The 141,245-nt window shown below is 27.7% G+C and overlaps 20 protein-coding genes across 31 annotated transcripts; 11 read left to right on the top strand and 9 right to left on the bottom strand.

Moving 5' to 3' along the window:
• The first annotated feature begins 36,017 nt into the window (after positions 1 to 36,017).
• On the top strand, positions 36,018 to 41,143 carry LOC129615012 (DNA-directed RNA polymerase I subunit RPA2). Its single transcript, XM_055530051.1, has 5 exons — positions 36,018 to 36,154; positions 36,209 to 38,163; positions 38,215 to 38,622; positions 38,794 to 38,932; positions 38,994 to 41,143. The coding sequence occupies exons 1-5, from the start codon at positions 36,086 to 36,088 to the stop codon at positions 39,786 to 39,788; spliced, it is 3,366 nt and encodes a 1,121-aa protein (XP_055386026.1). The 5' UTR covers positions 36,018 to 36,085; the 3' UTR covers positions 39,789 to 41,143.
• Positions 41,144 to 42,081: 938 nt separating this feature from the next.
• LOC129615013 (AP-2 complex subunit alpha) lies at positions 42,082 to 48,031 on the bottom strand. 2 transcript variants are annotated; one of them, XM_055530053.1, is made up of 12 exons: positions 47,725 to 48,031; positions 46,617 to 46,687; positions 46,110 to 46,370; positions 45,265 to 45,476; positions 45,008 to 45,201; positions 44,284 to 44,947; positions 44,033 to 44,220; positions 43,344 to 43,967; positions 43,024 to 43,285; positions 42,632 to 42,915; positions 42,365 to 42,569; positions 42,082 to 42,307 (listed from the first exon to the last, which is right to left on the bottom strand). In XM_055530053.1, the coding sequence occupies exons 3-12, from the start codon at positions 46,171 to 46,173 to the stop codon at positions 42,230 to 42,232; spliced, it is 2,775 nt and encodes a 924-aa protein (XP_055386028.1). In that variant the 5' UTR covers positions 46,174 to 46,370; positions 46,617 to 46,687; positions 47,725 to 48,031; the 3' UTR covers positions 42,082 to 42,229. The 2 variants fall into 2 exon arrangements, with proteins under 2 accessions (XP_055386028.1, XP_055386027.1); XM_055530052.1 differs by lacking the exon at positions 46,617 to 46,687.
• Positions 48,032 to 50,081: 2,050 nt separating this feature from the next.
• LOC129615089 (F-box-like/WD repeat-containing protein TBL1XR1) lies at positions 50,082 to 52,185 on the top strand. 2 transcript variants are annotated; one of them, XM_055530157.1, is made up of 5 exons: positions 50,122 to 50,180; positions 50,250 to 50,312; positions 50,389 to 51,149; positions 51,200 to 51,544; positions 51,602 to 52,185. In XM_055530157.1, the coding sequence occupies exons 2-5, from the start codon at positions 50,255 to 50,257 to the stop codon at positions 52,100 to 52,102; spliced, it is 1,665 nt and encodes a 554-aa protein (XP_055386132.1). In that variant the 5' UTR covers positions 50,122 to 50,180; positions 50,250 to 50,254; the 3' UTR covers positions 52,103 to 52,185. The 2 variants fall into 2 exon arrangements, with proteins under 2 accessions (XP_055386131.1, XP_055386132.1); XM_055530156.1 differs by having other exon boundaries at positions 50,082 to 50,312.
• A 48-nt stretch (positions 52,186 to 52,233) lies between these two features.
• On the bottom strand, positions 52,234 to 53,730 carry LOC129615391 (ribonuclease H2 subunit A). Its single transcript, XM_055530560.1, has 3 exons — positions 53,588 to 53,730; positions 53,452 to 53,530; positions 52,234 to 53,392 (listed from the first exon to the last, which is right to left on the bottom strand). Exons 1-3 carry the CDS (start codon positions 53,673 to 53,675, stop codon positions 52,612 to 52,614), a joined length of 948 nt encoding a protein of 315 aa, XP_055386535.1. The 5' UTR covers positions 53,676 to 53,730; the 3' UTR covers positions 52,234 to 52,611.
• A 1,694-nt stretch (positions 53,731 to 55,424) lies between these two features.
• On the top strand, positions 55,425 to 56,115 carry LOC129615294 (60S acidic ribosomal protein P1). The gene is made up of 2 exons (XM_055530422.1): positions 55,425 to 55,622; positions 55,764 to 56,115. Exons 1-2 carry the CDS (start codon positions 55,551 to 55,553, stop codon positions 56,034 to 56,036), a joined length of 345 nt encoding a protein of 114 aa, XP_055386397.1. The 5' UTR covers positions 55,425 to 55,550; the 3' UTR covers positions 56,037 to 56,115.
• Positions 56,116 to 56,409: 294 nt separating this feature from the next.
• On the bottom strand, positions 56,410 to 56,972 carry LOC129615440 (uncharacterized). Its single transcript, XM_055530650.1, has one exon. It carries the CDS (start codon positions 56,799 to 56,801, stop codon positions 56,424 to 56,426), a length of 378 nt encoding a protein of 125 aa, XP_055386625.1. The 5' UTR covers positions 56,802 to 56,972; the 3' UTR covers positions 56,410 to 56,423.
• Positions 56,973 to 58,411: 1,439 nt separating this feature from the next.
• Positions 58,412 to 64,318, top strand: LOC129615064 (WD repeat domain-containing protein 83). 3 transcript variants are annotated; one of them, XR_008697431.1, is made up of 6 exons: positions 58,412 to 58,607; positions 58,670 to 58,793; positions 58,863 to 59,461; positions 63,481 to 63,745; positions 63,815 to 64,068; positions 64,124 to 64,317. XR_008697431.1 is itself a non-coding variant. In XM_055530123.1 (4 exons), exons 1-4 carry the CDS (start codon positions 58,514 to 58,516, stop codon positions 63,606 to 63,608), a joined length of 945 nt encoding a protein of 314 aa, XP_055386098.1. In that variant the 5' UTR covers positions 58,412 to 58,513; the 3' UTR covers positions 63,609 to 63,764. The 3 variants fall into 3 exon arrangements, 1 of the variants encoding a protein (XP_055386098.1); XR_008697430.1 differs by having other exon boundaries at positions 63,815 to 64,318; XM_055530123.1 differs by lacking the exons at positions 63,815 to 64,068; positions 64,124 to 64,317 and having other exon boundaries at positions 63,481 to 63,764.
• LOC129615065 (mothers against decapentaplegic homolog 3) lies at positions 60,098 to 62,464 on the bottom strand. Of its 2 annotated transcripts, none has more exons than XM_055530124.1 (2): positions 62,228 to 62,464; positions 60,098 to 61,606 (listed from the first exon to the last, which is right to left on the bottom strand). In XM_055530124.1, exon 2 carries the CDS (start codon positions 61,052 to 61,054, stop codon positions 60,296 to 60,298), a length of 759 nt encoding a protein of 252 aa, XP_055386099.1. In that variant the 5' UTR covers positions 61,055 to 61,606; positions 62,228 to 62,464; the 3' UTR covers positions 60,098 to 60,295. The 2 variants fall into 2 exon arrangements, with proteins under 2 accessions (XP_055386099.1, XP_055386100.1); XM_055530125.1 differs by lacking the exon at positions 62,228 to 62,464 and adding an exon at positions 61,738 to 62,074.
• A 4,149-nt stretch (positions 64,319 to 68,467) lies between the features above and the next one.
• Positions 68,468 to 71,142, bottom strand: LOC129615088 (ATP-dependent RNA helicase DDX54). The gene is made up of 2 exons (XM_055530154.1): positions 69,576 to 71,142; positions 68,468 to 69,506 (listed from the first exon to the last, which is right to left on the bottom strand). Exons 1-2 carry the CDS (start codon positions 71,072 to 71,074, stop codon positions 68,606 to 68,608), a joined length of 2,400 nt encoding a protein of 799 aa, XP_055386129.1. The 5' UTR covers positions 71,075 to 71,142; the 3' UTR covers positions 68,468 to 68,605.
• Positions 71,143 to 81,183: 10,041 nt separating this feature from the next.
• On the top strand, positions 81,184 to 84,828 carry LOC129615106 (claspin-like). 2 transcript variants are annotated; one of them, XM_055530177.1, is made up of 4 exons: positions 81,184 to 81,644; positions 81,713 to 82,761; positions 82,827 to 83,485; positions 83,542 to 84,828. In XM_055530177.1, exons 1-4 carry the CDS (start codon positions 81,322 to 81,324, stop codon positions 84,646 to 84,648), a joined length of 3,138 nt encoding a protein of 1,045 aa, XP_055386152.1. In that variant the 5' UTR covers positions 81,184 to 81,321; the 3' UTR covers positions 84,649 to 84,828. The 2 variants fall into 2 exon arrangements, with proteins under 2 accessions (XP_055386152.1, XP_055386151.1); XM_055530176.1 differs by having other exon boundaries at positions 81,713 to 82,770.
• On the bottom strand, positions 84,729 to 87,883 carry LOC129615107 (threonine--tRNA ligase 1, cytoplasmic). Of its 4 annotated transcripts, none has more exons than XM_055530181.1 (6): positions 87,808 to 87,883; positions 87,139 to 87,208; positions 86,638 to 87,077; positions 85,913 to 86,583; positions 85,403 to 85,861; positions 84,729 to 85,335 (listed from the first exon to the last, which is right to left on the bottom strand). In XM_055530181.1, the coding sequence occupies exons 1-6, from the start codon at positions 87,823 to 87,825 to the stop codon at positions 84,879 to 84,881; spliced, it is 2,115 nt and encodes a 704-aa protein (XP_055386156.1). In that variant the 5' UTR covers positions 87,826 to 87,883; the 3' UTR covers positions 84,729 to 84,878. The 4 variants fall into 4 exon arrangements, with proteins under 4 accessions (XP_055386156.1, XP_055386154.1, XP_055386153.1 ...); XM_055530179.1 differs by lacking the exon at positions 87,808 to 87,883 and adding an exon at positions 87,541 to 87,624; XM_055530178.1 differs by lacking the exon at positions 87,808 to 87,883 and adding an exon at positions 87,356 to 87,613.
• Positions 87,884 to 88,228: 345 nt separating this feature from the next.
• Positions 88,229 to 92,412, top strand: LOC129615084 (putative mediator of RNA polymerase II transcription subunit 26). The gene is made up of 3 exons (XM_055530151.1): positions 88,229 to 88,370; positions 88,997 to 89,931; positions 89,989 to 92,412. The coding sequence occupies exons 2-3, from the start codon at positions 89,025 to 89,027 to the stop codon at positions 91,176 to 91,178; spliced, it is 2,097 nt and encodes a 698-aa protein (XP_055386126.1). The 5' UTR covers positions 88,229 to 88,370; positions 88,997 to 89,024; the 3' UTR covers positions 91,179 to 92,412.
• A 470-nt stretch (positions 92,413 to 92,882) lies between these two features.
• On the top strand, positions 92,883 to 94,778 carry LOC129615146 (radial spoke head 1 homolog). The gene is made up of 5 exons (XM_055530225.1): positions 92,883 to 92,886; positions 93,674 to 93,753; positions 93,814 to 93,859; positions 93,921 to 94,040; positions 94,096 to 94,778. The coding sequence occupies exons 1-5, from the start codon at positions 92,883 to 92,885 to the stop codon at positions 94,776 to 94,778; spliced, it is 933 nt and encodes a 310-aa protein (XP_055386200.1).
• A 3,784-nt stretch (positions 94,779 to 98,562) lies between these two features.
• Positions 98,563 to 101,757, bottom strand: LOC129615096 (menin). Its single transcript, XM_055530162.1, has 2 exons — positions 100,028 to 101,757; positions 98,563 to 99,956 (listed from the first exon to the last, which is right to left on the bottom strand). The coding sequence occupies exons 1-2, from the start codon at positions 101,609 to 101,611 to the stop codon at positions 99,411 to 99,413; spliced, it is 2,130 nt and encodes a 709-aa protein (XP_055386137.1). The 5' UTR covers positions 101,612 to 101,757; the 3' UTR covers positions 98,563 to 99,410.
• An 891-nt stretch (positions 101,758 to 102,648) lies between these two features.
• On the top strand, positions 102,649 to 104,172 carry LOC129615285 (RNA-binding protein 42). The gene is made up of 3 exons (XM_055530411.1): positions 102,649 to 102,786; positions 102,852 to 103,657; positions 103,776 to 104,172. Exons 1-3 carry the CDS (start codon positions 102,746 to 102,748, stop codon positions 103,895 to 103,897), a joined length of 969 nt encoding a protein of 322 aa, XP_055386386.1. The 5' UTR covers positions 102,649 to 102,745; the 3' UTR covers positions 103,898 to 104,172.
• A 10-nt stretch (positions 104,173 to 104,182) lies between these two features.
• On the bottom strand, positions 104,183 to 112,128 carry LOC129615284 (UDP-N-acetylglucosamine--dolichyl-phosphate N-acetylglucosaminephosphotransferase). The gene is made up of 5 exons (XM_055530410.1): positions 111,877 to 112,128; positions 111,701 to 111,821; positions 111,419 to 111,632; positions 111,121 to 111,355; positions 104,183 to 104,872 (listed from the first exon to the last, which is right to left on the bottom strand). The coding sequence occupies exons 1-5, from the start codon at positions 112,020 to 112,022 to the stop codon at positions 104,383 to 104,385; spliced, it is 1,206 nt and encodes a 401-aa protein (XP_055386385.1). The 5' UTR covers positions 112,023 to 112,128; the 3' UTR covers positions 104,183 to 104,382.
• Positions 104,931 to 106,192, bottom strand: LOC129615286 (non-structural maintenance of chromosomes element 1 homolog). The gene is made up of 2 exons (XM_055530412.1): positions 105,621 to 106,192; positions 104,931 to 105,553 (listed from the first exon to the last, which is right to left on the bottom strand). The coding sequence occupies exons 1-2, from the start codon at positions 105,873 to 105,875 to the stop codon at positions 105,107 to 105,109; spliced, it is 702 nt and encodes a 233-aa protein (XP_055386387.1). The 5' UTR covers positions 105,876 to 106,192; the 3' UTR covers positions 104,931 to 105,106.
• On the top strand, positions 107,806 to 110,831 carry LOC129615282 (uncharacterized). The gene is made up of 2 exons (XM_055530409.1): positions 107,806 to 108,649; positions 108,719 to 110,831. Exons 1-2 carry the CDS (start codon positions 108,297 to 108,299, stop codon positions 109,836 to 109,838), a joined length of 1,473 nt encoding a protein of 490 aa, XP_055386384.1. The 5' UTR covers positions 107,806 to 108,296; the 3' UTR covers positions 109,839 to 110,831.
• Positions 112,129 to 113,393: 1,265 nt separating the features above from the next.
• On the top strand, positions 113,394 to 116,626 carry LOC129615141 (transmembrane protein 62-like). Of its 2 annotated transcripts, none has more exons than XM_055530218.1 (8): positions 113,394 to 113,902; positions 113,957 to 114,089; positions 114,152 to 114,268; positions 114,336 to 114,430; positions 114,525 to 114,892; positions 114,944 to 115,289; positions 115,346 to 116,073; positions 116,247 to 116,625. In XM_055530218.1, the coding sequence occupies exons 1-8, from the start codon at positions 113,693 to 113,695 to the stop codon at positions 116,269 to 116,271; spliced, it is 2,022 nt and encodes a 673-aa protein (XP_055386193.1). In that variant the 5' UTR covers positions 113,394 to 113,692; the 3' UTR covers positions 116,272 to 116,625. The 2 variants fall into 2 exon arrangements, with proteins under 2 accessions (XP_055386193.1, XP_055386194.1); XM_055530219.1 differs by lacking the exon at positions 113,394 to 113,902 and adding an exon at positions 113,927 to 113,956 and having other exon boundaries at positions 114,013 to 114,089; positions 116,247 to 116,626.
• A 1,401-nt stretch (positions 116,627 to 118,027) lies between these two features.
• On the top strand, positions 118,028 to 135,678 carry LOC129614977 (probable chitinase 10). Of its 2 annotated transcripts, XM_055529975.1 has the most exons (32): positions 118,028 to 118,161; positions 120,306 to 120,363; positions 125,178 to 125,357; positions 125,421 to 125,736; positions 125,806 to 125,968; positions 126,043 to 126,225; positions 126,312 to 126,580; positions 126,637 to 126,716; positions 126,783 to 126,962; positions 127,029 to 127,314; positions 127,370 to 127,562; positions 127,715 to 127,906; positions 127,974 to 128,236; positions 128,309 to 128,646; positions 128,712 to 129,000; positions 129,060 to 129,249; positions 129,328 to 129,513; positions 129,588 to 129,853; positions 131,028 to 131,188; positions 131,258 to 131,443; positions 131,502 to 131,814; positions 131,895 to 132,087; positions 132,152 to 132,337; positions 132,390 to 132,652; positions 132,738 to 133,090; positions 133,207 to 133,507; positions 133,616 to 133,808; positions 133,882 to 134,067; positions 134,152 to 134,426; positions 134,499 to 134,587; positions 134,648 to 134,873; positions 134,940 to 135,678. In XM_055529975.1, exons 1-32 carry the CDS (start codon positions 118,153 to 118,155, stop codon positions 135,568 to 135,570), a joined length of 7,197 nt encoding a protein of 2,398 aa, XP_055385950.1. In that variant the 5' UTR covers positions 118,028 to 118,152; the 3' UTR covers positions 135,571 to 135,678. The 2 variants fall into 2 exon arrangements, with proteins under 2 accessions (XP_055385950.1, XP_055385952.1); XM_055529977.1 differs by lacking the exons at positions 134,152 to 134,426; positions 134,499 to 134,587; positions 134,648 to 134,873; positions 134,940 to 135,678 and having other exon boundaries at positions 133,857 to 133,988.
• Positions 135,679 to 141,245: the final 5,567 nt, after the last annotated feature.

The following is a 141,245-nucleotide window of genomic DNA, read 5'->3' as shown; positions in this document are numbered from 1 at the left end:
TCATGAATCTGACTTTATTATTTTTCCAAATATTTAAAATTAGCTTCTGGAGTTGTATGGCAGGTACCCGAACCTGTAAAGCAATTCCTCTAAAACTTCAGAAGTATATTTGACCTATAATTGGACACATGACTGCCAAGTTTCATGAATCTGACTTTATTATTTTGCCGAATATAAAAAATTTGCTGTTGGAGTTGTATGGCAGCCACCCGAACCGGTGCAGCTATCCCATTATAATTTTTAGAGCATGTGTAGAATATAATTGGACACATGTGTACAAGGTTTTATATTTACAGCTTTATTAGTTTTTGAAATATTCAAAATAAACTCTTTGAGTTGTATGGCAGCTACCCGAACCCGTTGTCCGAATTAGTCCAATAACAATAGGGCTCGTCCTTGGCACAAAAGAAAAAACTTGTGAAAGTTTGGTGTCGATTGCATTATTCGTTTTTGAGTTATCGTGCGAACGGACGGACGGACGGACAGACGGACATGTCTAAATCGACGCAGAATTTTACGCTGAGCAAGAATATATATATGTCCATACCGCAGATGACTCCTTCAAGTAGTTACAAACTCCATACCAAAGTTAATATACCCTTCACGAAGTGCAGGGTATAACAAGCGGCATGTGAAATTCGGTATGATTACAATATTTCACTTATTGCATACATTGATATCGGTAAAAATAGTCTTTTAAGTAAAATTAAATTTAAAAATTAAATTAAAGACTTCGTTTGCTTATATAATGTTACATAAATAAATTTATATTTAACGTACTCGTACTTACAATATAAACTAATGAAATTTCTTTCATAATTATGAAAACCATTTAATTTTATTGTACCATATAAAATTTTATACATACAATGTATGTTCAAAGTGCAATGTTTCATTCACTATATACATACATAAATCTAAAGATGTACGTCATCTATAACAAGGCAGAAAAAATACTTAGAAGAACGGAATAAGAAGGACGGAGGACATGAGAATAAGAATAAAATGTCAACTGTACATAAAAAAATTACTCATCAATTCAAACGTCTCCATCAAATTTTGTACTTATCATATGTGTCACCTTGTAAAACGATATTTCAAATATTTCATTATTTGAATGATTGAATTACATTTAATAAATTACGACTGCATACATACACACATATTCTGTAATATTAAGTAGAATTAAACTAATATGAAGTTTTGTTATGTCAGAATATTGTATGTACATATTTATGCATGTACCTGTATATATATCAAAAAATTCCTTTTTTTTTTATATTACATCAATTTTTGAAAGCAAATGGATGAATGAATTTATAATAAAAATTACATACTTCATTATCGTAAAAGCATTCAAGGTTTTGAATTTCTAATGCATTATCATAATATAATATTAATTTGTTAATTTGTATTTATTTTGATATTTTTAAATTTGATAATATTGAATAAAAAATTAAATTATATTATTATTTAATTTAACCTAATGAAAAAAAATAAAAATTATTGAGATTAATACATGAAACAATTTTAAAATAACTAAATATGTTATGAACGAGATGTGGAATAATATTTTTTGTACACAAGTTGACTGTAGTCTATGTTAGCCATTTAAAAAGTTCGAATATTTTCAAAATAAATGTGTGTACAATATAAAATAAACAGTATGTAAGTTTCCATCGAAAAATTTTCGAAGTCCAACATATAAGATCCTTTGAGATTTTTCAGAATTCCTCATAAGTTAAAATTAAAAATTATTTGAACTTTTAGTCCGTGTATTAAATGATAAATTTAATGAAGACAGAGATTAACAGCTTTACAGTGAATTCTTTACAGAAACATCAAAATTCCTTGAAAGAGCTGATGGTATTTCTTAAGAAATTTAAAAAAAACATGCGACTTCACATATCATTTTATAATTGTATACAACTGAAAGTTGCACAAGTGTCATGTTTATGTCATTAAATTTTTGCACAAAAATTTAAAAAATTTACTGCCCCCATATATATGCAATGTTATTTTAAACTATTCAAATGTACTTTTAATGCAATTGAAATTAAAAAATCTTAAGAAAAAGACATTTCAAATATTTTTTATTAAAATTTGCGTTAAAGTTAAAATTTTTAAAATTTATAAAAAGATTACATATTTTTATAAATTTTTGTACGTTTATGCATACAAGATATGCGAAACTCGATCATACTTCAAGTAACATTTGCCTTTTTGAAGGAGGAGGGGAGCCCTCTTGACTTATGTCAGCTCAAAACTGGTCTTTTAAATTTCATGACGAATTATTGTTGTCAAAGTAAAAATTTTTAAGAATACTTCCAAAAAGTTTCCTTTCCAAATATTTTCAAAAATTGTACTAGACGATATTTCCGGAAATTCTAGGAATATCCTGCCTATGAGCGAATATTTAAGATAAAAAAATGCTTTTTCTCATGAAATTAATTATTATCCAAGTTATTTTGTTAATTTTGTATATTTTATAACTATAATAATTTATAAAATTACGAAAGATTCGTCACCTAGCTAGTAAACTCAATGACATAAAAAACTGCACAATATTATGCAGCATCCCGTGTGATAACAAAAAATTTATAAAATAGTAGTTAATACAGGAGAATTTTTTTTGTCCTCTTCACATAGAAGCTATACATATAATTGTATACTGTTGGGTTTTTTCAAACATTGAGTTATCAGATATAAGGATATTCAACATAATATCCTCTAATAGTTATCATGAATTAAGACTGACAACTCCAGGACGAAAAAGTCATAAAATTTTTTTTCTTATCTCAACATTTGGAACAGTCAAATCAGAATCTATTAGAAAAATGTTTTCATTTGTTTTTGGGTAACTGCTTTTATTCAGTACACATTATCAAATATAAAATTATAAATATCCCTTTAAAATATTAAATTTTAAATTAATAGCATAACAATTTTGGCAATACAATCTACAAATTTCAAATGAATATTTAATGAATGTTATGAATATAGTGTTTTTTTTTGTTTGCATGGTTTTTGATAATTTACAGTTAATTTAGACATCAATATCAATTTTAATCTGTTTTAATGGATTCTATGAATTTTATTGTATCCTTATTTTATTTTTCACTTAAAATATTATTCTCCTTTACCTTACACTCCTCTAACAAAAAATAATAATAATATTATCATTAAAAGATTTATTTAATTTCATTTATATTTATTTTTATGATCTTCTTCAATTTGTACAGGTTTATTTTAAATGTATAAGAAAACATATCTATATATGAATACTATATATTTACACAAGTATTTTATATTGGCATATATTAGTAATATTGTACATAAATATAAATGCATTACATAAACGCCAGTTAGAAAGAGAGAGAAAATAATAATAAAATAATAAAGTGGTTTTTCACTAAATACATAAATTTACATTTTCAAATTTGATTGAATATCCTTAAAAATAAAAGTTTTTTTTTGTGTTTTCCCCTTCTGACAGGTAAACAATTTTTTCCCACTTTTATTTATTTATTTTTTTTTATGTTCTGTTTAATGTTTTTTAAATTTTGTTTCTCTTCATTTTGGTTATTTTTGAATGAATTATCAACAATGATTTATTCCCAATAATAAAATTATACAGTAATGGAATATAATGGAGAAGAAAAATCATCATGACATCACACATAATATTTGAAACCGAAAGTTAATTAAAATTTACCATATTCTGGCAGTCTTAATTGCATTAAATTTAATTCTCCGTAGAGAAATGTTACACCATTCTGTTATACACGAGGTTATTTTTAAATGCATAGATTTTAGACAATCTCACAAAACTTATCTAAAAGTTATTTATATAGAATTATGAGCTTAGAGTTTTAGATTTCGTAGCACTTGTGAAATTTGTATACATTTAGGTAAAATAAAATGGCATTCAAACTAAACCAGAATTATATATAAATTATAATCCAAATAAAATCTATTCAGTATAACATAAAATCAAAGGAAAATTATTATTTCGAATTCAGTCCTTAAATAAAAATTGTGTTAAATTGTAAAAAAAAATGGTTATTCACACGAAAATTGTAAAAAAGTATTATTTTCCTACTATAGTAATACTTTTTGCATTACATTTGACTATAATTACATTCACCTGTTGAATTAATTCAATAAATAAAAATTGCATTTCCCAATACCCTATAGACCTGATTTTTTTATAAACGTAAATGATATTATAAATAAAGGAGTCTTATTATAGCTAGTAAACACTTATTACCGGAGAAGTAAAACTTGTACTTATAAATGAACACGTTTATAAAAAAAAACTTGAAGACAAAGGATGTAAGCAACGAAAATCGTGAAATTTTGTTACGATATAAGTGAATCCGTGTTTATTATAGTCATTTATATAGCATTACCATAAGAAAATTCGCCGCGTTTCCATTACCTTAACTATTAATAAATCTGCCGAACAATTTCAAAATTTAAAAGTTATGCAATTGAATAGAAGTTTTAATTTGGTTCAAATTCAGCTAGTTCTAGTTACAGTTCGCGCCTTTACAGTTTTTGTGAAAACTCAAAAGAAATTCGGTTTTTTATCTTAAAACATCTCCAATTTTATCTAAAAGCAAAATATATATTAAGCTCTTTTTAAATATGTAAACATGTTTTAGTTACTAATGAAAAACAAAATTATTTTGTCGGATAATTTCTCCCAACTTTGTTGTCATATATTTTATTTCTCTTAATGTACTTCTTTTGCACTTTTGCAAAAAAAAATTGAAAAAAGTACTTATTAGATTTACTATGTCTGGCTGCCGGTCGGCCCGTGGACATTTTTATAAAACTATTCACCTCCATTAACTTTTAAGTTATCGCCTATCGAAATTTGTAAAATTTGAATTTTTGGCACCCTTTATTTTTGAAACTGCAAGCTTTTTTAAATTTCTAAATATGTAGCAAGCTTACGGTAAATTCCATTCCATTCAAACATATAATTATTTTTCTTAATTCACGCATAATTAACCCTTCAATTCGAGCACTATGTTAAGGCCTCTTTCATTTCTTTTTTTATTTCAAAGACAGAATACATTTCTCGCCCTAAAAATATGCAATTTTTGAAATATACTCGTATATGAATGAAAATAATTTTAATAATGGAGTACCCACATGGATTGTTTTTAAAAGCAATATTTTCACTTGTTAAAGGGAAAAACGCTACATTACAAACCATTGGCTTGACCCAACTTTATTTTTATTAAAACAAACGTAATCAAATTCTGAATACACAGAAAGTATTTTTTTTTAAGTAAAAAAGTAAATCACGTCAAACAAAAAAAACAAAACATAGAATGTAGAACAAGATTTAAGTGGATCTGTAGATATTTTATTTGAATATAAATTAAAACGAAGTTTGGATTTAGGAAATTTATACTAAAAGCCCTTCAAATTTTAAATTGTTTAGCGACTTTCAATTGAAATTTATTCTGTTTTATAGTGTAGTTAAAAAAACCGTTTTTGTTTCCCGTTTGTTTGTTTTGTTCTATTTATAGCAGAATTTAATTTCCAGTTGGTTTACTTTTGCAATTTTTTATACATCCTATACAAATGCAAGCATCGCAGAAAAGAGCTTTTAAAACATACATTTAATGATAGTTGTGCAATAATTTTATTTAAAAAAAATGTAGAAAAAAAATCTTGACTAACGAAAAACATTCAACAATAAAAAAAAATAACTTTTTAATCAATATTTAAAAAGTCATACAAAATATTTTTCGACATAACATAATGAAAAGGAAAACTAGAATCAAGGCCCTGATTGAATTATGGTAAGATTTTTTCATAAGGAAAGCCTTATTTTATCATCTAAAACATCTATCGGAGTAAAAATCTGTCGAAAAAAAGCAATGTAAAAAATTAAGTAGATGCGATACAGATGAAAATTATATTGTTAAATTTGCAAACTGCTTTTCAACTGATTTCGTAAAACTGTGCGTGCATACACGGTCTATGTTATACAAAACTAAAATACTTTTGTTTTGTCATACACAAATAATTAAATTGAATTCCCTTTTAATTTACTTAAGAGCGTTGGAGAGAATTACTTTTTAATAAGAGGACTCAAATGTTATATTTCACTTACATATGTTCGAACTTTTGTATTTAACAAAAATTAGCGTGTAATTAACAAATCCGGGAAAAAATTTTGTTATATTACATATTTATTATAAATATTTTTCGATATCTGCAAACTGCTAAAATTTAACACTCATTTAACTTACGGTCCAAGAAAAAAATTATTTTAAGAGTAAGTCTAAAATAGTTTTGAGATAACGATCAATTTTAAATGTCAATTCGATAAACTGTTATCTTACTCATAGTTTTTTTTATGACAAAAATATATTACTTTAAGGAGAAGGCTAAACGAACAAAATATCGCATACAGTACGAAACTACAACGGTTTTTAAAAATTTCTCATATGATTATAAGAAGGAAGAAAACAAAAAGGAAAAACCAAAACATCCCATCCCGAGAGTATAAGAGGCAGGAGATAAACCGCTTACAAAGTTGCTACACCCTTAAAGATAGGAATCTGATATAATAATATAACAGATTTTTAATAGAAATTTGTTTCCGTAAAGAACAATTTTTCCCACCTGCCCCCTCTGAAGTTATTGCCTCTCTGGAAATTTGTAAAATTTGAATTTTTGGCATCTTATATTTCTGAAACTGCAAGCATTTTCAAATTTCTATAAATGTACAAAGCTAATTTAGAATAATAATAATAAATTTAGAAAAAAAGCGATTGGGCATTGTCCTCGAATATAATTTGAAAGTACCGAACCCGTTTCCAATGTATTTTTGTGAATGCATTATACATTACATTTGTTTAAATTTTGGTTTCAATTTCTTTTGTGTTGTTTTTGTAATTAAAATAATAATATTTTATTTTCCCTATACCAGAATAAAATGCAGGAACATTCACTGGACAGGGAACCCGGAAACAATGCAAGGAGCAAAAGATGATGAATTCTAATAAGAAACAGGTAAAGATTTTTGCAAAATAATTGTTCTTATTAAAATTCGAATGCCTTCTAATCTTTCTTATTGTTTTTTTTTTTTTTTTTTTTTTTAGGTTTTTATTGCAGTTTTGGTTTCATACTGGTAAACAGGTGCAAACTTTTTGTATTTAGATGAACTACTGTCAAGACTCGTAAGAATATTTGATCATTATACTCCTTCTCTGCATGCCATTCAACCAAGGAGATCGCTTAAGAGAATCTTTCTTAAAACTATTGCGTCAGGGTTTCCTTTTAAAAAAGAAAACTTACCTCAAAAACAAGAATTTCTTATAAAATAAGCGCACGCTAATGATGCCATTATTTCAATATTTGCCAAATTTGATGTTGGATTAGTTCTACCACCGAGTTGCGAAATCCATATGTTTCAAAAATCTTCTTTCTTTAAGGCATAAAATTCTAATGAAACTTTTCAAATCGCCTAAATTTTTCAAAAATCTGCAAATGATTACATGATTAACAAACACCTTCATATATCCGATGCCATGAAAATATTCACTATTAATAAAAATTAATAAGCATCTTAAAATCGTCTCGTCATTTAACCAAATATTTTCTATTCATAATTATTATAGGTGGTGTTCTTAAACCAATTCTCATAATAAGCATTTCTAAGTTTCAATATTCTAAACAAAAATTATAAGAATCTTTATGTGTTCATGTTCTTCCCAGATTCTCAGTTGCTATTTGATACTTATATAATTAACAACTGTTTTGTAAATTTTCGCACACATATGATCAGACAAAGTATTTAACCTCAAATATTTAATTTAGTTTTATAAAATCCCGAAAAATCAACAAAAATATCAAAAAAAAAAGTTAAAATGGTTTTTTCAATTTTTTTTTTGTTTTTGTTCTTAAATAATACCAAATAACATACTCGTGTATAGAAAAAAGTAGATACGAGTATAATATAAATTTGAAATAAAAATAAAATAAAACAAAGATTCATAACCATTATTTAAATGGATGAATGTTTTAATCACAGGTCATTAAATATAACGAGCATACACATATACAGAAAGTAATAGCAACACATGGGTATCTGCAATACAAAATATGTAGCGTTCTTAAAAAACACTAATTTTTTGAATTCAAATGAGTTAACATAGTTGAATGAAAATGAGCTACCATGATTGATCCATCAACCTACAACTACAATCCTATGTAATCATCATTACTATTTACAAATCAGAGACATTATAAAAACATAACAGAAATTAAGTACTCGTAACATGAAAATAATTTTGTCCTTATTAACACGAAAATAAAAATGAAATAAATTAGCTTGTAAGTTTTTCTCAGCTCGTAAGTCCGTCTGTTTGTGCCCCTGCTTTTAAAACTTTTACAAATTGTAGAAACAGAAAACTGAAATTTTAAGAAATTCTAAAAATTTGTTATTTTATATCGACAATTTTCTTTACCTTACTTTAGCTAAGGATTACAACTTTTTGTTGTTTTTTGGTTTTTGTTACAAATTGCCACGTAATAGAGATCATCTTTTTCTGATTTTTACAATTTTTAAAATATTTTTTGTAATGCATAGCTAATAATTTTATTAAAATTTTTACTAGGTGAGAAATTTCAACCCAATGGGTGAGAAATTTTAATTTTGTTTAACATATTTGTAAAAAATTAAAAAAATCACAAATTTATTTTTATTGTTTTTGTGTCTACTAACTGAGAAAAAAAATTAGAAAAACAAAAGGCATTTTTTTCCAAACACAAAAGAAAGCGACATGGCTTTGCTTTCCGTAAAATACTAAAGATAAAGATTAATCAAACAAGCTGCTTAACGAAATTAATGTTTACCTTTCTCAATTTTAAAATTTTACTATTTTTTAGCACTTTTCCAAAAAAATTTTGAAAAAAAATGCTTATTAGTTTCACTCTGTCTGTGTATCTGTTTACAAAACTTTTACACCCTTGAAGATAGAAAGCTCAATTTTTTTATGAGCAAGACTACGAGCTTTTTCAAATTTCTATAAACGCAGAAAGGTAACGGTAAATTTCGTTGTTTTAATTCACACAATTAACCCTTAAAATCGAGCATTATGTTAACCCCTCTTTAAATTAATATTTGCTTAATTTCAAAAACTGCATAAACCGTTCATCCTAAATATATGCAATCCTAGAAATAGTTTCCTATACGAATAAAAATAATTTTAATAGTGTGATAGGTATACATAGATTGTATTTAAAAGCAGAATTTTCACTTGCTGAAAGGAAAAGTGCTACAATCCAAACCATTGGTTTGACCCAACTTTATTTTCTCTTAGAAAAGCCATATAACTAATCTTATTAAATTCAAAAAATATAAACTTTTGACCGCTTGTTTTTCTAAAATTTCTATTAGTAAATAAAACTAACGCTAATTACTTTCGTATCAAAAAATATAAATTTGTCAAAGTGACGGCTAATTATGCCTCACTCACATTCAAGCATTATAATTTATGCGTTTTGTCCTTATCGTAAACGTATGCAACGAAAAAATTAATAATACGATTAATAAAGAGCAAAATACGCAATTCAATAATTTTCATTAAATAGAAGATTTTTTTTGCAAAATTGCATTTATTCATTCAAATGTGCTACTTTACAAAACTGTATAGGTTTGATCTAAATTTATGATATGTAATTGTGCTCTAAAGTATCCACACATCTTTTCTGCCTACGTATTTCATATTTAACATAGGAAAACATTAAGAGTAAAAAGTGAATTAAACAATAGAGAATGTTGTGGTGGAAAAAAATATACTCATTTTTTTTGCACATTATTGTTTTAAGATAAAAATCTTTTTAGTTACAACAAAAAAATGAAAAAAAAAACTGAATTAAAGACAAAAACAAGTACAATACACACGCACACTGCTGACCTTTCCATGGTCCTTTTTGAAATTTAATGGTCATTTTTGCTTTCATTTTAATTTTTGTTTTTATGTTTTGTTTTTGTTTTTTGTGTTTTTTTTTTGTATTTCTTATATAGAAAACAAATTGGCAGCAAAATATTTATAATTGTTACCAAGTTTAAGCAAAATTTTTCAAGAAAATATTTAAAAGAAATCTGAAATCAGCAAAAACAAGTTTTATCGTGTATATTTCACACTTACTCAAAACAATTAAATTAAAATTGGCAAAGAGAAAGTTATTTAATATAGAAATATCATTTTAATCAAAGATTTAAATTAAAATCTTAAATTATGTAGCGCAACAAGACCTTACGTGACTGAAAAAGTTGAAAAAAAATAATAATACCTGAAGTAATACAAGAACTTAAGAAGAATATCAAATTTATTAAAGTCCGCTGTTTTTCATTTTTAATGAACTTTTTTAATCAAAATTTTTAATTTCGAGCAATTTTTTATTATATTTCAATACTTATGTGCATACTAGGCACATCCTTGACATTAAAATAAATATAGATGATGTTTATATAGCATTGATAATTAGAAGGATTACCAATTCTAACTTTAACTGGAAACTTTCTATTAAATTAAATTGTATTGAATATCTATAAGCTTATACCATTACTATATACAAATAGCTAAATCAGACTGATATAATCCATAATATATTACGGATATAGCTACTTACAGCTAAATTAATCGAAAACTCCTGGTCACACTTAATAAAAACTCATACCTCTTAAAATTATATCTGTACCTTTTAAAGTTTATGAGTAACCCTTTTTTGCTTTTTCCTTATTTGCCTTTATTTCCACTTAAATATTGGGATCAATTCCAAGATCCTTTATTTCTCATTGTTGTTTTTTTCTTTGTTTTTTTAATATTCCCTTCTAATGTTGTATTTTTGTTTTTCTGAATTTTTGGTATGGTTGTTTATTACTTTATAGAAATGTTTTTGTTGTTTTTTTTTCTCATTATTAACTAACATAGGAGGCTGTTATTATTTCTAGCAAAGGCTATATTTGATTGCTTATTTACTTTTTTGTTTTGCATTGTTTTTGTTATTTTTTATGTATTCTTCTTTAACTGAGTACTTACATCAAATGTAGCTATTATCCTTGAAGGCTATCCTCTGAATGTTGATTTACAATAAAACCGCATTGTAATTTTTATTTTTGTTTTTTGTTGTGTTGTTTACGTTGGTGTTCTTTAACTTTTTTTGTTGTTATTGTTGTTTTATGTTGACGTTATTATTTTGTTGCCTTATTGTATACAACATAAGAATAAAGGACCTTTAGTGCTGATAAATACATAAAAGCAAAAGAAATGTAGGAGATGAATAGATGAAAATCTATCTATACAAATTATAATGATAATGGGTGCTACATACATTTATGCATGTATTTTTTTCTAGAGAAAATTCAAACAAAAAATTTTCTTATAAATTTTAGACTATACTAGAAAAAGATTTTACTTGAAAAATAAAATACATATTATATAAATATTCTCTATTATAAGTATATTGTACGTACTGATTTACATTGTATATAACTATAGAAATACATACATGTGTACATATATATTCAATAATATTCTATGGAAATTGTTAAATAATTTATGGGATTTTTGTGGAAAAACATTTTTGATTCAATTTGTTTTTTTTTTCTATTTTTGATACGGTTAGATGGCAATGATGGTGGTTCATTTTGTAAGTACGTACATACATAAAAGAAGCTCACTTACATACATGACATGCAAATATATTTCATTTATAGGTATATGTTTATACATATATATATATATATATATATATATACGTATATGTATATAAAATATACGCAATTACTCTAAATTTACATTTTATACGGGGTTATAAGAATTTCTTTTTCTTACTATTTGTTTTGTTTTTTGTTTTTGGGTATTTTTTTTTTTTTGTTTGTTTTTTGTGTACTTACATATACATTTATTTTCTTAAATAACAGTGAAATGCCTTTAAGGAGGTTTTTTCATTAAAATAAAAAATAAAGAAAATTTTATTTGCGTAAAAAGGTAGGTACATCAGTATGTTTTCCATTTATGTAGGTATTGTTTTTTTTTCTACATTTTTTTATTCCCTCAATTTTTGTTTTTTATTTTATTTAATGCGCCCTCAAATTGGTTGAAGGGTATAAAAATTTGAATTCGTCGAACACGAGTTTAAACAAAAAAAAAACAAAAATATAAAAATGGAGAAAAATTTGAAACAAATAAGCTGTAAGCAGGGATTTATACAAATTACAAAACAGCATTTTGCGTAAAAATGCAAAAGACACTTGTTAATTACTTTTAAATTAATTTTATTTTAATATTGAAATGCACCCATATTTTATAAATTATGTGTAATTCATTTTATAAATTCAATATTTTTAATTTGTTCAGCTCATATTTTTTTTTGCTCACCACGTGAAAAGAAAGTGAGCAAGTTTCTTTTGGAAGGTAACTGTTTTATTTCTTATTACACATAATTTTCAACATGACTTATTGCGAAAAAGTTAAAAACTGCAATTGAAAAATTAATTCAAACTAAATCGAGATAGCAGCGCATTTTATCTTGAGCAAAACGACATAATTATTTTTAACAATTCCTATGTCTTGGGTGCACCATTACATAATTATTTTATGCGAAAAAATAATTACTGCATACATTTGGGATGAAAATACAAATTAATATCAAATTCCACCTTAAACTAGAGGAGTTAATATGATTATTAACTATGCTTTTTGTTTGTAAGATTCGGAATTCGGATTTTGTTTCGGAATTCGGAGGAGGTTATAATTTCCAAAAAATATTTCATTTAATAAATTTAATTAAAAAATATTTTAACTAATTTTTACATATTATTAAAATGTTCAACAAACCGTTTCAAGGAATAATACTGTTAAAAATTAAAAAAAAAGCGGGTTTAGAAAAACGATTAACTTCGATTAAGTTTTATCAAGAGAGGGACGGGCGGACGGGCGAAAAAATGAAACCAGTAATTTTTTCCAAATTTTGTTCGACATGTGTTAAAAATAAAAATCCTAATTTGAAAAAGAGTACAGAAAGTAAATGAAAAAAGTAAACGCAGTCTGATACCACAAAGAGAGCAATTACAAAAAGATACTTTTATTCCTCTCTTTGCAAATGACAATGAATTTTGTTATAGTAAACTTAATTTACAGTTAAATGAATTTGCTAATTTCCTGTTAATTTAACTCTTTATACTATCATTCAGAATTTAAAAAAATTTCTAAAGCAAAGAATCTAAAAAATTTTCATCTTTACCTAAACTATACTGCGAAAAATTTCATCTGAATTAAATATTTTTTTAAACAAAATAGACACAACTAACATCTAAATTCCCTTTTCCTATCCCTTTATTTTTATTTTCAATACAATTAAAAACTTTCATAAGTATACTGTTTTTAAATTTTTAACACTTTTGAACCGTTTATGAAAATAAATTACACATCTAGTTACAATAAAAAAATTTCTGAATAGGCTACAATAATTTTGTATAAATTTTGTGGCCAAATACAAAACATTTTTCGAAGAATTGAGTAATGTTTATAGTACATCACAAATAAATGCTTTCTCATTTAGAAATGTTTTTATTTGAATACCAATACGAACTTGTGTCCATCAAAAAATTTTTTATTAAGCTACATTTTATTTTGAAAAACAGAAAAGGACTATTGCCAATGAACTATTTATATACTTTTGTTACAACAATCATGTATTATAATTGGATTATAATATATAAAAATTTCGTAGTTAATCCAATTTTAGTTTTATTTTACGAGTATCTATATATATTTTTTGAGCAAAATATATACTTGTATATTTTATTTACAAAGCAGAAATATGATCTTCGAAATAATTTGTGACAACTTTAGATAAGCATTTTTCTCTTCAATGTAAACACAACTCAAGGACATGGCTCAAATAAATTAAATGATGCAATATTGAAAGATTTTCTAGAATCTGACGCTATTTTAGAATTTTTAACATTGATTTTTTTGTATCAATTTAACATATCGTAAAAAAAATTTTGTTCTATAAATACAACAACAGAATTTGTCGATTTAATGGTTTTTCAACAAAATGCTGTTTTGTAAAAATTAACGTACGCATTTCAATGCTTATTTTTCCGTAACTAATTTTGTTTTCCAAATTCTTTTATTATTTAAGGCAAAATTAAAGAAATTTTTTTTTTTAAATTTCAAATGAATAAGTTAAAAAATTTTGCTGAAAATATTCAAAAAAGAATTTTTTTTATTTATTTTTTTCTTAAACTTGTTTTTTAATAAATATTTTATTTAAATATTAATTTTATGTTAAATAAATCAATATATCGTATGCAAATAGAAAGTTCTAAAAAATTAAATTTTAATAAATATTATTAAAAGTAAATTAACTTAAAAAATTATTCACCTGTTGTTTTGAATTATCAAGGTAACCCATCAATTATAAAAAAATTATCTGATTAAAAAAGCAAAATAATTTCTTATACATTATATGCCTATAAACTTTTATATTGGTAAACAATAATAATTAATTTTTTCAAATTCAGCAGATTTCTTTCAAATTAATTTAAAAACTAATATACAGTTAAACTATATAAGTAAATTTATAATTTAACAAATTAAAATGATACTATTTCAAGTGTCTAAAACTTACTATGAAATATAATTAATTTTGTATCACGAAATATTGATAAATAATTAACACTAAGATTACCAAATGATTATTTTGACCATTAAAATTAATTTTGTATTTGGCAGGACTGTTCACTTGACACTTAGATCCACTTTTTCTGTTCGTCCGGCAGTGCACAAGTTAACATTACTTCCACATTCTTGAAGATAGACAGCTGGCTAGCTTCTTCTACCGCGGCATACCATATTTGAACTTTACAAAAGCAAAGTGGATATTAAGATTAACCGTTATCTAAAATCCGTTTTTCTAGAATCCAAATTTTTGATATCGTTTTTCATCTAGACATTAAGTTGTAGGAGCCTGAAATTTTAGATCTCTTTAATAAAAATAATTTGTTTCGTTAGAGGAAAACCTTTTTCCACCTCCAATCCCTCTTAAGTTATCACCTCTAAAAATTTGAAAAATTTGAGTTTTTGACAATCTATATTTCCGAAACTGCAAGCTTTCATGTAATCAAGCAATGTATGCAATCTTTGAATTAAAACAAAAAAAAAAACAAGTAAAAACGTTTCAGTCGGTATAAAACGATTCAATTATACCCTGCACCTTTTATTGTTGCACAGCAATTACTCGAACCTGTGAAAACATTCTAAAGAAACTTCAAGGATACGTCTCACCTATAATTAGACAAACGACTGCCAAATTTCATGAATGTAATTTGATCATTTTTCGAAATATTTAAAATTAGCTTTTGGAGTTATATGGTGGCTACCCGAAGCTGCCACGTAATTCCACCAACCTATAATTGGACACACGACTACCCAGTTTTGTGAATCTGTCTTTATTATTTTTCCGAATTTATAAAATTTGCTTTTGGAATTATATGGCAGCCACTCGAACCGATGCACCCATCCCATTAACATTTTTAGAGCATATGTAGAATGTAATTGAACACACATGTACAAAATTTCATATTTATACCTTTATTAGTTTTTGAAATATTTAAAACAAACTCTTTATGTATGGCTAAAAAGAAATGTTAGCATAATGCTCGATTTCAAGAGTTAATCGCGTCAGTTAAGGAAGTTATATTTTTTTGTTGGCACGGCATTTTCTGTTAATTTTCTGCATTTATACAAATTTGGAAAACTTTGAAGTTCCAAGAATTTGAATTTTACTACCTTCGAGAGGCGATAACTTAAAAGTTGTTGAAGGTGGGAAAAAAATTTTCTTCTAACAAAATGAAAGCTGCTAAAATATCAGACTTCTACAGCTCGCGGCCTAAAAGAAAAATTATATCAATCATTTGGCAAAAACGGATTTCAGACAACAGTAAATTTTAACAGCCATTTTATTTTTCTAAAGTTCAAGTTTGGTATATCGCGGTAGAGGAAGCAAGCCGCTACTTTTGTGCGTTAGTAGAATTTGAAAAATTTGTTTTTTGGTTTTATAACAATAATTAATAAATAAAAATAATGTAATTTTTTGGGTTTTGAGGAGTAATAACTTTTAAAGGTGAGGAAATATGTAAAAATTTTCTTCTACGGAAATAAATTTTTAGAAGATCTATGTACATATGGAATTTTAGGTTTTATCTCCAAGGGTGTAGTAGTTTTATAAACGGGACCACAGACGGCTGGACGATCGGTAAAACTAATAAGGACTTTTTTTTCAAATTTTTTTTTTTGACTTTTTTTCAAAAGTGCTAAAAACAAATTCAAACTACCTTAATTCTTATTACTTTTTCCTTAAATTTGTACGTCATATAATCGAAATATCTAAATTTCCCATCGATAACACTTTAAATTATACCATATAACGTTAAAATTATTTCTATACCCGTACGAACGTATGTTCGAAAGGTATACTAAATTTGCCTTATCGTTCGTAACGCTAAGAAATAACGGTTTTAGATATAGACTCAAGTATATGTTTTTGATCAGCGTCAAATTCTGAATTGATTTAGCTTTGTATGTCCGTCCGTCCGTCCGTCCGTCCCAACGATAACTCAAAAACTAATTGAGCTAAGTTCACCAAATTCTCACAAATGATTTATTGTACTAAGTGCCAGAACCCTATTTAAATTGGACATAATCGGGGTACCGGTTGGGGTAGCTGCCATACAACTTAAAAATTTATTTGGCTATATCTCAGAAACTATAAAAGTTGTGGTATTGAAATTTCACACAAACGAATATATTAGTAGGGCCAATGTGTTTGAAAAAAGTCGCTGAAATTTCTTGGCTCCTTCTGGTAGCTGTCGTACAACTTCAAAAGTTATTTTGCTATATCTCAGAAGCTATAAAAGCTGTGGTATTGAAATTTCACACAAGCAAATAGATTAGTAGGGCTGATGTGCTTAATAAAATTTGTTAAAATTTCTTGACTCTTTCTGGTAGCTGCCATACAACTTCAATAGTAGTTTGGCACACAGAGTATTTTGAAAAACACATAGTACTGAAATTTTGCATAAATTAATATAGTAATACGGCAACTTAAAGTCATAGTCTGCCCCATAGTTAGTTATGACACATTAGTTATTCGTACATAGGATAACGAATTCGTACGGGTATCACAGAGTTGACAAGGTCAACTCTATTTTTTTTTCTTGTTTTAACTTATTCTAAATAGTTTATGAAAACACAAAATTTTCCTATGCATATTGTTATTTAATAATGTATTACGTATTACACATAATAAAAAAAATTTGATGTGGTTAGCATATAACCGACCGCAATGTACATTGCCTAGCTTAGGAAAGTGTTACAGAAGATTATAAAAATGAATTTTGACAACTTCCCTTCAATTTAAAGAAAGTTAGCGAGCTTTTAGTTAACATACCTAGAAAAGTGCAAATTTGGCTCTTAGTAGAATTTCAGTTTTTCCCACCCGTATTCCTTCAAAAGTTCACCAGTTAGTTTCGGTAACAACCAGAACTCAAGTGTAGGTATGTTAAAAAATGTAAAATCGGCCTCAAATTTAGTTTTCGAGCCATTATCTTTCGAAAAAATTTATAGGTTCATTGTTTTAACACCCCAAATTTAAATATTAAATTTCAAAGAAATTGGTTGATGTAAGAGAGATACTCTTTATATATGCAAAAATGTAAAATTGGCACGCAAAACGTCCAGTTCCCGAGGTCTGATATATTCCAAAAGTTGATCATCCGAACTTGAGATACACGCGTGCACACACAGACCGACAATCTCTCTAAAAAAAAATTTATTTACTCTTCCCTACTATTGTTAAAGAAGTGTGTTCCCACCGAAAAATCGACATCCAAAATTTAGTGTTTTCACATCACCTACCTTATTAAACTATTAAAAGTTTTGGAAGGGGAAACAATTTTATTTTGTTAACATAATAATGCAACACTAAATAAATATGACAGAGATGTCCAAAATATAATCAACGGAACACTGAAGCCCGCATATTGTTTTACTAGAAAAACACATTCCATGTGATGTGAGAATAATAAAACTATTGAATTTCTAAACATTTTCTGTAATTTTTTACCATACAGAACTTTAATACATACAATATTTTTGCATCGCACTTTTCATAAACAAGAAAAATTTAAAATCATAGCTTTTTCAACTCCATCAAATAGTCGTTTTGATTATTGTAATTAATTTTGGTCTTGAATTTGAAATAAAATATATAAATATGGTTACTATAAATTGCAATAAGTATTCACATAATGCTTGTATTCCATTTAAAGACCACTTTCATAGTTCTATTTGAGAATAATTATTAATTTGAACGCTGTTTTTCATGAAATTTTGTTATATAAGATTAAAGAAAATCTGGAAAATATTAAATATTCAAAATTTGGCGTTTTTTGCTTATATGTGCACAGGAACAAGTGTTCGCAGCCATATACATACTTCCCTTAACTGCTCTGTACATAGAATGATATTGTTTCAAATGTTATACACCTGAATGTTTCACTTTTAAGGTATTATACATATAGCTTTAAATGGAATTCAAAATATATACACAAATATACACAAATTCTAATATATTTTTCTTGCGAAATTAGAAAACAAATTTTATTATATTTATTTCTTCTTGTAGTCCTATTTTTGAACCTTTGTGTATATATTAGAATAGCTTCAAATTTGCTGAAGTAATGCTAAAAAAAGTAAAATAAAGTTACTTTAGCAAATTTGAAAAAGGCCATGAAATTATCAACTAAAAATGTATATATATAAAACTACTTTAAAAATGTATATATACAGACCTACTCTGAAGAGATTCATATATAATAAAATAATGTGTTAAATTTATGACCTTTAAAATAAAAAAAAGTGGGAGCCAAAACTAAAAGAAAAGTACAAAAAAGACCTCTTTTGACTTTCTTTTAACATTTAGATTTTAGATATGTAGAACTTTATTTTTAATTTTTATGTCTTTCTTTGCTATAAACATTATAATATACACACACCTAATAACAATTATGTATTTCGGCAGAGATAAGTTTTTCTCATTTTAAAAATTATCACTATATTCTTTATGGGTGCCCAAGCTTAATATAAAAAAGGTTTTAAAAAAACATAATACCAATAAAATAAATGTATGTAAACTATAAATAAATAAATTCAGATGAAAGCAATGGTTAGTAAAGTAGCACTTTTCCTTAGAACAAAGGAGACTTTCCTACTGTTTTTAAAACAATCACTTTCATTAATACACAAAATTATATCAAATTATTACATACTTCTAGGATGAGCAAAAAAAAAGCAATTTGACCAAGAGTAAATCAGTTAAGATAAATGAATTGCATGGCAATTAAAAGTGTAATTATTTATCTTGTAGACTTTTAGCTTTATAAAAATCTTGCAAAACTTGTAGCTATGGATATAACGCATGGAAAAATTCAAATACAAATTTTGAGAGGCGGCAACTTGAAGAAGATATAAAGTAGGAAAAAGTTTTCTTCTCACAAAATAAATTATTTATTAGTGTCTAAAAACCGCTTTATTTCAAAGTTCTGCAACTTACCTAGAAAAAAATTTTGGAAAAAGTTTTGGAATATATCTAGAAGAAAAACAATTTTAAAAAATGATAATAACGGAAAATTTTAATATTCCTTTTGTTATTATAATGTTTGACTATGCTATTTTCTCAATAGAAGAATCCCATAGCTACTTTTCTGTTGTTGTAGAGTTTGAAAAATATTTTTGGTTTTCCTACAACAAGAAATCAAAATATAGCATTTTTATGACTTTGAAGCGCTGCAATTTTTAAAGCGAAGTAGCTAAAAATTTTCTCTACACAAATTAGTTTCAATAAATGGATATTTCTTTGTGCAAACAACTGCAGTTTTTTATCTTAAAGGATGTAAAAATATTGCAAAGGGACACGCGGACGGACGGGCAGAGTGAAACTATTAAGCTTTTTTTTTAAATTTTTTTTTTTTGAGAAACTTTTAAAAAATAGGGGAAAAAGCCTTCTTAAGTTATTTTAAAAATTTGCTTTTTGTATCCTGCCTAAATTACTTACATCTTATACGGTGAACTGAACTTGATAAGATTTTCTATATTTTTTATGTTAAACAGTGCTTCTAAAACAACTGTTTAAAAAAGTTTACATATACATACGTTATATGAGTACAATATACAATAATATAAAATTTATGGCAGTATTAGCTTCAGATATATTCCGATATGTATAAAAATGCAAAATCTAAATTTAAATTTTTGAAATGCAACTTTCAAACCAGCTATTTCTTAAAAATACTTTTAGATTGTTGATAACTTATTTTGAAATTAAGAAATCTAAAACGAAAATGTTAAAGCTATTATAGCTAATTCTATCTCAAGAAAAATGGAACTTTATCCCTAAGACAACACTTAAATAGACAGAAAAAATTCTTCAAAAATAAAATTTTATATTCATTTAAAAACGCCTAAGTGAAGCTTCATATAGATCAAGTCAAGGTCAAATGTGAAGCGGAGAAATAGCCTTTGACAATTATTACGTATTTACGAAAAGTATAATTACAATATAGGTTTTTGTTTTTGAAAGACATAGTATTAAAAAAGGACTTTCTTTCTGGTTCTGAAGGATAGCCTCATTTTTCACCTTTAATAAGGCAATACGTGCACTATATAATCCTATAAAAATGATTTAGTTTTCACCTCGAGATAACTACAAAAGATTCCACAAAAAATTATGAACAGATTTTTTTAAAAATTATATTAACTTTTATTTTTGAAAAGAATGATAGTGTATTTGTGTACAGGTAAAAAAATTTGCAACACAACGAATTCCTTAAACCTTCTCCAATTTAATATAAGAGCAAGACACAGTATCGAAAAAAGTAGTATCATTGTCCTTTTAAGTTCATATTGCATCCTTATCATAATGATTATTTACATAAGTAAAAAAATTGTTATTAAAAAACAAGAAATTTATAGGTCTTTTAATTCCCTTTTTTACTATTTTCACAGTTTTTATTTTTTTTTCAGTAGCCATTTAAAATCATAAGAATTATTTTTTCAAATTTTGCATTTAAAATGTTTGGAAATATTACTATTTATTATGAAGCCGCATTTAATAGCATACAAATGTGTTAAAATTATGATCAAATGTGTATCCATAAGCAAAACTATATATTTGGTTTTGACATAATATTATGTAAATATATACATAGTATATATATGCATATGCCTGTGTATACATATAATCAAAAAGGACATAGAATATCTACTTTATTAACAAAATTATCTTACATTATGATATTCGAAATGCGTTAATTTTTAATAGTTTGATTAAATATCTTTCTAATAAAGTTTAACCATATGTTCTTTACCTGAAAATTCCTTTGCAAATATCTAATACGGGTATTATCAAATTTCGTATGGTTCAAAAATCATTGAACAATTCCATTCCATATTCGGGAGAGTCACATTCAAAAAAGTCGAAGAACCGCTTATAGAAAACTTTAGTTTATAGAAACTAGAATTCAGTACACGAAGCTATTTTACTAAAAATAGATTAATAATATTTTATAGACCGGTACTCAATCTAACAAACAAGAGAAAATGAAGTTGATCATGCCATAGTCATAGTCTGTCGCCTAATTGACTATCTGTCGCATAACTGCCGCATAACTGCCGCATAACTGCCGCATAACTGATTACGCTGATTTTGTATTATAAACGGTCACAAACGGAGTGGCGAATTTATAACACTTTACATACGTTTGCACGAAAATAATAGTTGCTGTATTAATTACATAATTATAAACATTTTTTGTAACAATATATTGTATGGTGTTTTGAAATAAAACGGATACATATTTTTATGTTTATACATAGAAATTTTTTCATGGAAAGAGGCCATCCCAGAATTGCCTTGAGGCATTACTTATATGTTCATTCAATGCTTCGTTTTCTTTAATTCATATCATTGTATACATATTAATTAGAAAAATTAAATTTCAGTACAAATATTTAAAGCGATTAACATTGCATAATAAATTGACAGTGTTGCTATCAGATTAGGGTGGAAATCAAAAATATTAGAATATTGTACACACACGATATTCTTATTTTTGATATATTTCAAATAAATATTTGAAAAAAAATATCAAAGCTTCTACAAAAAAATACGACCATAGTGAAAACATGGCTCTGCAAGGTCGTGAAAATGCAAGTACATATTTAATAAAGCGCCATATTCAAACGGAGAGCCGTTTGTTTGGAAAAGTGTATCCTCATGCTTTACCTAAATTAATCAGCAATCTACCATTTTGAATGTAAGTTGAACTTTTATGAAAATTACTAACTTTAAATTCATCCAAAATTTACACAAAAATATCTGACCATAAGAGAATTATTTCAATATGTACACCATTATTCTAATTTGTTAAAATACTTACTGGAAAACCAGTTATTTTACAAAATAAAAGTTTTATCGATTTTAATTTTTTACATCACACATACTTACAGATATTTATATTTGCGGGCCTAATGTGTTACTGTTTTCCTATTTAATTTTCAAAAATTAAGAATATCTTTGACATTTTAAGATATTTTAATTTTGTAAAATTTTTCACAAACAAAAAAATTGTTTTCTTGTGTTATTCAATAATTTTATTTTATGGCAAAAGATACTAAAAAATATTCTTATTTTATATGTAAGAGAACAAAACTAGCAAACATTTAGCAAAATTCCAAACGAAAAATACCCCAACTATTAAAAGAAATCAACTTTATTTCTTTTTCCCTTTTTACCGACCGCATTGTGTATACAATAAGGTATGTTATGTGAGGGCAATAAATTTTGCTTATCGAGTTTTCGGTGGGAAGGCACTTCTCCGTGGTAGGGAAATGTAAATAAACTATTTTTAGCAACCTGTCGGTCTGTCTGTCTGTCGGACTATTTGTCTGTTTGTGCACACGTGTATCTCAAGTTCGGCCGAACTGATTTTCATGAAATTTTATATGTGAGTTTGTTTTGACTACGTCACGAACTGATCAACTAACGCCCTAAAAGTTAGAAAGAAGTATTTAACAGGCATTTTTATGTAAAAACTTTCACTAACTGTAAAACTTTCACTTAAGACAATACACAATGAGATGTGCTGACCACATCACAACTTAAATATCCAATTCAGTAAAAAACATAATATATTTATATATATCCATGTAGTAGAAATAAATATTAAGACAATTCTTATATCATCATTTCCTTATATTTTTTTACATTATTTTATAAAAGGACACAAAACTGTTATTACCACAATATTTATACAATGCATATATGTATACACATCATCATTTCTTTACTTTAATACACAATGAAAATGAGTAAGAAAACCAAAAATAAATTAAATTAAAATATTTTTTAGGTTGCTGTTTTTATCTTTAAATACATATGTACATACAAAGCGTTTGATAGCCAATTTTTATGGCACCACTTTCATTTTTAGCATTTTAACCTGTTAGTTCTTATGATCTTTGATATTTTCATGTCTTTTTCCTTAATCTTTTTGATGATATTAATATCACATATGTATGATGCTTTAATTTTCGTTTTATAAATTTTATTTTTACATGTAGTAATTCATCTTAAAAGTTTTCCAAATTTATAATAAAGAATATGTTAGGTTAAGAATTGTGTCAATTATCTTTCAAATTGGCATATTAAAAATCGAATATAGATATGTTCAGCAGAAAGATGTGCAGGTATCTTTTAAGCGTTGTGTAGAAACCTTAACTTAAATTTTTCCTACTCATTTATAAAAATAAATTCAAAAATAAATTGACTGTGAAATTTTTCCATCTAGTTAGAGTTACCGCATTGAGATTCATCTCCCGTTCGTTATATTAGATTTTTATATAAGACAAATAGCAATTCTATTTTCGTTCTAGGTCTTTAGCATAGTAACACTGCTGGTAATTAAAATTTTCCAAAAAACTTAAAAAAGAAAAGGTTTTGTGACTAATCATTTAGAAGTTGGCATTACAAAAAGTTCCACCAAAAAAACGAAACCCTTAATATATGAAAAGATACTTCCTGCCACAAAAAAAAAAACTTAATGTGCATAATATATGTGTATGTAAACTGAAACTGAATAGAATCTTGAATTCTTAAATTTGTTATTTTTTATAAAAAAGTTTTATTAAATGTAATTTTAGAAAAACTGCAAGCTCTATACTGCATTATAACATAACAATTTCAATTAGAGAAAAAACCGGCTGTAACCGGTTAACTCGATTTTGAAACTTTTCAAGGCTACATTTTCCAGCCTAGCACCCAAGTGGTCTATATATTTGTATTTGCATATTTAAAAAAATCAAAACAAAAATTACGTTAATTATATTTTAAAATTCGAATTTTATTTTTAAGTGACATAAAACATGAAATATTTTTATACCCTGCACTTCGTGAAGTATGGACATTAATATATACGAGTATTCCTGCTCAGAAAATTCTGCATTGATTTAGAAATGTCCGTCCGTCCGTCCGATAGCACAATAACTTAAAAACGAATATTGCAATCGACACAAAACTTTAACAAGTTTTTCCTTTTGTGCCAACGACTGCCAGCTATTGTAATTGGACAAATTCTGAGAATGGGTTTGGGTAGCTGCTATACAATTTAAAGAGTTTTTTTAAATATTTCAAAAACTAATAGATGTATTAATATCAAATTTTGTAAAGGTGTCCAATTCAATTATGTTCTACATATATTCTGAAAATTTTAATGGAGCAGCTCTACTGGTTCAAATATTTAGAAAAAGTTAATTTCAAATATTTGGAAAAATATTATAGCTAGATACATAAACTGCTGAAGGTTCTCTGCAAGTCAGTAAAATGAGAGGTTCTACTGAATCTTCCTTGTGGTTCGAAACTAAATGTCCCTTGCCATATAAAAACCCAAGAAAAACGAATTGGGTTAAATTTAGAGCAGCGTGAGGGACAAGCTCACGGCCATGCCTAATATGGTAAACAATATTCACAAACTCGAGGAATTGGAGGCCGAAGTCAACGGGTTTGAGAAGGTCATGGATGTGGCCGTCAGGGCCTTCTGGTCTGTTAAATATTCTAAGAAGATTTATCCGCTGCAATGGAACGAAGATTTAAGAAATCTCAGGAAGATTGCCAGAGATGATTTTGCTGCAGGACGAGGTCACGACAACCCTACGAGGAGTACCTGTAGCAATATAAAAGGGCTCTCCGCTCCGCAACAAGGCAGTATTGGAGGACTTTTGTGGAAGTGTGGAGTGTAGTTTACAAGGGAATCTGCCATATTTGGCAGATTACTATATCAGAAACATTCTAATCCCTCTTTTCTGAAGAGTTTCGAGGACACGTGTACCGACACGTCGAGGCAAACCCTAAACCTATTGGTGGACACCCACTTCCCAGTCGATTACGAATCGGCTCCACGAACTACCTAGTTCGGTCAGAAGATGACGGGCACGACACCGCGGGAAGACCTAGAATCTCTTGGCTTCGACGTTTAAGGCTGTGGACAACTTCTAAACGTATGCGGGGCTGGAATAAGAGGAAGGTCCATGTGTATTTATTCGCTCAATAATGGTCTGGTGATCACGGGGTAGTGGCAGCAAAACTTTGCGTACGGTGGACCTGTTGTACCTGCTACGTCAACCAACCATAATTCCAAGATATCTGTATTGTATATCTAGTTTGCTATTACTGTATTCCGTTTGTTATTGAAAACACTATATGAATTTATTTATTATGAAGTACCTAACTCAAACAACAAAAGATATTTCAAATTGGGAAAATTAATTGTTTAGGTAGATTTTAAAAATATTAATAGCGAATGTACAAGACGACGTTTATATCAATGTTGAACATTGGGTTTCACTCTCCCGTGTCATCAAACTAATGTTGTGGAGATTTTTTAAAGCACATCTTTAACAGAAATTATTTTTAGCAAAATTTTTTTTTTTAACGTTACAATTTCAGATGGCATTTTGTAATAAAGTAAGTTAAAGAAAATATTATTTACATATATTTTATTCAAAAATTAAATTAATTTTTTGTTTTTCTCTTAGACGCTCTTTTAAAATTAGGAATGAATCGTACTTTCATATTTTTTCTTTTACCGTCATGCTATATTCCAATTTTGTAAATTAATTTTATATTTCTTCAAATTTAAAATGGAAATGTGAATCAAAAAAATTACCGTACACCATTAATTTTTTAATAAAACTTCTAAAAATTTAAATTTTTTTGTATTCAAAAAAAAAGTAGGAGGCGAATTATTTGTAGAATTTCCTTAAAAATTCATATACTTGGAGTTTTGAAATATAAAAATTAGGGATTCCCTGAATAAAATATTTTCTAATGTCATTAATTTGTATCAAAATAATTTCCGTACAGTCTTAATTCTAACGTATTGTAAGAAAAATTAAATGACTTGTTTTTTAAGCTTTACATTTGAGTAATCGATACGTTCTTTCAAGAACGAACGTTTGAGACTAAATTAAAACTGTATTTAGAAAAAAAGTCATGGCGAGAAATCGGCTCTATAGTTGCGAGAACTCATTTCAATGTTCAATATATAATAAAAAACTTTGGAGAACGAGGATCACTGGAAAGAAAACCCTAATCTGGTCGCCCACGAATATTTACGCAGCAAGAAGGACGAATTATCGTGAATAAAACTAGGAAAAATCCTAAAACTTTTTCAGTTAGTATTAATGAGGAGATACAAGAATCTTCCGAAAAAGAGTGAGCCATCAAACTGTTAGAAATCTTCTTTATAAAGGGTGGCGTTCATTGGCGCTCTATTCGAAAAAAGCCTTTATTGAGAGAATTAAATTGTATCAAAACGCTTAGTTTCGCAAATCAGTACCTCAATAAATCGAATTTTTGAAAAGTTTTGTATTTAGTGACGAGTCTAAATTTAATATCTTTGGATCAGATGACCACGCGAAAGTTTGGCGCAAACCTAATTTAGAATTTGATAAAGAAACTTTGTCTCCTACCATAAAACGCCGTGGTGGAATTTGTATGGTTTGGAGCTGCATGTCAGCTTTTGGAATAGTTAATTTGGTGTTCATCGATACTATGGACAAATTTGGTTATCTGAAAATTTTGCAAGAAACTTGGTAACCAGGGCTAAAAAAATGGGGTTAAATAAAGAAAAAGATTATTTTCCAACAAGACAATGACCAAAGACATTGCTCAAAAATTCTACAAGAATGGATGTTGTAGAGTGTTCCAAAGCAACTAGACTCACCTCCACAGTCACCAGACCTTAACCCCATTGAACATTTGTGAGATTAGTTAAATAGACAGATTTGAAAGCACCAAATTAGCTCCAAAACACAATTAGTTGTTATATTAGATGTTATTTTACAGATGCAGATTGTTATGTTTTTTTTATACAGTTTAATAACTGTACGGAAAATTTTTCGATGTAATTTCAAAAAATATTTTTTGTTTTTGCTATTTTGTTTTATATTTAAAATTATTGAATTAATTTTTTTGTTAAGGGTACCTAAATGAAATTAGAAAATGAAAATAAATTTAAAAATTAATCTTGTTTGAATACTTTATGTTTAAAATACATTTCCTTGAAATTTTTTTTAAACACTCTATATTTGAACTGAAAATAATATAAGTACTATTAATTAAATAATAATATATTTATTAAGAACAAGCGAAATAATATAAAACGTCACATAAACTAAAAATTATTCCAACAACTTCAATGCTATCGTATAGTCTGGCCTTAAGCACCCTCTTACTTATATTCTTACAAAAAACAGATGAATATTCTTAATTCGAACATGTTAATTTCGCGTAACATACGTTTATGCATCACTAAGTTCGTTGTTTACGTGTAATATTGAAAAGCTCGACGACCTCAAGTTACTGGGATAATAATATCGAGACACCTACCGTAAGTTTATGAATGAAAATTATATCAGAAACCACCCTACGACATCGAAGCGAGCTTAATTCCAAGAGAATAGATCAAAACCTAGCTCTCCTCAAGAGGAAACAAGACCTGGCTTGCATCACCGGCAAGTCAGGTTTGGCTCCGATAGTTTTGAAAATTTGTGTCCCCGTCTCCTCCTTTTGCATTTTGTCTCCGATTTTGTTTTTTCTTGAAAATTTATTTTGACTATTCTTGAAAAAATTTTTCACTTGAAAAAATTTTTCACTTGAAAAATATAATTTCTGAATAAAACAAAAACTTTTTTTGCAATACGAGTATTTAAAAATTCGTTGACAATAACTTCAGTCAGTAAAAGTTTCAAATAATCAAACTTAGGAAAATTCGTTGACGTCAGCAGGTGAAATATCTTTGTATAGAATTTTTTCACTAGATGAGAATGTTGCTGTTTTGACATTTTAATTGAAGTCGATCGAGTATATTGTTGAAAACTTGAAAAATTTATTCAAAGCTCCCTCAGTTTAGCGAATTGTAGTGCGGTAGCTGAAAGGGTATGTCTTCTGTTAATTTGATTAAAACTAAATTGAAAAACTCCTTTCATCTTGAAATGGTAAGCAACATTTTAAATTCAAAACAATTATTAAAAAATGAGAGCTAGGTAACAAGTTGTGATCTTATTTAAACTTGTAGTAAGAAAATTTGAAGTACGCATTTTTTTTATTTGAAGTACGCTTTTTCAACACCATTTTAATCTACATATAAGGAAATGAATAGGGTAGTAAACATATGATTAGAAAAAAAACGTCATAAACATTAGTATGAGGTTTTTGTTAATATTTCAATATATTTTCTGACCATCATAAGGAGAGCCTTACTCCGGCGGGTAGGGGAATAGAAAAACAGTAAGGTATGCTTGTGGTACAAGTCCACTAAAATCCATAGAGTAACAACCTCTTAAAAAAAACCTTAGTTTGGCTGGCCGAACTAATAGTACCAAAATAGGGCTCCTGACGAGGGTACACGTGAAGAAAAACTAATGCAATGGGAAAAACAAAGGATTTAAGTGCCCCAGGTGGTAAGCCAGATCCTCTGGCAAATCCACTCTCTAGTACGGAGATCGGTCTCATGGATTCCGGGGAAACCAACGGTTGCAGTGTAGTCGACAAATTACTGGTGAATCATCAGGAATCGGGTTTGTCAAAAGCGGCAAAACAAAAAGAACGCCACTAAACGCCAAAAATGTGGAAAATAAAAATATGTTGCGTAGCAAACTAGAAAATTTAGAGCTTACAGTAAAAAAGCTTCAGGAGGAAATAAATGTACTTAGGAAAGAAAATAAGACGAGGAGAAACTTTAAGCTCAAGCAGCTCAGAGCTAACTGGGTTTGAAACTGAAAATAACTCCAATTGAATCATGTTAACAAGGCATTCTAAAAAAAGGAAAACTAAATACTCACCCGAAATAAGTAAAGAAGTTTGTGACAATAATAATAACGTTCCACTAGCAGCAGAAAAACCTAAACATAGCACAGTTGAACTGAAAGAAAAAAACCCCCAAGCAAAAATTTCATAAAAACTCACCGAAAAGAAACCACCCCCAATTAATATTACTGGAGAAGACAGCTATAAGAAAATAAAAATCCTGTTGTCATCTGTTATAAACTTATAAAATACATTCACTTAGAAATAACATATGGAAAGTTAACGCGGAAAAGGTAGAAGACTACCGAAAGCTAGTTAATAAATTCGAAAATGAAAAACTACAATGGTTCACATGTGAAAACAAAGAAGAAAGGTCGATAAGAGTAATGGCGCGAGGTTTACATTGGACCTGTGACAAAGAGAAAATCATTGAGAATCTCAAAAGCAAAGGTTTCAAAAAAAAAGATGCATGCAATATAATCAAAAAAGAAATTTTTATAGATAAGAATCTAAATAGAAATGAACAGATTCCACTATTTATGTTAAGCTTCGATAATAATAAAAACCTTGATAAGATCTACAATATAAAAGAAATCCTTAAATTTATCATTAAGATTGAACCGCTAAAAAAAATAATAGAATCCTGCAGTGTAAAAGGAGTCAATCTTTTTACCATACAAAGGGTTTCTGCAATAACAACCCAAAATTTGTAAAGCGTGGCAATAACCACCATTCTAGTGACTACGAATTAGCAAAAGAAGATCAGGTTAAATATGCTAACTGTGGTGGGGATCATCCGGCCAGTTATACAGTCTGCGAATTAGCCAAAGAGCTACGAATTAGCAAAAAAATGGCAACAGATCAATATAAAATAAAATAATCAATGAGGTCCAAACTCCAAACAATCGACATATTGCCTTTCAAGATAATTGTAAATTAGCAACAAAAAACAATACACCTTCATCTACAAGCTTATGGCTGGGATAAGTAGTAAACCTGTGATATCTAATACTATTAAATCTAGAAATCTAAGAAACAACACTCCACTCAGCAGCCATAAAAATATGATCAACCAAAATAAAACATTTGGTACTCGTAATAAAAGCACGTATGCCCAACTAATAAATAGTCCAGAGAAACTTTCAATGGAAGAAACATTAGAATTTTTGTTGGAATATATGGCGGAGCAAAGATAAGCTGAAAGAAAATTACATTATAGATTAGAAGAGGTAGAAAAAAAACTAAGCATTATTGCACAAAAAAATGGGTTATAACTTAAGAATTATGACATAGAATTCGAATGGAATAAATAATAATTTACAAGAATTAGATTTATTCCTACACTGTAATAACATCGATATTTGTCAACAACAGTCAATCGTATAGCAAAATTAAAAGTTATTTAACATTCCCAGCGATTCATCCTAGCAATAAATCAAAAGGAGGTTCGGCAGTAATTATTAGAGAAAGTATAAGAGTTGGTGAAGTCATACCAGTAGAAAAAGCATGCAAATTTCATCTGTTATAGTAAAATCAAAAAACAAATTGTTCAAAATAGCATCAATGTATTGTCCACCTAGACACAACCTGAAATATGAAGACTATATAGAAATGTTTAAAGAATTAGGAGATAATTTCATCACTGGGGGTGATTTTAATTCAAAAAATACATATTGGGGATCTAGATTATGCAAGTCGAAATTTGAGGTACTGTATCGGGCTGGAACGGACATCAACTGTAGATTTCACTCTTCTGGAAAGCGAACGTACTGATCAGTAAAAAGATGTCAGATAATTACATAAATTTAAAAGAAAACTTCGCCCTGAATTCGGATTATTCTCCATTGATAATGACTATTAGTGAAACAATAATATATAAAACCATTTCAAATAATTTGATTAATAACTCAACTAATTGGTTGGTCTTATCAACTAAAGCTTGGTCAAATTCTACTGAAAAGGGTCCAAACGCGATCAAACAATTATATTGTCCACTCGAAATGAGGAAACTACTAAAAGAAAAAAGCTCGAAAGACTTGGAAAATGACTAGGACATCACAAGATAAGAACAAATTGAACACTTTAAGCAACAGGTTAAAAAAACTACTTAAAGACATCAAAAATGAAAGTTTAGCGGAAAAACTAAGTAATTTATCGCCTATAAAACAAAGTAATTACAGGCTATGGAAAACGATGAAAGGTATTAATAAACCAAAAATTTCTGCTCCACCTATTAGGAAGGTTGACAATACTTGACCAAAAAGTGATTTTAAAAAAACTTAGGTGTTTGCGAAATACCTAGAAAAAGTTTTCGAAACCCCACAACACTCATCGCAAATTTTTAATTCGAATTCACGCCAAGCAATTCCAGATACTATGAGAATAAACAATTTTGCAATGTACGAATTAAAAAGAGAAATTAAAGTCTAAAAAACAATAAAGCTCCAGGATACGACCTCGTAACTGCAAAAATATTGAAAGAATTTCCAAGTAATAGCACTGAGAAATCTGCTCTATCTCCTCAACGCGAGTTTGAGGCTAAATCACATACCTCTACAATGGAATGTTGCCGAAGTTATAATGGTCTTAAAACCTGGTAAAGAGTCAAATGACTCAACATCATACAGACCTATATCGTTGCTATCAATAATGTCTAAATTATTTGAAACATTGCTGCTGCTAAAAATAAATCCAGTTCTAGAGAAAAAGAATACCCGTACCCGTACACCAATTTGGTTTTGGAGAAAATCAGTCCACTGCAGACCAGATACTTAAGATTACCAATATTATAGAAGATGCTCTAGAAAGAAAACAAATATGTTCAGTAGTATTTTTAGATATAGCCAAGGAATTTGACAAGGTCTGGTACGAGGGACTCATGTATAAAACAAAGCGAGATTTATCAAATCCAATCTGCGAAATATTAATATTCTTCTTACAAAACCGAAGCTTTCGTGTAAAACTCAACGATGAATATTCTAAATTTAGAGAAATTATGGCAGGCGTTCCGCAGAGCAGTGTTCTGGGGCCTATTTTATATCTTTTATGTATAAATGATATGCCAATGGATGAAGACAGAAAAATAGACACATTTGCTCACGACACTGCTATATTGACAGTTAGTAATACCTTTGTAGACAGTATATCGAAGTTACAAGGGAGTATTCAATTCTATATATCAATTCTACCAATGGACAAGGCTATGGAGAATTCAAATAAATGAAGCCAAATCCGCACATGTTGACTTTACAAATAAAGGAAAACAAATAATATAAAAATTCAAATAAATGGAATCAACGTCCAATACTCAAATCAAGCTAAGTATCTAGGTATTACACTTGATTGTAAGTTGGAGTGGAAAGAACATATTAAAAAAGAAAGAAGAGATAAAAATTAAAACCAGAGAACTATTTTGGATTTTTATTAGTAAGGAAATAACTATAAGTAATAAAATATTAATATATAAGCAGGTAATAAAACCTATATGGTTATATGTCATCCTGTTATGGGGATATGCTAAAAGAACGAATATACATAGATATAATCCAAAGAGTTTAAAATAGAATATTAAGGAAAATTATAGATGCTCCGTAGTATGTAAAAAACAGCGTCATTATCGAAACCTAAACATACCACAGTAACCGAGAAAATACTGTCTCACATAGCAAAGTTGAGAAACAGAACTTCAATTCACAAGAATAGTGAAATTTCTACAATCATGCAAAACCATTTCTATGCATATAGAAGGCTAAAAAGAAGAAGACCATTGGATCTGAATATTCATAGAAGATTATAACATCATTTCATTGCGAGAACTTATCATTGGGTAACGACTCCGTACGACTTCTAAATGATTTTTACTATTTTTGTACCTAAAATAAATTCTGTAATATTCCTTTTTTATCTTTTAAAATTAAAAGCCTACTAATTAGTGAAAATTTCTGATACAAGTATAATAAACAAAGATTGAAAAAAAATCAAACAATTAGAATCCATAATTAATTTTTGTGACCTTGAAAACTTTTTTATAGAATTTTGCCTACCCATTTAAGCTTTAATTTAAGTTTTCATTGACAAATTTTTTATGGTACAGAAGATATAGCACGAAAACCACAAATATTGTGAGCCAAAAATTTAATTAAAATCAAAGCAGATGTTGATAAAATTAAATTCAATTTAATATTCCTTTATCAAAAAATTTGGAAAAATACGAATTCCATATCCAAAAATTTTACAAATTTCTCAAAACGAGCACCAAATTTTCCTATGAAATTCACCTAATTCGGAAAAAATTAATGTTTTTCTTCTTTCAAATCTATTTCTATTCCATCGCATATTTTAAATCAACACTTCTTTAGTTGCATCAACCATGCACCAATTTTAGTTTTTGTAGAATTTTGTTTCAAATTTATTAATCCCATTAAATTATTTATTAATTATTTATTAGCTTCATAATGTTAATAACATATCATTTACAAACTCCATTTTGTGTACAAAATTAAATTTTTCTATTAAAAATTTTTTTTAAATCAAATAAATGTCAAAATGCATATAGCATGAAACTTCGTTTCAGCTGGATAATTTTCATAACGTCAGGTGCCAAATGGTGTCTAGATTTCGAAAATATTTTTTTCAAATTTTTAAATTACATCCAATGTGAGAAAAATGCATTTAAAAATTTCAAATCATATACTAGGTATTGGTAAATTTGGTAAATTCTTAAAAGTCATTTTACAAAATCTGAGTTGTCTGAGTTTACGAATACTCTACCCCGTTTTTACTTTCAATCAAAGCTTAAATTCTTAAACGTTTAAAAAAAGTCAATTAAGCGTCAAAATTGTAGATTTTTTTTTTTACATGCAGACAGTCTGACGTAGTAATTCAGTAAATAAATTTGATGTATTGAGTGACTATCATTACGTTAAAAATAATATAAAAAATATTTTTTTTGTTAATTTTTAATATGTAAGTATAAAATTATTTTAAATCTAAAAAAAATTTTTTTTTTGTTTTGACGTTTACGGATAATCAAGATTCAAAGTCAATTACGGGTAAAAAGCAATACATTTCTGTCTGTAAAAGTTTTATACGTTAGACGGTTTGCAGACTGAAAACAAAATTTTGACGTTAAAGAATTTGCGGCTGTTTCGAAAAAAATTTTTTAATTACTAGATTTTTAAATTTCAAATTTTTTCAAATCAATTTTTGTTTTTCAAATTAAAAGTTTTCAAAACTCTAAACATCCAAAACAACACTCTCCTCTTCCAAAATTAATGATAGTTGATAATTACAGCGCTTAGTAATAAGCAATAGTGAAAGATAAGACCTTTAAAATCTTGACATAGAAATGGTTTTTGTGCTATATCTTCCGTACCATAATAATTTTTTTAATGTTTGAGGACTTAAATTAAAGCGTAAGCGGCTACATAAACTCTATAAAATAAATTTCTTAAAAAATAAAACAAGGAAGAAATTTGATTTTCCCTAAAGTTCGAATGCTCATAAAATACAGAATCACACAATATGTTTATTTTAAGTACTTTAGTAGGCCTTTTAGAAACTGTTCGTTTGTCTATCTTTTATATTATATTGTTTTTTAGATATAATCCAAAAAACTTGGATAAGTAAAACTTTCGTGAAAATCCGGTAAAATCCCTGGAACTCGGAAACCCTTAAGTTTTGGCACCCAGTCCCAAAAAAAAATTTTGTCCATTTTCGACAGTCTAACCGATGTTGTTGTGTACATTTCTGAATCACCAAATTTTGTATTCAAGTAATAACAAAATTTAAAAGAAACTTATTTTAATAAATCTAGTAAATCCGACCTTATTTTTTGTTAAGGTACAAAATAGTTTCCGCAGCAGTAAAATCAAAACTGAGTTGTGCGTATATTTTAAAAATTTCAGCATACAGTTATCGTTATAAAACAAACTGCAAAAAATAATACGGCATTATCAAAATCAAACACATTTTTTTGACAGCACGCGCAGTACAGTATGTTTGACAGTACTTTATTGTCAAACATAGGATACAAATGTAGTACTAAGTTAGAACTATTACGCGTTTTCTTATGACTTTTACGCTGATATTACGCGTTTTTTTATGACTTTTTAAATCTGTATAATTGTCTCCGATTTATACTTTTTAAAATGAAACTAAACGTTAATTCAAACATGAGTATATAAATGAGAGTTAACTGTTATATTTTACATTTACATTGTCAGGTTTGCTACATGGTTTATAGATCATTATTTGAAATGTTTGTTTCTAGTTCAATTTTCATTAAAAAATATTATTTATTTCTGTTTTAAAATGTGTATATATAGTATAATATTCATTATGCTAATTTGCTTTGGCAGTTGCACCACAAATTTTTCGAAATCTGTAGGTCCAAATATCTTAAAACAAAAATTTAAAGACTGACCCTACTGTCAGTCTATTAACCTAGTGCATCTATGGTTTGTCTACAATATTGAAATTTAACAATTCACTTGTGGAACATGAAATGTCAAAATTATTTTTATTTTCCTTTATGCAAAACACGTGCGACAGTTTTGACAGCGCAATATTTATTTTTATAATTTCAAATATATTAAGCATTTAAAAAAGTATCATGCACGATTTTCCAAGTTTATCTAACTTAAAACCTATTTACCGGGAAAGTAAAAAGTGTTTCAATCCTGTAAGTTTTTATCCTTGGTTTTATATTAATTTTTAATATATAATATGTACTTAGTATTTATTAAAACTTGGAGCCCCCCATATTGAGGCTTTTGATAGTTTTTTATCTCATGGACTGAAATCATTGGCTGAAAATATAGATCCTGTTCAATTTCAAACTTCTAGTGGTGAGAAAATCACGTTGCAAATCGAGGAAATAAATATATCTAAACCTGAAATTCCGCAAGATGTTATAGACGTAAGAAATAGAAATATTTATCCAACTGAATGCCGTCAGCGTCGAATGACATATGCCGGTAAATGTACTGCTCGTGTGAAATGTATAATAGACGGCTATGAATGTAAAACTGTAGATTTTAATTTAGGAAATATCCCAATAATGCTTAAAAGTAGCAAATGCAATTTGAAAGGCTTAAACCCAGAAGACCTAATAGACAGAGGCGAACATGAAACTGAATGGGGTGGGTACTTTATATGTAAAGGAAACGAAAAAATTCTCCGGATGCTTTTGATGACAAGAAGGAATTATCCTATTGTTATGAAAAGAAGCACTTGGAAAGACAGAGGAAAAATGTTTACAGATGTCGGTGTAATGATTAGAACCGTCCGATCAGATGAACAATCTTTTAATAACGTACTTCACTTTTTAAGTAATGGAACTGCAAAATTTATGTTCTCCCAAAGTAAGATTCTGTCATATCTGCCGGTTTGCTTATTGCTAAAATGTTTAGTAGATTATACAGATAAAAAAATTTTTGAAGAACTAATACATGGTTACGAATCAGACCAATATTACATATCGGCTATTCAAACCATGCTACGCGAAGTGCACGATGAGGGCTTGCATTCACATACCCAATGCAAAGATTATTTGGGGGGAATATTTAGAGCAAGATTTCCCGAATTGCCTGATTGGTATTCTAATTTTGATATCACAGACTATATTTTAAATGAAAGAATTTTAGTCCACCTAAATAAATATGAGGACAAATTTAATCTCATAATTTATATGGTTAAAAAATTATTTCAATGTGCACAAGAGAAGTATAAACTTGAAAATATTGACAGTGTCATGATGCAAGAAGTTTTAACAAGTGGAACTTTATATCAAAAATTTTTAAGAGAACGTTTGGAAATATGGCTTAGTTATGTCAAGAGATATATGTTAAAAAAATGTGAGAATCATGTTTTAGTTACACAAACAATTTTCGAATCGTCTGGAAGAAGTGCTGGCGGAATAGGACGTGCTATGGAAACATTTTTAGCAACAGGAAATGCACCATCAAGATCCGGAATGGGTTTAATGCAACAAACTGGTCTTTCTATTATGGCAGAAAATATTAATAGGATGCGATATATGTCACATTTTCGCTCTATACATCGTGGTTCATATTTTACAACAATGAGAACTACTGAAGCCCGTCAATTACTACCAGATGCTTGGGGGTTTATATGTCCGGTTCATACTCCAGATGGTGCACCTTGTGGTTTATTAAATCATTTGACTGTTAATTGCTGCATATCTACTTTACCTAAGGAAAGCCAAGTTAAGGAAATTCCAAAAATTTTAACAGATTTAGGAATGATTCCAGTAAGCTCACATTTATCGGAATTAGATTTGAAGACATATACTGTTATGTTAGAAGGCAAAATATTGGGTTATATAAGCCAAACACATAGCTCAAAAATAATAGATAACTTAAGATACTTAAAAGTTGAAAATGTACTACCAAATATGATGGAGATAGTATTAGTTCCTTTCAAAAATAAAGGCCAATTTCCTGGGTTATACTTATTCGTTGGTCCATCACGTATGATGAGACCAGTAAAAAACATATCACTGGGCAAAATTGAATACATTGGTTCATTTGAGCAGGTATACATGGATATAGCTATAGATGATGATGAAATTTATGAAGGTTACACTAGCCACATGGAACTTTCAAAACTGGATTTTCTGAGTAACTTAGCTCTCTTAATTCCAATGCCAGATTATAATCAATCTCCAAGGTAATCGAAAAAAAATATTTCATTTTAATTTTTAAATGAATTTTTATGCAGAAATATGTATCAGTGTCAGATGGGTAAACAAACTATGGGCACTCCCTGTCACAACTGGCAATTGCAAAATGGTTCAAAATTGTATAGATTACAAACACCAGGAACTCCGCTGTTTAGACCGATTCATTATGATAAAATAGAATTAGATGATTACCCAATGGGAACAAATGCTATTGTAGCTGTACTATCTTATACTGGATATGACATGGAAGACGCTATGATTATTAATAAAGCTGCCCATGACCGAGGTTTTGCATATGGTAGCATTTACAAAACACATGTTGTTGAACTAAAGGGTTCCTCTTACTTTGCAAGAGATCCACACAATCAAAATTTAGGAAATTTTTTAGATAATGATGGGTTACCTCATCCGGGAATGAAAATCCACTACAAATCAATTTTGTACTGGTAAGTATCATATTGCATATGATTTCATGGAATTGTCAAATTTTTTTCATACATTACATATACATACATACATATGCTTGTATTCTATTGTCAATAAGAATCTCTAGCCTTTTACGCTAGTAAAAGGCTAAATGCGCTACTGATTATTATTGAAACGAAAATTTTTGTTAGCTATTACGATACTGATGAGTCAATCTACAAAGTTGTGAAAAATGAAGAAAAAGAGGAAGCTATTGTTGACACAGTAAAATATTTAGGACATTTCAATATAGGATCGCCCAAATGTGTGAGCATATGTTTAAGAATTCCTGTAAGTTAAGAGTAATTTTTTTTTTGCAATAATTACACGCACTTTTTATATACTTTTATAGCGTCCAGCAAACATTGGAGACAAATTTGCTTCTAGAGCTGGCCAAAAAGGTATCTGTTCACAAAAATACCCTGCAGAAGATTTACCATTCACAGAAACTGGACTTATACCCGATATAGTATTTAATCCACATGGATTTCCATCACGAATGACCATAGCAATGATGATTGAAACAATGGCAGGAAAAAGTGCAGCACTACATGGCCTTGTTCACGATGCCACACCATTCAGATTTAGTGAAAAATATACAGCAATCGATTATTTTGGCCAACTTCTTGAAAAAGGAGGCTATAATTATTACGGTACCGAACGTTTGTATAGTGGAGTTGATGGTAGAGAAATGGTAGCAGATATATTTTTTGGAATCGTTCATTATCAACGTTTGCGCCACATGGTATTTGATAAATTCCAAGTACGTTCAACTGGCCCTGTAGACGTGTTAACACAACAGCCAATTAAAGGCAGGAAAAGAGGTGGTGGTGTACGTTTTGGTGAAATGGAACGTGATAGTCTGATATCACATGGAGCATCATTTTTACTTCAAGATAGATTATTTCATTGTTCGGATAAAACAACAACTTTAGTATGTAAAAATTGTGGTAGTATGCTGTTTCCTCTTCAAAGAATTACAAAACGTACAAAGGAAGGTATGATTTCCTCCACTCCAGCAAATTGTCGAAAATGTAAAAATAAATCGGACATAGGTTATTTAGAAATACCTTGTGCTTACAAATATCTTATAACAGAATTGAGTTCAGTTAATATTAACGTTCAATTTAAATTTTCAGAAATTTAAAAAAAGCATTTTCATTTTAATAAAAAAAATTTTTTGGGAAAATTATTAACACTGACTTTCATTTTCATAAATAACAAAGAAATTTTTTTTTTAGTAATCGTCTATTCTACTACTAATGAACTTGATATTATGCGCTTATGTTAAGTACCATAAAACATTAAAAAATTCTCTGTTATATTATCAAACATAAACCATTAAAAAATTGTTTTATTTTGTCTTACACATATTATCCAAAGTTGCACCTTGGAATAAGTAAACAAACGCAAGATGTTTTCGTCTGCCTATATTGCTTACTTTATGTTAATTAAGAAGCTCGTCCGTGTTAGTTCGACAAAAAGAAAACCAATTTGATATTTTAATAATTTTTTAATGTATTTGTTTTAATTTTTTATATTAAATTTCATATTTATTGTATTTTGGTTATGATCGTAATAACGTACTTATATTTTTTTTTGTGTATTATACATGTTTTCAAATGTTTATGTAAATATTTATTTAAAATTAAGAGTGTATCAATAAAAATTTTTCTAAATGAATTTTTGTTCACTTTTTATTCTTGCAGGGATTATTTTGATTTTTATTATTTTCTTACTTTTATCTCTCTTGCGTTTAAGTGCCAATATCAAGGTAATCATTTTATTATCATTGAAATTCTAAATTTAGAAATATTTCATATTTTAATTTTATATTTTCAAAGAAAAGAATGAAAAATAAAGTATAATAATATATTATGATTATACTATTTTATTATATCTATGCATACATATATGAATATATATATATATATATATATATATATATATATATATATGTACAAACTTGCATATTGAAATCATTTAATGAGATAATACTTAATTTGAATTTTATTTTGTCTAGCTTGGAACACAAAATTCAAAGACAAAAAAAAGATTATATTATGTACTTTTTTGGAAAGAAACTCTTTTTTATATTATAATATTATGTATAGAGTGAATGTATATGTAATATGTATTTTATGCATATATAAATTTATTATCATATCAATTTTATATATTTTTTTTCTCTTAAAGTTACAATAATAAAAAAAAAATTATATTAAAACGTAAACAGTTTGAAATTCACCTTGAAAGAATTCATACATATAAATATATATATATATATAAATGATCTTTATCTTACAGTTAAAAATATCAATCTTTATTTAAATAACTTTTTTTATCAACAATTTTAATACCTAATCGTAAAATGAGATTTTCACTTTATTTTTCTTGAACATTTTAACTTTATAATACAACAAATTATATATTAATATTTTTATGCAATATTTTAATATATATTTAAATTTACATTATTTTATATTAAATGCAAAGTCGAAAGAAATTTATTGATTACATATTTTCAAAAACCGAATAAAATTAATTTATGAATGTATCCATATTTAAAGTGTGAAGATATTATCAAGAAGACAAACATTTTTATAGTTTATACTTGTATGATAATATTAAAAATTAACTAAATTTGCAATTCAATTAAAATAATTAAAAACGAATATTTATTTCATACAAAATTGAAAATGAAATAATTAATTTTCGGTAAAATAGTTAATTAATAATTACATAGGGATTAACAATCACTAATTGAGAAGTAATTGAGTAATGAGAATATCATTAAATATGTATACCTATATTATATATGAATATAATTTTAAAAAAATGTATTTGTTTAATTTTTCAACATTTTTTTTTATAAAAGTGAAATTATTCACACTTATTGGTCTGAAAACAAACTCACTCAAAAATATATAATAAGTATTTAAAAACTTAACTGTTTATAATTCTGTTGTCGCACAATAATTTCAAGTACAATAAAAGCTAAATTTAATAAAAAATAATGTAAACCATAACATCTATTTCTACAACGGGAATATGTTTTAATTATAGTATTAATAATTTTCTTTTTTCATATTAATTTATATCAATGTACTTTTTAACTTATTTCTAATACTTCCTAATAATCAGTTGATTTTGCTGTAGTGATATTTCTCTTACTTTCATACTTTGCTTTAGTTATTAAAATATTTTAAATGTAGCAGAGAAAATATGATTTGTTTTAAACATGAAAGCTTTAATTTTATTATAAGTTTATTAAAAAATAAAGCTAATCAACTATGAATGTCCTGAATTGAATTGATAGTTATTAGGAGAATCAAAATAATTTTGAAAAAAAGATCTTTTAATTATATTCACCCAATTGAAATCGATTTTTTTATTTCATTTATTTTTCGCCTATAAGCGATTAAAATTTACTTTCGTTCCTAATATTCAATTTTTGTTCATATTTAATTTTAATTACAAGAAAAAATAATATACATACAGGAAATATATAATTATTATATATTTATATACTTATAAATTTTTTTTTGAAATATTAATTCATTTTCAAAATTATTAAAATTTTGTTTTTTAAAATTGGTCAACAAGCAAGTCACAAATTTCTCGTGTTACTGTTTCTTTACTAGCACGAATTGTTAAACGGAACATCTTAAATTAAAGAAAATAAACCAATTATTTGTTTAGAAGAATTAAAAATCTGCATACCTGTGCCTGTTTGTTTGGTTCCAATCTTAGCAAACACCCAATCTGTTGTGTCTGTGTATGAATAATACCAGCACATACCATATTATCGGGATTAGGATCTACATTTTCCAACAATTGCATACCGAATCCCGCCAGTTTAATACGAGCGCCAGATAAATCAAGGGGACTTTGTGCTTTAAAAACTTTTTGCGCTCGTTGTTGTTCCCTGTTTTATAAATTAAAAAAAACTTCGTATTTAAATATCGTTTTGGAAAAATATTAGCTTACCCTCCCAAATTTTTCCATCTTGCAAAAAACGACTCAGCATTCATTTCAGTAGGCTCAAAAAATTTATTTAAAGTTAGTGGTAATTTAACATTCAGTTTTTGTTGAGCTCCATTATATCTAAATGTAATATCTAATGAAGGTGAATCCGCATAGTCTTCTATACATTCAGCAGTCATTAACTGCTGTATTTGTGCACCAGCCTCTAATGTTGGTTCAACTGGTTTAATTTGTACATTTAATTTGAGAGCATTTTCCGTTGACCATTGTAATTCAGGTGTAAAATTCTACGTAAGAATATAACAGCATTATAACATTCAATATAAGCATTATATTTATAACATTCAGTTCATGTAGCATTATTATATAGAAATTAAAATAGTATGTAAAATTACCGATAATGGAATTTGAGTTTTATTGCCGTAAAATAAACCCAATCGCCCTAAATTTTGACGAAACTCTGATTTTACTCCTATTTGAATCAATTCATTTTCAAAAAGCACACCATTATTTTTAAATAGGAATTTTTTAGCATTATGCTGAACTGCGTTGTTATAAATGTCCCCAAGAACATCAATCAAAGCGCCTCCTGCTGACGTGTTATTTGAAGGTGGTGTACTGAGTCCTAATAAGTCAGCGTTTGCATTACTGTTTACTCTAAAAAATTCTTATGTTAATAAAAATAACCAATTTTTTAAAATTTTAAAATATTTACTTGTGATTAACTGCTACATTATTTTGAGTAGCACTTGGTGCTGGACTCTTCGACTCTCTTATTTCATTCTCCGGTACTCTTCCTGGTTTCTTTTTCTTCAATACTGCAAGTATTGAGCTCTCCCTTTCAGGAAATGATGGCATCTCTTCAAGCACAGTAGCCAGAACATCGGTGGACGCAACTATGCTCAATTGTAAGTATTCACTAGCTCTTTGCTGTAATTCGGCATCTGCTGATCTCAAATTACTATGCTGTTTGAACACTTCTTGGATATTCGTGCGAATTTCCGGGAACAAATTTATAAACTTAATGTAAGTTGAAAGAAGCAAAGCACGTGTCATTGGTGAGCATAAGTGATATTTTGAATGAAGAAGCTTAAATTGGACTATTGGTGCAGAACGGGAATCACCAGCAATTAAATTCCCAAATTCACCTAGAATATACCCTCCTACTTTCACCATGTTTTCATGACACGCTGGAGCTTGTAGTGCTTCAAAAACAGTCTTTGCAGCGTAACCTTGAACTTCTTCTCGATTTATTACAATTTGAATTACGCGATACCAAACTTCCTCCGAAACATAATCCCCTGCAATTCTTATGAGATTCAAAATTACATCAACATACCTGCGAAGCATTATATGTCAAATTTCTTTTTATAATTTATTTTGAATAATCAATATAGAACTGACCAAGTGAAATCTGTTGCATATTTTTCTGCTAAAATAGCAACTTTTAGTACCATTTCCTCTCGAATAGAATAATCAGCAGTTTCCAAGTAATTTAGCATTTCTTGAACTATTTCTTCAGCATTACTCCTGTCACACATTGCATATAAAAGATCAACTGCCTGCTGTCTTACAGAAACGTCTTTTTCCATCTGTAATAACGTAAATTTTAATTAATTCAACTGTTCAGTACTTTATGATAAAGTATCCTTTACTTTCATTGAAAGAATTACAACTTCTTGATGTTTCTTTACTTCTTCGTGTGAAAATTCGGATGTGGCTAAGTGACACATGGACTCTAAAGCCAAATATCGTAAATTAGTTTCTCTATTGCTTAAAAATTGTCCAAGTTGATTACATGCGCGAACTAAAAGATTGGGCTCACTATCACTATGTATTATTAAATTTATTGCTTCAAAAAGAACAGCATTTTTTGCATTTGAATGTTGAACCTTCTTGCTTTTAGGTGGTTCCTGTGCCTTATTTAGAATAGTTTCTAGTGTTTCATTCAATCTAGCCCGAACACCTGGTTCTTCTGTAACTGGATTATAATTTTGTAGCAAACGAAGCAATTTTACGGACAGCCATGGAGCTGGGACAAAATAGTACGTGTAATCTTGTAAATCAGTATAACTGGCTGTAACAATACGAGAAAGCCTTGAAACAGCTAAATTTACACATCCTTTATATTCATCGGGATTTTTCTTAACCAGAGCATCAATTAACGATGTTGCTGCCGTTACTACACCCATATGTTGATCATTTAACAAATGAATAATTCTACTTGTCCATTCTCCGCCGGGTATCACTTCCGGGCTAGTACGAAATAAGCGAAGCAAACAAAGAGCAGCCGATTGTTTAACAACATCCATTGTGTCCCTAAAAAGTAACCAACGATCAATTCAATACAAAACTATCTACATGTATTATACTACTTGCCCTGAAACTAATAGCTTCGGAATTTCATTTGTAAATGAATCTGCCATATCTCTACTTCCAATATTAGCAATGCATTGTAAAGCTAAATTAACGTGCACCGGATTTCTTGATTGTAAATCGTTTTTGATTGATTGTATGATCAATTGAATTAAATCACTTTTTGTATTAACTAAAACTGATATAAATAAATATCCCTGAAAAAATAATATGTTAACCAATATATATATATAAATCAAAAAATATTGTTCATAACATACGATTTGTTTTTCTGAATATTTATTAGAAGAAAGCAAATTAACAGCTTCCATATGCCCAAAATCTATATCGTGGCCAAGCAGAAATATAAATAGCAATTTGCATACATATTTTTTCTTTTGATATCCATCCAAAGTCTTATCTCCTTTAAATTTACTTCTTATATTTGCAAGTTCCTTATTTATTCGTTTAATTTCAGCTTCTTTACTTTTACCTTGCAGACAAAGAAACAGTTGAATAAGTAAGGTAATATGAGTAAATAAAAAAATCTTCTAATGTTAGAAATTTGATGAAAGCAAATAACGTTTTAAACCAAAAATATTTTTGTTTTTAATTTTTTAAAAACAAATAAATTTTTACTTTCAATATTTTGTTACACAGAAGCTCAGTTTTATCAGCGTTATAAAAAAATATTTTTTATATATTATCATATTAATTATTAAATAATAGTAAATAAAGCATGTTGTTGTTTGATTGTTAATTTTGTAATTAACTATTAACTTTTGCAAAAACGCCCCTTTTTTGATGAATTTAAAAATAATTCATTAATTTTATTTTCCCACATATATATATATATATACATATATATACATATATATATATATTTATATAATATAAATATATATATGTATTTATTATACATAGCCCTCTCTGGCAATGTGCCAATATTTTAGACGAAGTCCCAATATTAAGAAACGTTTATTGAAAAAAACATTATATTTACGGCACAAACTTTATGTTAAAATCTTTTATAGATATGTATGTATGTAGCACAATATTAATATAACACTCTAATTGAACTATAAATTAAATATAAATATAGTACCAACAAACTCAATTTACTTACAATTCCTTATATCCGATATGAAAACAGCAAGCCCCCTCATGCCATCGCCCCTTACAGGTGCCATAGTGGGTTTTTTGATATTAATTTTGACGGCTAGTTATTTAACTTCCACAAACGAAAAACCTTTCTTTTAGTTATTTTAAATTTTACAAAATATTTAATCCAGTTGATTACTTAATCACCTGAACAATAATACTTTTGTTCTAGAATTATATTTATATTTCCTGCTCAATTCCTAGTGTGATTGATTGTTAAAATTTTCTGAAATGATAATTTTAATTTTCAATTAGTTTTGTTAAACAAAATGTCAACTTGATAAGTAAATTGAATTTGTTTATAATTTTCATGTCATTTTACTCTTACTTACCACTTAAAAAAATTGCACTAAAGTTATTTACACTTAAATGTGGATTAAATTAATATTATGAGACGAATTATGAGATGAAGGAAACAATTGTGGCTCGAAATATGAAATAAAATAAAATTAAAAAATCTAATTCAACTTACAGCTTGACATACACATGTAAAGTGCATACTTAGTATACATACTTAGTTACCAGCAAAAAATATAAAATTATCTGAATAACAAAAGAAAAAAATAAAAAAATCATAGATTTATGAACTTTCGGAAATGAAAAGAAAAATTGTTATCAATAGGCAAGCCGTTTTTATTCATTAAATTAATTATAAAAGACTATATAAGAAGCAATTTGGGTGTATTAACTTTTATTTTAATTTAGGCTTTTAAAAATAATATAATATTTACGCACAAAGATTCTTATTACTACCAAGTGTTTTGGTTTTAAAAAAGTGCTTTTCTTTTTATTTTATTGTAAAAAATAATTGAACACAGTGAAAGTCTTCACCGTTTATTTTTGTCTTCCGTGTAAAAATAGGACAAAAAAATATGATTTAAAAATGATGAAAACATAAAGTACTTGGTAAGTACCTAGGTACATACATCCGAGCATTTTCAGGAGAAAAGTTTATTATCAACCTATATTTTTATATGCAAATGCTCTTTTTAAGAACATAGACATATCACTATTTCATATTAGTCAAATATCATGCCTTTTTTTAATTTTTAACTGTAAATTTCCCTAAATGTAATTCAAAAATATTCACTTTAATATTCAGTTATGGAAGCATCTCAACAGTAGAATACACATAATTTTACAAACCAAGAAAATATAAACTTAAACGATACATACAGAAATGAATCATTATTTTTGACCATAAGCATATTATTTAAACATTTATACTAATATATGTACATACATATTTATGATAAAAATTATGCTGTTTATTTCATTATGCTTAGTTAAATATTTAAAAATTAATTGGATTAAATATTTTGATAAGAATTTTTTAAAAAATAGCCAACTCCCATACTTTTACTGAAATTGAAAAAGGTCAAAGTTTGTAAAAAAAAATTGTTTCAACCGAATTTTTGTTGACAGTTCATTTCATTACACTTATCCATGGAATATTTCAGTAAAAACCTTTACAGAATTACTTTTTCTTGATGCCTTTTAACATTAGCAAAATCTTTTTAAAAAAAAAAAATAATTTGACTACAATTAATACGAACGTAATTTTTATTACGTATACTTACATAAAAAGAAAAAGTTTCTAGTAGTGAAATAATCTTTTTATAATCACTGATCTACTTTTCCGGACCTATTGATTTTTTTCAGCTACTTTAATTTTCAGTTGTACAATCCAATATAAATTTTAAATAATCTTTTCTAAAAATTGTGTTGCATGCACGAATAGTTAATATTTAACAAATTTAAAACTTTTAGTATTTTATTAATATATTTATTTTTCTATTTACAAAATTAACTTCGAAATGATTTTATTTGTTCTGCAAAAAATATACATATAACTTGCTCTGTCGCTATTCGCGCATTATAATTGGATGATTTTAGATTTGACAACTAAAATATTCACTTATCTAATAAGAATGTACAACAAAGATAGCATATTTTACTGCTTTAAAGTTTTACTTTGTTACACTGTTACCGTGTTTAAAATTTTATGATTTAAGTCTGCTATGTTCTGCTATGTTTTGATTCAAGATGCTGCAGTTTTGACGGCTTTTATTGTTAGCTAAGTTTTATATCATAGAGCTATAACAGGAAGACAACATATATTCTGATTTCAATTGTGGTATGAAAAACCTGTATTAGTAGAAAATAGTACTGAAATATTTTGAGAGTATGGAAGTAATACATATATATAAAGAGCGGTTGACAAAATGTTTGATTTTATTATATAATTGTTGTTGTTTTATTCCTTTACCAACTTATTTACACAATCTTAATTTCCTTCAAGTACATCTATGAAAACCACTGATAAGAAATTTAATGTTTTATGATTTTGAAAATTGTCCATTTGGGCCTTCATATTTCAAATATTTACTAGAATGTAAAAGATTTTTTTTAAATAATTTGTAACTCTCCTAATTTTTTCCTATTTTTAAGTTTTTGTATCTATATAATTTAAAAATACGCCAGTTATTATATTCCTTATACTCCATTTACGATACAGACTCATTTAGATTTTAATTTCTGGCAATAAGCTGATTTTTTATTCCAAAAATATAATATGTAAACAGTACCTTACCCAGCATTTACACGTACAAGTTACTTGCAAGAAAGTTGCAATACATACAAAAATTTTACTAACACATTGAAATATTTCTACTTGTTTGTTTACTTGCAGTTCAACTTGCAAGAAAATTTTGCTGCCAGTAATTTGACATATTGAGAAATTCACAAAAAAAAATTTGTTTTGATTTTTTTTTTTTTTTTAATTTAAAATTCTTGAATTTTGTTTTGAAAAAATTAAACTTAGCAAACCCTTTTTACCCTTTTTTAAATATTTTATGCATAATTAATATAAGACATATGGTATCCTAGTTAAATGATTCCTTTTATTCATACAGGTAGCTTTCAATTGGAATCAACTAGTCCAATCTTTCAATTTTCTTATTTAGGTAGATTTTTAATTTGGTCACTTTTATTTGTATTACATTTATATTAGACAATAGGTACGTGAATCGGTAAATTTTAGTTGCATTTGTATTGCATTTTATTTATATTTGATTAATTCTCTTTCTTTTTTGTTTGTATTGCATATTTTAGTACATTTAGTACATACTAAAGTGAACGATTCATTTTTGAAGAAGTGAACTAATCAGCTAAGTTCAGTGAAGTGAATCGTTCTTTAAGATTAGTTGGTTCGCGAATGACACATGAATAGTATAAAGCCTTTTTCTATCTACCAATTTCTACAAAAAATTTTATAATTTTTATTTAAATCGTAATTTATTTGCGGAACTATAATTTAAGAGATTTCATAGGTTCATTATTTTTTCAAAAAAAACCCCTTTTAGAAAGAGAAATAAGTTGATATACGTATATGTACATGTACATACTTATATATATTTTTAGCTAGCTTTTATTTATTTATCGGTAATATTCTGTTGCTTTTGTGTACCCAGATATTAGGTGTTTCTGGTATAAAACTTTAAAAAACTTTAAATATAGAAAAAATTACGTAACTTCTCGGTCCTAAAAATTATCATAATCAAAAAAATTCTGATTTAAAAAAATAAATCAGATGAAAAAGTGCTAAAAACTTTTTAAAACTTTATAAAACACGTAATAAACGCCAAATTTCAAAATATTTATCAAACATAACAGTATATACGTAAAGAAAAACATATTATGTTTTGACAGCTAAAAGTTTTTAAAACACTAAATTTTACTTTACAAAACTTGAAAAAGCTTAAAACATTGAGAAAACTGTAACATCATCAAATTCTCTAATTTTTACTCAAAAAATATTAACCAAATTTTTATAATTTTTAAAAACTATCCCATAAAAGAGAGAACCTACATGTTTTTAACTAAAAATTTATAGATACAATATTTTGTATCTTGGCAACACTACAACTGTCATGTGAACTATTTTTTGACGCTGGCCTATGTTGAATCAATTTGTTTAATCCAAAATAAAAATTTGTGAGATAATTATTTTAATTGCTAGTTAAATTTTTACGAAGTAACGCTAATTAATGAAATAGAAGAGTAAGGTCATCTTTAAATATATATTATATATTCCAAATTGCAGAAAAAATGAGTTTTTCTAGTGATGAAGTGAATTTCTTAGTATATCGTTATTTGCAAGAATCAGGTAAGTGAATCAATTTTTGTAACTCAGATTCTTTCAAGATTATTTAGATTCATGCTTTTATCCTGTATTTATTAAGGCTTCCAACATTCAGCTTTCACATTTGGTATTGAATCACATATATCACAGAGTAATATCAATGGGGCTTTAGTGCCCCCAGCAGCTTTGTTAACAATCATACAAAAAGGTCTTTTGTATACAGAAGTTGAATTGAGTGTAGGGGAGGATGGCGATACAAGGCCCGTTGAAAGTTTAAGTTTAATTGATGCTGTTATGCCAGAAATCAAATCGCAAAAAATAGTGAAGGGGGAAAGTTTAAAAAATGAAAACTGTGCTGCCATAAAGACTGATGCAATAAAGTCAGAACCAGCTACAGAAGCCAATGGCAATGATGACAATACAATGAATAATACCCCAACAGCCACTACATCATCAACAACTTCAAATACAAACACAAACCCAAATATAACAAATAATCATAACTCAAATACAACTGGCACATCTACCGTTACTACAGCTATTCCTCCTCAAAATACACACCCAACTCCTTCTAATACAACTACAACCATCGTCAAAAATGAAGCAATGGAAGTTGACCAAAACATTGAAATACCGGCATCAAAAGCAACAGTTTTGCGTGGACATGAAAGTGAAGTATTCATATGTGCTTGGAATCCTAGCACCGATCTTTTGGCTAGTGGATCCGGGGACAGTACAGCGCGAATATGGGATATGTCCGATAATACAACTAGCCCCAATCAGTTAGTTTTAAGGCATTGTATCCAAAAAGGTGGTGCCGAGGTACCAAGCAATAAAGATGTGACGTCATTAGATTGGAACGTGAGTTATTTATACAGCGGCGTATGCATAAATTAAAAATTATTTTTTAGTGTGATGGTACATTATTAGCAACGGGTAGTTATGATGGTTACGCTCGCATTTGGATGACGAATGGACAATTGGCCTCTACTTTAGGTCAACATAAAGGACCAATTTTCGCCTTAAAATGGAATAAACGCGGAAATTATATCCTTTCTGCTGGAGTAGACAAAACAACTATAATTTGGGACGCTTCTACTGGTCAATGCACACAACAATTTTCTTTTCATAATGCTCCCGCTTTAGATGTAGATTGGCAGACAAATATTTCTTTTGCTTCATGTAGTACTGATCAGAGAATTCATGTTTGTAAATTAGGAGTTGATAAGCCAATCAAATCTTTTCAAGGACACACAGTTGATTACATTTCTTATATCAAGTTGAATCCAAATCAATATTGTTTTATTTTTTAGAATGAAGTAAATGCAATTAAATGGGATCCCCAAGGGCAACTTTTGGCTTCTTGCTCAGATGATATGACCTTGAAAATTTGGTCTATGAAACAAGACACTTGCGTTCACGACCTTCAGGCACATTCAAAAGAAATATACACAATTAAATGGTCTCCAACTGGACCAGGAACTCAAAATCCGAACACAAATTTAATATTAGCAAGTGCATCTTTTGATTCTACTGTGAGACTTTGGGATGTTGAACGAGGAGTTTGCATTCACACACTTACAAAGCATACAGAACCAGTATATTCAGTTGCTTTTAGTCCAGATGGCAAACATTTAGCATCAGGTAGTTTTGATAAATGCGTACATATATGGAGTACACAGACTGGACAGTTAGTTCACAGTTACAGAGGAACAGGTGGAATATTTGAAGTATGTTGGAATTCAAAAGGCACAAAAGTCGGAGCAAGTGCTTCGGATGGCAGCGTGTTTGTACTTGATTTAAGAAAATTTTGAATTAAATGTAAGTAATGGAATATACATACATATACAAAATATTATAAAAAAGTTTTTAAATAAAAGGTTATTTAATAATTAAAATCGGGAAAATTTTCATCGAGCAAAGTTTGTTATTAAAAATTTTAATATCACAGCTTTAAAATATGTGTGAAGAAAAGTTACCCTCGAAGCAGTTTTTATTCAAATACCGTGAAATACGTTTGTTATGAAAATTTTTTATTTAAACATCAATATTTTTTATAATTATGTTTGGTTACAATACCATACAATTCCTACATGCTACTGCTACATAAATACATACTTTTTTTATAATCTTAAGTTTATTTTAACCAAATAAGGGAAACAATAAATGCATTCATACATATTATATTTATATAGATTAAAGCACAATTTCGATGTTTCTCAATATTTAAGAATATAAAGAAATTTAAATTTATTTCGTTTATTAATCTATAGAAAATTAAACTACTTTTCGAAAGTGTAGAAGTAATATAAATTTGATATTGTCACAATTCTGTAACATCATTTAAAAACCTGTCTTTAAAAAAGTAGTGTGGTTCCCTAATAACATTTCCATCTTTATCTTGTCCCTTGAAAAATTTCTTCAAATCGCACTTTTTATTCACAGATTTATCATCTGATTCATCGAAAAATACATCAAAAACTTTTCCGTGTAAAGCTTTTTCAGCAGTAGACCAGCTAAAACGTACTAGTCGAGGAAAACCAAATACTAAGTCCATGTTTTCCATCAAAAAATTTTTAGTAACAGGATCCCCTGGGTACCCACTTCCAAATTGTTTATAAGTAATATCTATACCTTCTTTGAATTTCCAAACTTTTAAGGAATTATCTCTTACTACCTTCGCGCAAATACTTGCTGCTGATACTATGGGATATGTAGAATCAGCTTTCTTTGCTACAGTAATGTTAAAATAAGGGAAAATACTTTTTAACTTTTCTTGATATTTTTCCGGTGGTCCTACAGTGTCTACGTAAATTTCATCAATATTTACCCCAGCTTCTACAAGTTGGTGAATCAAACCGATTGCAGAATCCATTGATATTTCATTAAGAGAATGTTTAGTTTTCCGGTTCATGCTTTCGCTAATAGTACATGGAGATATTATTTCAACGCCCCAGCCAATACAAGAATTTGCGAACTCTTTTTGCTGAATATCATCAAAAATTAATTCTCGTTTTTCTTCGGTCAAAGATTTTGAATCAGCACAGCCTAAATCAACTAAAACATCAGTTTTGCTTTTCGGGCAAAAAGCTACTCCATAGACCCTTTAAATATAGAACTTCTTTATAAATAGATATTTACAAATGCATTTAAATCAACTTACATTGGTCCCAAAACCGGTCCTCTACCAGCCTCGTCAACCCCTACAACACACGCCTGAGTCTTACATATTTCAGGAACCCCTTATAATTTGAGCAATTAGTAAATTAAGTACATTCTCTTTAAGCATTTATAGTTACCTTGTATGTATATAATATTTTTTGAATTATCCGTATTGGAAATATAGGGACCAAGATCCCCTAATGAGTTAATCTTCTTTTCAGTCATTTATTAAATTTTATATTAAAATTTCAGAATAAAAAACAAAAACACCGGGTGCGCGCCATATAGCTATGTAAATCATTGCCAGATATATTTGGTAACAGTTTTAGTCAACTGTTAGTTGCTTTTATATTTTCATAAAATAATTCCATTCGAATTCCCATGCGTGTATTTCCAAAATGTGAAGCGACATTAAAGCTGCGAATTTAACCGCCGGCGGTAAAATAGCCTAAATTCCTATTTTATCGCCGGAGGTTTTCTTTTACATTTCTGTTTCCATGTTTGTCTGACACTATATGCAAAATACTGTACAGTTGACAGCGTTAACAGCGAAAAATGTCCGCTTTTTCCGTTCAACGCTTTAGTTATGTTTTTACAGTTAAGTACCTCGTAGTTCGTAGTTATGTTTAAGTGGAAGTAGAGTAAAGGTGCAATTTTCTTTCAATTTCTGGATGTTCGATTCGGAAAATATTTATAATCAATCAAAATGTTTCATTTTACTAAATATCGTAAAAATGAAATGGCTTAGCAATTCGTTCATCCCCTTTTTTCAGTTAAAAAAATTTAACTTTTGACTGCAGGCTATTGAAACCAAAACGCATACGTTGTTGAGTTGTGTTATATTTATTATCGAATTCAAATATCAGATCTAAGAATTATAGAGGAAATCGAAAATTTTTCTCGAATTTAAATTGCGTCAATTTAAATTGCGTGCACTAACTAAAAATTGCAATCAGTACATGCAAACATTTTGCATGTCATCCTACAGTTGCATGTATGCAGGCTTGAATATAAACCAATGGGATACGAATAAGCAATAAAACAGTTGCAAAACTAGAAATTGCATGTCCGCATGTGCACTTAAAGCACTCAAACAAAGTTTTCATTGGGCTCATGATTAGTGTTAAAGTAAAGCAAGTGGGTTTATGATTGAGCTAATATCTTAAACGCTTAAAAAAGCATTTTTATCATTTGCACATCAACGACTACCCGAATTAACTTAGTTAATTGATATTAAATACAAGTAGTTAAGAGAAAAATATTGTACATAGATTTTAAAAGATTCTTAGTATTTTGTCCTTACATTGAACTACTTATATCCTTTAATTATTAAGCAAAAAGGACTTTAATTCCAATAACATTTAAGGGTTTCCATCTGCGATCTGAAAAAAGATCCTGCTTATGTTATAGACACATATAAGCAGGAAATTTTTAAAGCAATGGTTATTGATTTTACGTAACTAATTTTGTAAAGTGATGAGGCGAAAAGTCAGAAAAAGCTCCCACTCCTTAAAACTTGCTACAGCATTACAATGCTCAATGCATTGCACAAACCCATCATAAAATTAGTTTGTTGATAAGAGGAAGTGAAACGTCTGTCAACCATTAATTTAACTGCCGTCTTGTCAAATCAAATCTAAGTGATCAAAGAACATGAAAACAGGTGGTATTGAAAATAACAAAATAGCAATAAAAAATTAAAAGAAATAAAATATTTCACATCCGATATATGCAAGAAGGAATTCTACAGAAAAACTATTCGTAAAAAAAGCTCGTTTTCAATAGAATATTTATGCACAGCCTGTAACTCAAAATCATCGATATAAAAGCACTTCAGTGATGAGTCAATTATATTTTAGTTATTAGAAAAATTATGCCAATTGGCACAATTTTGTTGAGAGTACCGGCAACATGTTTTATATGGCAAAACTGTACCTATGCAACACGTCAAGTCAGTAAAAATAATGTTATTCTTTCTTTCCGCTTTAAATTTTGACGAGATAGGAGTGCTTGTTCTCGATCGAGCTAAGGCCGTATTAAATTTTTGGGCGACTTGCACCATTTTTAAATCAGAAAATCAAAATATCAAAATAATTAACAATGACTACAAAAGCTGAACTTGCATGCGTTTATTCTGCCCTTATTTTGGTTGATGACGACATTGCTGTCACTGTGAGTATCGGAATTTATATACCGTAATTTCCAGAAAGTTGAATCCGTTTAATTTCGGAAAATCTTGGAAATGCTAATTAATCCTAATAATTTTTTAATTATTAAATAGCTAAAAAAATGCAAACGTTGTTTTATTTTTAGGGTGAGAAAATTTCCACTATTTTAAAAGCTGCAAATGTAGATGTGGAACCATATTGGCCAGGTTTGTTTGCTAAGGCTTTAGAAGGCGTTAATGTTAGAGATTTAATTACAAATATTGGATCTGGTGTTGGTGCCGCTCCCGCAGGTGGAGCACCAGCAGCAGCCGCTGGTGGTGGTGCTGCTCCAGAAGCTGAAGCAAAAAAAGAAGAGAAAAAGAAGGAAGAGGAGCCCGAGGAATCTGATGACGATATGGGTTTCGGGCTTTTCGATTGAAATTTATACAAATTTTGTACACGTTTTAAGGTACAAATAAAGTTCAAAATTTAATAAAAAAAAACTATTTATTGAGAGACGTATAGGATTTGAGATAATTCAAACATACATACTTTAAATTGTAAGTTAAATCTTAAAAATTTGTTTTGTATTACAAAAAATCTGCAAAAACTTTTACAAATTTTACATCTTACATTTTCAAATTATATACCACGTATATAAAAAAAAATTCTAAAAATATTTGACCATGCTACAATTTTCAAACGTGTTTTTGTAGTAAATATTCAAGATCTAAGTTAGAAGTGATTTTCAGAAATCCCCATACTTATTAATTATTTTAAGAGGTACTTCAAAATGTAAATGAAACTCAATATTATGTTAAAGTTTTTATTGAAGCAAATATTTATCCACAACCACAGCTATTTCCTTCAAAATTGGTCCATTTATGGTTTTTAAACCAATGTTGACTAAAATTTCCTTATCGTAGCTGCATAATTTTGTTTTATTAACTAAAAACTCAATAGCGCTACGCACTTCAATTGAATCTGTTCCAAAATTGTGTATAATTGATATAGGTGTTGTCGAAATGCCTCCCATAGCTAAAGGATTTTTTTCATCGTATTTTACAGTATACAAATTGCATATATTGGTATACTCAGTCACTATAATGAACAATTTATTCTCAAATTCCTTACAAACAAATTCTACGGATTTCCCATTTATTTGTGTTTTAAACTGCGCATCAAATCCTTCAATCTTACACATTTTTAATTGTTTATAAAAAAATATGCACTTTCAAAGTAGAAACCTAAAAAAAGATAGTTATTAAGTTATAAGGTTTCTACATCTTTATAAAAAAAAAGGAAAAAAAAATTGGCTTTTGTTTAAAAAGTATATGCTTATGTTGTTATTTAATAACTAGGTTAAATACAAAGAAATGCCAGCCAACGTTTTGACGTTTTCATAAATTTAACATAAACCAATAAACCTTATTTCTCATAAAATTTTGCGACTTAGCAAAAAAACGACGGAGTTGACTGAATTTGAGTGCTGCTGCAATTAACTCGTTTTAAAATGTAATAAAATTTAAGACGTTTTTTTTTTAAAAATCCAAAATAAAGCCAGTAATACGAATAGAGAAGAATTTTTATTCATTTAATTATAACAATGGTTGATAGTTAATTAAAATAACAATAGAATATAGTTATGACTTCAACTCTGATCATTCTGCTGTCATTTTAAACCATAACATCACATACCCTAAAGAAATAGAAGAATTAATTAGTGAAAGGAAAGAGCTATAAAAAGATGGCAGTTGACGATAAAAATGACCCCGCAGATAAAAATATATTAAATAGAAAGACACAAGAGATGAAAAGAAAAATACTAAATTTTAAAAATCAAAACATGGAAAATTACATCAATAACTTAACACCAAATAAAAAAACTGATTATTGGCTGTGAAAGATTACAAAAAAAACTCAAGAAACCCATTCCACCAAGTGCACATTCCACCTATAAAAACAAAATTCATATATCTACATATATATTTTTCATGCGTATTATATATTAATCAACGAATTAGAAATACCACGGCAGACAGAAATTTTTTATAATGTCAAGAGAAATACTAAAGGAAGGAGCAGTTTTATTTCTATCTCACTTACTAAAATTAAAAAATTGTATCTTGACAAGTAACACTCCTTAAAAAATTGAAAAATCTTGAAAAAAAAACATAGTGAAGCCAAACTAATTATGTATGAGTCATATCATACATAATTAGCAAATTTGTTAATACGAAATGTACATTTTCTCAAATTTGAAACAAATACACAAAAATCAAATCAATAATTCGAAAAAAAAATTTGCGCAATTGTTTTTTACTTGTAGTATAGCATTAATTGAAATCTTAAAAAGATTAAGAGACCCTGGAAGGCTTTTTTAGATTTCTAATTAAAAATTTGAAAAAACTTGATCTTGTGGGAGACTTATGATGTTTTAAAACTGTATAGCTTCCATTAGAATACGTTTAAATTCGTCAACTGTGAACTGTAACTTTCTGTTAGAGTCCAAGCCTGTATTTTTGTCAGCCGTGTCAACTCCTACAATATATAAAGATGTCTGTAGTTGAGGTCTTGATTTTTGTAATGTCAAGATTTGAACGATCAAAGCATTACATGTAACCAAACATTCAAAATTATTTGCAATTTGACATTTACCATTGGACTCCAAGTTCAATTTAGATAAGTTGATGAACATGTTGATTATTTTTGTTTAAAGAAAACCATGTTTTTACATAATAACAACAATAGTGACTATAATGACATTTTTAAGAAATTAAGAACGCTCCTTTTTACTAAACTTCAATAGTTCTATATTAATGTAAATAAACTTTAAATTTTCAAAATAACAAATTTAAGTTACACATTATTTTAAAACCTATAAGAATTAAATTTTTCTAGTTTGTTGTTACTAAAATGAGTTTTGCTCTAAATGAAGGATATTTGAATCTAATTTGCTATAAAACTATAGATTGTGTTCAAGGTTCTGTTAGAGCCGTTCGATACAATGGTAACTTATGTTGTTAACAATGTTTTGATAAACAAATAATATACCTAATTTTTTTGAATCAGTTGATGGAATCTACTGTTTAACTTGTGGTTCAGACAGAAAAATTAAACTTTGGAACCCTAAAACAGCTTTATTACTGAAAACTTATGGAGGACATGCAAGTGAAGTCACAGATGCAATGGGCAGGTAACATAAAAATAAAGAATTTTTAAAAAAGTTCTCTGATTTTAGCTTTTGTTTTTTAAATAAAATAAGCTGTGATAGCTGTCATATTGTATCTGCCAGTTTAGATAAATCTATAATATATTGGGATGTAACTACAGGACAGCCCATACGTCGATGCCGTGTCCATGCTGGTGGTGTAAATTGTGTCCGTTTCAATGAAGATTCCTCAATTGCCGTATCTGGATCAAAAGATAATTCAGTAATGTGTTGGGATATTCGTACTCGAAAAATTGAGCCCATACAAACTATGAAAGACGCTAAAGATTGTGTTACATCACTCATCGTAAATGAATCACAAATTATAACAGCTTCCTTAGATGGTTGCATTCGTCGTTATGATATAAGAATGGGTGAAATAGTTTGTGATGATATTGGGATTCCTATTACTTATATTGTCGAAACTAAGGATGGACAATGCATTATTGCTGGTTGTTTAGATGGAAGAGTTCGTTTGGTGGATAACGAAACTGGTAATGTAATTCAAGAATACGTAGGAAGAAAAAATGACGATTATCATATTGAGTGTGAAAAGATGTCAAATGATAAACATGTAATTTCTGGTTCATCTGAAGGTTTAATTTACGTATGGGATTTACTTAGTGGGAAAATTTTGCAACATTTAAAAGCCAGTAAGTAATATTTCAATAATATTTTGATAATTAAAATAAGTAACTACTGAATCTTTATAACTACTTTCTAAAATATATAAGAACTTAAAGGAAAGGTTCTTATATATTTTAGAAAGTTAATTAAAATTACGTTAGTGGTGATAGATACCAAAATTATTTGAATTTTTAACATTTTTTCTAATGTTCTTGTGTTTAGACACTTTATTTTAATTTTAAAATCTAATTTATATACTTAAACGGAGTATAAATATATACATGTATAATTGAATATTATTTTAGAATCACTGGAGGGTAAACAATTTACATTTAATTTCTCATTTTTGCGATTAGATAAATACAATACGAATTTTAACAAACATTAATTACATTTTAAAAGTACAAATGCTTCTTTCCAAATTCCGAAAGAAGAAATTAAACTTAATGATAACGTTGAATTTCAAAATGTTAATAAATAAAATGAAAGTCTTTTAAGACGCTTTGCTGGGCTTTATATTTATCTTAAAATCAGTTTACGTTTTGTAATTATCAACTATAAAGGCTAGAAATGAAATGTAAACGCAAGTAATATGTACATACTTAGGTACATAGATAAAATGGATTTCTCTTTTTTTTTTATAAAAACAACACAAATTTCTTGTTATAATATATATAATTTCTACTTCTTTATCTCATAATTATCCTCTTTTTCAAAAAGAATATATTATTTTCTTTTCCTTAATTACAATAATCCTAATCATCAATTCTTGTTTTTTGTATTGTGAAATACAATAAAAATTAAAATCAAAACAAAAAGTTATTACATAAAACATTTTTTATGTTATTTTAAATATAAGTTTATGACATAGAGCTGCATGGAAGTCGTGGAGATCCCATTTGAGTTAAGACTCGATCCAACCATTGCAATGGACCATTTAAATGCAATTCTATCCAACAGGGTGTTGATGTAACTGTTTGTCTTCTATATTCAGCTCCCCATCCTTTAACAAATGACATTCTTATCGTACACATACGTGTTAATTGATATACTGCTTCAAATCCTTGAGATACGGATTGCGATAATAACGCCGCAAATTCCTGATTATTGAATATCTTCAAATTACATCCAGGTGGTATCTTACAAACAGTCGCTGGGTGCCATCCATATCTTTGGTTACAATTTGGACTTTGAACAAATATACTAGAATCACTTAAACATTCCGCAAAAACTTCACCACCTATGTAATATAAACGTACTCCTTTACCAATATGGCGTCGAGTTTGTTCAACAACTTCATTTCGATTAACGTTTGACAAAAGTCCCAAACAAAATCTTTCGGAATTTGATGGATCTGTAAAACCATCTACTGTAATTGAAGGTTGTGAAGCATGGAATGTTTCTCCAACTCTTATATTGAGTTCATAATAACTTATTGAACACCAAAATGCCGGTTCGCGATATAAAACTGGTTGAGCATCAGACTGTGGACTAGGTGTTAATCTGGATGAATTAAGATTATCATTTTGATCAATTGGATCTCCATCTTCCGACATGTAGCCTGGAGGTGGGGTATCAGTATTTGGAATGTTTCCAATAGATAATCCATTAACATCCATTCTTTTGTTTTAAAAATCAATATGTTTTTTTTCCAATTAATAATTTTAAAAATTTTAGCAAATTTTTAAAATTAAATTTAATATCTTGTTTTTGGCTTGTTATGGTATTAAAATAATGTTCCTTATTTAAAATAATTTTTCAAATATTTAAAATAAATCTCTTAAGTTGGTAATAACACAGAATTATAACAGATTTGTGATCGATATTCGCAAATAAATTTTGTTTAGTAAGTTTTGTTCATGCGACTTTCATATATTTTTGATCGAATTTTTAACTTTTTTTTGAAATAAAGATTCCTTCTTAAAATGGTCCTCTCAATATATTTTTTAACATCAGGTAAAGGGGTCAGAGCTTGGCTCCTAACAATTTATCCAAAATTTGTTTTTACACAATGTAGGTGCTTGAAAAAGTTAATGCTTTATTGGCAGTTGTTTTTCGCAATCTGATTTTATTTCTTTAAATTCTCTTTTTTATTGAAATATATGAATGCTGTCCAATCGTTGTTTAGAAATATGCCTGGTATAAGGCAAAAAATTAATTTCATATTTAATCTGAAATTAAAAGGGTAGGTTTTAATTAACTTTATATAAAATTATTTAACAAAAAAAAAACAATTTAGATTCGTAATACTTCTTTATTTTGGGGTTATATTTCAATATAATGTAGTTTAGCAACTACTTACATATCTATATATAAAAATATAAATGTACAGATGCATGTACATAATTATAATTTTGTTTAAAAGCAATGTTCATGACCTGCGCTCACATTTTACATTTAATAAATTTTCGATAATTTGTTAGTTTTATTAAGTTTACTAATGGTGTTTGCATTTTTAATGATTTAATTAAGCTCAGCAAAAAAGTATAGGTAACTAAACTTATAATTGAAATAAAGAAACTTTCCAAATTTTTGCATTGATCCTAATAAAATATAATTAAGTATGTAGGTACTTTTCGTCGGCTTACTGTAGGTCAGTTTTGCAAAAATATACGTGTTAAAAAAGTATGATATTATTGCAGGTATGCAAAATAAATTTTATATAATAATTCTCTCCTTTTTCAATTTTCTATCAATAAAATTTAATATACATATTTATTTACATTCTTAAAATTTTATGAAGAGCAAATATTTAAAAACAGAAAAAAATTAAGTTCACCCCCTCAACTTACCGAAATGGTTTGAGGTATATACGTTAATTTAGTTATTTAATTAGTATCTTATATCACTAAAATTTGCCCACATTATATTATTTGTAACATGCAAAACTATTTCAATTATTAAAAATAACTTTAAGATTTAACTTTTGTATGTTTATTTAGATTTTTCACGACTAGAGAAGAGAGTCCATACTTTTTCTTTTTTGACATATATCACTTAAACTTTTGTTTCACATTCCCATGCGTTCTTCAACAAAAATTGGAGCGTCAATTAAAAACTTACAGATGTCAAAAATTTTAAGTGCATTAAAAAAAACAGGTTGCTGTAGTGGATTTGTTATGCGTTAGGTCCAATTTGAATAGGTACATGCATATATCGTAAATTCAAAATTGTTAATTGAATAATAGCTAGGTACTGTAAAAATTTCCATTTTATGTCAATGATGTTAATTTCATGCTCAAAAACAAGAAAAAAAATTTGACATTAAGAGTTTTAGGGTTCCACACAACGAACATAAATTTTAAAAAAAATTTTTGGTTCTTTGCTATAATATTCTTTCTCTCAACCGAAAAACGTTTCTATCTTTAAAAATGACAACAAAAGTGTAACGGATATCCACGACATCCAAAAGGCAGTATTGATGTAACTACCATCTGTACTGTATCTGTGAACTATGTTACAGAAAAATTTATATAATGTAGCTAGATCTAAATTGCTTTTGGTTAAATGGGTTTAAAATACGCATTAAGAAAGGAAACAGAAAAAATTTAAACTACGGTATTAATACTGCAGTTAAGTGTTAATAAAACTTTGTCCAAAATGAAAGTTTCGATGTGTGGATCTACTCATCCTACCTCACCAAATAACGTCTTTACAAAAATATTTAGTGCGCTAGAAAGGGACTCGTTGGAAAGGAATTGGTGGTGACTTCAATTTTAGTGGGAGTGGGCACTGCAACTATTTTTAAGAGTTTATTTTTTAATTATCACATCAAAAATGAATGGTAGGTTCACAAATGTGTGAATGATAAAAAAATGGTAGGCCCCTTTGTTTCATCCCATTTGAAGAAGCTACGAAAATATAACAATAACAGTGAAATTAACTTTTTATCATCATGTTATAGTAATTTATGTATGCATGTCTTTCGACACTGCATAAATTTAATTTTATCTACATATAATAATCAACTAAACAATATTAATACATACATGTACATAAGTAACATTAAAGAGCTACAATTATTGTCAATTTTATTGTATTTTAGATAACAATACTACTAATTCTGTTATTCATTCATTGACTACGCATCCCTTGTTGAATGAAGTAATATTTGCAAAAGGCCGTGAAATACATATATGTGGTTCATCAGAGGAACAATCATTTTTAGAATAACTGTTAATAATTTTTATTTAACTTAAACTACTTAATGGTTGCATTAAAAAATCTACGTTTATGCATACAATGTACACACATAATATGTAAAAATAAATTCTAGTTTCAGTATTTTCTAGTGTTAGTTTAACAGAATTGTAAGTAAACCTAAATTATAATAACTACTAAATATACCTACTAATTTGTACATTTTGTTTTTGAAATAGGTATCTACCATGCAAAGAAAATAAATATGTATATGTATATCACATTTCTCGAGAAACCTAGTCGTTTAAAACAACCAAAATTTTAATATAAGTATGCAAATTGCAACTAAATAACAAAAATCAAAAACTGAAACATTTCGTATACATAAATAAATAAATAAATAAATATTTATGTATGTATATGGAAAAACGTAATAGCAAAAATTTAAACATAAATTTTCTAATCTTTATTTATGATAAGTAATCATCTTTATGTATGTGATATGAGGCAAGGCCAAATTAAAATAATTTTGAAGAGATTTTTTTCAGGGCCTGGACCCTTGGGGAACCTATGTTTAAAAAATTTTCGAAGCCATTTCAACGGCATATGATCATTTTTGTGGAATTTTTTTGAAGGTAACCTCATACGGGATGTATCTATTTCGATGAGCCAATAGCCAAATCAGTCAATTTGAAATACCTGTTATAAATAAAATGAACGCCAAATACCAACGGTTGCCATAGGGATTCTGAAAAAATTTTAGAAAATTTTCAGAAAAAAATTTATAAATTCCATAAAATATATAAAAACAAGTAAAAAATTGGAAAAGACTAATAAAGTTTCTAAAATTAAAATCCGTATCTTAGAAACCGTTGATTTAAAATAAATGATTTTTAAATATTTTTGAACTACAAAAGAAAAACCATGATTGTCAAGTTTTTACAACTTTACATCAAAAATTTCTCTTTCGTTCGTTCACTACTTACAGGAAAATTGTTTTTTTTTCCCTATTCTAATATATCAATGAGCGAAAACCGCTATTGTATATAATAATATGCAGATGTGTAGGCGGGTATAAAAATTAAAACTAGAAAAATGTGAGAATATAATATCATGTGCTATGTATTATCTTCCAAAAACATTAAAAATCAAATATTCATAAAATTATAAAACTATGAGGTATATATTCTGTACTATAGATATTCACCAGTTATACGAGTCAACTAAAATCCGGACAAAATCCAGGTACGTCTGATACAGAATTGACGGCTTCTTGGTCTGCGTCTGATCCAAATCAATGTCGTTTTTTTTTAACGACAGTTAAAAAAAACCTGACTGGATTAAAGGCCTTATACCTTACAATGAGATATGAAATGTGCATTATCAGCGTGTGCTTGGCTGAATGTTCAAGACATTCAGCCAAGAACAAGAAGTCGCCAGTGGAGAAAAATGATCCTCTAGCGAAATGTATGAACCCGTTTGGCAAGAGCTTAAGTTTATAAAGAAAGAAAATTTGAAGAAGACAACCAAAGTAAAACCTCTGGAAAGTTGATCAATAATCGATAAGCGATTTGGGAAACCTGTGTAAGGAGCTGAGGGTAGAGATCTGCAAACTTAAGCCAGAAAATCTAAAATTATTGTGACAGCTAAATACAGTTTCAAATGGCACCGAGAAAGGCAAAATAGATGTGACAGTGTACGATACAGATGAGAAAGAGGTGGATAAAGAAACCGATGGGATTCTTAAAACCAAAAGAAACTCAAGGAAGAAAAAAGAACTGGCACTAGAAATTAATAGCACTAAAGTAAAGAAATCTAAACCAAGGAAAAATGAACAACTTAAAACACATAAACCTCCGCCTATGATAGTGGGTAACAAAATTAATTACATGCAGTTAACAAGGATCCTTAAAGACAAAAGTATTGACGTGAAGATCAACATGATGAACAATGATCAACTAAAAATAAATGTTGAAAATGAATGTAAATAATTAACTAAAGCTGTTAATAAAGCAAAATTATAATGGCGCACCTATGAAAATAAATTGACGAGGCCAAATAAAGTAACGGTCAGAAATTCATCATGTGAATCGCAAGATATTAAGTCGAACTTGTGAAACTTATGAACTTATTCAAAGGGGATTCAAATGCATAGATGTCCTAAATAAAATTAAAAAAGTTAAAGAAAATGCCGTGAATACTATTAAAGAATTGCTCTTTTCCATGTTGTTCTTTGACTACGCCGAAGACAGAGATGCCAAAGGTTTGGACATACACAAAGATTTTGTCAAAGAGGAGCTAAATGGACTGGTAATCATATGGCGACATAAATGTAATAAAAACGATAATTTTTAGGCCAGGTGTGTAGCTAAGAAATACAAAAACGGAGAATGAAAAGGAATCGGCTTAAACGCGTTCGGGTAATCATGAAGATATCCCAAAAACGTTTAATACTTTTACACAAAGTAAAAAACAGTGTTACATAGTCACTAAAACTTAAAAATTTGCAGAAGATTATGTAAGTAGACCTAAGAAAGAATGAACACTAAGCAAAAAGAAATTGAAAGTAGCATAATGCAAATGATGCAATACATGCTACAAAGAATTGACGAAATCTCAATGAGATTAGCTAACGTATTTCTAGAAACCCTAAAGCGATTTCTGAAAAATATTAGTAATTGAAATAGGAAACACAAGATTCTAGACTTTTTTAAACATTCAAAATGAATATAGAAAATTTTAAAATAGTATCATACAACAATTATATATCGGACTTATCGGGAATTAAAGAAACGAATTATTCCTTGTGAAAAGAAACGAAAAATAATGGGAGACCGATAAAACGAATTCCCCCACCAAAAAAAAAATAGATGATCAAAATTTTATACAAAAATTTGCCACGCAATAAGTCAGTTAAGTCAAATAGTGCACCAAGTTTTGGTCTTATTACTGCTACGATTTTAAGAGACTTGTCGAGAAAGGTATTGACATTTTTGAAAAATGTGATAAATGCAGCAGTGACACCAATGTATGTTCCTAGTGAAGTAGCAGAAGTTATTATGATAAGAAAACCAGGGAAACTCAACTGAAACAGAGTCATGTAGTCCTATTTTTCTGCTACCAATGATATCAAAATTTTTCAAAAAATTGTTTGCCGATAATAGAAAATAAGAAAATTATTCAAAACCGTTAGTTTGGTTTTATAACAAAGCATGCAACAATCGACTAAGTACACAGAATAGCAAATATTGTGTGAAAAGGCGTTATAAGAAAAGTAAATATGTTCGACAATATTTCTGGACATCGCCTAGGCATTCTTTAAGAAATTGATATGTACCTTTGCAATTTTAGTTACTTGTATCATACTTATCTGACAGGCTTTTTCGAATCAAACAGGACGGGGACTATTCCACGTTTAAAGAAATTGGGATTGGTGTGCCTTAAGGCAGTATTCTGGTTCCTATATTATACGTGCTTTATATAAACTATTTTCTAGAGTTAAAGGGCGCAGCTGTGGCTACATTTACCGACGATACAGCTCTATTAGAAATAGGATCTAATGTTGAAGGATGGACAAAAAAATTACAGGAAGCAGGTAACAATAAGTAAATGGACAAATGCATGGAAAATAAAATTAAATGAAAGAAACTCTGTACATGTAAATTTCGCAAGCAAAAATTTAAGTAAGTAAGGAAATTAGAAACTGGGCGCGTTAAGAAGAGCATGTCAATGTCGAGGTCTCTCGACTTATAGCGAAAAGGATTCGGATAACAAGACGAACGAGAGCTCTCAGCCTTATTTTTAACACCTGTATTAAAAAACAAAAATATGTAGATCCATATATGTATGTACATATGTATATACATAATTTGCAGTAACTTGTAAAGAATTCTAGTAACAAGCGTGAATTCTTATTGAACTGTCAAAATTATTAGTATTCATTGCGCATATCTTGTGTACATAAAAATTGAATTTACTTGAATATAGACAAAATTAAGAGAATTAGAGGCAGCTGTTATTTTTGAATAAAAGAACTACAATTTGAGTACAAGTCCACCAGAGATAACATGTAAGAACAGACTTGGAAAAATATATAATTTTTTCTTAAAAGTCTGCATGAAAATATTTTCCCTTCACTATTAATTTAACTGTTATAATATTTCTGAATCTTTGTTGTTTTGAAAGAATAAATTATGATTTTACTATTTCATGTTTGCTATCATATTAATATTAAAAACAAATTTTTAAATTTAAACTTTAACTCTCAATTTCAAGCAAAGTTTTGATTAAGATGGTTATGGTGAAATCTCTTGGAAATTTAAAATTTCCGCTCAATTTTCGAATCAGTATGCTTGGACCTATTTTATATATCCTTTTCATCAGGGATATACCAACAAACGGTAGATACACAATAGCTACTGCGGTCTTCTCCACGAATAAAACTGTGGATGAAGCTATAAAGGGGTTGCAAGATGTAGTGATCAAATTAGCCAGTGGACTAAAAGATGGAGAATAAAATTAAACGAAGAAAAGTCAGTTCTTATTAATTTTACGTATAAAAACCACATTTATAAACTCCAATCTCATCCCATACGCTAATACACCAAAATGCTGTGGTATGACGTTAGATGCCATATTAAAATGGAAAGAACACGCAAAAAAGAAAAAAAAAATCGTAAACTCGATTGACTAATTGACTAGTGTTCTTAACTTAATACGCATAACAAACTGTTGTATAACCAGATAAACCTATGTATATGGAAATAATGTCATCCAACTTTGGAGTTGCACGAAAAAAAGAAGTATGGTGCTAAGAAATATCACAGTAGATCCATGGTATCAAATTGTTGAATAAACGATCGAAAGTCATAATTATAGTAAAAGCCAAAACATAATATTAAAATGAATATTAAAAAATATTTTAGATGAAAATTTATAAGGAAATTAATTAACACTCAAAAAATCTAAGAAAATTCAAATATTTGAATAAAATTTCGTGGATATGTTCGCAGTTCTATCCTTACGGCTTACTATTTTTTTTTCGATCTCATTTTTTGTGCATGCTTCTTACGATTTGATTCCTTTTTTAATTTATTAATTTTTTCTCTATTTTTAGCTATTTCAATTCTAATTCTTTCTTTTACAATCTGATCAGGATTTTTAAGTTCTTTGTCAATATTTCCTCCAGAAAGCTTTTTACTTTCGACTTTGGCATTATGTCTTGCATGTCTGCTGACCGGATACCGATTTTTGTGCATTAAATGAGCACTATCTCCTTCTTCTCTACACACTTGTTCTTCAATTTTTGTTTTTTCTTTCCATTCAGTATATTTACCAGTTTTGAAGCTAGAAGGTATCCAAATACCTGATTCAGTTCTAATTTTTCCACCCCTAGGATCTTGCACCGGAACCATTTTCTTTTTTACACGATCCCACTGTTTTTTACCAGGCTTGAATTTACTTTCACTTTCTTTCTTGTCAAATATACTAAATTCGGCATCAGCGGCTTGTCTTCCGAAAGAATTGATCGCAAGTCCATCTTCTGTAATTTTATCTGGAGCTTGGTAAGAAATGTAATTTTCTTCATCTTTTAAAAAGTTTTGTTTTAATTTTTTGGGTTTGTAAAGATCATTTAGATTTTTTCGTTTTTTCGATTTGACAACTTTATGGAAATGACTTTCTAATTCATTCTCATCATATGAGTTTATTTCATCGTGGGTTTTTCTTAGTTGTTTTTCTTCTTCTTCTTGATCCAATTTTTCAAGTTTATTTCGAAACTTAGCGATTATATCTGAATGCTTCAATCGCTTTTCTTTCATAATTTCATAGGGAATTGATTTTTTTGTACAATTCAATTCAAAAATTGTACCTGGTGGTCTAAATTTCTTCATATTTACTAAAAATTCGTTTCTTTGTTCCTCGAGCTCAGGTCTTAAAATTTTTGTAAAAAATATTAATTAATAAATTAAATAAGGATTCTTGTTACTATATATTACATACCTATCAATAATTTTATGTTTTAAAACTAAGTCACTCAATGAACTTTCTGTGGTGCTACCTTTCATTAATGAAAGATTTTTAAAATCTTGTAAAACTTTTAAATTATAGAATTTCATTAATTTCACCCTTTTGTTGGAATCAGCAGAAGCTACTGGCCTAGTGCTTATGTATTTTTTATAAGCATTTTCACTAGTTTTGTAAATGCTTGCAGCATGATGCGTTTTCAAAAAATTAAATATACTTAAATGTTCTTCTTCTAATATGTCTTGAGGAATCAAACCTATTGTGTTGGCATCTGTTAAGTCAAGTTGCCTATTTAAAAACAAATGTAAATCAACCAAATGTGCTTCGTCATCCGTAGAAAATATTGAAAAGGCAGTTCCCTGTCTACCTGCTCTTGCGCATCTACCGACGCGATGTATAAATAATTTGGGTTTCCCAGGAAAATGTAAGTTAACAACAAAATCTAAATTGGGTATGTCAATTCCTCTTGCTGCTATATCGGTCACGATTAACACTGACACTTTTTTATGAACAAATTTTGCTGTATTAATTTTACGTGCCGCTGGATCTAAACTTGAATATACTGAAGTATTCGATATCTTTGCTTGATCTAAAATTAATGATATCAACTCTACATGATGTTGAGTACCGACAAAAACGACCGTTTGAGCATCTGCTGGAATGATATACTTCAATAACGCCACCAAAATGGTGTACCGTTCATTAGGTCTACAAAATAAAAATTTTAAAACTAAACCTTCTGGTAGTTTCGTGTCAACATCTAATCTTATTAAAACAGGATCAGTTAAGCCAGCTTTAGCAAAATCTATAAGAAGCTTTGGTAAAGTAGCACTAAACATAACCATTTGTTTTGATTCAGGTAATCTATTCAAAATCTCATTAAGTTGTTCTCCAAAACCTTTTTCAAATAAATGGTCACCTTCATCAAACACTACGTACTCTATTGAATTTAATTTTAAATCCATTTCGACACAAAGATGGAGAAAACGTCCAGGAGTTCCCACTATAATATCCGGACAAGTATGTATAGCGGAAAATTGAGAATCCATAGAATCGCCACCTAACACCAATATTGTTTTTAAGTCCATAAACTTTCCTAATTCTTTTATAAACTTGTATGTTTGTATCGCTAATTCACGAGTTGGAGTTAAAATAAGAGCTCTGGCTCCTTTTGTAGGATCTCTTCGTTTTAGTTTTTCAAAAAGTGGTATTAAAAAACAAGCAGTTTTTCCGGACCCAGTCTTAGCCATAGCAACAACATCCCTTCCTTCAAGTATTAAGGGAATAGTTTTCCTTTGCACTGGTGTGGGTAATTTGTAGCCTCTTTTCACAATTCCTTTTAGAAGATCTTTGCTCAAACCCATACATTGAAAGCCACCGCTTTTTTTGTTTTTATTTTTAGCAATCTTTATATCAACATTGTTACTACTTTGTTTGGAAAGTGAAGGAAAACCGGGTATCTCATCTGGCACCATATTTTATATGATTATTCCTCCTTCGATCATTCAGTTTGTTATTTGGAAAATTTGGGCTCGCACGTGTTGTAAAATACAAATTACAATGATGTGAATATATCTATTAATTTGTTTATTAATATATGTCAAATCGCTGGTTACGAAAGAATTGCAATGTGTCGTATATTATTTCTTTGTAGTAAACACACTATGCAGAAATAGATCTCTATGAATAATAATATGTACTTCAATATTATAACATGAATGCCTGTGAAGTGAAGTACATAAATCTCAATAAAAAATAACTCATAACTCAATTATAGCACATTAAATCTGTTTGGTATAAAACTTGAAAAATTTTAAAAAGAGAAAACAGTATCGCCACTTCTCGCAATAACTTTTAAAAACTTTGAAAACGTCAAATTTCAAAATATATTTCAAACATAGACAATACAAATATATACATAAAGAAAAGCATAAGTTTGAAAACCTAAAAGTTTTTAAAACACTAAATTTTACTTTACAAAACTGAAAAAAATATTGAGAAAACGAAACGTCATCATTTTCTCCCATTTTATCTCAAAAAATATTACACCACACGTTTTATACATTAAAACTTTATAAAGTTTTTTTAAGTTTTTAAAAACTTTTTAACATCAGATATTGAGAATATAAAAAACTTGCGCCGGATCTTACGTTTCCAGGAGTATCACAAGTATAATCAAAAAGTGTAATGAAACTAAAAATTGGAGGAAAAATACATAAAATATCTAAGTTTTTTTGGCTTTGGCAAAAATTAAATACATTTCAACGTTACTTAGTTATAGAGTCTTGAACGGTTTGTAATCTTATTACACTAGCACTCAACACTACCACTTTCCCAATGAATAATATCTTTCTTTCGCTCTATATTTTCCAAACCAAAGTTTATGACTTTTAACAAAATTTGAAAGAAAAAATTTATCTTCTACAAATGCAATTCAATTTATAGAAATATGCAAGTAATTCCTAAACCGAAATTGAAGCTTGTACTCCTGTATGTTGGCATGAAAACGATCTCACTTTCACAGAAATTAAAAACACAGTTGTCAAAAGAATATAAAAGTAAAGATACATTCATCAATAATCATTTTGAGAAGTATTACTAGATGTATGTGGTGGAATATTTGTGTCATAAAAAATATTTAAACAAAATCTATATTACTCATAATTTTTATTATATTAAAACTAAGTTTGATATCTTATTGAATATACTCAATTATTAACGTACAGCTCCCATCCCATCCAAGCAAACAATTTGAATATTAAAAATACTGGAACGACAGTAGCACTGATGTATAATAAGAATTCAAAAGATTCTATGAGATCCTCCGTTTTCATATTTATGCCCCAATTTATTATGCAATTAAATTAATTCTATTTGTGTGAGATATTTAGTTTTAAAACCTAAATAGTACATATATTTAAAAGAAATTCAAAAATTGTTAAAAAACTTTACTCAAGTTGCAGTTCCGTTCCTTTTATATATATATTTAAATAACTGTTTACTTATTTAATTTATATATTTTAATAACTGAGCTACTTTTGCAGTGGATGGGAATTGTTTGCTGATGAGATTTCTTTAATTGCATGCTTTAAGTTTGTATAATCGTAAGCTATAAAGAAATATGTATCTTAGTTCACTGTATAAAATGAAAAATGACATTTAAATTTTTAGACTTTTGTATTAATGGTTGACATAAATACCTGTGTTTACACGATGACTTTTTCATAGTGTTTTATTCCCCTTACCTAAAAATCTGCAAATAATGGTAAATTAATTTGTTCTCATCTACAAATAATTTTTTTGCGAAAATTTCCAGCACCGATCGGCAGATTTTTATTTTGGTTTATCGTAGATTTTATCTTATTGTACGATATCATTACAATATCGCATATTTTTAGCTGAGTTTATACCTTGAATTCAGCATCGCCAAACCATGAAAAAATTAAAGAACCAAATTTTCAAAAAAATGGGAAAAAAATATAAGCAAAAAAGGATAAAATTGATAACATGTTTAGTTTTAGAAATTAAACCATGGTTGAAAAATACAAGTTTTCTTATGTCAAAAACTAAACACTTATATATTTATACTCTAATGTAAATTTTAGTAAAAATTTCAACTTTTTACATAAATTTTGAAGTTCTGAAATTTACTTAATTTTCCATTTCCTATACCACTCTTTTGTTTCCCCATCAACGCAACAAAAAACCAAAAATCTATTAACATACGTTAATATGCAAGTTACAACAAGAATGACAACATTGCAACTATTTTTTCGGTATTTTACCAATGATAATACTTTCTTAATAAAACTGTTCACTGTCAATATTGAACAATGTCAATGATGATTTAATTTGTCGATGCTACTTTTTCCTAATCAAATTTATTTTTTTTTTTTGTTTTTAAAACGTTGTTTATTGCAACTAAGTTCTACTTGAACTTAACGAGCAATTATTTTTTAACTTGTTTGTTGAGTGGGGAAAAAACTATCCATTGATGGTACCCCAAAGATCTGTATACTCTCTTATTTCTTTAGATTAGGTCGGTAGGCCTCCTTCTTCTTATGCGTCGAGTTTCATTATTACTTGATATTTCAAGCATTTCACGATTCTGATGATGTTGAATTCTATTTTTATGATTTGTTGAGTGTTTTTTAATTTCTTCTTCTACGGTGTTCATGTTTAGATCCCTGTGAATAGTACTATTTCTCACATACCATGGGGCCCTAACTATGTTGCGTAAGACCCTATTCTGGATTTAAACATTAATTTCTGAATATCTACCCAGTAGCCAGTTTAGTTTTTTAATTGTAATGTTTAGCTGGTCTTTTTTCTTTTTGATATGCTCTTTCCAACGGAATTTTGCATCCAGGGTCATGCCTAAATATTTCGCTTCATTGGCATACGGTAGAGGCCTGTTGTTGAGCACTATTGGGATGTTATTGATTGATCGATTCGTAAAATTGACATGGGTTGATTTGTCTTCATTCACCAAAATTCTCCATTTTTGCATCCATAATATTATTTCACTTAATGACTCCTGAACTTTCGCTGTACTTTCCTGCACTATACTACCCTGAGCAAAGATTGCCGTATCATCTGCAAATGTAGCTATAGTAGACATTAGTGGCTGAGGAATGTCCCGAGTGTATAACAAGAAAATAACAGGGCCCAGTACGCTACCCTGAGGTACACCTGCTTCAATAGCCTTTAGATCCGAATATTCATCTTTTTGCTTAACTCTGAACGTTCTATTTTTAAGTAGGATTCCAATATTGCACATATCCTACTTGGTAGGACTTGTAATTTATAGATAAGGCCCACACCTTATCAAACGCCTGGGCAACATCCAAGAACACACCCGAGCAAAGTTGTTTATTTTCCAGCGAATTTTCAATAATATTTGTGATCCTATGTACTTGGTCTATTGTTGAGTGACTGCTTCTAAACTCGAACTGGTGACTAGGAATTAGATGCTTCTCTTCGATAGTGGGCATGATACGAGTTAGCAACAATCTTTCTAGAACCTTAGATATAATAGAAAGGAGTGATATAGGTCTATAGGATTTCATTTGGTTTATAGGTTTTCCTGGTTTTGGTACCATCATCACCTCAGCAACTTTCCATATTTCAGGAAAGTATTGAATTCTTATTACTGTGTTAAACAAATATAATAACATTTTCAGTGCAATAAGTGGCAGTTCTTTTATTACAGTGCCAGTTATGAGATCGAAACCCGGAGCCTTTTTGCCATCTATTCTAGCAATTTCATTTTTTAATTCTTTTATTATTTTCCTAACAGGTGTTACGTCTTGGATTGTACGTTCACAAGAATCTTCATCGGTAGTCTGCTGCGGGAGAGGTTTAAATGTATTTTCCAAATAATTCGCAAATGAGTAGGCTTTTTCCAGATCTGTGATAGCCCATGTATTATCTTCTTTCCTTAAGGGAGGTATTTGAAGTCTGGGGTTTTTTATATTTTTGGTGATTTTCCACAATGAATAACCGGAATCTTTCTCCGCTGTTAAATTACTCAACCTGTTTTTGATGGATTCGTTTTTGGCCTCACGCAGAAGTTTCTTAAGCTTATTACCCAATTGGTTCATTCTGGTTTTGTCCGGAGGATAACGAGACACTTGCCACCTTTTGCGAGCTTTTCTTTTTTCTTTAATTAATTTTCTAATTTCCATAGGATATAAATTACGGTAAGTGTTTGGTTTATATCTTGACGTGTTATTCCACACTGCGTTTTGTACATTTATAATAAAATTATTGGCTTCTTCTTCTAATTGCTTTGCTGTTCTTAAGGAAGTGTTCAAGTTAATACTGTGACATAGTTCATCTCGGAATCCACACCAGTTCGTGGTTTTATTTGATAGCTGCAATGACTCGTTTTTTAGTATAATTGTTTCACTTACAGTCAGGATGGTAGGAGAGTGATCTGATGTTAAATCAAAGTTTTCATCAACATGGGTGTATCCACTAGCAACGCCCCTCGTAATGAAAAAATCTATGAGATCAGGAGTACGGAGTGGATCTAATATGTGGGTTTTCCAGATGATACAAATTTACATTTCAATTGATTTGCAGCTTCCAACAGGGCCCTGCCCTTGGGTGTGGTTACGTTCGAACCCCAAAAGGTGTTCTTAGCATTAAAATCTCCACCCACAATGAAATTGTTACCCAAGCTCTCAAGTAAAGTTCTATATTCTATTTTGAGGTTGTGTCTAGGCGGACAATAGATAGCCGAGATTTTAAACTCCTTGTTGTTTAATTCTATTCTAACTGATGTAACTTGCATAATGTTTATTTCTATTTTTGGCTCCACACAGTGTTTAATGTTATTTTTAATAATAATAGATGCACCCCCTCTAGCTTTATTTTCAGGATGTACGGAGTGGTAATCTTTTGTACAAATATAGCCTTTTATATTTATAAAATTTTCATTAGTAAAGTAAGTTTCAAATATTAAAGCAATATCAATGTTTTCATTGTATAAGAAAGCTTCTAGTTCTAAAGCATGTTTTAATAATCCATTCGCATTCCAATTTAAAATTCTAATTGTATCCATCATCTTCTATTTTTCCGCAGGTTGAGATTGTTTTCAATCTTGTCAATTCTATCACAGATATGTTTTTCAGCAATTTTTTGCTCGTCAAGTTTTTTAATAATTGTACCTAATATTTTTTCTATAATATTTAGATTAAAGTCCTTATTACCTACAACACTGGGAAAACCCCCACGAACAGCTACAGAATATGTTATTCCACCTATTGTACTCTTAGATTTTTGACTAGATTGATTTATTGCACTTTTTTGTTTTTGACTAGATTGATCTATTGGACTGTTATTATAAGAAGCCTACACAGGAGCTAGACTTTTAATAGCGGAGCGAGTCTGTGTCTTGGCTGTCAGGTCCCTTCTCTTCTGTAATTCTTTGGCGATTGCACACCCTCGATAGTTTGCTGGGTGATCTCCGCCACATTTAGCGCATCTAGGAGCAATATTTCTTGCAATCGTGCAGTTTATTGCAAGGTGATTTTCACCACATTTGACACATTTAGGTTTTCTTTTGCAGAATCGTTTCGTGTGATTGAAGTCCTGACATCTCTTGCATTACGGGATCACGTTCCCCGTTTTTCGTGGAGGTTCTATTTTCACTATCAGGTTTAATATTTGCCTAAGCTTGTAGATTTTATCAATACTCTCGCTTGTATTTATTTTTCCTTCACTTTTTAGGATGTTTACTGCATCTACGATGTTGAGGCCCTGACTTTTGACGTTATCCAGAATATCCTTTTTATCGCATGTCCAGTGAAGGTCCCTGGCCATTACTTTAATATGCCTATCGTTTTTGTTTTCGTAGGTAAACCATTCTATTTTATCACTGTCGAGTTTTTTCGCTATAGCACGATAATCGTCTATTTGTTCAGTGTTGATTTTCCAAACATTGTTATTAAGTGCTACTATTTTATATGTTTTCGTTACAGCTTCAACTACTAATGTCACTTTGTTGTAGGTATCAATTCCAACAACATTGATGGGCGGAGGTTTTCTCTCTATAGTGGCAGTTTGTTCGTTATCACCCGCTTTACTGGCATTAATGTTAGAGTGGCTTAATACGTTTGTAATAATATTGTTTAGTGTGGGTGTATTAATTGTGGATGTATTGATTGTGGGTGTATCGTTAGCGACAATGGCTTCAGGAGAGCTCTTTGCCTTTAGCTCTTCCCTGTTCGTTTAGGTGCTTTCGTGCAGGGCATACAATCTAATTCAAAGCCCATAAGTTCACTACTGTCACAATCGGAAGACAAGTACTTCCCACATTGTTTTCCCTTAGTTTTTTCTTCGTTTAGGGTTAGAGCTGCCTTCTAGGTCGAGTTTTCTTCTCTCAGTTCCTTTAGTTTCAACTGAAGCTTTTGAACGAACACCTAAATGTTGGAAAGTTTGTTGCGAAGTAGCTCATTTTCTTTTTCAGCCTGGTGGAGGCTTTCCATGGGTGGCAGAAATGGTGATGATGATTTTCCTGCCCGAAGATTTTGGTTATGTTGCAATAGTTGCCCCCCCCCCCCCCCCAGAATCCATGGGGCCGACCTCCTTAGAGGATGGATTTACCAACTTAATTGGCGTACCACCTGGGTAATAATTCCTGTTGTTTTATCTATTGCATAAGGTTTATATATTTGTGTTGTTGATTGCACATTTTTATAGCGAGCCGCTTGCTCCAAGTCAGACGCCCGCTCGTAGCCGCCAATTCTTGGTCAGACTCGTTTGTTTGCCGACCTAATCTACGCCACCTGGGTTGGTACCAGATCTTTCGAAGGGGTTACTCAGCGTAACACGGGAGACCTCGTGAAGGTTAGTTTCGGCGTTGGATAACAGAGACTAGAGGATGTTACTGCTACCCATCCTTGTAATCGCATGCTACCCGTTCCCCCCCCCCCCCCCAAAGCAAATTTATAAGAAAAACTTTTGAAAAAGTGGCCCATATCAACAAAACAATTTTAAGAGAAAAATGGGTCTATTTGGGCTAAAGTGGCAACACTAACCTTGACATAATAAAAATGTCTAAAGCCATGGTTCATTTTATTTTGCGATATTGTTAAATTGTCGGCATTTAACATCTACACACACGATTTTTGTACCATTTTTGTGCAATATTAGTCCAATGTTATTTATAATATTTATAATATTATTTGCAAATGCAAATTCTATATTATAAATAACATTAAAGGAGCTGCTAAAGCAGCACTGCCTACATAAACTTTGGTGCCAAAAAGTTTGATTTATATTATCTACTAATTGAAATTACGGCTACAAAAGCAGAAAAAAATTTGATGTTGATTTGACAGCAGATCTTTTGTAGTTTTACTAACAAAAACGGAATGCTTTTGCAGCAAACTACAAAACGTGCTGTCATACCAGATCCTTTTTAAAACTGCAAACCAGCGCTGTAGAACGTACTACTATAGTAGAATTGTACAACTACTTCGCCAAGCGTACTACTGTACTACTTTTACTAAAATTTTACTACTATTGTTTTTTTTTTTATTTATTTATGAATTGAATTTAGTTATTCGTGTAAAAAACTTTTTTGATAATTTCGTATTAGCTCAAAAAATTTTGCTGAAATTATAAAACTTAGTACTAAAATGGTATAATCAAAACGGATTACTGGCATTGCAGCAAGCCTTATTTTTATATTGATTTTTTTTTAATTTAAAAATAATATAATGTATTATTATCTATAAATGATGTTTCTCAGGAATTGCCATTTATTATTTTTTTTTTGGTATTAACTAATTATTACTTTTTGCTTTTGCTATTAATGATAGAAATAAAATATGTATTTCAAAATGAATGAATGCATAAAACCATTTGTTGCTTTATATGTTTTTAATGAAAAAAAAATTGATTTTTAGAATATGATAGCTACATTTTTGATAAAAAAAGTTATCAATGCAGAAAAAACGAGTATTTCACTATTTTAAAAAAGATTTTTAAATTAATAGAGTTCCAATCGTGTTTTACTTAAAATTCCAGAAATGTACTCGTATTTATAAAGATAGAAAAACCTACAAACTAACAAAGTGTACCGAAAAAAAAATAATTTAAAATTGTACTACTCTCAGACTGAAAATACTACCCAAGGTTTAGAAAAATACTACACATAAAAAGTTTGAAAACTTGCTTCAAATGCGAACTTAACCGAAATCGTTGAATACACGAAGTCAAACAGTTTTAAAGTAAAACAGTTTGAAAATAAAACATACCCAGAATGAAAGAGCAGATATTTCAAATTAAAGTAATTCAAATACTTACTTTGAAAAAAAAATTAGAAAATGCTGCCAGCTTAATTGGTTTGCGTTGCAATTTTGTTAAATAGCACCAAACCACTTACGAAACATATATCAAGTAATGCAGATTGGCGAATTTTGCATTTTTATACAGTGAACCACCTGCATTTTCAAAAACATCCCTCATTAAATGTAGAGTTTTTTAAGCTTTACTAGCAAAAACCGCATTTTCAAAAACACCCCTACTGCCAAACAAAATAGTTCGTTAAATGGAGATTGCGTTATATAGAGGTTCCTCCGTTTGCATTGCAAAATACCTTTGCATTGCAAAAAAAAACTGCTTAAGCTTTGATACATTTTGGAAAACAATTTTTACAATATTAATATATACTTTAACGTTTGTTTGAAAATTTCAATTCAAAGTTCCGTGCAAATGTTAATTTTTGCCAAACATTACATCATTAACAACATATCATTTTTATGCTGCATTGGAAAAATATTTAATAACTAGTACTTTATTGCTGAAAATATAGGCTAGTTTATTTAATTCTTATTTTATCTAGTAACATTTATGAATGAATGAGAAAAGCGTGCGTGATTTTTTCGATACCCGGTTTACTTTTATTTTTCGTATCCACTACTTATAGAACGCATTTAGGAAAAGTGTACAATGTCAAGAGCTTTTACTATATAACCTATTTATATTTCTTTGAAAAAGAATAATTTATTTAACTTATCCTCGACTGAATGCTTAAAAGTTCCTGTTACAGGAGTTCCCTTTGACTGAATTTGTTATAAGATATATTGTAAACGTATATAAAAAAGATATATTGTATACGTAGCAGAATAATTTAATTTTACCGCAAATTACGGATACAAATTTATAAAATAATTTAAAAAAATATTACTGAGTTAACACAATTGATAATTATTTATTTAAACCGCATTAGAAAATATGTAAATGTTTCGAGCATAAAAAACAATTATGCTTGTTAAAATATTTACAACATACATACATACATACATAAGTATATAAATTTTGGGTTTTATCTCATCTTTAGTTAATTTTAAACTTACCATTGTAAGCACAGTGCTTTTCTTTCATTTAAAGCATTTTACTTATGCTATTCAAGTAAAATCCAAGTAAATTTTCATAAATATCAAAGTTATCCTAACCTCAATATCGAATTTTGTCTTCGATGAAGAATAAACAATATTAAAACTACGAATTTAAATATGAAAGTTTGTAATTTCTGTTTCGAGTTGCGAAATCATTGAAAAAGTTTCTCATTGCGCAACATATTTTTCATTTTTATTCAATAAAGAAATTTACCAAAATATTCTATAAAAAAATATTGGGAGTAATTCACCCAAGTTTAAAAGAGTTTAAAATACTGCATCATTCCTCTTGCCAAGAGAATTTCGCGTCTTGCCAACGGAAATGAATCGTATGTTAATCATTAATTGAAAGTTCTCGTGTAAACACAAGTAAAGTGTGACTCTTTTTATAAATACTTTAAGGAAAAAACCTGTTAACAATTGTGTTTTTGCATATTATGTATATATATTTGATTTGACAGTTGATATAACAAATATATCAATGTTTTAATAATATAAAACTTAAAAAATGTAAGCACTAGTAAAATATAAAAAGAATAAGTTTTGACTTTTTCTAATTAAAAATTTGAAAAAAGTTGATATTGTGAGAGATATATGATGTTAAAAAGGAAGCTCAGCTTCCATAAGAATATGTGTAAATTCGTCAGTTGCGAATTGTCAATCTCTCTTGAGGTTTAGGCCTGTTGTTCTGTCAGCCGTCATATTTGAATATACGAAACAGAAACAAGTACCTACGTAAAGTCAGAAAAATAGCGCGATAACGACCTTTTTTGTCGTTTTGATGTCTTTTTTATATAAATTTAAATACAATGGTTGAAAATAAAAATGATGCATTGTTACAAATTTCCGTCCCACTAAATTGTGTTGAAGATTCAGAATTATCAAAATTTGAAAGTAAAAATGGGAATGAGGACTTAAACACAAACCGTTTCAGAGTGACCTGCCTAGAAAATCCGCCTAGAAAAAAGAGCGACGAGTTCTTAAATAAAAATATAATTGAGGAAGGTTTAGCATTTTCAGATTCAGATAATGAAGCAAAAATATTGTTAGTTCAAGATGAATGTGACGATGACAACCAAATAGAAGCTAAACATGAAAATTCTAAAAACGAAAGTGTGGCGTCAATATTAAGGTAAATATGTACTTACATACATAAGTACGTGATTTAGAATTAATATTTTACACATCCATCCCTCTTAGGTCAGTGGTGTCCGATGAAGAACAAAGTTGTTCATTAAATATGTTTAGTGAGCCTGTAGTACAACCTAGAAAATATGCGATCGTTGACACAGAATCTGAAAATGAAACTAAACCCGACAATGGAGTTTATGATTTCCATTGTTCAAGCGATGAAGAAACTAAAAACACAACGAAAAAAAAGAATAAAGCGAGTTTAAGTCCAAATAAAAAGGCAATGAGAAAATCGGCAAAGATTGCAATGGAAACAATAAATTCTATAAAAAGCGAAACACAAAGATTACATAGGGAGAATAATGTCAATGTGCCCTATCACGAACCTAAAAAATGTAGTTTAAAAGAATTTATGTCTAGAAAAACTGTACTTAAACCCAATACAGAAGCAAAATTTTGCCATGATTTTTCCTTAAAAATGGATAAAGAACAATTAGAACGTTATTCACAATATTTAAAAAAACGTGAAGAGGAAGCAGAGAAACTTTTCAATGATACTTCATGTAAAGAAATTGTAGAATCTTTTGAAGTAAATTCAAAAGGCAAAAGTATGGATCAGAAAACTTCTAAGGATATATATAGTAAAGATTGTGATGATATAAATATTTCGAATGAAAATAATAAAGTTCTAACTGAAAATCTCTTGGGGCATGAAAATTTAGCTGTTGATAATTCTATTCCATCGAAAAATTTATTAGCTTCATCGCCAGAAGGATATGAAGAAAATTTTAGTTATCAAAATTCAAGTCTTGAAAATATTGGAGATAAACAGATTGAAAAACCAAAAATTCAGATTATATCCAATGTTCAAATTTCACCAGCAGTTGCAATAACGCCCAGAGAAGTTGTGAAGCAATTAAAGCAACTTGTTACTAAAGAAGCGATAAGTTCAAATATATGCCCAAAGTTAACTGGAAGTCCTTCTTCTATAATTGATTTGGAAAGTGGAAAAATATCAGTTCCTGAAAAAAGATTGAGTTGTGTCGATAAGCTATTCCAAAATTACCCAGACTCGAATTATAAAAAAAAACTTTTAAAAAGTCATAACGAAAGTGAGGGTGTGTTAAGTATTTTAACTTTATATTTATATAAAATAAGATTGAGATATAAGTTTTATAACTAGGTTTCAGTGAATTTAAAACAGATAATGGGCCAGGATCTAACTACTTGAAATTGAAAAACAATTTAATGCGACAAATAAGGGAACGAAGAAAAATTGATATTGACAAGAAAATAAAACATTATAGGGAGGAAGAGGAGATAACGCATAAAATTTTTGAGGAAGAAGTTGATGACGTGGAATGCACTAATTCGCCAGAAAATGATTTAGACGAACATAAATACAGTTTTCTGGATGATAATGTCACTGAAGATGAAGCTGATGATGAAAGTGACGGAAATGACAATGTTGAAAAGCGACAAAAACGACGGGAGAACAAAAGAAAAATTGCAAAGTTCGCTGAAACCAGCTCAGAAGACGACGAAAATAATGAAAATATTAATTTTTCCCTTAAATATCCCTTAGAAGAAACAGAAGTTGAAAATCCTGAACTAGCCAAATTTAAAATGCCTCAAAACAAAGTTGCAGAAGAATTATTCGATATGGAAAATGATCAGCTCGATAATGATGAGGAACTTCTAGAATTATGTTCTGGTAGCTTCGGAAAAACACAGATTAAAACACAAGTTCGAAGTTTGAATGACTTAGACCCTCATAAAAATAAAATTAAATTTACTGAACAAAAAGCCGTGTCAATAAAAAATAAAGAAGTGCTCTCTCAGGTAGAAGAAATTATAAATTCCTGAAATACATATATAGATTACCTTTTTTTTTTTAGAATATTGATTTTAGTGACTCGTCAGAAGAAGAAGTTTTATCTACAAGAAATCTTATGAACAATAAAAAGAAAAATACAATATCATATTCGGACGAAGAAGATATTCAAAATACTAAAGCACAACAGGTATGTTATCCAAATCTGGATGAAGATGAGTCGATCGCTACATTTATAGATTATGATTCGGAAGAAAATGAAATTAGAGTTGAAATGACTAAAAGAGATATAGATAAAAAGGCTAATGAATTTTTCGAAAATGAAGCCGAACTTTCAGAATCTGACTGGGGCTCAGCCGATGAAGATGAAAGAAATCTTGACATGTATGATGCTGAATTGGGAGACGAAGATGAATTTGATGAAGAAAAATTAAAAGATGAAGTGGGACGAATACATATGCGAAAAATTTTAGATGAGGATGCTCGTCAAGTTAAAAAAATGCAGGAATTTTTTTTTGAAGATGAAGAAAATGACGGTATAGGAAGGCAAAGACAGTTCCGTTGGAAAAAAGCAGAGACTACTTTTAATATTGATGATGCCAAACAAGAAATTCTTGCGGAAACCGGTGCCATAGATAGCTGTGAAGAAGATGATGAAGAAGTGTGGAGGAAAATGAAACATGAAAGGGAAGTACTTTTAAAAGATAGGCTAGAATCTATTACTTCGCCGTCTTTTAAAACTGATGACAAAAATAATTTCGAAGATTTCGCAGAAAAAACTGTCGTATTAACTAAACCCTCAGCTACACTAATCGCAAAAACAAATTTTAAAAGTGAATCAGAAAACAAAAATGATTCAGCGTTTTTGATATCCAAATCTTCAACTCACTGTATAAGAGGTTCTTTTTTAAAAAGAGGGGGAGACATGCTTACAAAAATGGCCAGTATAACTTCGCATGTCTCAGAATTTGATGGAATTTCGAATGTACAAAGTCATACTGGGAAGAATAAAAATTTTATTTTTTCTATTTTAACTGAAAAAAACAATGAAAATATGAAAAGGAAATCAGTTTTGAACATAGATTCCGGCAAAGCAAAAAAACTTAAACTGCAATCTGGAAGTGCCCATAAAACTAAGAAAAGCTTAATTGATCATTTGGACGAGAGTTAAATTTAATATTGTTTTTAATTAATGCCTTATAATACATAAATGTAACTTATTATTATAAATTATATGAAAATGTTCAAATTTTTACAATTGCATATTATATTTTATAATAACAATGTTAGATTTGTGTAGTTTTTAAGTTTAAGCCAATTAAAATTCTAATAACTTAGTATCAATTTTAAATATTTTTAATTTAATGGAAAATTTTAATTTTTTATACTGTTCTCGAAATTTTAAAAATTTTCTTCACCGATTATATATTCATCTCGGATGTTATTTAATTTTGTAACTAAATTGTCAAGTGATATTTCTCCATGTACTTTGTTATCACGAGTACGAACATTGACAGTATTTGATGAGCGTTCTTTTTCGCCAACTACTAAAATAAAGTTGAATTGAGCCAACTGTGCGTTCCGAATTTTTTTGTTCATGGTATCGCCCGCATCGAGATCAGCCTCTGCCATAAATCCGGCATCATGTATACGTTTTCTAACGGTTTCAGCATATTCATCAAATTGTGGACCTACTGGAACGACCATCACTTGACGTGGAGAAAGCCAAAAAGGCCATTTCCCTGCGTAGCTTTCGGTTAATATCGCTATCATACGTTCAACAGAACCTAGTATAGCTCGATGAATGATAACAGGTCGTTTTTTTTCTCCAGATTCAGACACATATGACAAATTGAATCTACGTAATTAATTGATTAAATTTGTTTTGCTATGAGTTTATAAATTGTTGTAAAATTTAATCTTACCTTATAGGTAATTGAAAGTCTAATTGAATTGTTGCACATTGAAATGCTCTCTTTAATGCGTCTAAAATAGTGATATCTATTTTTGGACCATAAAACGCACCATCCCCAGGGTTTTCCTTCCATGGTAAACCGAACTCATCCAAAGATTCGGCTAAAGCTTTTTCAGCAGTATTCCACTGGTCAATTTCTCCTAAAAATTTATCAGGCCGCGTGGAAAGCACCAAATTAAAAGAAAATCCAAAAACATTGTAAACGTATCTCAAGAAATCTAAAGCTCCGGTTATTTCTTGCTTAATTTGTTCAGGAGCGCAGAAAATATGTGCGTCATCTTGTTGAAACCTTCGTACTCTGGTTAATCCAGTTAGGGCACCTGACAATTCGTTTCTGTGCAGAACGCCAAAGTCTGCCATACGGAGAGGCAATTCTCTCCAAGATCGGTTGCGGTTATCGAATATTAAACTAAAAGAGCGATTAATAAGAAATTTCAAAAAAAAGGAAAAATAAAGTTACCAATGTCCAGGACAATTCATTGGTTTTAACGCAAAAATTTCTTTTTCAACATCAAATTGGAACATGTTATCAGCATAATGTTGCCAATGCCCAGAAGTTTGCCACAACTTAGAATTATAAACATTTGGTGAAACAACTTCTTGAAAGCCACGTTTTCTGTACTCCTTTCTTATAAAGCTTACTAAAGTGTTGTAAATATGAGCTCCACGTGGTTGAAAAAAGCATGAACCTGGAGAAAGTTCATGGAAGAAAAATAATTCTTGTTCACGGCCAATTTTACGATGATCTCTTTTGGCAGCTTCCTCTTGAATTTTTTCCCATTCTTTTAGCTGCTTTGCATCTGGAAAAGATATTCCGTAAACACGTTGCAAAGTTTCTGCTTCAGCTTTGCCTTCCCAATAAGTTGAAGAATTTTTGGTGATTTTTAACGCTTTAACTTTTCCCGTGTGACGTACATGTGGACCTCTACAGAGATCAATCAAAGGACCACATTTATACACAGTAGTAGTAGGGGTTGTCACCTTTTCATTTAAAATACGACACTTGAATTCATTATATTTGAACATTTCAAGTAAATCATCTTTTTTCATTTCTAATCGTTCAAACGGTTGCTTTTCCTTTACAATTTGCTTAATCAAGTTTTCCATAACGGGATAATCATTTGTAGATATCTGAAAGTGAACTATATTTGTTGAATTTGGATAAAATTTTTGACTTATACTTACACCTTCCCCTTCCAGAAACATATCGTAATAAAACCCACTTTCAATTGGTGGACCATAGCACAAATGACCTCCATAAATTCTTTCCATTGCTTCTCCCATAATATGTGCCGAACTATGCCAAAAAACAGCTTGCGCATCAGGATCATCGAATTTCAAAAGTTGAAGGCTGCAGTCAGATTCAAGCACACGATCTAAATCCCATACTTCCCCATTGACTTTAGAGATTATAGTGTTATCAGCCAAACCTTGACTAATTCCCTTTGCTATGTCGAAGGGAGTAGTTTCCCATGATGTTCCATCTATTTGTTTACCGTCAGGCAATGTAATTTTAATTTCTTTCCTAGGCTTTGTGGCAAGCTCTGCAAAGTATTCTTCTTTGCATTTTTCCCACAATTTATTTCTTTCTTCTATATATGCCGGCCATGGCTTCAATTCTTTAACTTAAATATAAACCAAATTATTAAATCAATTTAATCAACTTATACATAAATTTTTTCTTACCATTTTTTCCACCGTCACCAGGAGTCTGAGCATTCTGATTCTTTTGCTTCTCCTTTTTCATTTTTGTGGCCTGAAATTAATAATTTTATTAACAAATTTTCGCTGCAGGAGGCAATCATCACACAACAATAATTATATTAAATAAAACTATGGAGTTAATAAATTCAATAAAAAAATGATGCAATTTTATTTAAAAATTACTGGCGAAATTAGATACCAAAGTTGAATAGTCGTATCTAAAAAAGTTGTGTGGATATGATATGCCCCCCGATAGAAATCTGCCAACAGTTTTTTCACCGAATAAAAAATTGTTATACACTTTTATTATTCTTAAATATTTATTCATTACTTATAATATTTTTCAATTAAAATTCTATTGTAAAGTAAATTATTATTTCATGCCTGTTTTTCTTCGATTTGCAAATTATTTAATTCCGGCACCACGTTGTCAACCATTTTTCTTACAATACAATATTAAAGTAAAATAAATATCAAATGTTTAATAAGCATAAATATACATATTTGTCAATTTTTGGTGTCACTTTAATTTTATAATAAAAAAATCTTTGCATAAATTTAGGAGAGAATATATTCAATAAAAAAAAAAAACGTAAAAATTCATATAAATTGTTTAAAATTAAGAAAAAGGTAGAAAAATTTATTACATACCTTATTTTTTTGCGGCATTCTTAATAATGAAATATTAATATGTATTGCAAAACAATTAGTTACGTACTGAAACCTAAATAAGGAAAGAATACTTGAACTTGTCAAAACGCAAATTATTCCTAATAGTATATAAGAAATTATATTCGCATATACATACTATTAAAGTTCCACGCTATTGTTTATTTTCATTATGTAATAAGGATTATAAAAACATTTGTAATTAATCTTAGTTTTTATTATCAATTGTTATTTTTTATTTAACTAGCTATTGTAGAAAATTGATAAAGTGGAAATTTGAAATCGATCAGAATGAAAAAGGTGATGTTTAATGTTTCTGCATAAATAAGTCCCATCCCTAGTGTCTTGAACTTCAATTTGGCATAATAATGACGTACAAGTTCAAATTACAAATAGAGCCGTCAATAACGTTGTTGCTGTTTTTGCATCGTTGTTTTATTTTCTCCGTATTTTTTTTCTAATTTTCTTCAAGAAAATTAAGAATAAAATTTTTACTTTTTTTCTATAAAAATATTTTATAATCTACAGATTTTAATACATTGAAGGTAAGAATAAAAAATACAACATATTTTCTAAAATTATGTATAATATTTATTCTATACTAGTCATAATTAAAAAAGATATAGGTACCCATGTACATGCATACCTACGTACATGTAGAGATGATATGTATTCAAACACGAATGTACATGTATATTAAAGTGAAATTTCAAAAAGTAGGACGATTTATCTAAATTAATGTAGAGAAAGGTAAGCTCTACATTTTTTATATAATGACAATAAATATACACATAGGAAAAAAAAATTTACGTGTCACTTTAAATTTTTTTAACTTCTAGCTAAATTGAATTTTTGAGAAAATATTAACTAAGTATGTATTTATAAATGCATGTCCCCAGTAGGCGTGCTTTGAATTATAATAGGTTTACAAGAGATACATGTATGCATATATCCTACATACATATATATATATATATATCTCACCATAGGTACATACGTGAGGGTTTCGCAAATTTCATTTCAATTTAAAATAAATTTTTAGAATGGAATTCACTTCAAACTTATTATAGATAAATAAATGAAAAAAAATAATGGAAAACGATTTTATCATACTATTCACCTCCAAGCAATTTTAAATAACTTATTTATGGAATTATTCAAATAATTTTAGATACTAAAAAGAAATTTAATTCGTAACAATGTCTATAGCCAAGGAGAATTTAGATGAGCGAATCGAAAGAATTAAAAGACAAACTGAAGAAATAGAAAAAAAGCATCGTGAAGCAGAAGAAGATCGTTTAATGGCTTTAAAAATGAATGCTTTAGTAACCAAATCTACATTGGATGATGAAAATTGGCCAAAGGCACATAAGTATGACGAATTAGATTTTACTTACGATGTTGACCCTGAAAAGTTGGAAGAATCTAACAAAGCTAAAGAAGAAGAAAAGCTTAAACCTAAACGGGATTATAAGAAATTTGCTGAAGGTGAAGGTCCACCTCCAGATCCGAAATACAATTTTTTAGCTGATAATGAACGTGACGGCAATATTAATCAGCAAATTTTTCATAAAAATGATAAATCTAAGCAAACTTCAAACAGCAGCTACAGTAATAAAAGCAAAGACCAGTTTAGCAAACGTGGTGGTAGTCAAAATAACAGTTTTCGGGGTGGGCGCGGGAATAATTTTGGTAGTAGTAGCAAAAATTCTTTACAACCGCAGTCGGCACCGTATAATCAATTGCAAAATCACAAGTTGCAAAATAAAACCTCACAATTAGAACAGTGGCGTAATAATAATGATAAAACTGTTGGGGAAGACATTAAAGCTGGAAGTAATCGCAATCAAAATCTAAAAATTAATGAAAAGTGGAAAAAAGATTGGGATACAGACAAAACAGATAAAACAAATTTTCTTCATGAATCGTATAATAGTAATAGAAGTCCAAAACACACTGCCATAAAAAATATCCCCAATCATCCAAATCAACAAACAAATGTTCAGCAATCGAATAACGTTTACAGTCAAGCTGAATATATGATAGAGAAAAGAGGAAATATTACCGTATCTGTTTCTCAAACGGGGGAAGTAAAGAGCGTTAAATGTGAGTTAACATTTTTTTGCCTTATTTTGAGTTTTGTTAATTTTATAATTTTTTCAGTGTCATCGGCACCAGCAATAGGCACTGGCCGAGTCGGTCCTAGGCAGTTGTCTAAAACAAGTTTCCAGGTACAAACAAAAATTTCACCTGAAAATGAAAATTTTCAAACGCAATATAAACAAAATGTAAACATAAAAACAAGCAATGTTGATAATCCGGAGCTTAATAATAACAACACATGCCAAAATTTTTGTGGTTCTAGTAATTTTGAAAATAAAAATGGATCTCAATCTATAAATTCTGAACTGCAAAACATGGAAATGCAAAATTTGCTACATCAGCAAAAACGAATAAAGCAACAGCAACTAATATTACAGCAGCAGCAATTACCACAACAACTCTTAACTCAGCATCAGCAAAATACACAAATCAAATATGGATCAAATAACACAGAGGTGCCAAAACTTTCACAAAATCATTTACTTAAGCAAAGTAAACAAGAATTACTTATTCAAAAACAACGAGAACAATTGCAACAACAACAACAGTTGCAGCAGGCTGAACAACAACAGTTAATTTTGCAACGAAAAAAGGATCAGCAACTACAACTTTCATTACTTGAACAGCAAAATCAACAACAAGATCAATTAAAACAACAACTATTAGTTCAGCAATTGCATCAACAACAACAAAAAGAGCTAATGCAGCAACGGCAAAGTCTATTAAAGCAACAGAAACATCAGCAACAGCAACAACAACAACAACAACATCAACAACAACAACAGCAACTAAAGCAACATCATAATCAACAATCTCAATCTTTAGGAACCTCGATATGTGAAAGCAATAAACAAACAAATGAATTTGAAATGTCCAATGCAAAGACACTAATTACTAAAAGTCCTAAAAAGGAAAAAAAGAATTTTAAAAATAATTTCACTCAAAAAACTGAAATGCCATCAAAAATTATGAATTCTACTGTTGGTATTTTGCAAATACCGGAGGTTAATAATTCTCAAAATATCGGTGCTGCAATAATAGATCCTAAAGTTTTAGATACAGTAGCAAAAGAATTATCTACAAAACCAGAATTCGCTAAAAAAAGTGTTCAAGACAGACTTTTACGAATTCGCCAAAATTCAAATGTCGAAAACTCAGATGGAACAACTGGTGGCAGTGATTTAAGTTCCAAAATGAATTTAAATTCTGCACCTGAATTAACAGAATCTGAGACCGTTTCTTGCAAATGAGAATAATTATATTAAAGAAATTATTAATTTTAATTAACAAAGAATTTATAATATTGTTTCTTTATTGTAATAAGTTCGTGATTTCTTTTAATATACAATTGTATATCTTTAATATTTCGTTGAAAATTTAAAAATTTAATTTAAATAAATAGATAAAAAAATTATAAAACAAGTAAAATAGTTAAAAGAAACTAACAAAATTTAATTATTTATCCAAAATTTAAAATTCGTATTTCGGAAGAATTGTTATTTCGAAAAAAAAAAACATAAAACATTCAATATTAAAAAAGCACGGCTTAAATTTTTTTTATTAGCACTTATTACTTTTACTTTGATATTTAGTCTGTAAAATATTTAATTACAAAAATTTTACATATATTTAGAAAATTTTCAAACTAAATTTGAATTATATTGGGAAAAGCAAAAAACAACACCAATTAAGATATCAGAATTGTTTCTACAATTTGTAATTATTTGTATTATATGAAATAGACAAAAAAGTTTAATATTTTGAGGTAGATTGAAAATAAAAAGAAAAAATAAAGTAATTGGAATCGTATAAACAATTCAGAATTCTTTAAAATTTTCCTAATATAACTAATTGTAAAATATAATTTAAAAAATAAAATATATTACATTAATGCTAAATGAAATTATGAATTTCTTTAAAATTCCAACCTCGAATTTTCTCAAGCATTATTTTGACAAATTTATTAAGAAATGATTTTTTCTAGTATTAAATAAATACCAATACATATTTAACTTTCTACCATTATTTTTTAACTATTTGTTTTTTAAGTTAAGTATTTTATTCAGTCGTATTTAATAATCAAATGTATAATTTTGTTTTTTTATAAGCTATTTATTTTACTTCAAACTGTTTTTATTCAACTTTTGTTAACTAAAAGATTAAAAGTTGATGGTTAATTACTGTAATGTTATATTATTTTTATATTTTGTATTAAAAAATGTTGTGAATCAATGTGTCAACAATTCAGCAATTTACATGCTATTCAAGCAAATAAAATAAATAAATTGTGATTATAAATGAAACACATTTTCAAAAGATAGTAAAACTAAATTGTCTCAAGGATGTAATAAAATTTTATTTTTATTTTTTATTTTTAAGAAAATATGTATTTTTATTGTTCATATTTTTTGGATTTTTTTATTTTCCGAATTCAAAAATTCAGAATATTTATTATGATTACTTAAAATTATATTGAAATAAATTTCGATTAATCTGACACTAAAATTGGAATTACATAAAAAAGATTCTAAAAATAACAATAAAAGTTTTTTATTTTAACACTTAGAGGAAACAAGTCCTACATTTATTGTATATCCACGGTAAAATGTAATAATATAATAAAATGATAAAGATTTTATAGATCTGTAAACGCAGTACTGCAAAACAATAATTCCAAAACGTAATGCTGCAAAAAACAGCTTGATGGATATGCAATATATTTTTGACTATAATGCTGATAATCTACAAATTTTTTATTTAAAAACTAAATTACCAACATGAAGATGAATACAGCTAAAAAATACGTTATTTTATATACTACCGTTGAGTCAGAATACTCGTCAGATACCTATTTCTTTACTCGTAAATTTATGTTTATACGAGTATGTAGATAAATATACAGGCTGCTTCAGAAAGATATTCAACAACATATACCATTGGTTAGAGGGTCGAAAATGGGTAAAACTTTTGTTCCGGACTAGGTTCGAAATCTCAAGTGTTTTCGAGATACAAGGAAATTTCGAGATAAGCGTTTTTGATTATAACTTCCGTTCCGAAAAAGATAGGGCTTTAAACAAACAGTGTCTGAAAAATCTAGTAAGGGGCTTAAAATAAACACCTTACTTGATTATGTATTTTGTGTACTTTCGGAATATCAATCATTCGAACTTTAGGAAAAATCAAATTTTTCCCTTTTTGATTTTTTCAGTTTTTTCTAGCCAGGTAATTTCGTTCGCAATTTTTTGAAACTTTGAATTTTTTATGGATGAAAAAGCTAAAGGGACCAGTCAAGACAGAAATCTGGAAATTTTTTTTCCCAGTACTGGATTCGAGTCAATAAATATAAATCAGATATAAAATTAATAAATATAAGAAGATTGAACATACCCACAAGTATATATAATTATATATCTATATACACAAAGTTTTACAAGATTTTTCTTAAAAATTAATATTTACTCATATTAATATATATTAAAACTCATATTAATATATATTAAAACTCATATTAATATATATTAAAACTCATATTAATATATATTAAAACTCATATTAATATATATAAAAAATTTATATTAATATGAGTTTAACAATTAATTTTAATTCTTAAATTATTATTATAAATAATAAATGAATTTTAGAAATCATAGTAGGACTTTGATTTTCCGTGAAAAATTGTATTTTTATATGTATGTAGATTAAGTACCTACGTCATATACGTATTAAATAAAATTAAAATAAATAGGTTTGGATGCTGAAATGATGTCTAGCAATGAAATTCATAGTTTTGAGGGTGAAGCGGAAAATGATAAAGATTTTATGGGAGTAAAAATAATTTTCTTACTACCTCAAATTTGACCCTGTAGTAATTATTTTTTTTATTAGATATATATTGGCGGCAGGAATAATATAAAACAACGTCATGGTAAAGGTAACTATTTAAGCGAATCAAAGTTTATTGAATGAAAAAATAATTTCATCTCTAATATTAGGTTGGGCGATTTTTCCAAATGGGGATCAATATGATGGTGATTATGTAAATGGACAACGACACGGTATAGGTTTATATGTATTTCAAAATGGAGCCCGTTATTTAGGTCAATACCGCCGTGGTAATATAGTTATTGAAAAAAAAATTGTGTATTTAATCAAAGAATGTTTCTGAAGGGCAAAAATCTGGCAAAGGCATATTTTTTTATCCGGATGGAAGCATATACGATGGAAATTGGCAAAAAAATTTGCGTCATGGTTCTGGTATATATACTTATGCAAATGAGGATATATATGATGGTAATTGGCACAAAGGATTACGGCACGGTTTAGGATGTTATATATTCAAAAACGAAACCGCAGTTTTTCGCGGAACTTGGATTCAAGGTATACCGGTAGGATCGATGGAAATAGATTTTCAAATTTACAAATATCATGGAAATTATGATTATCAATATCCACAAGGACCAGGAATTTTTTCATTCATGTCTAAATATATGTTAAGTGGATATTATAAATCTGAAAGTATTAATTTACTAAAAGAAGAAATAATTGAAGGAAATGATATCGAAAATATATCTGAAAAATTTCAAAATAATAAGCACCCGAAATTGTTGGAAAATGTTCTTTCACCTCCTTTATGGTATTCTCAAACTGTATCAAAATATGATTTTTCAAAGTTACCTCAAAAATCGATGCTTTGGGATTTGTCTGATTCAGAGTATTCAACTTGTGATTTTTCTTTTAATGAAAGTGAAATAAATGAATTTACAATGAAAGAACCAGAACCATTTGAACAAGAAGAATGTGAAACTGAATGTGAACCGAACGCATCTAAATCTATAGTCAGTACTGAGTAATAATCAGTATATGTATATAGAAACAACGTGAAATAAATGAATAATAATTCGAAACTAGAACTAATAAATAAAACACTTTCGTATTAGTTTTTGAAGAGTAACATTTATTTAGTAATTTCTATTGATTTTTTCTATATTCACGGTAATTTAGAGATTGATTATAAAGGAATTTAAACAGTTAAAACTATTCGTTTGATTTTAAATTATGTTATTGCTTACAGAAAAAAGTAAGAACTGCAAGGATTTGCATGTGTACATATTATGTATTAATATATTTTTTTAAATTTTGTTTTCTAAAACGATTTAAGAATTTTCTTTTACAATTACTTATTTAGCGGAGTTTGAAATTTAAAAAATAATAACCATAGTTTTCTTTTATGCCGTGCATACCAATACAATCTGAGTGCGTATATACCAATACAATCTGATTTTTAAAAAGAAATATTGAAGTTAATTAGTTTATATTTATAGAGCTTATTTATTTTTCGCACTTATTCTTAGATATTTTAAATAGTTTTAATATTTCCAAGAGATAAATGTAGATTGTCCCTGTATCATTTATTTTTGGAAAAGTTATCGGCAAGAAAGGTACACAGATATATTTTTTTAAACTGATACAAGTGATAAAAAATTATGACGAATGAAAATATTTTTTAGAACATTATAGAAATGTTTTCTTACACCTTGCTAGACTCTTACTGATTTCCTATGATTTGAGTTCTTTTTTTATACTTTTTTTAAATATTTTCTTCTATTCATTTAAGAATTATTTGTATTAACAATAGTTTTATTATTTATTCAGCTTCAGTAAAAAAATATAACATTTTTTTTTTTAATTTTGAATAATTTTGTGTTTAATTTTGTAAAAATATGTTCCAAAACTTTTTCTTTTTTGAGTTTTAAAATTTGTTTACATTTTTAATTAAATAATTTGTTTTTGTTTTCTTTTTAAATAATTTTTTGTCAAATTTTGTATACATTGGTATTTTATACTTTTTGTTTCACAAACTTTATTATCATTGTTACTAAAGCCTTAATTTTTGATAAAAGATATATTTTATAAATATAAATTTATTAAGGGCAAAAAACAGACCTAAATAAAAAAGTTGGTAATAAGTTGGTAATAATTATATGTAATTAATTAAAGCAAAACAAATACATACATATATTTTAAATATGAAGAAAAATTTTTAAATTTTTAATCTTAATACAATATTTTTAATACAGTTTGTATAATTTTTTTATTTGATTTTGTTTTTATTACTATAATAATATTATACCACATTTAATTGAATTGCATCACAGTTAATTAAAAACTAACGTATTATGTATGATGTACGGAAATTTCTAATTCATAACTTTACTATTCAATAAGGTAAGTGTTTTTCAAAAAATTAGGGAGAAATATGATTTCATCTCTAAAATTTACCTTATTGTTAAGTTAATATACGGAAAAATATCCATTTTTTATGATTTCGAACATAGACTCATATTTAAGCATTTTCATTTACCTTTTTCTAAAAAGTAGCTAATCGCTTTGGTATCATCACTTATCCCAGTTTTCTTTTTGTGAAAAACCGATTTTAGCTTGAAAACGCTTTTTTCACTTTTTTATCACTATCGGATTAGTCAAACTGTAATTTTTATCAATAAAAATGTTTTTGACATTTTTTCACAATCCAATCATCAATTTGATTAGTTCAATTTAGACTGCTTGGAGTTCAACTTTAATTGAAATGGATATATAAAAAGGAGATATTTAAATATATTTTTTAAATATTTTAACAATTTACTCTTACTATTAAATTTTATGTCTCTATTTCCCCCCAATTCTGCAAAGCTAAATAAAACAGAGACACAAAACTTTCTACAAACTTAATAAATATAAAAAGTAAATCAGTTACAAAAAGCTGTAAATTATTAAGACAAAATAAAAATTTGTCATAAACAGGCGTGCTCATATTTAATAAATAATAGTTCAAATGGCAATATCTTAGGTTTCAACGATATCGAAAAAATTTATCGCGATAGTTAGTTTTTTATAAATTAAATTTACCTGTAGAGCCCAAATTAATTACTTTTTTTTTTGAAATAGGAGCTAGAATATTGAGGGTTTTAAATCACTGTTTCCTGCAATCAGAGTTACTGATTAGAATTCCACCAATCAGTATCATTGATCAGCATTTCAAAGTATTATTGAACGGGTAAGACGGGTTTCGTTAAAAAGCCTATACGAAAAAAACATTTTATTTAAGCTTAAAATTCAAAAACTTAATGTTTTATGCTTATTACCGACGAACGAGTTTAAGACTGCATTTGTTGATTATTCCGATAAGATTTCCTTCATTAAAATCACATTCCAGGGATTATCAAATTTTTAGAAAGTTTTAGGCGCGATTGTATTTCATCGGGCTTTCGATTTCCTATTGCATTATGGAATAACAACAAAAAAAGGATGGTTATCTTAAAGAAGATAATTTTTAAAATCGAAATTACATTTAAGGAATTAATTTCAAGTTAAAAAAAAATTAGGGAAAGTGATGATACTCGTATATCGTTATAATAGAATTTCTAAACATTCACTTTTCAAAAAAAAAAAGATGTATTCTTTTAGAGCTTTGTAAGAGTAATTTAAATTAAGACATTCAAATATCACATAAAATTTATGGATATAATCGTCGCTTGCGAAATTTTTTTTTAATTCAACTTTGAAACCATCCCATAAAAATAATTTATGTGATATTTATAAAAATATAATTTTCATAATTTCAAATGTGGAAAATGAAAAATTGAAAATTATATTAAAACTACTCAAAATTACGTATAGGGGAAAGTTTTCAAGTTGAATAGAAAAAAAATTTCGAACAAGTAATGATGTACCGTACATTTGCATATTTTTTGCCTATTTCATAAATTAACATATTTCAAAGTTTCCGTATATCAGAAGCCTTTTTTGGTTTTTCATATTCGCATACATAATTAAACCTTGTTACTTAATTATTTTTTATTATAACTAACTTTACATTGTAATACTGTGTTGCTTATTTTATTCAAACCATTTTATATTTAAGTAAATAAAATTGTAACTTTTTTTATTTTTTTTTCAGCACAAATATTTTATCATATTATTAAAATTGTAAATGTCATATTAGTTTGTAATATTTAGTTTGTGTTATAAATTCCTTTTTGTAAAAGGAAACCATTTGCAAACCAATATTTTATTTGTATTGCATGTTATGTTTTTATAGGTAACTTCACCATTGAAAAAAAAATACTAATGAAATTTTGTAATCAGGTAGAATTTAAAAAAAAAATGTGATACATTTCAAATGAAAACTTTTGAAACTTTCTGAATGAGATGATTTTTCTTTTCCATGATAATACTAATGTTTAAATTCTAAATTATTACAAAATTACACTGCAGAATTATAAGTGAGATTAAAAAATATTAGTATTCTTCACGTTTAATTTTTTTTATTTTAAGCTGAAATACAAAGTATTTGTGCAGAAAGATATTGAAATGTAATATAAAATAGAATAAATATATTTATATAAGCTTTTTCGTTTCTTATTTTATTTAACTTTATTTCTTTTAATTTTGTTTCTCATGAGATGTACATACTGATCAAAATAATTACTATTTTTGTTGCTTGTACTATTAATCTTATTATTTATAAATTTATATTAATAAATTTTAATAAATCTTTAAATTTTTCATAACTTTAAACACTTAAATTGAATGCAATTCTATTAGATACATACATGTAAATAGTATGTGTATATGCATAATATATTTTTTATTATTTTTAATGTGTATAATTATAAGAATTAAATGCTTTGAAAATAAATTAGCGCTTATAATTAATATAGCAGAAAAAAAAATTTTTTTTACAATTGTACTTTAAGTTAAAATCTCCTATACTAAGAAAATTTGTAAAAATAAAACTAATATTAAAGTATTCTAAATATGGACAAAGTTAATATAATATTAAATTATAATATAAAGCTATAAAATAAAAATAAAAATTTGCTGTTCAACAACAATAAATTGGTGATGCAAAAGGATATGAATTATTAATGGAAGATTGTTTAAAACAATTTTCTTTTTGCTGGAATATTAGAAATTTCTTTAAAAAGTTTGACAAAAATAACTTACAAATGCTACCAGGCATTTAACTAATAACTACAAAAGCGGCATTTTGTTTCCTAATGATAGTGTTTATTCCTTTAAATTATTAAACTATTTTCTTTGAGCTTAACAGAATTTAAAAAATTAAAATTACTTTTTGTTGATATAATACTGGCTTGGAAATAACTTCGCGTTATTTGTTAATAATTTATAATTAAATATAAATTTTGTAATAAATAAAATATAATTTTTTTTAAAAACATATTGAATAACTTTAAAATGATAAGGGAACTTTAGTTTGATTACAAAGAATACTTTTACTTTATCAAAAAAAAATTCAGAAAAAAATGTGTACTTACTTGATTGTGCAGGTCAATTTTTTTTTTTTTTTGAATGCTTTATGTACAAATATTTACTACGGTAGCTCATAAATAATTATGGAAAATAATTATTTCAAATATTATAATTTCCGACATTATTTATTCCCCCCTTAGTTGAATCTTTCATTCTCTGCGATTTCTTTTAGGTCTAGTTCCACTTTCTGCTAGATCAGAATTAGATGCGTTTTGATATGAATGCATTTTATCAGTGTTGCTATTATTATTCACAGTTGTAAATCCAGATTGTCCAGATTGGTTTGAAATATTGGTGGAACGAACTTTCTTTCCAGCTACCTGTGATTGAGCGGTTACTTGCAATGAAATTGCATGTGTGTTTAATTTTTCAGCAGTTAGTAGATCCTTCAATCCTTTCATTTTATAACTATATAAAGTTATTATTGGATGTTTTTGCTGAAAAATAAAACCGCTTTCATTATCGACTTTATTTTGTGACAATTCGGACTCAAATTCCCTGCTTTTTTTCATATCCGCTTGCACCGTGTTTTTTTTTTCAATTCGAGATTCTTCTTTTGAATTCCGCTTATTTTTAAATTGCTTTTGTTCAGCAAAAAGCTTTCCACCTCCTTGTAGTAAAAAATCTGGATTCAATATTTTTTCACCACATGCTGCGGTTATATCTTCTATAGTCGGAATATCTGTTTTTTTAGGCTGAAAAAAAATTTTATTAATTAAGTATTTTTTGATTTTATTAATTAAGTATATTTTGATTTGATTATTACTTCATCTTTTTTAAATTTATTTCCATCTAGTAATTGCGAAGTCGATGCGATTTCTTTACCCTTTTCAACTTCTGATCTTATATATTTTCTATTAGCTTCATTTGACTTTGTACTGACATTTTGAAAATATTCCTCTTCCTCCTTTGCACAATAAATTATTACCTGCGATCTAATTTCAAAATCAAATTTTGAAATAGTATTGACTAGTGGTTTAGCCCAACCTATGTGTAAAATTGGAGTTAAACTTCCTTCTTCCCACTGGCAAATTCCGTCGTAGAATCTTAGTAAATTTGCAAAACATTCCGAATCTCTGAGAATACTTCGTGCAGAGTGTCCAGAACTTTCTGTTTTCATTATATAAGGTATCATTTCATTCGCTATGTCTAAAAATTCCTTGTAAATCTCTTCATCATCTTTTGAATACGTGTACAATCGTATTACATCACTTGCATTAGCCCAAGAAGCAAAGGCCTGCCTATAATTCATCTGGCGATAGTAATAGTTTCCTTGGTATGTATACGGGTATACATGATGATTTTCATAATATTTTCTAGCTGACTTTATAGCTTCCTTGTAAATTTCTTCACAATTTGGACGTTTGTATGTTGCTGAAACTTCTTCCAATTCCCCTAAATTTCCAAGACTCATAGGATACTTTTCTAAATGTTTTAAGTCATATAAGAGCCACAAAAGGGCCTGTTGCAATTCTGCCAGTTCCAAGCAATCACTATTTGGTGTTAAAGCAATATTAATAGATGACACGATAGCGGCCACTTCCATGTATCGATCGCATATAACAGAATGTCCGTTCAAATAAAGCCATACGTGAGATTCTACTGCGGCACTTACATCCTGACCCCTTTTATCTTCATTTCCTTTGCCATGCCATGTTACTTCTATTGTTTCATATACTGCTGGTGTTCTAGTTCTATTTTTACCACTTCCACTTGATGTACCTGGGTTAAAAACTACCCATGCGTGATCCTCAGAAATAGCCAAATGCACATCTCTATACCCTAATATTTGCATACCAGCCACAACACCAAGGGCTACACCAAAGCAATCCAATTTGTGACTTGACAAATAACTGTATAAATTTTGCAAATGCGCTCTATCTTTTAAAGTACTTCGAATAAGGGAATAGTATATTATATCCGAGACCTTTTTAATTATAGCTTTACTTGCAAATCCTCCAGAAATAGCCCCAGAAGCATTATGACGAATTTTTGGTTTTTCAATAACACTCAGCTTGACTTGAAATTTTTTATACAAATCTTCAACAACTTCTAGTGTTAAAATAGGAAACGAATTTAAGCATGCATCAATTTCTTGACTATTCGAATAGTAATGTGCTCCTGCTGCTGGAGAACTACCTGATGTTAAGTTTATTTCAATATACCCGGTAATCACGGAAAGAAGAGTTAGATCCGGCTCTGAGTTTTTTTGAAGTTCATATTGAAATATTTTTACCACATCTGCTGTACTTTTAAGTGGAAAAAATGATTTTAGATATGGATCCATTAAGCCGCTTGCATTTTGAGGATTAGATTGTGAAGACGAGGAAACTGATGCAGACGTCGCCATTTCATTGTTTTTTAAGCAATATCTTTACGAATAACACTCATATATTTTTTTCTTATATTTTTGTAATTTGTATACAAAACAGTTTCTTTGCTCTACATAAATTTTATATTTTGATACTTGTAATTTTTCATTACGTCGCAAAACTGTTCTCTGGGATTATAAAATTTACTGAGCAAGCAACTATTTTGACTGTTGAGCTGATGTTCGCGTCGTTTTTACACATGATGGCAACACAATATTTAAAAACGAATATCACGCTCGCTTTATCTTTTTAATATTATTTAAAATGATTCGATGTTTTGTATCGTGGAGTTCAATTATTCAACTCTCTTTCTATAGAATTACAAAACAAAAATAATTGAAGACTCTAGTATCAAATTTTTTAAAAAATGATTAATAAGTTACCAGTTAGTTTATTTGCAACTAGTCTTTAAATTTTATAGTTATTTCATACTTATTTAAATATTAATTTTTATAGCTTTGTTAAATTTTTGAAACTTTTTTACAATTGTTATCTTTAATAATTTCAAATTTTGAATTAAATATTATGGAGCTAAAAAAAAGGATTATGTAATAAATTGCAAATAAGTTTGTTTAAAACTAATAAATTAAAAAAAAATTGTATTTTTGTGAATAGAATTTGAAAATTTAGTAAAAAAAAAAATTTCAAACATAATCAGGAAACTATTATTTTACTTTATAGTATAATAATCTTGTTATACTTTATAGTAGTTGAAATTAGAAAAACGCTCTATCCTAATCTAAACATTGCCTTTTTTATGATTAACTAAAATACATGTGTAAAGTTGTGAATTGGATTTTTATTATATTTTTGGCTAAACCATACACTGTATTTACATCATTCAATCGTCACATCTTACATTTTTCAACTTAAATGTAGAAATGATCGTTTGAGTGCTGAAAAACTATTGTTTTTATATAAAGGTTTCAGAACTCTGTTTTTTAGTAAATTATTGTGCTACATTGGTAATACTAACGTATCTATACACAAATGCTCAAACTCAAACAATTGTCTAATTTGTATAGGTTATGTATATATTTATGTTAGAAAATTATAATCGTTGGCGTAGTAAATAAAAAAATTTCAAAAGATTTTAAAGTCGAAATATTAAAATGGGTACAAAAAGAAAAAATATGGAGGACGAAATATCAAGGTGTGATATGCCCTTTTTAACTCTTTATATTATATTTTTAAGAAATGTTGATGAACTTTTTCTAGATTTGAAGCGGAAATTTCTAAGACTCAGAGTACAATGTTTGTTCCAAGTCAGTTAAGACCTGTGATAGGATCTAGCACATTTAACCAAGTTCAACAAAAGCTAAATCAACAACATCATAACTCCATATCAAATTCTCAATCAGTAAATTCAACAAATACAACAACAACAACTTCAAATAGCAAACATTCATCAATGGTTGTTCCACCACCTCCTATGCCCCCAGCATTTTTATCAACATTTGTCCCAAGTACAACATCTGGTTCTACCGAAACTACTTCTAAAGCTTATTCTACGGAACCCTCACCTATAGTCCTAGCTTCCGCACCCAAATTATATACTAGTAGAACAACTACTATGCACACAACTCATTCATCGGTGCCTGCAATCGATATTTCTACAATCCAATTTGATGTGACTCAAAAGTTAAAAAAATTAAAGGCTGAAAAATTAGGCCCTAATCCTATAGCTGAAGAAGCTATTAAAGCAGCAAAGGCTTCGTCAGCTTTACAATCGTTCCAAGTAAATGAGAGACGTAAAAAAGATAGGAAGACGGTACGAATAGCTGGTGGTCAAATTTGGGAAGATACTTCTTTAGCCGATTGGCCTGATGACGATTTTAGAATATTTTGTGGGGATCTAGGTAATGATGTAAATGACGAAGTTTTAACAAGAACGTTCAACAAGTATCCTTCCTTTCAAAGAGCCAGAGTTATTAGAGACAAAAGAACTGGAAAAAGTAAAGGTTTTGGATTTGTAAGCTTCCGCGAGCCTCAAGACTTTATAAAAGCTATGAAAGAAATGGATGGTACGTAGAATATTCGTGTAGAAAAAAAAATAGATAAAGATTTTAATACTAAATTTATAAGACTTTAAAATATGTACATATGTTAAATATAAAAAAAATTTTATATTTTGAATTTTAGGCCGATATGTTGGAAGTAGGCCAATCAAACTGAGAAAAAGTACGTGGAAGCAACGTAGTTTGGATATAGTTAGGAAGAAAGAGAAGGAGAAGCAGGTTTTGGTTCAAATGTTTCAAAAATAACATTCTGTTTTGAAATTTATAGTTTTATACGTATCTGTATATCAAGTCCTGTAACTGTATTGAAATAAAGTTTTAGAAGTTTTGAGAACAAAACACTGCGAGAAACAAAAAGCAATTGGACGGCTATTTGACTTTTGTAACTTTAATAAATTTAATTTTGTATATTAAATGATATTAAAGTCTTTAACAATATGTACATAATAATGTTTATCGTAATATAAAGAGTTTTAAAAAAGCAACTTTTATTTTATTAATTGTCGAGTGACATTGAAATCCTAACAAAAATTCAAATTATGCTCATTTTATTATAATGTAATATACAAATATAAATTGTCTTATAATATAAATATAAATTAATGCAAAATGTTTTTGGTTTACATGATTTTTCTTATGATTTAAGTATACATTTAAACGAAAATTTTAAATAGTGTTTTCAGTCACTTTATTAAAGATTACAAACATATGTACATCTTTGTATAGCAAGTTCAAGTATCATAAAAATATTTTGCCATAGGATATCTTATAGTGAAAGCTATTAATGTACACACAACTTGTAATCCTAAAAGCATCCTTGTTAAAATTTTTTCATGAACCGGTCCGAATACATGTAACACAAAGTTTATTAATGTGAAATTATTTGTAGTGATGGTTCCATCCTTGTTTTCTTGCCATTTTATTAGTTTAAAATAACGGAACAAAAAAACACATGTCCTACCTAAAACTCCTAAACCATTTTTAACAAAAATTGTTGAGCTTATGTCAAGTAAATCTGTCTCACTATTATATTTAGGTAACCGATGCCTTGGGCAAGGCACAAGATGAAACAATTGAGGTACTGAGTATAAGAAATTTGCAATTTGCGGTATAAAAAATAGAAGCAAAGTTTTACTAAAATGACCTAAAATTCCAACAACAGCGAAAGTCATTCCAGCAAAATAACAAAATGTATCGCCAACAAAAATTTCAGCTGGATATCTGAAAAAAAAATATTTTATATAAATAAAACAAATTTTGTAAATCAAATATTTTTAATTTCAATAAAATTATTAATATTTTTTTGTATTAAAAATAATATACATGTATGAATATTCAACTAAGTATGTATACTAGTATAAAATTACAACATCAAAATCATGCCAAAAATATTTCCAAACCTTGTTGGAAGCGTTTTTAAATGATTAATGCATATATTAAGATTTGAATATACAACTACTTTGTGCCTTTCCACAAGGTTTTGCAAGATGGGCAATCGGAAAAATGTGTTAAATGTTCCGCAACACAATTTCGATGAAATGAAGTCTCACAGTTCTCATTTCCACATTTAACTCCATAAAAAACAACAACTTTGCATTGCGGACAAGTCTGAATTTCATTAGGGAACTGTAGTTTTAGTACATTGCCGTATTCTACGATTGCCCGTGGTCCTAACCACACGCAGTCATTTTCGATTATAAAATAGCCTAAGTTTTTCCAGTTATCTAAAAGATTTTCGGCTTGAGCTTTAGGAATGTTTTTTTCTTTTACATCACAAACACTGTTGATTGCTAAAATAATTTTCAAGCAATGTTCTGGATGTTCTACAATTTTTCTTAGCAAAATTCTCAAATACATCAACTCAGCAGGGTTATATTGAAGTTGGAATTCATTTATTGAATCCTATTGCAATGTCAAAACAAATAATACAAAATTGTTGTTCGATTGAATTTCTTACACATTAACTTACTTGGACAGTATTAGCGAAAACTAGGAAATCTTCTTTTAAAAATTCATGTTTTATTACTTCAAGTTTCTGACCCATATTTGAGATTTTGTTATTTATTTCTTTAATATACTTTTTAAGGTTTTCTTTATTGATTTCGTTTTCCTGGTCTTGATTCCCTTCAATTGCTTTTTCTAAAATTTGCAAAGCGTTATTAATTTTCAAGCATCCATTATTTGCACAAGCTTGCAAGAGGATTCGATGTACATCTGAGTACATATTTGGTTTATTAGATTATGAACTCAAAAAAGTCAACTAAACAAACCAGATTAAGTAACTACCAGTAAGATGTATGTAAAACTGAGATTTACCATAGTTTACTAGATGGCTTCATATGTGTAGTCTATTAGATTTTTAAATTTGAATTTTGAACTAGTGTTGCCTATTTGGCCTAAATGGAGCTTTTAAGATTAATTAAACTAAACGGCTCTTTTCAAAGTCCATTTTTTTTAAATCTTAAGAAGAACTTGTACTTTTTTTTATAAAATTATAACAACCTTAAAATTAAGTCATGAAATTAAGTATTGCCCTGAAAATTCAAAAGATTCAATATTACTATTGGACATTTCCAGATTAGATTGCGTTCTAAGGCGTAAAATACCGAAACATGTTGCAAAAGTTTTGAAGTACACGTTATATTGTCATTCAAATCATGTATATTTATAGATAAACAATTCATTCCAAATTTTATGTGAACTCTAAAAATTCAATTGGTCACGAGATATGTAACACCAAGAAGGTAAGATTTGCGACTCCTTTATATATATTTGTGTTGAGAATCAAATTTATAGTCAGATTTGCCAATGGCTTTAGATTGGCCCAGTTTGTCCGCTACAAATTGCACGATTCATAGCTTGAAGTGAAATTCAAACGTTTTATAAGAAATATCAGAATGGTAGGTTGTTCCAAAAAAAAATGATATTTTAATTTCACTGATATGTTGTTAAAATTATTCTGTTTAATATTCTGTTTTTTTAAAATGATAATTGAGTTGTTTTAATATGAAAACTAATTAAGTTAAATTAAATTGGAATAACGACAAATGGGTTGTAAAGGTTAAACACCTTAAACTGTTATAGATGATAATATAAAAGCTGGTTCATTCTGAAGTATTTTTGGTGTAGGTATATATAAAATTTGAATAATAGAAAATCAAAAAGAAGTCATTATTGTTATACCGATACGTTATACCCAACTAAAAGTATGTATTTATTTTTTAAGTAGTATTTCTTGTTGTAAAAAATTATAAAAATAAATCCTCATTTCTTTTCTTTATTTCTGCTGTTTTCATTTTTGTATTTTTGTTTTGATGCTAATGCAGTAAACAACTATTAAAATAAATAAAATTGATGATATAATTAGTAATTAAATATAACTGTAATTCACAAATACGCATTATTAAAGTTTAAAAAAATTTTAGTACGTATATTTTTACATAAAACAAGACGGCGATACCTGGATAAAATTCAGTAAATTCTAATCTAATATTAACAACTTCACTAGAAATTTAAATAATAGTATTAATATTGGTAGCAATTCCTTCAAACTCAGAATAAATCGGGCTGAAATTTAACCTAATTCCAGCATATTCTTCTGCAGAGTTTCTGGCAGCACTGCTTTTAAAACCCACTCTGTTCCTTCATATAACATTTTAACAGACGTACTTGCATAGATAAAAACTAATTTGTCGCAATTTCATACAAATAAAATAAAAGAACCGGCATCAGACCTATTTATTAAAAAAAATATGTCTCGAGAGTCGACACTTAGACACTCTTTAAAATTACTTGATTAAAATGATTGAGTTATATTTTGACAACGTCAAAGTATATTTTGTTAAATTTAATACAATTTCTAAAAGTTAAATATTTGGCATAAAAAATAAAACATAGCTTATTACTTTTTTAAGTATAATTGAGTTAAAATTTAATTCTGTTTTGTGAAGGAACCTAATATGTTATGTTTTTATATAACTTTTCGTGGTCTATTAAGCCAACCCGTTTTTGAAATTTTAAATCTATTAATAACAAAATTGTAGAGTTTTTGATGCATAGTTAGTGAACTGTCGAACTGTACTAATAGAAAAAGTATGTAGTTTTTTAAAAAGTTAAAAAGTAAAAGCAAAAATAAAAGTTAAAGTTGTTGATGCAATAACTAGTCAATGCAAACTTTCCTTAAGGTTAAAAATTGTATTAGCTATCCTATACAAAATTTTGTGTTACCAAAATTTGTGTAAACACTTTTATTTACAGATTAAAAATGAAGAAACGCCAAAAACATGTGCCTTATTATCGTCAAATGTTGTTTTGAACACTCAGCTGTTTTGACTAAGAAGATTTTAGCCAGCAGACAGAATAACGATTAAATTTACTTGTGCAACAAGAATCAAAAAGTGAAGTCATTTACTCAAATACTCAAAGTTAAATTTAAAAATAATACATAAAATTTAACAATACTTTGAATATATTCATAATAATTTTTAATATGCATATTGGCCATAATTTCAAAAATGAACATCACAATTATTTCTGTTAAATATTTACGCATGTAACATCTATAATATTTTTGGGCGTGTTAATATTAAGAGAAAAAAGAAGCAAAATTTTCTTTTTTTAGAAATAAAAGATGTAAATTTTAAAAATGTACCTTCAAAGATTTCGTTCAACAGTTAAAATTCTGTTCTGGTGCTTATTTTTGCTGCAAATAATTCTTTTTGGAATTTATTGGTTTTATCAACAAGAGGATAGTGTAACCACTGAAAACTATGTAGTTATTAGTAGTAAAAACCGAAACAGAAATAAGCAAGATGATTTTGTGTATTTTATTACAAAAAATTTAAAAAATGATGAAGGTTTTAATGTGGAAAAAAACATATCAATAATTGATTTGGAATCTCATGCAAATTTTGAAGATGATTTTTATATTTTTACAGAGTCTGGTCGCAATTTAAATAAAAATGTAACTTGTTTTCGGCAGGGAACAATTATTGATTCGTAAGGCAAATTAAGCATTTTTGTGAAATATACAAATTTTATAAATAATTATATATTTTTCTTTTAAAGCGATGAAGACAATAATACAGCTCTTTATAAAAATATACAGGAATGTCGTTGCAAAGTAGAATGGCATGGGAAAGATTGTTCTCAACCGGAAATTATATGGCGTGCTTTAATGACTTCTAGAGTAAGAACTTTAAAAAGTAAAATCAAAATCAATGAAAAATTAAGAAACAAAATAATCTATATGATAACAGGGCATTTTATTAGCTTAGATATTTTGGAAATTCAATTATTAGAATTATCTAAATCAGTTGATTATTTTATACTTTGTCAAAAACCGTTTAAAACAAAAAATATATTAACAACACATAATTTTTACAATAAAGTATCGATAGAGAAGAAATTAAAATTAAAGGTATCTCCTGAGCTTTATAAAAGAATTTTAGTATGTGATGAGCAATCACCTAGTAATAACATTAGTTCTAAGGGGAAGTGCACACCCAAATTAGCTTACGAAGGATTCAAATCGAAATTATCAAATTTAGATAATTTAAAATTAAATGATATTTTTGTATTTAGTGAAGATGATGAAATTTTGAATTATAGAGCCATTAAATATTTTCAATATGGAAATGACCGTCCTTTCGGCGGAGTAACAAGATTTCGTTTAAAATATAATGTATATGGTTTTTTTTGGCAACATCCTCTTGGAACCAAAATCAGTAGTGCTTTATGTTCCATAAATGATTTAGAAAAAAATTTTAAAGGTGATCCTGAACGATTATTGAATACTAAAAAGCCATCACTTTTAATAGGTGACTTAAATCATATTGGTGGCTGGTATTGTAGATATTGTTATCAACCTAATGAAATTGTTGATAAATTAACAATAGAATCAGTAACAAAATCTGATGCGAAAATTTCATTAGTTCCTCAAAATTTAAAAACAAACGAAATACTTTTTCCAAAACAAATTAAAAACGGTCAAATTGATTCTAATTATATACAAAATTTAATTGCTAGTGGACTGTACATAGATGGTAAAGTAGGTTTAACGAAACAGCATAGATATAGTGATAAATATTATTCTCCAGATTACGTTGAAAATAATTCTTGGAAATTCAACAATCTGTTAGTAAATATGTTTGTTTCAATAAATGATGATTATGAATATAGAAAATGAATTAAGTATGCATGTATAAGTTTGAGTTAGTTAATAATAATAATAAAAATATTATGCATTAGGATAGTATAATATATTTTAAAAGCATAAGTTGCAAAAAATTTCAAATAATAATTTATAATGCGATTTCATATAATTTGTACAAGAAGCTGAAATTTTCAAATTTTGATACTTAAAAAAAACATTTAAAGCATTTTGAAACATTCCTTTTTCAAAATGCTTTGAAGTATTTCTTTTACATTTATACTTTTTCAAATTGCAAATTGAACACTTTAAAATATAATTCAATTATATAAAATAAGTAATTAAGTTTGAGGTAGTTTATAATAATATGTGCATATGTGCATATGTGTATATGTGTATATGTGCATATGTATGAGCAACTACTGTCCAACTCATGCGCATGTACATACATATATCTTTTGAAACATAATATTTTAGTTTTGGAATTTGGAACACATCAAAAACATGATATAATGCAATTAATTTAATTTTACTGTAACTCTTATGAAATATAATTTTGTGTTTTTGCTTTGTATGATAAAACATTATGTGAATAACAATGAAATAAATTAGAATATATTTAAATATACTTAAAAGACTGCTGTAAAAATTTTTGAAATTTTCAAAAATATTTACGATAAAGGATTTTATTGCCTACAGTGGCAAGAACTGAAGCATTAAAAATGCAAAGAAAGAATCTTATGTTTCTTTAGCAAGAAAACAATATTATTAGGTACTAAATGAATTTATGATTGAAGTTTGTAATTTATAAGCATAAAAAATTTGAATTATATATATTTATACTTTTTTGTTATTATATTTAAAATATTATTTTTAACATAAGTTAGTTTAATTTTATATTAACAATAAAAATATACGAAAATTAAAAGTTTTTTGTATTTTAAAAATCAATAATTCTTTCATTTAGATAAGTGAAGGTATTATTTCACATTTATTATTTAATACTATTTATTTCAGGTTTTAACTAATTTGATAGGCACTTTTCGTAAATACATTCATAGTAAATAGGCATTCATGATAGACCAATGGACCTATGAACCATGTTCACAGCTTAACAATTTTTTTCATAATATGTACATACATATACATACATACACGTTACTTGTATAAATAATGTGTAAAAATTAAATAAGAATACATATCGAATACATATTTTACTATAGCAGTTGTGTTTCTGGTTTAAAATTGGAACTAAAATTCTTTCAATTAGAGCAAAAATGAAAGCTATTAAAAAATTGATAAGAAATAGAAAACTTACTTGTTATAATTCCATAAAGCAAGAGATGTGGTTAGAAATGGTGTGATTAAATAAATGGAAAATAAATGTCCACTAATTTGATTGTTATTTAAAATTTCAATAATATTGAATATTAGTATTGAAATTGAAATAACTATGGACTGCCCAACTTCCAACCCGTTTATTCCAGCTAAAATATTGATAGCATTAGTACAAAATACTGCTAACATTCCCATATATATGTAATAGAGAACACCTAAAGAAAGTAGTTTTTAGTCTATTCTATTGCAGTAACTTGTTTATACAAAATTAATTTTACCTATATTTAATGAATGACCTATTAATGGCCTTATGAATTTTGGCATAATTATTGTCGTTGAATTGAAATTAACATAATATACCATCAATATAGGTAATGTTGCAATGGTTGGTAATAAAAGTTTATGTCTCCACCGTAAATTTAAGACATCGTCAGCAAATCCTAACAAAATCATGCAACATATTGACAACAATGCAGCTACTAATTCGACAAACTATTAAAAATAAGTTTTCGGATATTAAAAAGATGTTTTATTAGTTTTTAGATTTCTATAAAATATACTTCCGAATGAGGGAATTCGTTTGATTTGGTTGTTTGTTCTTTAAAACTGAATGGTATAGGAATGAATAAAAATAACCCAACAAGAAATATACAACCAGATATCACACCAAGAGATTCAGGTCTAAAAAAAATTTCAAACTTTAATTAGTTTTCAAAAATATATTGATTTTTCTTACATTTTATCTGAAGTTTTTTTACATAAATCTTTCCCATACAAGCTGGCTGATATAAACATTTCTTTAAATCGCGGTATCATTCGCAATGTCATTAAATATGTTCCAATTGATATGAAAATATTGACTATTAATGGAATGTGCAACATTTTAGAAGATCTTGTCGGGTTTTAATAGTTGAAACAACATTAAATTACACTTGTTAATTAGATTTACCTAGAGTTTTTTAAATGATATTATAAATTTTTGTTTCTATCTGCATAAGTATATAAGCGTATACATACATATTATATATACATACACACACACATATATATATATATATACATATATAATCAACATAATTGCCCGCTATGAGCAGAGCTTAAATTAGTGTTGCCGTGAAGAAATTAATTTTTTTGTTTAGGTATATGTATGAAATTGCCGTTGACAAATTTGTTGGTATGCATTTTTTAATTAACACTAAACATATACTACATAGCACCAGTTTCTACCACAGTTGCTCGAGTGAGTTGATGTTACGTTTCGAAACTAGATGTTAAACAAATTAAGAAAAAAAAAGACAAATATGTATAGCATAATATACTCGTATAAGGTCATGATTTGAAATTTATAGAGATAAATGAGTGCTATCTGTACTATAGGGAACGGAAAGGTTACGTCTAAATGCACAAAATCGTATCGTAACGAATGTGAATAGTTGTACGTCAATAGAGGCATTTTTTCTTATCAGTTATAAAATTATAATTGGCTATTCACATATTTTGTAGTTCATATTAAATCCAGACCAGTACCAGTATTTGGAAAATATAATCGTAGAAATATGGGATACAGGTGAAATGCTAAGGTTCCAGACGAAATCTTAAAATTTTGGGAACGAATTGTTGCCATGACAATTCGTTCCCAAAAAAATTTCGTTCCCGAAAAATGGAGAAAATTAATATTTTATATCCAGGTTTACTTTTGAATTTTGTACTAATATTGACAATTTAACATAATTTATGGTATGAACTAATAAAATATACTTCGGAATGAAGAAATTCATTTGATTTGGTTTAATTTCATTTTATGAAATGATAATCATACCAAATGTGTATTAACCATTGATATGCAAAATTTGCAGTATAAACATAGCTATTGTTTGTTAAATATTAATTTTAATTAAAAGAAATAATTCTTGAAAAACTACTTTTCTTGGTTAAACTAAAATTTCCTGCATATAAATAATAAACTCGTACTTTAACTGAATTGTTGCTGTATTCAGAATGTACTTAGCTCAGATGTTTTTAAAATAAAATTCTGTGACGATAATACTAAAGAATATAGAGTTTTTTGGTACCCATCACGCCACGTGGAATTCATATGATTTATGACGTAATTTTTAAAGTAAAACGTGATGTACATACCGATATACATATATATAAACTGCTGACAGCAATTCTTTTTATATTTTGTTATGTCAAGAATATTGCTACTGCTACTGCATAATGTTTTAGTGTGTTTTCCATTTATTTGACGTTTTGAAGGAGTAAAGTAAGAGAATAAAACCGTTGTCAAGTTCAATTTTGTTTTTTTAAGAAAAAATTTAATAAACATTTTTATCTTCGGGATCCTAAGTTTAAGTTTACATTTTGACACATAAAAAGATATAAAATTAGAATTAAAACATTTTCATACAGAACCGTGACATATTCAATATTTAAATATTTTATTGATTAATAGAATTTTTCTGATGTTACATTTTTTGTCCAACGTTAAAAAAACATCGATCAAAAACACAATTTTTGCGGTGATAAATTTTTTTTAGAAACATTTTAAGATGAATTCTATATCAGCTTTATTAGTGTTCGTTATCATAATACTTTCTTCAATACTAATAGCTAATTTTGCTAGTAAAATATTTACTGATGACGAAATTTTAGAAAAATTGAAAATGGAAGCACAGAGTCTGGGAAATAAAGGGTTATTTTTAAAACAGAATGATATGATTCTCGGTAATTCGGATAATCATTTGATGTGGTTCATGCAGGTTTAGATTTAAATATATATTACTTAATTTTTATTTTACAATTATAACCTATAGGTATCTGATTTACATATCAGCATATTTGAAGACCAAACTAGAATTTCTGATTTTAGAGATTTTGCTAAAAGTACTATTGACATAATAAAACCTCAAGCTGTATTGGCTACAGGAGATCTAACAGATGGAAAAGGTTAGTGGTTCAAGTTTGTGCTATCGTAAAATTTGCTTTTGAAATTTTTTAAATTATGCTAGACAAAAACAAACTTAGTAGTAGGACATACGAGAAGGAGTGGGATATTTATTGGAACACATTGATGTCAGCAAATGTTACTGAAAAAACTTTGTGGATGGATGTCCGTGGAAATCATGGTTAATAAAAAAATATGGTTATGCCATTGTATATTTAAACTTATTTTTATTGGACACGTATTTTTAGATTATTTTAATGTGCCTCACAGTGATTCGAGCTTAAATTACTTTTCAAAATATTCAGTACAAGGAAGAAAATTTAGGCGATCTTATATGCAGCAGGTAGGTAGGAATAAAATCAAAATACAAAGATTTATTTAGACTTTATTTTATTCTTTCTTTATTGATTATTTGATATAAACTCCTATTTCTATAGATTGTAGTGGGAAGAGAAAAATATACATTTATTGCTGTTGATGCATCCTTAGAGCCAGGGCCAAAAAGACAACTTCATTTTGTAGGAATGCTCAGTGCTAGTGATTTGAGAGATTTAGTTAAAATGAATAAAGATGCGAGAGCTTCAAATTCAAATTATACCATTCTTTTTGGACATTATCCAACATCTTGCATTTTGTCGCCAGGTGGTGAAAAGGGATTACGGGAAATTATAGGCAGTTTCGAAGAAAACTATGCTTATCTATGTGGTCATTTTCATACACAAGGAGGTTTCATTCCAAGGATGTATGCCTTACATAAAAATGGGTTTTTGGAGTTGGAACTGGGAGATTGGAAAAAACATCGCCTGTATAATAAATTTGAATGAATAGTAAATAAAAATTTATATTTTAATTTCAGATTTCGCGTAGCTGCTTTCGATCATGGTTTGTTTTCATTTACCGATGTTCGTTATAATGAATGGCCCATAATATTAGTAACAAATCCAAAGAATGCTTTGTATAATATGCCTCATAAAGAAAATATTAGTATACAAAAAAACTCGAAGTTTATTCGAATACTGATATTTGCTCCTACAAAAGTAGAAAATTGCAGAATAAAATTTGACGACCATCTGGAAAATTGGGTAAACTGTTTGCAAGTTAGTGATGTTCTACATGTGGTAGCATGGGATCCATCCAAATTTAAAAGTGGAATACATAATATATTCATTCATGTCAGGACAATGGATGGGAATGTCAAGTTTGTAAGAATAAAACACATTTATTTGGGTTAACAGTGAATATTTTCAAATTTTTGCAGATTAAACATCCATTTTCGTTAGATGGGACTCGAATGAATTTCGATGTATTGGCAAGCATTATTCTTACATTTGATTTAACTCAAATATTTCAAATTATCTACGGAATAGCTCTTGCAGGATGTATTATACCTTTATGTATTTTTCGTATCATCTTTGAATTGGTACGATGTGGAAAAGTACAGAAACCCAGAATAAAAAGTAAAATATTGCGAAATTTCGTGACAAATTTTGGTCTTCTGTCATCAATTGATCGTCTTTTTGTACCATTAATTTCATACTGCATCTATATTTCTATTGGACCTTGGTCTTTTATTGAAATTGTTGATGGATATATGGGTGTGGTATTTTTGTGGGGATATTTTGTTAAAGGCCATTTTGTTCCGGGAACTCTTACATATATTTATGGAGCTTTTCAGTTAACATTCTGCCAATTTCCTTTACATTTTATATATGCATATGAGGTAAAAAAGCGTTTTAATTTGCTTAGCGATAACAAAAAACCAGTTGACTTATCACATCGGAAAAAATTTTGTATTAGCATGTTTGCGAAATTTTGGAGAAATTTTCCGTTTTCACTTTTGATTTTAATTGAAATTATTTTAGCTTTTATTGTTCTTTGGATTCATGGGTTTTTCGCATTTATTTTATCACCCTTCAGAACATGGTCAGTAGTTTATCATGTTATGCTCTATTATTTCGCAAAAAACATTCCGAAAAAGCATTTTGAGTAAGTACAATTGTTAAATTAAGTAAATAGAAAACTACTAAATTATTGATCAGTGTTTTCTAAGACGCATCATTTTTCATACACTTGAAGCGTCTTAAAAAATCCTGGTAAATATGTATGTGCTATAATTAAATTAATGTTTAAAAAAAAATATTTTAAAAAAATATTTGCAGGTTGATAAGCAGCGTATGGTTGTAATAGCTTGAACGTGAACAAAAATCAAGTCAACGAAAATAATACCAAAGTTATTTTACAAAAAAAGTTATTTATTTAAGTTATTATAGGCTTATAAATTAAGATTATGGAATTAATTATATAATTTATTAATTTGAGAGTTTTTAATTTAATATTTAACTTAAACAGTTTGAACACATCATTCATACCTTGCAGAAATGTGTATTATATATTTCGTTATTTTATTTTTCATAATTGCATAGTGTAAGTGTTCTCTACGTTTGGTTAAAAATTTATCGACGGTTAAAAATTGATGTAATTTTATAATTTTAATGTACATAATACATTCTGTAAGTACGAAGTTTCAAAAATTTTAGTTAAGGATAATTTAATAAATGTGTTAAAACAAAAACATATTTTTAATTTTATTTTAAGTACTATGTAGACAAATTTCAAATGAAATTTCAGGAAACAGATGTAAGCTTTTTACAGAAAAACAACGTAGTCCACCAAACCATTTGTTTGTAATTAGATGCTTAGAAATTTAAGGATTTAAAGAAAGTTCTTTACTCTATTTTAAAAATTACTTTATTTATAACTAAATCTTTCTTCTTAAGAATAACTTTAAAAATTGTGTGTACTAGGGTAACAGTTAAATTAAACAGGCAGTAATTTTGGTTAAAAGAAGTTGTTTTAGGTTTCTGTGAGAAAATTTTTGTGCTACCGTCTTACGTAAATTTAAATTTTACTATAACTTCTCTTGTTGTGTGAGAAGTTGTGTTACAGGATTTTTATCAGGATTAGTAACATAATTCAAACAGGAATAATTATTACATATTCGCCACAAGTGTTGGTATCTACAAGTAAAATTTTCGAAGACTACATTGAAAAATTAGACATTACCACTAAAAGCATTGAAAATGTACGAGCTCCAGACTTAAATTGTTAAAGGGAAATATCCTTATTTGTTCAAGGAATAAGTCCATATAATTTTGCATGTATAATGTAAACTTGACGTGTGTGACTTGTTAGATGTGAAATGCACTCTCTCAATGTATTAATAATATAAATTTGTTATATAAATATTAAGGCAAACTAAGAATATATGTACAGACGTACATACATATGAAGTTTCGTATTGCACATTTTAAGTTCTTGTTTAAAGTGTAATGATTAATGTTCGTGGGTATGTAATAAAGAGCCTATACGTATACGGGTTTGTTAACATTTTAGATCTTGCTTTTTTATATATATTAATTTTGTATAAAATTTTATTTTGGGTTTTTTTACTGATTTCTCAAATGAAATTGGTGTAAAATAATTAAAAAAATAAAGTAAAGCTCTCTCTATACGTAACACCCTTGTAATTTTGTAATAAAAAATTTAAAAATTTTTTGTTTTAATATATTTGTTTTAATTTTAACCAAACTAGTTTTATATTTTTAATAAAATATAAATTTTATGTATAGCTAGTTTATATATATAGAAAAGTCAATCTGTATATTATGGTATTATTATGCCGCTCTGTTTTGATATCGAGTGATAATAAAGCTATAACAAGTTATTTTTAGTTGTTTTATTCTGTTGTGAATTTCCTTAAGAAGAATCATCGCTGAACTTATTAGCATGTTTTATGTATTTTGTTTTGTGATTATTACTCACCTTGGGAAAAAACCATACTTGTGACAGGTGAAGTGAGCAAGTAAAAATTATAAAAAAATTTATAAAGCTCAGAATTTTTTTCAGTTTTTATTGATGGTTTAAAGAATAAAGTTATTGAAAAATAAAGAAAAATTTTAAAACGATTTCCTCTTAAATTATTTTTATTTTTTAATATGTTCGATTGAGTAATTAAAAATAGATCTGTAAAAAAAATTAAATTAATTATAACAAAACGGCAACATAATGGGAAAAGTAAAGAATAAATTTTTCACATAATTGATTAAAAAAAAATATATAAAAAATTACTAATATTTTATGATAAATATGAAGAATATAAAAAAAATTTAAAATATTTTATAAATCATTATTAATGAGTGATTAATAACGGTGTGAAAATGTGTTATATAAGAAATAATATTAAAAAATTTTCACGATCAGTGTTTTTACATATGTTATTTTTCTTTTCTACCAAATCAGATTTAATTAAGTTCATTAAGAAAAATATTAATATAAAACTGTTTATGAAATATATTGAAAGATTAAAATACAAACTAAATTATCAAAGAGATACTTATATAAAATGATAGTTTTTATATAAATAAATATGTTTATATGTATATGTATAACAAACAAATTTAAGTTTGTTAAAAATTATAAATCTTGACTTAATAGTTACGCTCATTTAAATTATGTTTTTTAGTATATTTTACAAATACAGGGTGTTTCGCGTAAGGTGGCAAATTATTTCAGGGATGATTTCAGCAAAAATTGTATGGTTGGAGGAGGGGTGTGCAAATGCACTTGTTTTCGAGCTAAAACTAGAAGTTTTCTTGAATTTTTAAAAAAACTCGAAATACAGGAACTAATTTAGGAAATTAGTTTGGTATATAATAAGGAATTTGTATAAAATTTATGAAATATGAACGTTTCACGTTTTTTCAAGCATATCCCGTTTTCTAGCACAACTGTTAGTGATAGAGACAGAAATATTAGATGGGTTAACTTTTACGTCTTATTGCAACGCATCGAAAACACAGAAAAAAAAAAAAATAGACAAATTTTCGAGAAATTTCGTGTTTTAAAAAAAAATTCAAAAGAAAAAACAAAAATTCTGACCTTATCTCAAAAACTATAGTGCAAATCAAATTGATCAACCTCTTTTTCAAGAGACTCTAGTTCGAAAACGAGTATACCTGCAACCCCCCAACTCCCACACATACAATTTTTTGCTGGAAATTGATCAAAACATCATTGCTGAAATTATTTGCCACGTTATGCGAAACACCTGGTATATAGTGGATTTTACTCAATTATTAAAATGTTTATTAATAAATAATAACTAGTTTTCGCGGTTAATTTTCTGTTGTAGAAGGTTGTTATTGCCGTAATAACTGACACGAGGTGATATACATTATGTAATTAGCATATGTATGCTATGCAAGTTTCTATAATATATATTTTGTTGATTTTTTGGCAATTTCCAAACAGTTTTTCCTTATTTTTATAATAAATTTAATATTGGTATAAATTTTTGTCATTTTTTTTAAATACATAAATGAGTATTAAACTTTAATAAATAAAAGCTTTAGATTTTTAAATAATTATATTCAAAAAATAATTAAAATAATGATTGAAATAAAATTTTATGAAGTGTACAGATTGCAATTAAATTAAGGAAATTCTTTACAATAATAAATAATGATGAAGTTTTTCAAAGTTATTTAAAATTAATTTTAGTTGTTTATGTAATCATTTTTATTTATCGGATAATAAATAATGATTTCTCAGGGATTATCTCAAAACAATTTTTAGTGGTCTAGGTAAGATCTAACTGACATGTCTTCTTATGATTTCGATAAAAAATACTTCGAAACTTAAATTGTTAAAAAGAAATATTGTACTTCACAACGTAAATCATGGGTTTGATTGACTACATTTTATAAAATGCTTTTATTTTTTATGGTTTCTTTAGAGGATTTCTGATTTTCTGATCAAGAAATACAATATATAAATATTTATAAATATTGCTCAAGCTATAAATTTCTATATAGTAAAAGTGAAATAAAATATTTTTCAATATTTTAATCCACAAAATGAATTATATATTATCAAATATACTTGCAGAGTATTGAAAATATTTTAAATACAAGCATACAAAGTTGAGTGTTTTATTAAAAAATGGCTGTAAATTAAAAAAATTTATGACTGTTAATAATTATTACAAGTGATTTTATAAAACTAATAATAAATTGAATTAACATAATACTAAGAAATTTAATTACATATCTTATAATTCAATAATTTTTATGATTAATTTATAATTTATAAATAAATATTTATTTAATTATGTTATTATAATATGCAACTAAATATGTTTTTTTTTGAATTATTTAAAGATTCCTACACCAAAACTTGGTTTCATTTTAATAATTTTTTTATACGGTATTCCTGTTGGTAAGTAAAGAATTTAATATTTTTTGTTTTCAATATCATTTGCATAATAAAATGAACGCATGTGCATCAATAGTTTTAAGTATAGTTTAACTAAAAAAAGTAAAATCAAATAAATGTTATAAACGGTTTTGATGACTATAATAGTAAATAGAAATAACTTTTTTATTTATTTTCAAATTTTCATCTAAGAATTTTTGAAAAAGTAAATTTTGTTTCTAAACGTATACATAGTTATATGTATATTTAATTTGATGAACACACAACAAAATTATCTTAGTGTGTGAACAAATCAACTACTAATTATTTTAATTCTTAAACCAAAAGGAATTATAACTGGGATAACAAATCGTAACATATACAGATTAAAAATATAAACGAGACTTATGTACTTATATTTATTTAAAAAAATTCGGTTTAATTATCAGGCTGTTAAATTAGGTACTATTTTTTAACTGGTGATTAGATTATGATTGAAAACAAATTTTTAGAATTTTTCCAAAAAAAAAAACGTTGAAAAAAAGTAGTTACTCGTATAAGTTTCACTCTGTCCTCCTGTCCGTGGGTTCGGCATATAGAAAGTTATGTCTACAAAAGAAAGTTTGTGTCTTACCCCTCCCCTCTAAAAGCTGTAACCAGTCAAAGTTTTAAAAATGTCACTTGTATGTATTTGATTTTATGAAAGTAAAAACGAAAGTAATTTGAATGATGTAGATAGGAGATTGTTTTTAAAAACAGCATTTTCTTGGAAAAAGTCTTAGAAACCATTATTTTGGTTCAATTTTATTTAATCTGTTGCAGAAAATATTATAATTTTTTTTTATTTTTTTGTATAGGAAAAAGTTTTATGTGAGATTTAGTCGCAGAAAACTTATGGAACTTGAAAAGAGAAGCACATACAAATAATGTCAATTGTTTTTATATTGACTGCATTTATTTTGACATTCATTTTAAGACAAGTATTGTGCTTGTAGCTAAATTTAACAGAACGTAAGGGAAGTAGTTCTGAGGATCATTTATCCTTTTTATACGTAGTGTAGTTAAATTTTTTTTTATTTATAAGTATATTATTCTTCTTAGGCAGATTTTCCAAAATTTTTGTCATAAATCTGTTATACTTTTATTTTTTAAGAGTTTTTGCCTTTTTCTATGCTATAACAAACCGGATTTAAAAAATTTATATTTATTTGATTTGCATATTTTCGTTTCTTCTGAAATTTTTTTTTTCGATTTTTCAAGGACATCGACATTGGTAATTAAATTCTTATACGCATTTCTCTCCAGTAATAAATTGTAAATCATGCATACATACAAATATATTAATTTTAAGTTTATTGACCTATTAGGCAGTAGTATGAAGAAACCATACTTTAAACAATAATTGGAGATGAAGAATAGAAGCAAAAAAACTGCAATTGTATTTTCGAATGGAATAAAAAATGTTTAAATATAGTTTTACCAGAATCAGTTTAAATTTATCAAAAACTAGTTCTTTTTTAAGCGTAATTAAATGCGTAATTAAAACAAGTATTATTTTCAAGTACGCGTATGCTATATAAATATTAAGTTAAAATTAAGGTAAAGGAATATGATAAAACATTTATTTTCATTATCATTGGCCATTTATTATACATATGTTTAAGACAGGTTGTCTTAATCTGGCGCACATTTTACTTATTTAGTAATTGATTGATGGTGTGAGTTCACATTGATGTATGTGAACTCAAGCCCTGCAGTTTATTGAAAATTCCGTAACGATTTTTAACATAAATGAAATAGAAATTTTATGTTGTATACACAGGTTTAAAATTTTGCTTCACGTCATAAAAATGTCGCTCTAAATTTTGAAAAATTTATTTCACGGCATATTTTCTAAATGGATAAATTTACTTTGAAAACAATAAAAAATCCCAGAATATTATCACGATAAATATTGCATATGCTTTGCTGTTAAATATTTCTGAATTCAATGAGAATTTAAAAAATTGTCATTGGAAATTTCAATTAAACTGGTTAATCGATTATAATATCATATTTATGCTTGAATTCATAGTGGATTCGATTACTTTTAAATCATTATTTTTGACAATCACACATTAAATTTTATTTTCCAAATTGAAATGGTTTGCTAATCGAACTTATAAAAGCGTTACTGGGTGCATCATTGGAATTCATGAAATTTTAAAAATAAAAACAAGAAAAAGGAAACACAATCTTAGTTAAAACACAAAATTCCTTACTAAATTTGAACTATAATCTAATAATATTAGATAATTCCTTTATTAGATGTGGGTCAAATAATGGGTAAACTACTTAAACCAGATTTCCCATGTAGTAAGTATATATGCGAATATATTGCATCAAAATTTAGTTCGATTCCATCATAAGCTAAGGTATTCAAATTTAAGTGCGAAAAAACTTTTTAAAGAAATTTTTTTATTATATTTAAATAAATAGTATATATGATTTCAAAAATCTGCTTTAGATTGAGAAATGTGCTATTGTTGTTATATCAAATAATTTCAAAAAATGTTAATCAAAATGTTCGTTTTTGTTAATTTTTTCAAGAATTATTTTTAACTAACTAACTTGAACTATTAATTCTGGTTTAGGCAGTTTTGTCTTCTTTTGACAGTTTTAATATTTTATTTATAAAGTTAAATAAGGAATTTTATAACAATTACATAGTAAATTTGTTATATAACGAGAAAAAATAGAGTTGACCATGTCAACTTTGTGATACGTGTATAATGCTGTCTATATTTCTGGTTTATACTTTTTGTTAAAATGTTAGTCCTTTTATTAAACTTGTTATAGACCTTCAAATTGTTTGTGGAGTAGTTTTGTAGCTATAGTAGTACTTGCACAACTGTAATCTATCAGTAGACTTAAAAATTCAAAAATTGTTACCTTAGTTTCCGACATATGACCGAAGTAATTTTGAAGTTATATAACAAATATTGTAAGAAATTATACAACCACAACTAAATTTAATTTGGACTTTTAGATTAATAAATAATGGTCCTATTATCTTACCAGCTTACTGCAATATTCGAATGGTGTATAATTTATAACTCTCTAGATATAACAAAATTATTTTTAGAGTTGTATGGCAGCTTTAACGTCAACGACATTCAACCACATTATAACCAAATTTCTTTAGGCCTAATGCAAAGTTTGAATACAAATCCCTTTATGCAAATTTTGGGTAGGGTTTATTGTTTCTGAGATATGATGAAATTTTTTTTGGAATTTGATAGGGTTTGTACTGTAACTACTATAAGAAATTTCCAAATATTTGATTAGCCCATCCGAATGTGGTTTTGAAATATCTCGAACAGACATTTCAAAACCGCATCAAGACATGTAAACGAACAGGCATGGGTATATGCTTGCTATATCTGAGATTATAGATTAACAATACCCTTCCAATATTCGTTCGTACAGGAATAATGAGTTAATATAAATATTTTCTCAATTCATATTACAATCACATATAATTTGATTTCAATAATGATATGTTTTTCAGTTAGCTATCGTTTTTAGTTGAATAAAATTTAAAATAAATAATTTATTTATTTTAAGTTCTATGAGTTTTCAATCATCAAGAATCACAACAAGTTCAGTCACAATGAAATGAAGTAAAATTTATTATAATAAGTAATAATAGATAATTTTATTTTTTGAAACATAAAAATAACTTAGTAATTCTTAATATAATATAATTATAGTTCATTTACATGTACTACTAAACACAATATCATATACACAATATACAATATAAGATTCTATATATATGCGTATAGATATTATGTGTATTTTCGATATTCCAGCACAGAAATTTCTCGCGATTAGAACTGTACAGTATTATCAATGAGGGAATTAAATTAAGATAAAAATTATTAAATCTTACTGATTTGTTTAAATTATTGACATTTTTTGTAGATATGTATACGAGTATTATATTACAATTTCTTCACTTGAATATTCAACATGACAATAATGAATTTACTTAGAATTCACAAAGAAAAGATGTTAAAACAGTAATGTACAATTCTGATTACCTGATTTTGTACATCACTTTTATTCTGAAGTAACTGAGTGAGTGTTTATTTGCATAATATAGAATGTAATTTTCGAGCGAGAAAAATTGATTTGTTTTGCGTATTTCGTTTTGTACTAAGTATACTTAGACTCATTTCTATAGACTCATGTCTATAGACATGAGTCTTGTCACCTTTCATTCACATTTTAACCGACCGTATTGTGTAAACAATAGGTAGGTTATGTGATGGCAACAAATTTTGCATATCGAGTTTTCGGTGAATGCACTTCTCCATAGTAGGGAAGTGTAAATAAACTATTTTTAGAAACCTGTCGGTCTGTGGAATTGGAAAGAAGTATTTAACAGACATTTTTATAATATTCTGTAGCACTTTCACTTAACTATAGACAATACATATTGCGGTCGGTTATGTGCTGACCACATCAGATTTTTTTAAGATATTTTGAGAAAAAATGCATTTTTCCAATTCGAAAAACGGGTAATCGTGTTGGAAAAGTTATACGACTTTGTATACCAATTAAGACAACTATTAATATTAAATAATTTTATTAAAATATTTAGCATTTTTCATGAAAATCAATATATGTATATATACATATATATATAAGTGATATATGAATCAAGTATGCCAATTTTATGTGATATACAATAATTAAAAAATTTTAATTTTTTGAAAAATTCAATTTATACTTGGAAATATATTAATTATACATATGTATACATATGTATGTATATCAAAACTTATTTGCAGATGCTGAAGAAAAGAAAATTGTTTGCTATTTCAACAACAGCGATGTACAGACAAAAAACGTTCTAAACTTAAATCTAAATATAATTGATGTTAATCTGTGCACTCATTTAATTTATTCTCACGCTGTTTTAACTGAAGATGATTTATTCCCTTTAAATAAAACTATTGATATAGACAATGGTAATATTTTCAATTAATATAAAATGTGATAATAATAACTTTTGATAATTTATTATATTTTAGGTGGATATTTAAATTTTACAAAATTGAAAAATCAAAATCCAAATTTAAAAACAATAATATCAATTCAAGATTCAAACGAAGAAAAATTACAATTTTCGAAAATATTGAGATCGAGTCATCTACATAAAAGTTTAGCTAAAAATATTTTAAATTTTATTAAACAATATAATTTTGATGGCATAGATATAGTATGGCAAAATCCTGGATTAAAAAATGAGGAGAATGAGCGACAATGCGACAAAAAAAATTATGAAAAATTTTTACGAAGCTTGCGAAGAGAATTTACAGAAGATTCAAGAAAAAGGAAACTTAACGCGTAAGACATCAATTTGAAAACACAAAAAAAGGAATGTATTCTTCTAACTCTTCATTTTTAAAATTTCAGAGATTATTTGATTTCAATTGGAGTCCCATATAACACTGAAAATGTTAAGCATGGTTATGACATAATTAAACTCAATCGTTACGTAGATTGGTTTAACTTGATGAGCTATGATTCTAAAGAATTATTTTTGTTAGAAAATAATAAAACAGAAATAATTAGTCCAGTAAGAGCTTTCAATGATATTCGAATACTTAATAATAATATTTATCAAACAAAATTATTTTAATGAATTAACAGATTAAGTATTATTTAAATGCCGGAGTTACCAGAGATAAAATCGTTTTGGGGATTTCAACATATGGTTTATTGTTTAATGTGGAAGAAATTAGTGAAAATAATTTTGGGCAGGAAGGTCTTTTGAAAAATCCATTTAACATTTTCCAATTTGGTGAAAGTACTGGGATTTTATCTTATTCTGAAGTGAGTATTTCTTAATAATTTACTGCAGAAAAATATTTTAATTTCAAAAAGCTTACCTTTGTTTTCGTTTTTTTCGTCGTTTTCAGATATGTAAGAATATTAAAAACAATCCAGAATGGACACTTTTTAGAGAAAATTTTGGCTCTTTTACTAGAAGTTTCGCTATAAATCAAAATAAATTAATTGTTTTCAATGATGCAAGTACCATAAGAGATAAAGTAGAAAGTGTGGTGGATCGTAATTTAAGTGGAATATCATTTTGGACAATCAATCAAGAAGATTTTGATGGATCTTGCATAAATCAATCTTATCCATTAATTAATATAGCTAAAAAGATTTTATTGCAGAAGCTAAAGTAAGGCAATATATATCGAAAAAATTTTAATTTAAAAAATTGTGTTTTGTATTTAGTTTAAGAAGTAGTAGGTCGGCGGAACCTCAAAATGTTGAAGATACTGCAACTTCAAATTCACTAACACGTACTGGAAATGGTATAACTTCTTAGAAAAACCTTAAAAAAACATATTTTACTTATATATTTAAAAATTTATTCATAGAAATTTCTAGAGATAGAGTGGTTTGTTACGCAACAAGCTGGAGTGTTTATAGAACTGGTCCAGCTAGATTCGATCTCCTACAATTTGATCCAAATTTATGCACACACTTAATATATGCATATGCTTATGTATATAATGAAACCATTCAATTTGCGGATGAAAATGCTGATATAACGTTAGGTAAAAAAACTTTTATGCAAATAAAGAAAACAATAATTAAATAATAAAAATATTTATGAATTATAGGTGGATACTCTAAGTTTTTAAGATTACGTTCATCTAATGAGAATCTAAAATTGTTACTTGGAATTAGAGTTATTGAAAAACAATTTTCTCAAGTAATTAACGATCCGGGACGACGTAAAAAATTGATTGATAATATTGTGATTCATTTAAAAACGCATATGTTTGATGGCATGGACTTAATCTGGAAATATCCTGACGTTGAAGATAAGCAAAATTTTGTTCAATTACTAAATGAAATAAGAACGAGATTTATTGAAGAGAATAAAACTCCTGGCCGTATTAAACCGTAAGTAACATTTTGGTTGTTTATCAGATAATTTTTAATTTTAAAATAATTTTAGCAAATTTATTTCAATTACCATTCCATCTGAAACTGAGTTTGTAGATCCAGGTTATGATTTGCCGAAATTAAATGATTTAGTTGATTGGTATAATTTATTAAGTTATGATTACTCTACACCTAACGACACCGTAGTTAATCATCATGCTCCTTTATATCCAATTGATACACTGCCAGACGATAAAAATAATATAGTAAGAGATTCGTTTAAAAGTTAAATTAAAATTTTTGAACGATTTTGTTGTAATTTTTATTTTTAAACAGTGAAATTGTATAATTTATATTAAATGAATAGTAAATGAAAACTTGGGGTTAAAAGAATTTTTTTCTTTTGTTTTAATAAAAGAACTCTACTGTTACTAAATATTTGGAATCTGGAATTGACCGAACCCTGTTAGTAGTGGGTATTCCAACATATGGAATAACATTTACTTTAAAAGATGCACGAGAGACAAATTATGGAGCAGCTGCAGAAGGGCCTGGTGATCCAGGAAAGTTTACAAACATTAGCAATAGCGTTTATCTTTCATATTTTCAAGTATATTTGTGTTCTTAATTTTTATATTATCTCATTTAACTTTAATAATGTTTAAATTATATTGCAGATTTGTGGATTACAGCTTACTTCAAATTGGCAGCTTATAAGAAGTTATCCAGGCAAAGTTGGCCCTTATATTGTAAATGATAAAGATTGGGTCGCATATGATGACGAAATAATGGTTAAAACAAAAGCGGAATATGTAGCTGATATGGGGTTGGGAGGTGTAATGTTTTGGACAGTCGATCAAGATGATTTTAGGGGAATATGTGGAACAGGTCCAAATATATTGATTCAAACAGCAAAAACAGCTTTATTAAACAAATTAAAGTAAGCAAAATATTTCAAATTATATATAAGTTAATGTAAGTATGTAATTAATTTACTAACTGAAATCCTTAGTTTAGGCAGTCTGAATACAATCTCTACTACAACAGCCCTCATAGAAACACAACCTGTGAAAGCGACAGCTTTGCCGGAGGGCACTGCACAAATAATCATAACTAATAATTCATTAACTTCCGCATCAATTTCTAAAGATAGAGCAGAAGAAAATTCATTTAGAAACGATAGAATTGTATGCTATACAACTAATTGGAGTGTTTATAGAACTGGTGCGGCAAGATTTTTACAAAATTTCATCGATCCAAATCTTTGTACACATATTATATACGCTTATGCTAAATTAGGAGAAAATAATAAATTAGAACCAACTGATTCTCACTTAGACATCACATTTGGTAAATTAATTAAATACAAAAGAAAACACAATAATATCCTAACTAACGTGTTACTAATTTTGTAGGAGGATATGATCAGTTAAATAATTTAAAGAAGTTGAACTCAAATTTGCGTACATTAATAGGAATAAGGTTTACTGATAAAAATTCATTATTTGCTTCACTATTATCAGAAAGAAAAAGTCGTCAAGAATTCATTTCAAGTACTTTGGAATTTTTGAAAGAATATAATTTTGATGGAATTGATATCGTTTGGAAAAATTTAAAATTGAATGAAAGAAATTCTTTCGTAAAATTTATTGAAGAAATTTCCGAAAAATTCAATCAAGAATCTAATACAGGATTTCAACAACCGTAAGTATTTTTTGCTATGCTTTCTTTTAATTTTTATATACAGAATAATAAATTTTCAGATTATTGTTAACAATAGCATTGCCTGGGAAAAAAGAAGAAATGCAAGGGTTTGATGTAGCTAGACTAAACGACTATGTTGATTGGTTTAACGTTTTGACTTATAATTATCATGCTGCTACAGAACCCCAAGTTAATCACGCTGCTGCTTTGTATTCTCTGCCCGAACAACCACTTGATGAATTTAATGTTGTAAGTTAATGATAATTAATTTTTATTTTAGTCTTATATTGCAACATAAAAAAAAGTATAAAATTAACGTTGTATTAGAACTTTACCATGAACGAATACTTAAATGCGGGAGCAGAGAGGAACAAATTGGTTCTTACCATACCTACATATGGTCGTACTTTTACTTTGCGTAGTACTCTGCAAAAAAATTTTGGAGCTTCTTCAATAGGGGCCGGAAGAATGGGAATGCTTACTAAAACTAATGGAAGTTTAGCATATTTTGAAGTAAGTAAAGGATGTAGTTTATATTTCTATGTTTTCTCGCATACATACTTTAATTTTTCTCTTAATAAATCTAGATTTGTGATAATTTGTTGAAAGATCCGGAGTGGGAAACATATCAACCATATGCAGATTTAGTTGGACCAGTAGTTATTAAAGAAGACCAATGGGTGTCATTTGATGATGAAAACATGATGAAAATTAAAGCAGATTACGTTGCTGATAATGGATTTGGGGGACTAGCATTTTGGTCTATAGATCAAGATGATTTCCGCGGTATTTGTAGTAGTAACCCATTTACTTTGATACGGGCAGCGAAAACTAGGCTTGACGAAAAACTCGGGTAATTTTGTTTTAAAGTATGCGAATTGCATTTTTTTCTAATATTTTTGTTGTTTCCACTTTCTTTTATAATTATATAATTTTTATTAATACAGAAAAACAAATATCAACATGCCTATATTTTAACTAAACTAGTACAATTTTCAAAAACTAAAACTAAAATCTTTTTATTTAACAAAATGTATTTTTATTTGCTTTCTTTACTTTAAATTTATTATGACTATGTGTATTCAATTTTCTTTTCTGCTATAAGTTCATTTTGCTTTTCTCTTTTACTTTTAATTCATAATTAAGTGATAAATTTTATTATTATAATTTAATTTGACTATAACATTTTTATACAATGGAAACAAAAGGTAACTCCAAAGCCAAAATTTTTCTACCAAATAAGCATTTTTAGCTTTAAAAAACTTGTAAAAATTACGGTGCTTATATTTTCCATTTATTAATCTTAGTTCGAATTAGTTTTAGTTACTGGATTAATTAATCATTTCGTAAGGCTACTATCTGATCTCCTTTCTAACGTAATAACCTGATCTCCTGATAACCGATTCTCAATATGTTATTCCTTCAAGATATGATTAAATTCTATGACAAAATTAGCTTTATTGATATTTCAGGAGGTTGTTATTTTTTATATCGAAGTTTTTACATTATTAAAAATTTGTTTTGGACCTCATATGTGCCGGTTGACTCAATACAATAAATAGAGACCTTTTTTAATTTTTTTATATGTTTAGTTCAATATTTAAGTTTATCAGTTTTAGAATGAATTTTGCATTAAAAGAAAAACAGAAACCAAATTTTCAATATTTGAAGGTGAAATGATTGTCTGGTAAATTGGTTGGCTGATAAATTGAGCCCCGGTAATTGGATGCTAAAAAATAATTAATATGCGGAGAGATATTTTTCGTTTATGTTATATTATGTTAGCAATTAATTTAGAACCAGACTAACAGAAATATTTGCAAAAATTATTGAATAAATTATGCGAAAGGCAGTTTGAATGTCACATAATTTTTTAAATTGATATTTTGCTCTTGTTTATTTGCTTTAGTTCTTGCTAAAACTACAACAAAAATTTATTACAGGTTTTTTTAATTAAACTTCTTAATTTCGTCTCATTAATTATTTTGTATTTAAATCCAATCCTTCATTTTTTAAACACTTGGCAGAATTGCTGGTGAAACATCTATTATAAGAGTGACAGAGCCACCAACTATTAGAACAACAAAATCAACTTCAACTACAATTTCAACAACGACTTTGGGAACTACAACACAAATCAATTCAAATTTAGTTTTAAGTAACTATCAAGATAACATAAATGTGGAAGGTGCATTATATTTTTTAATTATTAATGATAAATTTTATGGTTTTACAGTAACAAAGTGAATTTTTATAGGAAAAATTAATAACAGAATTGTATGTTATGTTACAAATTGGAGTTACTATAGGTCAGGAACAGCGAGATTTATTCCAAATGAAAGAAATCTTGATCCAAATCTTTGTACTCATCTTAATTATTACTTTGCTAAAATAGAGAATAATACTGTAATACCTGCTGATGAGTTCGTTGATATAAATAACGGTAATAATTTAACCAAAAATTTTATTTAAACTACTTAATATTTATCAATATTTTCTAGATGGTTACAAAATGTTTACAGATCTTAAAAACAAAAATAGAAACTTAAAAACCTTGATAAGCATATCAGAAAGCCCAAGTAATGAGACCTTATCAAAATTTTCATCACTTGTGTCTGATCCAGAACAAAGACTTATTTTTGCTGAAAACGTATTAAATTTTATAAAACAATACAATTTTGATGGTATAGACATTGTTTGGTTACATCCAGGTGATGAAAGAGGTACTGCAGATGATAAAGAAAATTTTGCAAGTTTGGTAGAGCAACTACGGTTGACATTTAGTGAAGATATTTTGTTGGCGGGACGTTTACCGTAAGATTTTTACAATAAATTTGTTAATTATAAATTTTACTTTTAAATTTGTTGATTTAAAATAATACTTTGTTTTATAGTTATATCATTACAGTGACAGTACCATTTGATGAACAAATTATAAGCACTGGCTATGATATCCCAAAATTAAATGAAAACGTAGATTGGTTCAATTTGCTAACGTATGATTATGTGCTTTCTTCAAAACCAGTTGTAAATCACCATTCCCCATTATATGCATATGAAGGAATATCATCAGCGAATAGAAATATTGTAAGTTCACTAATTTCCATACATTTTTGTCAAATTATTCAAATTAAAAGATATTTTTACACAGAATTCTACAGTTGCAACTTATATTGAATTAGGTGTTGATCGTGATAAAATTGTGATTGGTATACCAACCTATGGCCGAACATTTACTTTGGCAGATTCTTCAATGACAAATTATGGAGCACTTGCATCTGGTTTTGGAATACCTGGAAGATTTACTCAATTGAATGGCAGTTTAGCTTTTTATGAGGTGAAGAATTATTTTTATCCTGTGTGATAAGACCTTCAAACGTTCTTTATAGATATGCCAAAATATAAATGCCGAAGGTTGGTTTATTGTAAGCAATCAATCAGACTTGGTTGGTCCTTATGCATACAACGACAAGAATTGGGTGGCATATGATGATGAAGATATGGTAAGCAGAAAAGCTGAATATGTAGCACTCATGGGATTAGGTGGCATGATGTTTTGGACTGTAGATCAAGATGATTTTGTTGGATCATGCACTGGAAAAGCAAATTTATTAATAAGTACAGCAAAAGATGCACTTAATGAACGATTAGGGTAAACAAAGAGAAATATAACTTAAAATTGATTAAATTCAATTATAACAATAAAGTTAATAAAATTCATTATTTATTTATAACAGTTTTGGAAATTTAAAACCTTCAACCAATAATGCAATGACTCCAACAAGTAATATTCCTATCACCTTTGAAATTACAACAATTAGTTCACCTGGAATTACAGACAGTAATTTGAATGCTCCTCCTACTATAAATAATCAAATAGTAGATCTCACTTCTGAAAGCAATAATGATTTGGAAGAAATAAGAAATAGAATAGTGTGTTATGCACCAAATTGGAGTAGATATCGAACAGGTGTAGCTAAGTTCGATGCTTCATTTATTTTACCAGACCTTTGCACTCATTTAATATATGCATTTGCAAATTTAGTTAATAACACTGTTGCACCTTCAGATCCTGCAGATGCCGATCAGAGTAAGTTGTTATTTTCAAATTTTTTTAAATAATATGCACCATATTATATACCAATAAAATTGTGCAAAATCAAATTAAAAAAGTTACTATCATAATGAAGTTCTTTTAATTTACAGCATTTTACCTTGATTTCAACAAAATAAAATCAAAAAATCCTCAAGTGAAAACTTTAATTTCGATAAACCAAAGACCAAATACAACAGAGTCGAACTATTCAAATTTAGTTAAAGATCCTGAACGTCGTCAAGAATTTATTAGTAATCTTATAGACTTCATAAAAATAAATAATTTCGATGGTGTTGACATTGATTGGCAATTTCCGGGTGAAGCTTCGGATGACAAAGAAAATTTTGCCCAATTTTTAAAAGAAATTAAATCAAAATTTTTAGAAGATTCTATAGAAATGAATTCTCAACCGTAAGTTTAATTAAGTTTAGTTAGAAATGTCAAAATTACTATAGGTCTTAATTTTGAAACTATGCAGCTTTCCTACTATGAAAATGATATATAACTTATTTGTTTAAGGCTACTATTGTCAATTACAATACCAAAGGATAAAAGAAATTTGGAAAGAGGGTACGATATTGCTAAAATGAATGATTTCGTAGATTGGTTTAATTTAGTGAGCTATAATTACCATATTTCAACCGAATCGAAAGTCAATCATCATGCCCCGCTATTCGCTTTAAAGGGAATAGATGAATCGGAAAACAATGTCGTAAGTTATAACACTAAGTTAAGGGTTACTACATATTTTCATCTACAGCATTTTTAATTTTTTTATGCGTTAGAATGCATCCGTCTATAATTACATAGAAGCTGGAATAGATAGAAGCAAACTTGTTGTTGGCATACCAACTTATGGGGTATCATATACGTTAGAGGATGAAAATTTAAGTGGTGTTAATTCACCAGCTGTAGGTCCTGGGGTTCCAGGTGAATTAACAGGAGCTCCGGGTATTTTAGCTTTTTATGAGGTAATAATTGAACGTTTTATTAATTATGAACATTTAATTTAATTTTTGCAATGGAAAAATTTCCAACGTATATATTTTTTTTAGATATGTCAAAAGATATTAAATGACCCTGAGGCTCAATGGAAAATTGTACAAGTTGAACCGCGAACAATGGGCCCATATGCAATTAAAGGAACTCGTTGGGTAGCTTATGATGATGAAGAAATGGTACGAATGAAAGCAGAATATGTCGCTGACAATGGTTTAGGAGGTTTAATGTTCTGGTCTGTTGATCAAGATGATTTTAGGGGTCTTTGCGGTGATAGAGAACCAAATGCTTTAATACAAACAGGCAAAAGAGCTTTATTATCAAAATTGAGGTAAAAATCTTAGCAATTAAATGCTAAATTTTAACTGTCAACTAATGCTGAATACCTTTTTTTTTAAATCAGCTTTTCCGCTTCAACTTCGGCTTCATCAGATCTCATTGCCAGTTCTACATCAACTGAGCGATTTGTTGTTTCACCTACTACTATAACTGGTAGCTGGTCAAATTACAATGTTTTAATTTTTAACTAATTAAATTTTAATTATTTTTCAGATCCTAATCTTTTTAAGTGTTCAAGCATTGGTTTATTCGCAAACCCAAGAGACTGCAGATCCTATTACGCTTGTATCGACCTGTATGAAGTAGGACTGGGTATTGAATCAAATTTGCTGCCTTGTGCTGATGGAGCTTATTTTAGTAGTGAAAAAGGTGACTGCACTTTTTTAGATACAGAAGAAAACTGTCCTGAACAAAATAAAGATGGTGATATTATGCCAACGTATGTTGAATTTCAGTTTTTTTATTGTTATTTATTTACTAATATTATACTACGTCTATTTAATAGCGTTGGGTCTGCAAATGATAGTAAGCTAAGAACAGAAAATATATTACAATCAAGTGTTACTACAGTAGCAGAAACTTCAACAACTTCAACTATGTCGAATCCTATAATTCAAACAGAAAATGGTTCTATGAATCAGGAACAAGACAGCAATAATATCAATCGTCTTTTACGACTAATTGAAAATTCTGGAGGTTTTAAAAAATTTGAAGAATTTCTAAAAGTGTTTTCCTCAAGTTCTAGCGATTCAAAAATTCCACATTCAATGAGTACTGCGCCTATGACACCAAATGAAAGTTTTTTACCAGCTTCTAAACCTTCCACAATAACAAATACTGAAAATAAAAAGTTTACATTAAAAACCCAAATTAAAGTCAATGAGAATAGCAACGGAGTTATTCAAACACAATTTGAAGTTCCGTCAAAAACTGATCAAGGCAATGCAAATAAGTTAGTGTCACATACTGATCATATTTATCAAATAAAAGAATTACATATTCATAATTACGGCCAACCTATAACGGATGAAAGGACGGCAAACGATGTTTTAAAACAACACATAAAGCATAACACACAAGATCAACCATACATTTTATTTGCACCCGTCCAAGTAATCAACAAAGCTCATTCATAATATTGTTCAGCATTATTAATAATATAAGTATATAAAATATGTGTACAATTTTATAATAATATATATAATAGTAAATACATTTTTTAAAATTTTAAATAAAGAAAAGAATTTTTTACATTCATAAAAATATTTGTATTTTAAAACTAAAAACTTGTAGCATAGCATAAAATATTAATAAATTTTATTCAAGATCTAGATCACACTTCTAAGATACTATTATGTATTTGGAATGTTTAGTGCAACTGGCAGAACGTAAAATTAGTGTATAATTTTTTGTAACAAGTATATATTTTCCGATTCGTCATATTCTTTATGTATATATGTATACTCGTATATCTAAAAATAGTGGGGTATTATGGAAAGTCAGTTCGCAATTTAGATAATTAATGAAAAACTTAATTTTATATGAACTTTATATAAATCCTAACAAATCAATTAACAACTACATATATTCCAAGATTGTCTTGGCACAATTTTTCCTTAAAATTCCATTTTTTACTTCTTTAGTGTGCAACAAAATAATGTAATAAAAATGTATTTAGTTTGGTTTCTGTATTCAATTTGGTTAAGCAGCTTGTTTTGCCGAAAAATACACAATATTATTAATTATATATGTACATGTAAATATAAATATTCGAACATTTTAAAACAATATTCATCAAGGGAATGTACTGTACAAAAAAGAAGGAAATCTAGATTTTCTTCTGGTGTTGCATGCGTAATATTTTTATAATCAATTCGAAACTTGGTATACAGAATGGGAGTTGAATGCTTACATATATTTAAAATTTTGAATTTTTATTTTATTTTCGATTTATTTTAATTTTAATTTAATACAATTTTAATTTTAGTTAAATTTGAATAAAAGTACGAGTATGTATATATAAAAAATGTTTGCTGTGATTTTGTCTCTTTTTTTTGGAAATGTGTTAAAGAATGTATTAAAGAAAAGTAAGATGTACATAATTTATATTTATTTAAACATGCTTATGTATATATACATAATGTACTGGATTTGAATTACAAATAATTGAATCATATAGAAATATTATTCTATAATAATTTTGCATCAATAACTTTTTACGGTATCATCTGTAAAATTTCTCTTGATCTAATTTTACACTCTATTGAAATCGAAAATGTAACATTTTATTTTATTTTTTTTTCCATTTTTTTATGCCATTCTGTTATATTATCCCTATATTTCCTATATATAAAATGTATGTTTGAAGTACATATACCTATATACATATATTTAAGGGCTATAATACAGAATCTGATATTTCAATAGGATTTTGTAAAAAATAAGAAAACTTGCAGTACTATTTATGAATATACATTTATATGTTGTATATACATGTATAGATTTGATATATGTAGCTTGTTTAATACTTGTATACATATAAATTTTTTCATAAATTTCGAAAAACTTCAACATGATTACAACATTTATGTAAAATTATAAATTATTTTCTCGTATACCTTTAACTTCAACCTATTTATGTATATATACTGAAGAAGATGCTCTGCGTACATTAGGTTTGCTTAAATATCAGTAAAATTATTTTATATACATAAATATATTACAATTATATATCTATATATAAAATAATAATATAAAAATCACCTTAAATCATCACAAAATAAAATAAAGAGAGAATAAATCTAAATTTTAATATATATGTCAAATAATATCCGCCCTCACATTCACTTTCTACAATACTTTATATACTTACAATAAAATCCTATATATAAATATTATATTATACGAGTAATTATATATTATATAATATGCACCTGATGTATATATGTATATACATATATGGTTCTACCATCTTTCCTAGAACATATTTCTCTCATAGAATTATTTATAAGTATGTTATGTGTACACATTTATAAATTTATGTTTGGATTTTGCTTTTGTTAAGTATAAGATTTTAAAATTGAAATACAAATGTATCCTTTGCACAATAAAATATATGTAGATGTGTATGAATGCTTGTAAACATGTTTTTAAGAATAAAATATGTAAATATGTATGTAAATGTATACACATATCATAAAGTTATGCAATATCCTTTCTGGCGCCGATTTTGTATATAGAATGAAATTTATTCACATATAATATCATTATGTATATACATAGTATTATGAGCTTTACTTGTTAGTATGTATGCATACCCTATATGAATTGATTAAGAAATGCTCTCATGAACAATATATTTTGTGTATAACATATAATATGCGTATATTAGAAAATCAAAAACAATAATGGTTTCTTAAACTAACTTAAATTTATATAAATGTATTTATACATATATGATAAATAAAAATTCATAATAGCATTTTAAAGTTGCTGATGATGTTGTCGCCACTGCTGCTAGCTAAAAGATTTTCAGAGATATATACATATACATGAATGTATTGAATTTTGTTTTGCACTTATTCGAACTGTTATTTACAAATTATATAAACCCTAATGTACAAATTATATATTATACAATTAAATAAGTTACATTTCATATTATCTATTTCTAATATAGGTAAATTATAATATGATCGTTTCCTGTATATTAAATTGTACAATGAACATAAAATTTTATTTATACATATGTACAATGTAAAATGTAGGAAAAACCAAAAAAAAGTAAAAAAATATAATTAAATAAAATTATGATGCAATGTAATGTTTATAATATATATTTATATGTATATGTATTCATCAATGTACATAAAGTAAAACAGTGAACAATTCATAGTTTAAACTGTAGCTTATCTCATTCTAGTACAATTTAGGTCCAATTTTTGTGTCACTATTACGCATATACATATATTTTAACAGTCAACTTCGTGTTTAGGCAGTTATTATTCGAAAACATCAATCATTTATTCACTAATCACAGCTATTACATTAATCATTTATTTACCAATTAATCAAAGATGTACCGTTATGTAGATCTATCAATTGTGAAAAAATGTTCCCAACAATACGATGCCACAGCTTCGAACCGGTAAGGGATATGTAATAGACAAATTTTTTTCAATCTGGTTTACTTTAACCAACTCGGAACAACTCCTATAAGTTCTCCTCTCTTCCTCTCAAATTGTAAAATTTGATTCTGAAAAAATCTAATCTTGTAATTATGTTTGGGATTAAACATCTATTCTTATGGTTTGGTTCCGTTTGTCTGGAGTTAATTGTTCGAACTTACATCAATAAAAGATTTTAAATTGAAAATAATTCAAAACTGTTATTTGTGCATATATATAAATATTTTATGCGTACAGAAAGAAATTTTCCCAGAACTTTTGATTTTTATGTTAATTTTTTTCGTTTCAATTTTCTTTTTCTTTATATTTTTGCTCTCTATTTACTTATAATGAAAGTTTTTGTACAATGCTGCATAGAAAATTATATTTGTATATGTAAGCACGCATTTTATACACATGTATAAGTTGCACATTCGAATTCATACCCTATATTCTTCTGTTATACCCTATCCCTTCAACAAAAAAATATGCAAAATTTTTTATTATTCGTGCACTTTTTTTCTATTATTAAAAACATAAAATGTTACATACATAACATGCATGTACTATACAATATTTATGATTATTATTTATATTTATATACATACATTTTTATGTATACTGCATTATACAATATACATACATACAACCACGTATATTTATAGAAAAAAAATTATCAAAATAAAAAATATCACTATAGTAGTTGAGTTCCGTTCCATTTTACAAACTCATATTAAAAAGAAAAAAAAAAATGAAAATCAAAAATCCAAATTTTATGTGAAAGTGAAAGTCAGACAAAGACAACAAATGCACATTTAAATGGTTTCTATAATCTCTTGCTTTGCCTTGCCAAGGACATTCAAGCTTTATAAATTGAAATGTTTTGTTATTATTATTCTTATACTTTCACTTTTTATTCATTTATCGTAGACCAACATTGCGTATACCTATTCATACTTTCTCTTTTTATTTCCTTTAATATACATGTGTATTAGTTTTGGGGAGTGTTACTATAGTGAAAGAGAGAAAATTTAACTAACACTTTTGTTAAAAAATTTTTCATATATAGTTTTTAATTATATGTATGGAAATGGGAAATTGCATGTCAAAGTTACGAAAGTTTATTGAAATTGTGTATATATAGAGAGAACTACATATAAATAGTTGAGAAAAATTTTATAAAAATGCCTTAATTTTACACACACATATACATTTTGTGAAAATCTATACATTTAAAATGAATAGAAAATTTTTTTTTTTGAAATAAAATAAATAATATATCAATGGATTCATTTAAATGGAGAAAAGGAAATATGCGTGAACAAACATATACATATAAATATGTATATGCATGTAGTTAAGTTACGCACTTTTTCTTATTTCGGTAAGGCTAATCAGAAATTGAGAATAACAATTTAGAAACTCTCTCTCCGAGGAAAATACAAGTTTACCATTGCAATTACCCCCTTTATTTAAAGGGAAATTTCTTATTATAATTTTTATCATTCAATATAAGAGTATTAAAAAAAAGTTTCATGTTAATGTGTGTGTATATTTCTCTTATATTATTATTAGTGTATATTTATTGTGGAAATAAGTTTCCAACGAATTCCTGAATATTGAGAGAGTTAAATAAAGTGTAAGAGGCCGATTACACTTATGTATTAATTAATACTATTAAAAAAGCCTTGTAGTAGAGCTTTAATTAACTTGAAAATAATTGTAAATTATTGTAAAATTTTTTCCAAGAAAATTTATACTTTAAAATTGAATAATTTAGGTTTCTGATTATGTCAAAATAATGGCATAAGCATATTCTAACAGAAAGTAAAACAAAAAACAATATCACACGTTATGAGTTAGAAGAAATGAGAGCGAATGAAGTATTATGAGTTCATAGGCCTTAATTTTTGTAATGCTTAAATGCGTTGTGAAAATTTGCATTTATTCAAATATATTGCATTTATAAAACGAACTTGAACATAGGTTAACCCTGCATATCCTGAAATGTATATTTATCTATATATACATATGTATATGTATATAATATGCAGAGAGTTATACTGTAATCTATTATGATGATTCTGTTAAAACTAAATTTTTTTGTAGAATATTTCAATTTTATTTTTTTTTTTCAATTTTTAAACTCCCAGGAACTTGTTCTTTTTTATTTTCCTTTAAAATTTTTTTTACCTTTATTTTTCTTAATTTTAACTTAATGCGCATGTATACTTTCACTTTTGAAATTTTGTTTTTCCGGTTTTTCCTAAAATGCTATGAACCTAAAGAAAATATTGTTTTTTATTTAGAAATATGTACACATATATGAATAGAGTTATTTCAAAATTATTCGTCAATATATTGTATGTACATTATATGCATGTACATTATATGTATGTACATAAATACAAACATAAAATTCTGCATGTAGATTGTATTTTACTATTTATGCAATTGAAGGACATCCGTTCTTTTTTATTTATTTTCTCAGTATTCAGAGATTATGAAAAAGAAAATGAAAGTGAGAAAGAGAGTCAATGAATTGAGAATGACAATAAAGGAAAAATGTTAGAAGGAGAAAATGCAAGAAAATTTTATTACATTTTATAGCATATTTTATGTGTATGTATGTATTCAACATAATT

The sequence above is a fragment of the Condylostylus longicornis genome, unplaced genomic scaffold, assembly GCF_029603195.1.
Source record: "Condylostylus longicornis isolate FDR11 unplaced genomic scaffold, ASM2960319v2 ptg000135l, whole genome shotgun sequence".
NCBI lineage: Eukaryota > Metazoa > Arthropoda > Insecta > Diptera > Dolichopodidae > Condylostylus > Condylostylus longicornis.
Note: the sequence above shows the minus strand (reverse complement) of the source record. Positions and strands in the feature narration are given on the sequence as shown.

Excerpts from the sequence above, each read along its gene's own strand:
- LOC129615106 (XM_055530176.1), top strand. The coding sequence starts at position 81,322 with ATGGTTGAAAATAAAAATGATGCATTGTTACAAATTTCCGTCCCACTA. Across the intron at positions 81,645-81,712 it reads AGTGTGGCGTCAATATTAAG|GTCAGTGGTGTCCGATGAAG; the intron begins GTAAATATGTAC and ends CATCCCTCTTAG. Across the intron at positions 83,486-83,541 it reads ATAAAGAAGTGCTCTCTCAG|AATATTGATTTTAGTGACTC; the intron begins GTAGAAGAAATT and ends TTTTTTTTTTAG.
- LOC129615096 (XM_055530162.1), bottom strand. The coding sequence starts at position 101,611 with ATGGCGACGTCTGCATCAGTTTCCTCGTCTTCACAATCTAATCCTCAA. Across the intron at positions 99,957-100,027 it reads ATAAATTTAAAAAAGATGAA|CCTAAAAAAACAGATATTCC; the intron begins GTAATAATCAAA and ends ATTTTTTTTCAG.
- LOC129615440 (XM_055530650.1), bottom strand. The coding sequence starts at position 56,801 with ATGTGTAAGATTGAAGGATTTGATGCGCAGTTTAAAACACAAATAAAT.
- LOC129615141 (XM_055530218.1), top strand. The coding sequence starts at position 113,693 with ATGAATTCTATATCAGCTTTATTAGTGTTCGTTATCATAATACTTTCT. Across the intron at positions 114,269-114,335 it reads GGATGTCCGTGGAAATCATG|ATTATTTTAATGTGCCTCAC; the intron begins GTTAATAAAAAA and ends ACGTATTTTTAG. Across the intron at positions 115,290-115,345 it reads TGGATGGGAATGTCAAGTTT|ATTAAACATCCATTTTCGTT; the intron begins GTAAGAATAAAA and ends AAATTTTTGCAG.
- LOC129615013 (XM_055530053.1), bottom strand. The coding sequence starts at position 46,173 with ATGGCACCTGTAAGGGGCGATGGCATGAGGGGGCTTGCTGTTTTCATA. Across the intron at positions 42,916-43,023 it reads AAACTCAAATTCCATTATCG|AATTTTACACCTGAATTACA; the intron begins GTAATTTTACAT and ends ATTCTTACGTAG. Across the intron at positions 42,308-42,364 it reads AACCAAACAAACAGGCACAG|ATGTTCCGTTTAACAATTCG; the intron begins GTATGCAGATTT and ends CTTTAATTTAAG.
- LOC129615089 (XM_055530156.1), top strand. The coding sequence starts at position 50,255 with ATGAGTTTTTCTAGTGATGAAGTGAATTTCTTAGTATATCGTTATTTG. Across the intron at positions 51,150-51,199 it reads TGACGTCATTAGATTGGAAC|TGTGATGGTACATTATTAGC; the intron begins GTGAGTTATTTA and ends ATTATTTTTTAG. Across the intron at positions 51,545-51,601 it reads AATCTTTTCAAGGACACACA|AATGAAGTAAATGCAATTAA; the intron begins GTTGATTACATT and ends TTTATTTTTTAG.
- LOC129615064 (XM_055530123.1), top strand. The coding sequence starts at position 58,514 with ATGAGTTTTGCTCTAAATGAAGGATATTTGAATCTAATTTGCTATAAA. Across the intron at positions 58,794-58,862 it reads GTCACAGATGCAATGGGCAG|CTGTGATAGCTGTCATATTG; the intron begins GTAACATAAAAA and ends AAATAAAATAAG. Across the intron at positions 59,462-63,480 it reads TTTGCAACATTTAAAAGCCA|ATAACAATACTACTAATTCT; the intron begins GTAAGTAATATT and ends ATTGTATTTTAG.
- LOC129615084 (XM_055530151.1), top strand. The coding sequence starts at position 89,025 with ATGTCTATAGCCAAGGAGAATTTAGATGAGCGAATCGAAAGAATTAAA. Across the intron at positions 89,932-89,988 it reads GGAAGTAAAGAGCGTTAAAT|TGTCATCGGCACCAGCAATA; the intron begins GTGAGTTAACAT and ends TAATTTTTTCAG.
- LOC129615146 (XM_055530225.1), top strand. Across the intron at positions 93,754-93,813 it reads ATGATAAAGATTTTATGGGA|ATATATATTGGCGGCAGGAA; the intron begins GTAAAAATAATT and ends TTTTTTTATTAG. Across the intron at positions 93,860-93,920 it reads AAAACAACGTCATGGTAAAG|GTTGGGCGATTTTTCCAAAT; the intron begins GTAACTATTTAA and ends CTCTAATATTAG.
- LOC129615065 (XM_055530124.1), bottom strand. The coding sequence starts at position 61,054 with ATGGATGTTAATGGATTATCTATTGGAAACATTCCAAATACTGATACC.
- LOC129615107 (XM_055530178.1), bottom strand. The coding sequence starts at position 87,484 with ATGAATAAATATTTAAGAATAATAAAAGTGTATAACAATTTTTTATTC. Across the intron at positions 87,078-87,138 it reads TGGTGACGGTGGAAAAAATG|TTAAAGAATTGAAGCCATGG; the intron begins GTAAGAAAAAAT and ends TTTATATTTAAG. Across the intron at positions 85,336-85,402 it reads GACTTTCAATTACCTATAAG|ATTCAATTTGTCATATGTGT; the intron begins GTAAGATTAAAT and ends TTAATTACGTAG.
- LOC129615282 (XM_055530409.1), top strand. The coding sequence starts at position 108,297 with ATGTACCTTCAAAGATTTCGTTCAACAGTTAAAATTCTGTTCTGGTGC. Across the intron at positions 108,650-108,718 it reads CAGGGAACAATTATTGATTC|CGATGAAGACAATAATACAG; the intron begins GTAAGGCAAATT and ends TTTCTTTTAAAG.
- LOC129615286 (XM_055530412.1), bottom strand. The coding sequence starts at position 105,875 with ATGTACTCAGATGTACATCGAATCCTCTTGCAAGCTTGTGCAAATAAT. Across the intron at positions 105,554-105,620 it reads TTTTCGCTAATACTGTCCAA|GATTCAATAAATGAATTCCA; the intron begins GTAAGTTAATGT and ends ACATTGCAATAG.
- LOC129615294 (XM_055530422.1), top strand. The coding sequence starts at position 55,551 with ATGACTACAAAAGCTGAACTTGCATGCGTTTATTCTGCCCTTATTTTG. Across the intron at positions 55,623-55,763 it reads ATGACGACATTGCTGTCACT|GGTGAGAAAATTTCCACTAT; the intron begins GTGAGTATCGGA and ends TTTTATTTTTAG.
- LOC129615088 (XM_055530154.1), bottom strand. The coding sequence starts at position 71,074 with ATGGTGCCAGATGAGATACCCGGTTTTCCTTCACTTTCCAAACAAAGT. Across the intron at positions 69,507-69,575 it reads AAACATAAAATTATTGATAG|ACCTGAGCTCGAGGAACAAA; the intron begins GTATGTAATATA and ends AAAAATTTTAAG.
- LOC129615391 (XM_055530560.1), bottom strand. The coding sequence starts at position 53,675 with ATGACTGAAAAGAAGATTAACTCATTAGGGGATCTTGGTCCCTATATT. Across the intron at positions 53,531-53,587 it reads AAATATTATATACATACAAG|GGGTTCCTGAAATATGTAAG; the intron begins GTAACTATAAAT and ends TCAAATTATAAG. Across the intron at positions 53,393-53,451 it reads GGACCGGTTTTGGGACCAAT|GGTCTATGGAGTAGCTTTTT; the intron begins GTAAGTTGATTT and ends CTATATTTAAAG.
- LOC129614977 (XM_055529975.1), top strand. Across the intron at positions 129,001-129,059 it reads AATACAGGATTTCAACAACC|ATTATTGTTAACAATAGCAT; the intron begins GTAAGTATTTTT and ends ATAAATTTTCAG. Across the intron at positions 133,091-133,206 it reads TCCTGCAGATGCCGATCAGA|CATTTTACCTTGATTTCAAC; the intron begins GTAAGTTGTTAT and ends TTTAATTTACAG.
- LOC129615284 (XM_055530410.1), bottom strand. The coding sequence starts at position 112,022 with ATGTTGCACATTCCATTAATAGTCAATATTTTCATATCAATTGGAACA. Across the intron at positions 111,822-111,876 it reads AAAAAAACTTCAGATAAAAT|ACCTGAATCTCTTGGTGTGA; the intron begins GTAAGAAAAATC and ends AATTTTTTTTAG. Across the intron at positions 104,873-111,120 it reads GCTTTATGGAATTATAACAA|ATATCCAGCTGAAATTTTTG; the intron begins GTAAGTTTTCTA and ends TTTTTTTTTCAG.
- LOC129615285 (XM_055530411.1), top strand. The coding sequence starts at position 102,746 with ATGGGTACAAAAAGAAAAAATATGGAGGACGAAATATCAAG. Across the intron at positions 102,787-102,851 it reads ATGGAGGACGAAATATCAAG|ATTTGAAGCGGAAATTTCTA; the intron begins GTGTGATATGCC and ends AACTTTTTCTAG. Across the intron at positions 103,658-103,775 it reads AGCTATGAAAGAAATGGATG|GCCGATATGTTGGAAGTAGG; the intron begins GTACGTAGAATA and ends TTTGAATTTTAG.
- LOC129615012 (XM_055530051.1), top strand. The coding sequence starts at position 36,086 with ATGCACGATTTTCCAAGTTTATCTAACTTAAAACCTATTTACCGGGAA. Across the intron at positions 36,155-36,208 it reads GTAAAAAGTGTTTCAATCCT|TATTTATTAAAACTTGGAGC; the intron begins GTAAGTTTTTAT and ends ATATGTACTTAG. Across the intron at positions 38,164-38,214 it reads GATTATAATCAATCTCCAAG|AAATATGTATCAGTGTCAGA; the intron begins GTAATCGAAAAA and ends ATTTTTATGCAG.